The sequence below is a fragment of the Carassius auratus genome, chromosome 20, assembly GCF_003368295.1.
Source record: "Carassius auratus strain Wakin chromosome 20, ASM336829v1, whole genome shotgun sequence".
NCBI classification, from domain to species: Eukaryota; Metazoa; Chordata; class Actinopteri; order Cypriniformes; family Cyprinidae; genus Carassius; species Carassius auratus.
In genome coordinates, this window is record NC_039262.1 from 27311192 (window position 1) to 27455370 (window position 144179).

The window sequence follows — 144179 nt, forward strand, 5'->3', positions numbered from 1 at the left end:
GTACATGGTCATGGTCTTTACCCAGGTGTCATGCAGCTTGCTGTGGATGGGCAGGTGTTGTCCATGGTGTCTGATCAGTGTAGTCCAACAACATGAATGGCCAGCGATCCTCTGATCGGTGCTGTCGCAGGTAGCATTAGACTGAATCACTGCATCTGTCATGGCTGCTCTTAATAAGATTAGCAACACTGTGATACGCTTCTGTAAATCTGGGCAGGATAAAGCCCACCTCCAGGCCCGGGCTACACTAAGTAATTACCCACACACACTAAAAATACTCCTGGTCAAGTAAGGCTGTGCTAGAATACCTCACATTAGCATCCTGCGAGCACAGTTGGCTGTAAGGACTTGTTTCTGTTCCACAGCACTGCTAACTTATGAGCACCTTCCAGAAATGTTGCAGGTTTCAGATTAACACTGTGCTTCAATTGCAATTCCTGGGTAAAACAATGTGTGCCTACTTGTTTGAAATAAAGTCTGGGTCAGTCCTGTTAGGAAGCAACTTTTGAATCATTAAATTTAATTTGCTCATTTTGAAATTTAAATAATCCTTTATTTAAATAAAGGGAATTCACTCACACTTTATTTTAAGGTCCAATTCTCGCAATAAACACAAAACATTCACTACAGCTTCTGCCTCAGTAAACTACTAATTTGCTTATTAATAGTTAGTAAGGTAGTTGTTAAGTTTAAGTACTGGGTAGGATTAGGGATATAGATTATGGTCATGCAAAATATGTTCTTTATAAGTATTAATAAACAGCAAATATGCTAATAATATGCATGCTAATAAACAACTAGATAATTGTGAGAGTTGGTCCCTATACTATAAGTGCTACTGGCAAAAATGGCAACATCCACAACGTTTTACCAAACGTAGCTATTTTTCATTCATCCCAATGCTCACTTGCTTGTGATTAAACAAAAGAATGAAAACTGAAAATGTTGTCCTCATTTTAAGTCAAACGTATGTGTGAGATTCTAGAGAACTGCATTTTCCCATCTTTGTCACCAGTTAAGTTGAGCAAAGTGAGTCTATGTAGACATCATTTTATGAGCATCTTTAGGATGAATGTGAACACTGACTGCAAGCTGGTCCTCACTTCATAAACCTGGAGCTTCTTCTCTCAAATATAAAGGCTATGGATGTGGATGGGTGCCGTCAGAATGAAAGTCCAAACAGCTGAAAAAAACATCACAATAACCCGCAGTACTCCAGTCCAACAGTTAACATCTTGACAAGAAACAAATCAATCTTTTTTTTTTTTTTTTTCTTCGAGCTGTTGCATCAACTTAAAATGCGAGTCTATAATCCATAATAAAGCTTCCTCCAGAGAGAAAGTGTTCTGGTCTGAATCAGGAGAGAAATCTGCACAGATCAAGCAGCATTTACAAACCAAAAACAGCTGTAAACAAACATGTGTAAATATATTTAACATATTACATATTAAAAAAAAAAAAAAAAAACTCTATGATGGATTTTTTTTTTTTTTTGGGGGGGGGGGGGGGTCTTTTCCTTTAAGAGCAAAAGGTAAGCAAAAAATACAAAGTTGCATATATTAATAAATATTAAAAGATTAGTTAACTGGCTTCAAATGTCAGTGATAATAAGGATCTTCTATGATCCTACAAAAGCAGCATAAGAAATTTAATATAAGACTTTAATATGTAGAGGTGCACTACATATTAACTGAAACAAGGTAACACGGGATTGCAGAAATCTATATAGTGTGACAAGAGCTGCTATTAAAGCCTCACCTCTGCCTTGAAAAGTCATCTCTTTGGCCTTTGAACTCAATTTGCAACATAAATCCTGCATGTTAGCATGACACTGAGCCATCAGCCAAAACCAGTTAAACCAAAACCAGCTACTGCAGGCATGCAACTCCGGACGAGTGATCAGTCATTTTAATAAAGCAGAAAATATATTTACATCTTTAGTCTAAATCGATTACCTGACAAATAACTGGAGTTAGATGCAGTGTTAAAGCCTAAGAGGAGAGCATGCATGCACAAATGACATAATACATCAATCAATGCTTGGTGTGGAAGCTGTGTGGCCAGTTTATTTGATCATTGTTCATCATTTAGTGTTGTTTCCATAGCTATCAGTTCAATTCTACATCGTCAGCATCATTTATGTGTTGTGAGCCTGTGTTATTGTCAGGAAATAAAAATGAGGTACTTATATGTGCCTTCACACACATTAAACAGTTAAACACACTTTCAAGAGATGAAGGTCTGCAAAAACTCATTGTAATACTGAACTTAGTAGTAGGCTATAATGCAGTATATGTTAGTTTAATAGTATCTAGTGTTGCTGATTTATTTTGGTGTAGTTTACAGTAGGCTTCAGTGTAGCTCAATATAAAGTGTAGTGTTGTGTTGTTCTGTAGCTCTATACAGCTCAGTTCAGTGTTGTTCAGTAGTTCAGGATCAGTCCAGTGTTGTTTAGTTCAGTAGTTCATGAATATCTGAAACTAGAGCACTGCACAGCGTTTGTTTGCATCGCATTTCTCCATCTGTGGGCAATGAACCCACGAGAGTTTGATCGTTCGTGTTTACTGAGACGTTTCTATACATTTTGGAAGGCTGGGTCGCACGCAGGAATTTATTTTTAGTAACAAACCAGCAATGGCGATGTTTAACGCCACCGGACCCCGTCACCGCTCGTTAAAAGAGCCACAGGCGGGTTTCTGAGGAGGCTACTGGGTCGGTGGGACCCTCGAGATCCGTCGCAATTGTTTCAGCGCAAAACTTTCGATATTGTCATGATGACGGGCGAGTGTGAAGCGCGACGGCTGCACTGCGCATGCGCACTGGAGTCCGCCTGGCCAATTTCTCAGTACTCGTGGGAGAATTTGGGTAAGAAACAGACAAATTAAAACAATCGCACGCTAGAATAAACTGCTCGTCTTGCATTTTCTACTCTGTAATAAACCTTTATGCGCCGCTTCAGACTTTCGCGGGAGGTTTAATGCGAAGGAATAAGAACGAAAGTTAGATTTAAAGTAGAAAACGCCTGGACGTGTCATCAATAATATGAGCAGCAGGAAGAGAGTATGAAATAAAGAATAACGCTAACGAATGACAATCAAAATAGACGCAGTCGATAGAAAGGATCAAAGTGTGCATGTGCGGCTGATGGCAGGAATAAAGCATGTATTTATGAGTCTGTGTAGAATAATGCAAAGCAGTAGTGCATTGCTCCTGTGTGCTGGGAACGACAGGAACTGATCGTGCCAAACAAAACACGTCTCGTGCGATCGGCTCAATCATGCACTTTAAAAATGTCATTGATCAGCAATAATGTCGCGATTCGCCAGGCCCGTGTCTTTCAATTATATAGTGAATATAATTCCTGCTCCGCCATTTTGGGAAACTGCCTTTAAAACACATTAAAGAAAAGTGTTTTAATATCTGATCCTGTGCCGTCTGAAATATGTCATCGCAGCTCATCGTCGTCGATATTTAGGGGAAAATAATACTGCACTGTCATTCAGTGCAGTATTATTCAGTGTGCATTCAGGGGAAACTATTTAATACAATAGAGCTGCACGCAAGAAATACACACAGACGTTAAAATAAACGCGTTTAACAAGAAAATCCGGCGCAGTAAAACTCAAAGTGGAAAATTAACATGCATTTCATTTGATCGTCGTCGTCTTAGAATTTAATCTACATCATCATTATTTAAAAATATATAATAAATAAAATAAATCATGTTATTCAAATAGATGACGGAATATTGCACTTCAAATAGAAAAGTAAAGCATTTGCACGGAGATTTCAAATATTTGTTGAGAAAATAAACTTTGTTTAATTATATAACATAGCAAATACCTATAAATACCATCTACAGCTGAGAAAATCGTTTAACCTCCGGATATGCGACAGTTATTCAACTCTAACCGGCATTTCATGCGAAACCATGTTAAAATGAATCAAAACACGCGATGCGCTGACAAAATGTTGCAATATGTGACAATATTGCGTGCATTTCTTTTTATTCATTGTTGAACGGGGCTTGAAAGTTTCCAGCGCCGCGGATGAAGGGCGAGCAACAGCGCGATCTGCTGGCGGATCAGGGAATAACACACATGCGCTAGGCCTCATGCGGCACTAACATACACACACACACACACACCAGAGACACACACTCGCCTGAAACTTGCTTCTGTGCCCTAAAGATTGCCTGTTAATACAACGATTATGCCGTCTCCCAGTTTAACTTGTTACAGTGCTAAACTGGTTACAATGCTAAACAGTGTGTTATGTTGTGTTGTGCTGCTTTGTGGTTGTCCAAGGGTAACACAGCTAAAAGAAGGTTTGACATTGATTTGAAGGACAGATAAGAAACAAGTCGTCTTATGTTTTTATTTGATAGATTATGCATTAAAGGCAGTTTACAAAAACATGCATACTGTCTAAATGCACAAAACAGTGCTATTGATTAGACGGTAGCTGGTAAACTAACACTGAACTAAAAATGTAATATTTGAAGAGTTCACATGTAAAAGCCTCTCAAGTGCTGTCTCAGGTTTTCTTCTAAAATGACCTGTTTAGTTTCAGTAGATTTAATTTTAACAGCAGTGAGTAGGTTGTTTTCATTGCTGTTAAAGTTAAATAACTCAACATAAACATAGCAGCCTGAGAAAAATGCTAATTCCAGAAGAAAATTTCAGATGACACCTAGAGGCTTTTGCATGTCTTCATTTGTTTAGATTTTTTTTTTCTTTTTTTCTTTTTAATAGCAAAATAATTTAGAGTGCTTTAAATGATTTAACATTAGTATATGGATGAATCTGATCAGCCAAGAATATGTCTGGGCCATATTTACCCCAAAAACTAAAGAAAAAGACATTTAATGCTGATTGAATTGTCACTAAAATTACACATTACAATGCAGTTTTCTAAACAAAAAAGGCTTAAATTTGTATTCAAAACAGCATATATATATTGTATATATTTAATTGTGGCGTGAAATGTGACCAGTGAATTGTGAGATTCAGTTGTTATGGTTTCTGAATCAGACTGTGCACGTTTACATGCGCATACAAACCTTAAATATCTAAATCAGAATTTTGTTTCTCTTTAGTAAAAACACACAAAGTGTCTGTATAGATGAAGTATAAAGATCACAGAATAGTTTCAGTGTGGTTTGTAATGACCTCAAGTGGTATATTGTGATTAAGGCTCATATATCTGGTGGTTGTGTGGGTTATTATGCAGTGTTTTTTAGATTAGCTGTGTGCGGGTGTGATGGAGTCGTCAGGCCCGAGCACAGCCGCTCCAGAGTTTGATGTGTACGGGGCGATGGACTGGAAGGACGGAGTGGGAACACTGCCTGGCAGCGAGCTCAAGGTTAGCAAATACATATAGACCTTTATTACATGACAAAAAATGGTTCCCTTTCGATTTAGTCATTGCTTTGGGAATATCCCTTCCTCCAAATACTACTGAAGCCTAATTGAATCACGCCAGTGAAACTGGCCAATGGTGTTGATATATAATGTCAATATGAGGAGCTCCCACTTTATATAAGTCAGCGCTTGAACGTCATCCGTTCAGAATCTTTTCCTTCAGCCAGTCTTCTGTGAGAAGCAAGAAGCCTATCAACAAGACTACTCATCGTGATTTACACATTGCAGCGGACACACCTTTTCTTCTCCTGCTGTGTTCCGGTGAGCTTCCAGTGAGCTTCGGACAACAAGGATGACTTGCGATTGCCTCTCCTGTGTAGATCCAACTGAATATGAGCCTTCATCGTCCAAGGCGATGAACTTGCCCAACTAGCCCTACCGCTGTCTTACTCTGCAGCCTCTTTCGAGCTTCTGATGTGGATCTGTCAGGGTCAGGTTACGAGCCTGCACACTCCTCACCCACCTGCTGCAGGTCCCCTTCCAGTGTGCTTTATGACCACTGATCTCCACCCCCTCCCCCAGTGCTGAAGATGTTGTGTCCATGGGGGGCGCTGAAGAGAAAGATGATGCCATTTCGGTGGCAGTGTCTGTGAGAGAGAAGTGTACCAACAGCCTGCTGGATTACACTGAATCCATGGCAGTGACACGGGGGACCTCCATTATACTGATACAGAGCTCCTACGTGTCCTGTCCAGTGCAGTTGATGAGCCGTCTGGACAAGTGGTACCTCCAGTCGGACAGTGGCTGAAAGGACCCCCTGTAAAGGCCTGGCCCCTCTTTCCCCAAGGTGTATGACAAGATAGTGAAGTTGTAGAATGTGCTGCTCACCAGTCCAGTACACAACCCGGGTTCCTCCCTCATGTCCTCTGTGGATAGTTTGCCCTGGCCCTCCGAGCTATGAATGTGACAGCTCGAGAAATCGGCCACAACATGGGAAATCTTGTGGTGCTATATTGTCACCTGTGGCTTACTCTGAGCAAGTTAAAGGACTCAACGAGTTAAAAACGGCCCTTCTGGATGAGCACGTGAATCCCTCAGGTCTCTTTGGAGCATTGGCAAAGACATTCACGGAGCGCTTCGTCGAGGTTCTGAAACAGTTGAAGGCCATTAGCCATGTCCTGCCATAGTGCGCTGGCGTGAATCCGCCTTTGCATTACCCCTCCTCCTCAGAGCAGCGTGTGGGAAGACCGCATGCCTCTTCTGCTGCTGTTCGGCATTAATATGAGATGATGGTGAAGGCTCGAAGAGCGAGAGGCCCTGCCCTGACAGATACGGCAGGCCATCAGCACCGGAAGCAAAGCCGCAATCTTGATGCTGTCTCTCTGAGGAGGAAAGCTCCACTCAGCGCCGAAGATGAGCCACTGACGGAGCTCTGCTGTGTGTGTTCAACAGGCCCCCCTGCTTGTTGCGAGCTGCGAAAGTAATTGTAATGTTTGCGTTTAGACTTTTCCACAATGCCATGCAAAACTCACCTCAAAATCAGAACAATTTTCCTCCTCTCACTTCTCTCTCCTCCATCACTCACACTCGTTTGTTATTAAACTCCCCGGCCCCCCAACAGCAAGTTATGCATAGTGGTGGGCAGTCTGCCTCGCCCACTGTCACAGTTTACGGAAGCATGCCAGGCACTGCCAGGGGTATCAGAGTGGATTATGAAATACCCTATAAGGTTCAATAAAGAACAGTTACACTTAGGGCTGCACGATGTGTCGTTTAAGCATCGATATCGCGATGTACGAATCCACGATTGTCACATCGCAGGATGTGCGATGTAGGCTGTCGTAGCTGATCCGTTATTCATTAACTGTATGGGCCAGCTGCTCCCCGGCCCTTAAAAAAAGACAAATCCTCTCACACATCAGATTGGTTTATCTCTGTGGACATAAAGGATGCTTGTTTTCACATTCAGGTAGCCCCTCGCCACAGGCATTTCCTGAGATTTGCATTTGAGGGGATAGCGTGCTAATTCATGGTCCTACCCTTGGGTTTATCCCTAGCGCATGGATGCTGCTCTCTCGCATCTAAAACAGAGTGGACTGCGCATCCTGAACTATCTCAACGATTGGCTAATCTTAGCCAAATTAGAGCGTGCGCTGCTCGACGACAAGCTCAGTCTCTGACAGTGTGCAAACTAAGCCCCCTACAAATGCAACCGCTTCAGCTCTGGCTAAAAGGCCAGGTGCCACAAAGTGTATGGGGCACAGGCACCTTGCGCATCAAAGTGCCCCTTTCACACTGCAATTCCGGCAAATACACGTGTAAAATGTTCCGGCAATTGTTCCCTGGTCGCTAGATTTGGCACTTTTACACTGCCAGTGATTACCCGGGACATGTGCATGCTTTCACACACAACCCATAAAGATCCCGTAACAACATATGACATCAGGGCATGAAGTGTAATGTACGAGTCGGAAACACTAGGCACGTTATACTTTCACTGAAGCAAGTGGACGATCTCGGCGTCAGTGCGGACAGTAAGGAAATAACTGATCTCTGCTTCATTACAGTTTGCACATATGTTTTCGTCGCGAACGTTGATCTTTCTTCAAAACAGCCGGTAAAAGAGTCGCGCGATAACGCGCATCATCACTTCGACACGGCATTAGATCTGGCTTTTGTTCACACAGCGCTTGTCCCGGGTCGAAACCTGCAATGTTACTAGGTCCCCGACCCGGGATCAATGCCTGAATCAATCCCGGGACGTGGTTGCTTTCACACAGAAGGCGACCTGGCAATGTTCCGGCAATATGCCAGGTCCCGCGTGCAGTGTGAATGGGGCTAAAGTGATGCGCGACTGCTGGGATGCACTGACCCCTTGACACAATATGACTCTGTATCACTGGGGAGTTCCTATTGGCCAAGTGATAAGGAGAAAGACTGTTATGACAAATGCATCGAGCAGAGGCTGGAGAGCCGTATGCGACAGCTGTACACTTAGCACTGAGTGCTTTCTCCCGGACATTCTCCACCATCACTTACTCATCTGGATGGACAATGTGACGGTGGTAGCATTTATTAATCACCAAGGGGGTGTGAGCTTGCACTTGGCAAGAGACCTTGTTCTGTGCACTCTCCCTTGGGAGTTGATGCACTAGCTCACAGCTGGCCAAAAGTACTCAAGTATGCCTTTCCTACAGTGAAACTTCTGCTTTGCGTGTCTTGTAATATCAGAGAGGACAGAAAATCTGTTCTGATAGTGGCACTGAAATGGCCCAATCTGCCGTGGTTCCCAGAACTGGTGAAGATGCTGGACCTATTCAACTGCCTAATACGAATAATTCTTGCCTTCCTTCAAGAGTGATTTGATATTGGTTGTACACCATTCACATCGAAAGTGTATGTGACATCATTCCATGCGCACGTCAACAATTGCCCAATTGGCAGAAATGACCTGATCATACGATTTTTAAAAGGAGCATGAAGGCTGATCCCCCTTGCCCTACCACCCGCCCACTTGGGATTTGGCACGTATGCTTGATGCTCTCACGGTACCCCTGTTTGAGCCCATACAATCACAGAGCTTGCACTCACTCTCTCTCTCAAGACAGCTTTCCTTGCACTTGCCTCTGTTAAACGAGTTGGCGACCTGCAGGCGCTGTCAATCGATGATGACTTGTTTATTGAATCCAGGCTCTCTGAGCAGCTATTTGCATGCTTTGGAGGGCGCACAAAAGGCCTGTTTGTGTCTAAGCAAAGGCTGTCACACTGGTTCATCGATGTAATTGCTTTGGCTGTAAGAGCGTGGAATGCCCTATAGGGGTTTGGGACCCTCAACCCATGGACTCGCATCCTCATGGGCCTGGCAAATGGCATATCTATTCAGGACATTTGCATGGTGACCGCTGGTTATCACCTAGCACTTTCACAAGGTTTTATAACCTGTTGCTTGCCTCACGTGTGCTGACAGTTGGAGCAGCACACACGCCTACTTAGCCATAGTCTCATAGTCTCATAGCCTCATATGATCATACCCCCAGTTATGATCTGAACTGCTTGCCTCAGTGATTTCTACTAGGTCGTATAGACTCCTGTACTGACGTACCACCAAATCAATGCTGTCCCTATCAGCTTATCACATTGTTATGATATAGTTAATCTCGTCTTTAGGACATGATAAACATAATACTCTGCTTATTTGAGCACTGATATGGCCGTTGCATCATAACACATAATTTCATTGAAATTGAACAAACTTCTACTAATCTATATGTGATGGCGCTGGAGCCGCCGCCATTTCACATTCTCTGTTTCACCAGTGTTAACTCCGTCCCTGCTGTGACGTGGCTTCGTCTAGTTGCAGTGCCCCCCTTGACTTTTACATGGTTTGTCTAGGTCCTGTAGATTGGAATGTGTTTACCAAGAGTGCCAATATCATTGTCACTCTCATTACGGTTCCATACCTGAAAGTAGGCATACTAAGTGAAGCCAGGATCCATCGTTATGACACAGCGGGAATTTATACATTCCCAAAGCAATGTAGAAGTAACCAAATTGAGAGGGAATGCTCTCGGTTACTCACGTTACTTCAGTCCACTGAGATGAGGGAATGAGACATTGTTCTTATTGCAGTGTCACCAAGCTCAGGATCTTAGAATGCCAAGTTGCTTCAGTCAAGATTCTTAATTGATGACGTACAAGCGCTTCCTTAAATGGAGTTGGAGCCCCTCATATTGCACATGCTTGAATGCCATTAGCCTTTTTCTGATTCTGATTGGTGTGATTCAGTAAGGCTTCTGTAGTATTTGGAGGAAGGGATATTCCCAAAGCAATGTCTCGTTCCTTCATCTCAGGGAACCAAGGTTACACGAGTAACCTGAGAAAGTTTTCTTACTTAATATTTGTCTGGTTTTCTAGCACAAATATCTAAACATTCTTGAATCAAGATGCATTAACTTGACTTGTAAAATGGTCTTGATTTAAAAAAAAAATCTAATTCTTTTATTTTTTGCTTAAAACGAGCAGAAATATCTGCCGATGGATTAAGAAAAGTACTCTTAATTCAAAGGCTAAACAAGATTATTTTTCTTACCCCATTGGCAGATATTAGATAGATGAGCTGGTTACCCGTTACATGTCTCCTCTCTGTTTCTGCATTTGTGTTAATTTTTCAGTAATGCTTGTGCATTTCATTATTTTTACAGTCTTTGGAACACTTTTGTCACCTGCGGATCATTCTTAGATTGCGGGTGCCTGTTGAGTGCTTTTGATGGCGAGTTGGGGGATCTGTTGCTCTTTTGCTGATCTGGTGTCTGGTTGTACATCATCTGTGTACCACTTGCATAAACACTTCATCCGTAGGCAGTATTATTTGTAGGGGCTGCCATCGTTGTTTCGCGTGCTGTGTGACCTCGGAATTCGGAGTAGATCGATCTAGTACGAGACATGAGTTCATGGGTAAGAAGTCACGGGTTTGACTGCCGTTCCAGTGCACTTTCATGGGTTTAAGGTTGGAAAAACACGGGTTACTGGTTGTCTGGAACACGGCATCATACTAGGCTGAGGCTACCTTTCCTCGACTTCTCCCCAACGTGACGTCATCACAGGATGCACAATCTGACTTTGCTGCAGTCTGGAATTGAACTACTGGTTTCGTCTGGTCAGAGGAGAACTGACCCCCAACTGAGCCTGGTTTCTCCCAAGGTTTTTTTCTCCTTTCTGTCACCGATGGAGTTTCGGTTCCTTGCCGCTGTCGCCTCTGGCTTGCTTAGTTGGGGTCACTTCATCTACAGTGATGTCGTTGACTTGATTGCAAATAAATGCACAGACACTATTTAAACTGAACAGAGAAGACATCACTGAATTCAATGATGAACTGCCTTTAACTATCATTTTGCATTATTGACACACTGTTTTCCAAATGAATGTTGTTCAGTGCTTTGACGCAATGTATTTTGTTTAAAGCACTATATAAATAAAGGTGATCACAGAGTTGCGTAAAAAAAGCATTAATACCAAAAACGTAAAAAACTGGTCTTTAAGACCATTTTTTTAGACATTTTAAAAACGTTGGGGGCCAGTTCTCCTCTGACCAGACGAAACCAGCAGTTCATTTCCAGGCTGCAGCAAAGTCAGATTGTGCAGAAGAATCATCTGTTTCCTGTGGTCTTGTCTTGGTGGTCGTCTGAGACAAGGTCTTTACATGGGATCTGTATCTGGGGCTCTAGTTGTCCTGGTCTCCGCTGTCTTTCAGGGCTGTAGAGGTCCTTTCTAGGTGCTGATCCACCATCTGGTCTGGATACGTACTGGATCTGGTGGCTACGGTGACCTCGGAACAAGAGAGAAACAGACTAATATTAGCGTAGATGCCATTCTTCTAATGATGTAGCAAGTACATAGGGTGTTATGGGAAGTGTTCCAGTTCTGGTTTACCTTATTAATGCAGCCTAAAAATCCATTAACGGATTTGGATAGTAGAAGCATTAGTATGTTATGTGTATGCCAGGTTAAAGAGATGGGTTTTTAATCTAAATTTGAATTGCAAGACTGTATCTGCCTCCCAAACAGTGTTAGGTAGGTTATTCCATAGTTTAGGTGCCAAATAGGAAAAGGATCTGCCGCCCGCAGTTGATTTTGATATCCTAGGTATTATCAAATTGCCTGATTTTTGAGAACACATTCGTTCTTGCGGTATGCACTGTTTTCAATTGTCTCCTCAATGACTGAAAGAGTAGGAATCCCTCAGGCTGAGTGCAGTGTATAGAGTAACACTGACCCATTCTCCTCCAGTTGGTGTGAGCGAGCGGTCAGTCACGTGTGTGTAGGATGGGCGAACTTAAGTAGCTGTCCCTGGAACTTAAAAGGGTTAGTTCACCAAAAAATGAAAATTATGTCATTAACGACTAACCCGTAAGACCTCCGTCATTTCGGAACACAGTTTAAGATATTTTAGATTTAGTCCGAGAGCTTTCTCTCCCTCCAATGAAAGTGGGTGTATGGTATACTGTCCATGGTTAGAAAGGTAATAAGAACATCTTCAAAGTACTCCATGTGACATTAGAGGGTCAGTTAGAATTTTTTGAATAATCTAAAATACATTTTTGTGCAAAAATAGCAAAAACTATGACTTCATATTCAGCATTGTCTCTCTTCTGGGTCTGTTGGAAGAGAGAGTTCAAAACACTGCAGTTTAGTGATATCTGGTTTGCGAACAAATCAGTCCATGTAACCGGATCTTCTTGAACCAGTTCACCAAATAGAAATGAATCGTTTGAAACGGTTCGCGTCTCCAATACGCATTAATCCACAAATGAATTAAGCTGTTAACTTTTTTAATGTGGCTGACACTCCCTCTGAGTTCAAACAAACCAATATCCCGGAGTAATGCATGCACTCAAACAGTACACTGACTGAACTGCTGTGAAGAGAGAACTGAAGATGAACACCGAGCTGAGCCAGATAACGAACGAACAAACAAACGATTGACTCGTTCTCGAGTCAAGAACCGGTTGCATCGGTTTTCGGATCACCAGTAGTGATGGGAAGTTGATGATAGTGATGGGAACTAATTGTTCTCCAGTTAACTTGGCATCTGTTGCATTCACCTGCCTTAGGTCCCTCTTTCTTCTCCTTCCAGATGATACAAGAGACTGAGGAACTTGGGAAATTGCTCAATCTGGATATTCATAAATCTACTGAATGAATTAGATCCAGTTTTTTTTAAAGAAGTCATCTTATTATTGCAGCGCCTATCGCTTGTATCTTTAATCTCTCTCTCTCACTTTTTAAAGGGGGGTGATAACTCAGATCTAAATCGTTACAGATACCTTTCCATTTTGAACTCTCTCTATAAAATATTAGAGAAGTTGGTCAACAAGCAGCTTATGCACCATTTGGAGACTTATGATGTCCTTAATCAGGTTCAGTCTGGCTTCAGATCCAGCCATAGTTGTATCACAACAACACTTAATGTTCTCAATGACCTAATACATGCTATTGACAATAAAGAATATTGTGTAGCTGCATTCATTGATCTGGCAAAGGCTTTTGACTCTGTGGACCATCAAATTTTGCTAGATAGGCTAAGAGATATAGGACTCTCTGAGAGCTGACTGGCTTGGTTCAAGAGTTACTGATTTGGTCGTTTACAATCAGTAAGGTTGGAGGGGTTTCAGGCAGATTCCCTGCTCCTATTTAAAGGGGTCCCACAAGGAAGTATATTAGGCCCTGTACTTTTTAATATTTATGTTAATGATATTGCACTTTGCCGCAGATGATTCTCACGTGCATGTATATGCTGATGATGGTATCATTTATACATTTCACTTCCTTGACTATTGCATTATCTTTATTGCAGGCCAATTTCTCTAGTCTTCATTTAGTTTTAAATACAAATAAAATGGTTGGTATGGTTGAATATCTGCCTATAATGTTCTCATTGGATGGCTCTGAGATTATGCATTATGTCGTTATCTTTACTGAGAATGTAAAGTGTTGCGTTACCACAATTTGGTTGAATAAAGCGCAACGTGTCATGCTTTGGCTAGTGGCTACACATCAGCTGCCTGACACCATTAAAAATCCGATGATGATTGGCTGGGTGGGCGTTGCCATGCTCACGCTGTCTCACTGCATGCTCTGACAACCTCTAAACACATGACGGCATCAGCGATAATGGCCTTCTCGAACTGGAAGTACCGGTGTTGTGCCCAATTTCGACCCCCTGCTGAATTATTACCCACCTAGTATTGGTAGATTTAGGAGTAGGTGTGGGGGAGGTGTTAGGATTTGGGTTGGGGTTAGAATTAGGCAATCAGGTAACGACTTGAACAAGGGTGGTAATAATTCGGCAGGGGGTCGAAATTGGGCACAACACCGGAAACTAAAGGCAAGAATTTTTCTGTAACATGCACGCTATTCCCAGGAAAAAAAGACTTTATCCACGTCTGCCTCAAGCAACTCAAAGCTTATAAACCACCTCACATCAACACATGCTAACATGTTACTGTATTGAATGTTTAATGCTGTGTTCAAACCAGACGTGACTTGCAGGAATAAATCGTGCTATTCGTGCGTAGTTGGACGCTTGAACATTTTGAGGTCATATGTTTCATTCGCGCGTGAAATTAACTTCACAACAGACGCAAATTTGCGATATGGGTGGGCTTCTGCCAGTTGAGTTCACGCAGCATTTTCAACCACCATTTTTATTCGGATAATTTTCTAAATATTACTGTTATTGTGTCATGAAATGTAGTTTTTAAAGTATTTAATGCGAGAATGTAGTTGTTTTAAACTCAAATATGCAGTTTATTTAAAAATGTGTTTCGCCGATTTTCGGAGGTTGTCTATTCGAGTCTTGGCATCGACATTGAAATAATTCGCAGCAGATGCTCTTATTTGCGTCTGGTGTGACTGTGAACCCACCATAAGAGTTGGATAGTGTTCTGTTTATTGTGCAGTAACTTTAGGCCTACTATACAGTTACAGATATTTGCACTAATGGCCAGGTTTCCCTTTGTTTCTTTTTACCCAAGTTTAAATTTGTTTGTCTTCATTTTGTACTTGAATTTTATTTTCAATATTTATTTTTTATATGTTGTTATTTCTATGCATATCATATGGCAGGCTGCAATCTATTAAGTTCAAATAAATAAAACATTTTCTAAAATACTTATAGTGATTTTATTCTATCAGTTAAGTAAAGTAAGATGACCAACACTGATCCCGGCAACGTCTGCCATCAGAGCACGTTTTCTCCGCTGCTGGCCTTATTGTTAACAGACTAAGGAGCCGACTTTCCCCCGATCATGTTCAATGCCCATGTTTCTTATCAAGAACATGTACAACAATAGAAAAAAAAGAAAAAAAAAAGATTTGATGACAGTTTAAAAGGTTCAAAGTTAAATGTAGGCTACGTTCTGTACAATAGCCTAACTGCTGCAGGCTGCTTTAAGTTTTTTCTTTGATCACTTTTTTTTTTTTGCTTTTACTCTGTACTTTTTTGTTTGTTTGCACACATTGTTAAAGGTTCTTAAGCTACAAAACACGATCTAGAGTAAATGTTCAAGCTTATTGTGTGTAAGCTTGTTCAAAAATGACAAACAAATGTTACTGAAAAATAACATCCGTCTCATTAAACTTAATTTAAATAAACAAATATTTGTTTTTTGTGAGCTCAAATATTCGAATGTGATATTTGCAGAAAACGCCTGATGAATCAGTCATACAGCGCTCAGGACCACATAGTGTGAGTTATAAGTTAAGTGATCAGTCTTTAAGAGAAAGACTACGTGAGAACCACTATGGATAAGTTTGCTCTGCCGCCTTGTTATTATTACTTTATTTTTAACGGCAAGAAAGAGTTAATCTCTCATGTATGAGAAGAGGGCAATGCCGTAAACCAGCCGTTAAATGTGTGGGACACCAACTCGATATTATGAATTATCCGAGTCAAAGTGTTGCAACTCCACCGAATACAGGGTCTAATCCTTTATTGTGTGCGCATGCGCGTGTGTTTGTGAAATAGCTGGGCAGTTTGATAGCTATTATTATTATAATATAATACATAAATAGGAGAATGAGCCTAATATTGCCTTGATTATCGACAGAGAAATCTGCTTATGTCGATATATCTGACTATCCATCGGCACAACCCTACTGTTTATAATTTTATTATTTGTAACTCTGTTATGTTTTTATTGTATTGTGCCTTCTTTTTTATGCTGCCTCTTGGCCAGGTCGTCATTGTAAATGAGAACTGGTTCTCAACTGAGTTACCTGGTTAAAGATAAAAAAAAAAAACTAAAAAAAACCTTGTGCTCAGTTTAAGCAAAAACTAATAATATTTAGATTTATTTTTTTATTTTATTTTATTTTTTATATAACAAGGCTTAAAGTCATTTTACCTGTCAAGTAAATGCTTCTTGATTCAAGAAAAGTACAAAGTAAGAAAGCTATTTTTGCAAGACATGCATTAAATCGTTATGATGTTTTAATGACGGTCATCTGGTGGGAGTATGTAGGTTAGTCGTGTACATTCAGCAGTGCAGACAGTGTGTAAGAGTCTCCTTTATGTGTGTTTTAGTTCCGAGTGAATGAGTTTGGGGTCCTGGAGGTCATAACGGATGAGATGGAGGAGGAGAGGGGCAAGAAAGCTCATGCCACCACCACATGGAGCGTCCCCACTGCACAAGAGGGTAAACACAATCATGCGCTCCTGTTTGGGCTCAGAACAGCCCCTTCACTCTCCCTACAGCTTCTAGCTAGTGCTACATAACATCCCATAGATGTAAACTGGAGATTTCTGTGATTTTCACTTCATTGTGCTCATAAAGTGGTAAAAATGGTTGGAAATTAGTCTGACTCAGACTGCTTCGCAAATAATTGGTTGTGATCTTCCCACTATTGATGAGGTCTACAGAAAAAAGGTCTAACAGTCCTTGAAGTTCCCTTACATCCAGCCAGGCGGCTCTTTATGCCTTTTTCTTGATGAAGACGCCTTAGAGCAATCAAAACTAAGTCTAAACGTTTTCTGGACAGCACTCATTGTGGGATTGTGCATGCTCTTAATTCCTCTGGCATCTATGCATCTGCATTTCACTCTTTGTAATTGATGTGAAATATATTTATAGATGTATTTATGCATTTATATATGTTTTAATATATATTATTAAAACATATGATGCTGAGTGCATGTAAAAAAAAAAAAACCTTGAGTTAACTTGCAGTAACACAAGAAGAACATAATGAAGAACATAATGAATAAGTTCAACAAGTTGTTAATAAAAAAGGGTTAAGCAAATTGTAAAAAAAAAAATTACTTGCTGTTTCTTTGTAATTCTTTGTAAGATTTAATATCAAAATACAAAATAAAAATGTGGAAGGAAACTAGCTTAAAATTTCATTTTAATAACCTAAAAAATATTGAAATAGTACCCTTGCAAGTATACAAGTATACAGTGCTATTTCTCTTCCAGCTTTATTTGACCCCTTTAACTCTAACACTCTGTTCTAATTCTATTCTCTAAAGAAACTTGCCCCTTTTAATCTAATCATATACTAACTGTGTGTTTTCTTAAAAGGAAACAAAATAACACTAGCTTCTCGATTCTGTTTGTAAATCCAGACACTTACATTTGAAAAGAGCACGGCTATTGATCGACTGATTATTTAATCAGAGTTTGTGTTGATTTTCCTCAGCTCTCTCCGAGGGGCCGGTCTCAAAGGAGGAGACGGCGTGGGCCCAGCGAGGCCTGGTGTGTGTGCGCTGTAACAGGAAGGGCTCGGTGGTGGACTTCCTGTCTAACGGGCTCCACTGCAGCGAGCGCTGTCTCCAGCAGGAGCAGCAAGAGTAAGTCCTGCACTGCCACTGATCATAGTGTAAGGGATGAGCGGAGCAAGCCTTACATGTGTAGAGAGTGTTCACCTCCAGCCTTTGAATGTGTTGGGGGTTACACATTACAAGTAACAAGAGTTACGCATTCAGATGACTTTTCCAAATAACTAATGCGTATCTTTTCATTTTTAAAGAAATATCTGATTTACTGAGTTCGTTGGTTTTCCCATTTATTCTCTGACGCCTCTCTCCTGTCCCAGTGATGAGAGAAATCAGGAGCGAGTTGCAAAGGCACTTCCTCCTGAGGCTCATTCATTTCACGTTTGGTGTGAAAGGGCCTTTACAGTTGACAAAAATAGAACTTCTGTGTTTTTGTTATTAAAAAACAAACAAATAAGCAAAGCCCAGCCCAACCAGTGACGCTAAAGTAACGTTAAATGTTGCTAGTTAAAAAGTTGAGTTGGGTTAAAAAGTAACTCAATTTGTTACTTTTACCTGGACTGGAGTAATGCAATTTTTGTAAAACATTACTTTTAAAAGTAAGTTTCCCCAGCACTGCACTAAAAGTGATCAGATGTGAACCAGAAACCAGAAAACCTGATGAACCCAATTAAAATAACACTAAAGTCCATTATATTCCACCAGTCACACTACTCCTGCTCTAAACACTGTCACTTACTGTCTTCTGGTGACTCTGTGAAGACTGTGAGCTCTGTCAATGAACATGTAATGCAAAGCTTGTATTATACTATTATCATTTCTCTTTCTTCCGAAGGAGACAGGCTGGTGTTTGAATTTATAAATGTGGCGTGTGTGACCCCCATGAGAGCGTCTCATATTCACCGTCCCTCTCACAGTGTGTGCAGGTTTCAGTTCAGGGTTTCTGAGGGTCTTAAAAAGTCTCACGTTCCCCTTTCACAAATAAAGGCCCTTAAAAAGGTCTTAAATCAGAGCAGAAAGTCTTACATGTATAAACAAAAATGCATCGCATTCAATTCTAAAATGCATGTATTTTTCAATATTTTTTTATTGCTTTCCCATACAAATATATAAACATCCTTAATTCAAGATACGTTTACTTAAGATTCAAAATGAAGATATGAAGTTTTGTTTTCTGAATAACTGAACAAAATGAAGTGAATTTAAGCCTAAAACAAGAACAAATATCTGGAATAATGAAAAATTGTTTTCCCTGTGAATGAAGATGATTTTTGTAAGCCCTCTGGCAGATATTTGTTCTCTTTTTAATCATAAACCTTCTTTATTTTGATCAGTTTCTCTTAAAACAAAACCTCTTTTGTTTTTCTTTTACACTGAAAACCAGACAGAAATACTGGGGAACAGCCTCACTTTTTGAACTGAAGGGGCATTAAAAGTTAGAAAGGGACAGCAAAAGTTATTTCTGTTTTCTAGTATTTGTGAGCAGAGCTCCTCAAGCCGTGAGCAGCGTGGCTTCCAGAGCATGTGTTCATAGAAAAGGAAGGTCAGCTTGAGTGCAGTGTATTGTTGTAAACACAAGGTTCTCAGTAATTGAAAACTCGTCAGAGAAATGTAGAAACTGTGATATCCAAGCATGGAAAAGACAAGGAAATAATTATGCATTTAGCAGACGCTTTTTTATCCAAAGCGACTTACATTGCATTTAGGCTAACAGTTTTCTCCTAACATGTGCTCCCTGGGATTTGAACCCCCAACTTTGCGCTTGCTAAAGCAATGCTCTACCACTTGAGCTACAGGAACAATATTCCTTGTGAATTAAAAATATCCTGCTTATGTTCTGCTCTAAATATATTAATATTGGCTACACACTGCTGATAAAAACATCCGTTTGTTCATTACTCCGTCTGACCAATTGAATCGTCTCTGTAATTGAGTTTCAGTAATTAGGGGCCGAGCACTGAAGGTGCATAGGGATCTATTGTATCCGTTATTGCTCTTCTTCTTCTTCCGCTCTGAAGTCTATGGCATCCCACAGACCTGTATTTTAAAGAGTTATGAAATTTGGCACACAGATAGAGGACAGTCTGAACATAAACCACACCAAATTTGGAGTCTCTAACTCAAACTCTCTAGCGCCACCACTTGTCAAAGTTTGCACTTACATTTGTACTGATAACTTTTTGAACTGTAAGGGCTGGACGTCCTCTAATTACTTGGCTCAAGATGATCTGAATGCACCCTATGACTTTATTCATCATAAAAATGTTTCTGCCATTTAGATTAAAAACTACTTTTCCAACTCCTTGTAGACTTTACATTTAATTTCATGAAAATTGAAACATATCATCTTTAGACCATGGAAGATGATCAGATGATGTGAGACTATATCACTGCACTGCTTTTAATCCATTTCAGCACAGTGCCACCTGTTGGTCAAGAGATTTAATTATATTAAAATTATACGGCTGGTTTCTTTACAATTTGGAGCAGCAAGACCAGTCGAATGTTACCAAATGTTCCCATTGGCTATTTTGAATAAAAAATGTTTTATGCATGCATTGGCATATTGCTGTGAAACTTGCTACAGTATGTGTTTTTGGCACCATACCATAAAGAACTTATTCCATAACCGGCCAAACTTCCTGTCTGCCATTTTGATTCATGGTGAAAATCTACTTTTCAAACTTTTCCAGACCGCTGGTCTGATTTTCTCCAAATTTAACCCAAATCATCTTCAGACAATGCTGGCAAAAGTTATGGATAATGCGTCGATATGCAAAACAATTTTATTTACTGCATCGACGAATTTGATTCATGATGCCAAACTGCATCTGAGTCTGTGTCTTTGACATACTGGCACCAAACATAATGTGTTATCACATCGCACTGACACGCCGCATTCATTTGACTACAGCACCACTCAAAATTGATAATCATATTACTAGAGAATGAATTTATGCATAGGAAAAATGTACTGCTCAGTGCTTGCTCCTCTAAAGCTCAGGAGGTTTACATGATATTCTCATATGTCTCTCATTTTAGCATCAACAGCATTTCAGATGTTTCTCCTAACATCCCTTAGGTTAAATAGAACCAGACACAAATGAGACACAAAATAAGAGTCAAAACTGAGCATGTGGCGGAAGAAACTTGTCTCTTTATTGTCTCTATCAAGACTCCATCATAGGAGTATTCTATTGCTCAGTGGATGCTTTTTCTAACCTCAGGAGATTTAGTAGTGATTCTCATATATGTCTCATTTTAGTATTAATAGTGTTTCAGATGTCTCTTCTAAAAATCCGTAGGTACAACTGAGACATGAGGAAGTTCTGAAAGAAAGGAATCCGAAAGGGCAATCATGTGAGAAACACGAGAGACTTTTTATTGTCTTGCTGTAATCTAACCATAACTCCAGTATTGCTCAGTGGTTGCTTTTTTTGTTGTTGCAACAGGGATTTTCACCTTTAAACACCGCAGTGTTGCTATAAAGCTTGTCATGTTGTGTATTTCAGACAGTCTTCGTGGTTTCTTTCTCATCGTCCAGTCAGTTTATTCAAGAATTTATGAAATCAGTTAGCTTTATAAGTTTTCAGGGTGTGATTTGCACCAAATGTATGTAATGTACAGTTATATCATGAATATAGACTGTTGTTCAGCTTCATTAACCAACTATTGTTGTTTAGATAAATAAGTTAACATCATTTGGGACTTCAGTGAAGCTTTGTTTGATTGTAGTTTTTTTGTATGTGCTGTTTTAGTGGCACATGGAGGGAGATTTCTTCAAATCAAGTAAAGCACAAAATGAATGTTCACACACACACACACACACACACACACACACACACACACACACACACACACACACACACACACACACACACATATATATATATATATATATATATATATATATATATATATATATATATATATAAAATATCACACTTCCTTATTTTATTTAGAAACCGAATAAATAAAGTGCTATGATATTATCATAATTATTAATAATTCACCTTTCATATAGTTATATTTAATGGGTTACACTATGTGCAGTGTGAGGACCAAACCAAATCTCTCTTGGAACCAGGCTGAAAAACCTCTGAATAAAACAACATTTTGTTTACCGCTAGTCATCAGCGTTTCATGATAAGATCCAGGATTTTTGTAATTTTAGAGTTTTGATGGAATTATTGTTGAAAATCAAGTATGAGTTGGCTTCATCTTTAAGAATGGATTTATAATGATGCACAAATCAGTAGTGTTCACACATTATATGATGTTTACTAGCAAAAGTGTGTTTAGGAATTAATAGCGTCACAGATTTATATCATACACAAAATATGTGTTTGAGATCCCCCCCCCTTTCATGTAGAGCGTTGAGTACCCAGAAAAGTGCTATATAAATGTAACAAATCATCATTATTATTATTAAAATGTATTGAACAATATTATTATTTTTTTACTAACACAAAAATGACTAAACGCAGATATGAATCGCAGTTGTGGTGAGCTGGTGGTGCAGTTGCTGGCAAACAATCAGAACACACTATACTGTTAAGAAAGAGGCCACAGGATGTTGTGAAAGGGGACTTCCTGTCTCACACAGACTTAACCTGTGCCATGCTAACCCAGAGAGAGAGAGAAAGAGAGTGACTCCACTCTGTGTGACATAGGCTCCGTAAACAGGACATGTTCCTGATCATATATTATATTGTCTTTCAAACTATGGGGGCTCTACACATAAAAAGGTGTTATAACGAATCTTTAATAGTATTTGTGAATCAGGCTGATGTTGTAGCAGAATCTCATGGTTAAAGCATGCAAACAGTATAAGTACAGAGTGTAATGTGTTGTTGTGGAGCAGAGAGCTGAAGAGAGAAGGCTCCAGAACAAACGGAGAGACGCTGGGGAGGAAGAGATCCCGTCTGACCGAGAGACTCGCTGAAGACATGGACAGCTCCATGGAGATCCCCGAGGAGGACGATGAAGACTACGTCAGTCTACTTTTTACTCTTCATCTTTTGTTTTCAGATTCCTCTGGCCAGTTTTACAGAGCAGTGGTGTGTGGGAAAGACTAAATTAGGTCATTACTTTCTGTTTGCAGCCTCAAAAGACCCGCAAACACTATCTGTGGTACCTGTACACCAAACTCTAAACAGCATTTGGTCAGTGTTAATGAAGTAGAGCAAACAGGATTTTTTTTAATTCCCTTTCTTCAGCATAATTAGCTTTTTCCTTGTTTTCCCAAAAAGCAATATCAAGCAGCTTTAAAATGAGATTTGCTCTTGAAGCTAAAGGTGTTGCAGAAGATATTGACCTGTTTTCAGGGAATATATAAAGACTTACCTGTTTAAACCAGGCTACAGTACAGTAGTTTGCATATTTATACTGACCTGTATTTTTGACACCTTTATACAGTTATAATATTTATGTAGTTTGCACATTATTTAAAGGCGAGCACTGGGTCTGATTTGAAATATCCAGTTAATTATAATCAGCAGATCATTGCTAGTTTCAGCTGTAATTCAGTGTAATGTTTATTATGTCAGAGATGGGGTTGAGAATTGAAAATGAGTGACAATTCCAGAATCAGATACTTGTTGTAAAATTAACATTTCAATTCCGCCCATCATTTCCTGTGTGCATATCTTTTTTTTTTTTTTCTAGCTGGTGAAAAGGGGCTGTTTATTTTTTTTTTTTTTTGAATCATTCATTCAAGAGATTCATTCAATCTCTGACTCATCCAGTAATGAAACGGGTCAATCTTGGAAGACTCCCATTCATAAATTCCATGAGATTTTGTTTACTTTAGTTTTTTCTTCAGAATTGTGAGAGAACTAACTTTAGAAATAAAAGTCTCAGTGCATGCACACTCATGCAGCTCAGTTTTGCCCTGAACAGCTCTTAATCAAGTCTGGTTGCTGTAGCTGGCTGATTTTGTTCATGGTATTCGGCCACAATTCAATGTTTTGCAAAAAGAGATGCAGAATAAATATGTTATAATCAAATTTTTTTGGAATCAAATCTGGAAATCAATAAGATTTGGAAGCGCTAAGCAGAATTGGAAATGATAAAATGCAAACGATCTCCAACTCTAGTCAGAGACACTGCAGATTTCACATTAGATTCCTGTGTTAATGCTCGTGTGTGTGTGTGTGTGTGTGTGTGTGTGTGTGTAACAGGAAGAGAAAGAAAGCAGGCGACCGGCACGTGGGGCGACGAGAGGCCGCAGGAAACGCAGAGGAGATGCAGCGCTGCTCAGATACAGTGAGACACACTCACACACACACACACACACACACACACATATGGCTGTGACACTTGTCTGACTCTGTGACACCTGTGACTGTTTCCCATGATGCAGCGGTTCCCTACGGAGGCAAGAAGAAGGCGTGGTGTTGGGCCTCGTACCTGGAGCAGGAGAGAGCCATCGCTGCACCCAGTAAACTCTTCAAAGAGGTGAGACCACACACACACACACACACACATGCACACACACACACACACACACACACACTGTTATGAAAGAACACAACCTTTGATTCCACTATGATTCATACATCAATATCTAGTGATGCACCAGTGTAGAGCCTTTGTTTATTATATTTTTGTAATTGATATGGAAATATATACATTATTTAAATAAAATAAAAGTTTAAATAAGAACCTGCCAGCAGGTGGTGGTTGTCGCTGAGTAATTAATTCATTTAATTTTGTTCAAGCAGCTGATTCATTCAGGACTGAAGTACATTCCTCTCTCTATTCACCATAGTTAATTCAGAACAGATTCATTTAGAAACAAAACCCCATTGTTTGTAACCTGGAGACACACAGAAGTTCTGCAGTGGCTTTAGAGGTAATAATCCACTGGAAGAAGAGCAAAACATATCTAAAATATAACACAATAGTATCTTATTTACTGAACAATGTCACATTTGCACTCATGCTATACATTGTGCTCATTGCTAGTAATATTTGTTTAACTATATTGTATGATATAAATATGAGACAAAAGCTCATATGGGGTGTTTTGCCCCAATCTCTTGAACTTTAGAGAATAATAACTGCGTTCTGTATCTAGTATATCTCACAGTCAGCTGTTGACCTTCATCATGTTCATCATCAGTTAACTGTATGAAATGTAATGAGAGGAACTACTTAGGTCTGAGTGTGGTGGGTGCGTTAATTGTGTTAATAATTCATCATCATCTGTCCACAAAAACTTCCAAAAATATTTTAAGCTCACAGCATGTACAGAGATGGAGTTCACTGCATTTAATATGAACAAGGTCATGAGCTGATGCCCTTCACTTTCTAATATTACTGTCTAATATTTATAATTCTGGGATCCTGATGTGCATCTGTGTCTACTGTATCTGCAAGGCCGAATAACAGTTATCTTTCCACATAATTACAGAGATTCCTGTTGGTGTATCTATTTCAGTTGTTGCACATTTCTATGTGTTCCTGAAGGATGAGTGATTTTGAACTAAAGGGTTGAGTGAATGATTCAGTGACTCACTCAAGACAGTCTAACCTGCAGAAAGAATCACTACATATGATATAATTATTATGATGTTGGCCGTAACTCTGTATCTAATGGTTGACAATGGCTTTGTCAATACAGACACAAAGCAGGGTTAAGATAATAGTAATCCAACACAATTTCATGCCAGCAAACGAAGGCACAAAAACACTGTACAAAAGCTGCTTTAATAAAACAGACTATATTTAAAAAATAAATACTATTAAAATGACCAGTTACTGGTGATTTTTCTGTCTCGCTGATGCATCATGGGATACATCATTGATTATTGGCTATAACAGTTCAGGGTTTGTGTGGGGCTTAAGAAGTCTCAGTTAAGGTCTTCAATCAGAACAGATGCATGCATGCACTACTAAAACTGTACAGTATCGCATCACTTCCCACTTCCACAGGCTCTTTGAAAGGATTGCACTCTCACGCTAATTTACCCTGTTTAGTAAATCTGGCCCATGAGTCTTGTTTTGTGAAAAATTGAAGAAAATGAAGTGAGTTTATGTTTAAAACATGAACAAATATGTGCCATGTGGGAATGAACACTAGTTTTCCCTCTGAATCAAGCAGATTTTTCTGAGCCAGATATCTGTTCTTGTTTTATTCACAAACACACCTTGTTTTGATCATTTTCACAGAAAGCATCACTGCTTATGTAGTTTTCTGAATTCAAGAATCTTTAGACACTCGCAGTGGAAGACAAGACACAAATACTGAGGAGTGTGTTCAGAGGGTAGAGGAAAAGTTATTTCTGTAGTCTAGTGGCTGAGATCAGAGCTGTTTAACCCATCCGCTCTCTCTAAAATTAATAAAAAATGAATGAAGATTGATTGAGTCTTGTATTTTAAAACTTGTATATTAAAACTTTAAAGTTTTGCTCATACATATTGTTGTCTGCTCACTGGACATCTACATTTACGGGACCATATTTACATATTTTGTTCCCTTCAATTTATTCCTTCATCTTTAAAAGTCTTAAATGTACCTTTATAAACCTACAGAAACCCTGTAATGAATGTGCAAAGTTACCACAAATCTCTTTTTTTTTTTTTTTTTCATTATGGAGTATGAAGTGTAAACGTGTGTGTGTGTGTGTCCTTGTTTGCGTGTGTGTGTTTGATTTGTGCATGTGTGTTTGTGTCTTTGTTTTGGTCAGTCGAAATGTAATAGAAGTCAATGGAAAGTCCCCACAATTCACGGATGTGTGTCTGTGTGTGTGTGTGTGTGTGTGTGTGTGTGCGTGCGTGTGTGTGTGTGTGTGTGCAGTATCAGTCATTTCCGCAGTGTAAGAATGGCTTCAGGGTTGGGATGAGACTGGAGGGCATCGACTCTGAACACCCGTCCATGTACTGCGTCCTCACCATCGCAGAGGTAACAACCAGAACTCCAATACTGTCTAAATATGAGTTTAATATCATACTATTACTGTTGTGTTACTTTACATGCCCACTTGTGTTCATCTTATGGCTGACTCGCGCATATCTGCAGGTGCTAGGACATCGAATCAGACTGCATTTTGATAAGTATTCAGACTGCTATGACTTCTGGGTAAATTCCAACTCCCCTGACATTCACCCAGTGGGATGGTGCGAGAAAACCGGACACAAGTTGCACCCACCGAAAGGTAAGAGACACCAGCCGTTCATCGAGCACCCAGAATTCAGTTCATGCTGTAGCAGTATGTGCCACTGTTCCTCACATGACCCGTGTGGATTCTGTGTCTCTGTAGGGATGAAGGATGAAGAGTTCAGCTGGTCCTCCTACATCAAGCTAAATAAAATACAGACAGCACCCAAAGCCCTGTTCCAGAACCAGAACATGGTGAGAGAGAGAGAGCGTCACATGATGTGTCCCCTTGTCCCCTAGATGGCACTGTTAAACAAGACGAGCACATTTAACCTGTTTAAACACTTCACAGTAGTAGCACGCCTAACCTGATTTTACCAAGTGAGACATGTTCCTGGGACGACATCGTTGTTGACCCTGGAACAACATTGTGATTAACCAATCAGATTTGAAGAACCAGTTTATAGATTTTGTGAAGTTTACGCTTAAAATCAGTGTTTGGTGCTTGTACATCAGTGTCATTCATCTATCATTTCCTCTGATTTTAGGGATTACTCATGGTTAAGGTTAGGTTAAGGTGTAGGGATATGGTTAAGAATATATTTTTGGAGTAAAATGTTGTTCCAGGGTCAACAAAATATGTTGACCTGGGAACACATCGGACTTGGCAAAATCAGGACGTGCGTAGTAGCACCTAGTGAAACTTGACTGGATTTTAGCTCCAGGATTCTATTGCATCATGAATTGCTAAGATATCATTGGCTGATACACTCATTCTGACTGATGTTTTTCAGACGGTGACGCCGTCGGGGTTTAGGGTCGGTATGAAGCTGGAGGCCATCGATAAGAAGAATCCCTCGTTCATCTGTGTGGCCACGATCACAGACATGGTGGACAGCCGATTCCTGGTGCACTTTGACAGCTGGGATGAGAGTTATGACTACTGGTACATTCCCATCTTTGAATTCATGTCTTTATGCTTCGTTCCTGCTGTGACTGTCCCTGAAAGAGAACGGTTGTGTTTATCTATGGACAGGACGTCATTTCAGACTTATTAATACACGCAGTAACTAAAGCCAAATGCACAAAAAGCTGTAAGAAAGTGTTTAGTATGAAACCTGATCTTCACTCACTAATTCTTAAGCTGAACATTATTTCAACCCTGATGGCTTGAAAGACATATCACTGACATTTTATTAATATCATTCAGTTTTACTCTTAATTTTACCACATAATCCCTACACAGTTATAAATATTATTATTATTATAATTATTGTAAAATTAAAATTAAAAATGAAATATACAATTATTTAGAATTATATTTATATATAAATATATATATATATATATATATATATATATATATATATATATATATATATATATATATAAATCACTATAATAAAGTTCATTTTTAACTAATATAAGGGTGAACGTATACATATTAATGGACATACTGAAATACAATACTGACAAAGTATAGAGAAACCCACATCTGTGAACAACATGAAATCATATAGATAAGTTTAAGTTATATTTATGGTCTTTTTAAGCCTTTATAGGATAGTCTGCACCGACATGAAAACAATATTTACATTTGAATCAGTGCATCATTTCTGTAGAGTGGCATCTTTTGTTCTGTTTAACTCCTGCAAACATACGAATTGGCTGAAATGCTGATGAAATTGATGAAACTGAGCATGCTTAAATCTATCAGATGAGTATAAATTTTAGTATCTTGTTAATTATATCAAGCGTAAGTCACTCACAAGGACACAATGGGGCAGGTTCTCGTTCTTACGAGTGACCCAGATATGATTCTGTGCTGAGTGTGTGTCTTTATGTGTGTGTGTAGATCAGGCAGTAGGCCTTTAACGTCTCATCAATTACTCAGGAGGAGGAGGATAGTAGCACAGTGAACGGCACACACTCTGTGTCTTCAGCTCAGATCACATCTGACAGCTCTGTGCACATCTTCTCCAGCCGCTTCCCCACATTTGTTTCACTCTATTCAAACAAATCATTTCAGGAGATCAGGAGAATTCTATTTATAATTCTATTGTTAGTCACGAGCAATCTGGGCTCGGTCAGCTTGATTCTAGAACTGCTGGAAGGGACTGTGAGATGCAGACTAGATTTGCTTTAGGACCGAGTAGAGACCCAACACAGCACTTCAGATATTTATTCTTGGAAAAATATCTACAGTCGGTGGCCAACCAAGCGTCTGTAAAGTGCATTTGCAGCGTTTGACCACTGAGTGGCGCTTTAACCACAAGTTATCAAACAAGCGCATCAAAGCACATTTTCACAAAAAGACGTCAGCTTTGCCTCTTGATGTGTTACATTTGACCGCTTCAGTCAAGGAAAATTAAAGAAAAACACTATAGTTAAAATATCAAAGTTTAGTCCTTATGAAGTTATGTGCATTTCTTAGAACAAATTCAAGCAGGATAAATGTCAAGCCTATGAACCTGTGCTTATATTTTCTCTAAGCTACATGGTATTAAACCATATTTTAGATTGGACACATTTAATAGGTGTGCAGTATTATTTATATTGTATGAATATTATTCTAAAGAAATTGTGGCATCAGAGCATTAAAAGTGGTAGTCTATTTTAGTGAGCTGCCTATATTAATTTTTTGGGGAAAAAGATATTTGTCTGTATACTGATTAAGAAATTGTTGCGTGTTTTATAAATTATTTCCTTTGTTTTAGTAAAACGTGAGGCACTGTAATTTCGCTCCCATTATTTAGGCCTAATTAAAACAAGAAACTAACAAATTAAACATGCACGACATAGCTAAATCATTGAAACTCTGAAGAATGGGCTTATTAATAAAACGTCCTGACGTTTAAACTCAAGTTTTAATCAGCAAAATACACACGATGTAAAAAAAGAGCTTCATTAATTGACAACTTTGGTGATTTTAAAAGGAGTCTTCTTTACTTGCTTTCAATATAGTTTAAGTTAAAAAAAAAATCAGCCACTTATAAATGCAGGTGTGTATCATGTTCCTTACTGAGTGCGACACACATAATTTATTCTTATTTGTCTACTTATTTATTATTATTATTATTATTATTATTATTATTTATTTATTTTGGATAGTTGCATGTAATGATATACTTTGTAATACATATGCAAAATGTGAATTATTATTCATATTCAAGTGTTTGTGCAAAAATTATTAATGCTCATGCATGACAGGGAGGTGCCCTCTCAATCACTTGAATTTTCCCCAGATAATCAAATAACATAAAATTGGGGTGTCTCACATACATGAGAAATATCATATGTATATATATATATATATATATATATATATATATATATATATATATATATATATATATATATATATATGTATATACACAGTATATTTAGGCATATTATGTAATGACTGCTTAATAACAATAGCGTGCAGTAAGAGCCTTTGTAAAGGTCTTTCTTTTAATTTTTGATGAGTAGACTGTTACCTAAGACTATTGAAATTAACTCACTGTAAAAAAAAAAAAAAAAAAAAAGGTTTTTAAGGATGCTACAATGTTATATTATAATGTTATTGTTGTTTTACTTTGTCATTTCATCTCCATTAAAGCTGGGTTATGTAACTTTTGACGTTCTAGCGGTTAATAAACAGAACTGCTAGCGTCTTGTGGAAGAACATCGTAGCCGGAACTACTTCTCTCTGTTTATGTCTATGAAGAATCACAAAGGTACTGGGTTACTCCGCCGCGGTGCCCCCGAAGCAATCTAAAATAGTCCGAATATAAACACTTATTATAGGTGCACCCTAGTGATTCAGGACAAGCCAAAAAATACGGTTTGGAAAATGGATTCATGGTGTACTCGCTTATTATATACATTTTTCTACATTTTGTACACAAACAAAGTTACGGACCGCAGCTCTGATTGGTTGTTACTTACCGGGAGCGATGGAGTTTCTGCAAATGGCAATAAAAGCACTGGGAGGAGCCAGAGGAGCTTGATTTATACACAGATTATCTGTCTCATATTCTACTGTCAGGACATAATGACAGGTTTAATAAATATGTCAAAAATATTTTTTTTACACAAGTTCCCTACAGTACCTTTAATAAACCATCATTTTCAAATTACATTCAATTTCCAATCCGTTCCTTTGCGCCACCTGGTGGTAGTTTCGTGAATGATTTTAACACATGATTGCGGCGGTACGTGCGGCGGTAATACCTATTTTGGTTGTCTACCTACTGTAAATGTCCTTAAAGTCCAATATTGAAATATATTAGCATTATCTGCCAGAACAGAATGAATTACAACATTTTAGAGTATTTGGTTGAATTTCGATGCTTTTGGAAGACATTAAATCATAGGAGATGGCTAATTTTTTTTCTTTTTCTAAGTTGTGACCCACAATTGCAGATGAAATGCAAAACTGTGTTTATTTGTGTATTTCATTGTATTTTAATGCATGCATTGTCTGCCCCAAACGAAGGAAGAATTTATAAATAATGTATGGGGGGAGAATGGATTAAACAGTGCATGAAATTCGTTAAAATGCATTTGTGTGTTTCTTCTTTTCTGCAGGTGTGATGCAACAAGTCCTTACATCCATCCGGTGGGCTGGTGTCAAGAGAACGGCAGGACCCTCACCACCCCTCCAGGTGATGCAACACGTCAACACACACCACTCATCCTGTTAGAAAGAGGAAGGAGAAAAGTTAAGGTCTGCCTGTGGTATGTTTTAAGCTCATTAATTGCGGCTCTCTGATAATATGCAGGACGATGTTAGGTTGTTGTGCTGGTTTAGAAGCCATTCCAACTGAAATCCAGACTAGCTTCAGACTGTCTTCAGAGGGACTTCAGTATGAGGACATGGACTCGAGGACGACGAGTCCTCAGACTGACCTCAGACTAATGTTTGGGATTCAGGAAACACATGTAGTATATAGTTCTTCATTATATCTATGGTTCTCTGCAAGCCAATTGTTGAACCAGGGTTAATTCACCCTTCCACGAATTGAGACATTAAATTGTCTTAAATTGCAGCAGAAAGTCTTAAATTCATAGATTAAAGCATTAAATTATAAATGAAGTCTTGTTTGTTTTTTTAGAATTAAGTGAATTAATGCTTTAAACAAGAACATTTATCTGCAAGTGGGCTATAAAAACGTGTTTTCCCTTTGAATTAACTTGATTTTGTTAAGCCCACTGGCAAATCTATCTTTTTTTAATAACTCATTAATTCACTTCACTTTCAGCTGTTTTGTGTGTGTGTGTGTGTGTGTGTGTGTGTGTGTGTGTAATGGATTAAAAAGTAAAGCCTTGAAGTCTTTCCAAAAAGTAATTGTGCGCTGCTTAGACATCTACATTTAGAAACCATGTGTTTCCTTTCATTTCATTCCTTTAATTTTCTGCAATTGTTCTGAAACAATCTCAATATTGGACTATTAATTAAAAAATTCCAAGCATAATATCTGAAGTGCTGTGTTGGGTCTCTACTCGGTCCTGAAGCAAATCTAGTCTGCATCTCACAGTCCCTTCCAGCAGTTCTAGAATCAAGCTGACCGAGCACAAGACAACAACTAAAAATCATGTCAGGAATCTTGGTGTGATTCTGGAGACAGACCTTAGTTTCAGTAGTCATGTCAAAGCAGTAACTAAATCAGCATACTATCATCTAAACAACATCGCAAGGATTAGATGTTTTGTTTCCAGTCAAGACTTGGAGAAACTTGTTCATGCCTTTATCACCAGCAGGGTGGACTATTGTAATGGGCTCCTCACTGGCCTTCCCAAAAAGACCATTAGACAGCTGCAGCTCATCCAGAACATCTGAGCATATCACACCAGTCCTCAGGTCCTTACACTGGCTTCCAGTTACATTTAGGATTGATTTTAAAGTACTTTTACTCATCTATAAATCACCCAATGACCTTGGACCGAAATATATTGCAGATATGTTCACTGAATATAAACCTAACAGAGCACTCAGATCACTAGGATCAAGTCAGTTAGAAATACCAAGGGTTCACACAAAACAAGGGAAGTCCTCCTTTAGTTACTATGCTGCCCGCAGCTGGAATCAGCTTCCAGAAGAGATCAGATGTGCTAAAACACTAGTCACATTTAAATCTAGACTCAAAACTCATCTGTTTAGCTGTGCATTTATTGAATGAGCACTGTGCAATGTCCGAACTGATTGCACTGTATTTTAGGTATTCACTCTATTTGATGTAAAATCATTTTATATTTCTAAATGTTTTAAATTCGTTTTAAATAAGTAATTTAAAAAATAATTTTCAGAGTTTTAAATTGCTTGTTTTATTTTTGTGATAATTTTTCTTCATGATTAGCACTGTTAAAGTGAGCGCTGGTAAATATCATGCTTTCACCAGCCCCTCAAACCTCACTCTCTGTGTGCTGTAGGATACCCTGATGTGAAGAACTTCTCCTGGGAGAAATACTTGGCAGAGACCAACTCATTACCAGCTCCTGCTCGAGCCTTCAAAGTGGTGAGTGCATGTGCCTCTCCGAACATCTCCAGCCCCTGTGAGAGACCGAGGCGCTGAGGACATCTGCCCCTCTCTCTCTCTCTGCAGAAACCTCCTCACAGTTTCCAGCTCAATATGAAGTTGGAGGTGGTCGACAAGAGGAATCCTGCTCTGATCCGAGTGGCCACAGTGGTTCATACGGATGACCATCGACTGCGGGTGAGAAACTATAGTTTTACACATGATGATGGCTCAGGGTGAATCTCCATGTTGGTCTAGAGGGGTCAGCTGAACAGTGTATTGAACATGACATGATAGACAAAATATAAAGAAAAAGTGTGCTTTGTGTTGGTATATCTAGGGGGCCACTTGGTTTTCGCTCTTTCAGAATAATGATTTTGAGAGATGAATATGACTATAGAAATAATGATGATAATTTGGAAGATAATTATGGGATAATGCATGGCAATTTTTTAAACAAATTGAATACACAACGTAGTGGCAAAGAACCACCTGATGTGATGTGGTGCACATTAAAATTGTTTAATTCACAGCTAATCGTGCATTATTCCACTTATACCATGGTCATTTGGCAGTATTTATGAGTTAAAGGGTTATTTCATCCAAAAAAGAAAATTAGGCCTGGTTTAACTCACTCCTGAGGAATCCTAGGTGTGTATGACTTTCTTCTTTCAGATGAATCCTGTCAGGGTTATATAAAAACAGTCTTTGATCTTTCAAGCTCTATCATTGCAGTCAGCACGTGTTGCATTGCTTCAGTCCAAAAGACCTGAAATAAAAAGCACCTTTCCATAGTGACTCATGTGTTTTTGTAAGAAGAATATTGATATTCAAAACCTAATAATCACTTGAATCTAGCTTGGGCTCACTGTTGGAAACAGAAGGTGCAACGATAGAGCTTGAAAGATCAATAATTAAGTTATTATGGGTAATTAGCTCTAGCATTCTGCCCACTTCAAATCACACAGAGATGAAATAGTGCGGTAAGATCACATTTATTTGAATAAATTAATTATAACATTGATTTGAATAAATTATCGAAAGACAGAGAGAGTGGCTTGCAAGTTGTGTATGTGAATCTGTTCATTTTTCTCTCTATAAACAGTGAAGCTTTAAGTTTAATTCATTCAAAAACAGTGACTTTAACTCCTCGTTGCTGAGAAATATAACAGTGATTCAGTATTAAAGATATTTTATTAACAAAAGTGGCTGGGCAGTGTTAACAACACATTTCTGTGCTCTTGAATGTTTCTCTGTGTACGAGTGATATATGTGTGTGTGTGTGTGTGTGTGTGTGTGTGTGTGTGCATCAGTGAAACCAGCTCATTGATATAGAACGGTGATTAAACTGAATTAGATCTACCTGTTCTTCATGGTTTTAATGCACACCTTTCAGCCATCAGAATGGAGTATTCAGATAGACCATGGTATAACTGTCAATAAGTTACTAGCGCTCAATTCACCCAGATTCATGTGATAGGCCACTGTGTAATTTACTCTACAGGATCTATTCAGTCTGTTAAATATTATGAACGGAATAACAGGCTCATGGTTAAAATCTCATTTTATAAATAATGACTAGTTTATGTTCCTTCATTAGACTATGCAAACATCAAATGTATTTTGCCAGATTCAGTGCATCTTGAATGTGTATTTTTTAGTTGGATCTGATTTGTTCGATCACCATGTTCTCATCCAGTATGTGTCTAGATGAAGTCCTGACTGGTATAGCTGCGTTTAAAGACTTTTGATGAGGTCCAAACTGGTTTCTTTGCTCTATCCAGTCATCATCAGTGGAAAAAAATCCTCTCTATGAATGTGTTGGTTGATTATTTTCCTGATCTAGCTAGGACAAATTGATTTTTTAATTGCAATCACATTTTTTTATTATTGTATTTCTTATTGTCGTATTGTAATTTAAAGGGGGTAAAAAACATAATCCAAAATGCGGCATAATATGGAGCTCATTTTTAAAACACTTTTTGATTTGATTTATCTTTTCACAGATTGTGTCCTACATATGGACTGAATATGATCTGATTTTTGCTCACGTATCCAAGCATTCCATCACTGATTTCTTGCTGTTTCCCAGCATAATGGCTGTAACTGTCAGTGAAGATGCAGTGATGCAGTGCTGATTCAGCTGACGGTGATCCCATGACAGCATCTGATCTCTCAGCTGTCTGTTTGAGAGTTTAGATGCGATCAGGATGAGTCATCTGTGCTTTTCCCGTCGTGTGGGCTGGAGGGAAGCTCTGCTCCATATAGAAATCTTCTTTTGAACACGATCTGTCAGTCCTCTGGCTGATAAAGACTGATAAACGTCTGCTCTTCACACACATGAATGCGTGTATGTGCCAGAACCGTTCTAATGCAGATTCTTGCCATTGTAAGTTTTCAGTCATCACAGAAGCAGTGCTGATCATTTCAGTTCAACACATCGCAATTCATGCCAGCATTGCTTTGGATTCGAAGTATTGAAAAACGGCATAAGTGCTGATGAGCATTTCCTGGAAAACAACACGGATAAGTCAGATTTGATTGCATTCAAAAATCATTTCAAATGCTGGAAACTAAAACTTTTACAAAACACTGTAGGCAGTATTTAGTTTGCCTCACTCCACAACAAATTCTTCAAAATTACTGGCTTTCAGAGAACAACAGGAATGAAAAATAGAAGAATAAAAGAAGCAAATTATAGCAGCATTCAATATAAACAATATTTATTATTAAAAAAAAAAAAAAAAAAAGATTTAAAGTGAAACTGAAACTACTGCTCTAAAACTATGTTACTGTACCTCTCTCAAATCCAAATGTGTGGACTTTGTGCATATTTTGCATGCTAGATGTTACTTCCGAAACGATCAGAGCAAGACACAGGTTATACTAGAGATTGACACGGTCAAGCATTCACAGCTGTTCACACTGAGTGATCAACAAAACAACTTGTAGACATTAATTTTTAATGAGTTGGTTGTTTGAGGCAACAGTAACGATGGTTGGCAATGCATCAAAGTTGAGTCATGATTGATATGCAGTTGATTAGAAACACCTACTATCAACCAACAGGCCTCATTCCCAGCTGTTGCAAGAAGCAAAGTGAAAGGCGATTAGTCAGGTCTTGCCATTTTTAAGTGAAGTGTGCAACAGGTGGTTAACAGTCTGGCTGTAATTGCACATGTAGGTTCCTAGAGGGCAGCAGAATCCACACACATCATTCACACGGACCGAGAGAAATAACAGATGTCACTCTGTCTCACACTGTCTCAGATCTGCCTCCTCTCCTGCTCACGCTGTCTGTGTGCTCAGCCGGCATTTGTGATCCTCCACAAAAGAGTGAGCAGAGGTCCTTCAGTCTCTCTCTTAAACACCCAATCAGTACTCTGTTTACACGTATCGCTCTTGTTCATGTGTCGGAGCTGTATAGTGCACGACGTCCAGCTCCAGTGCTGCTCTCTCTCATCACCTCTGTTGGCTGACAGTCACTGGAGCTCAGTGCCTTGTACTGGATGAATTTGTCAGATTTCCACTGTTTTAAAATCCCCCATCAATATTTCTTTAAGCAGCTGTAATTAACTTGGAGGAAAAAGACCTTTACGTCCAGGTCTTTGATGAGTCTCTGCAACGCCCATGACTATCCCACAGGAAAAAGAGAAAAGGGTTTGATTTATTTGGCATATCTGGATCAGTAGTTTATATGATAGCATTTTAAAAAGTCTTAAATCCATTGCTCTGTAAAAATGAGTTGTTTGTTTGCAATTTGTTGAACCGTTTTCACACTGGTGTTTTTCCCTCAGCATGTAGACATGCTATAACCCCACTACTTAAGAAACCCACCCTTAAACGGTTAGTTCACCTAAAAATGAAAATAAGCCTGTGTTTTACTCACCCTCAAGGCATCCTAGGTGTATATGACTTTCTTCTTTCAGACGTACCCAGTCGGAGTTATATGAAAAATTGTCCTGGCTATTCCAAGCTCTATCATTGTAGTCAGTGGGTGTTTCTGTTAAACATTCCACAAGAAATTCAATAAAGCGCACACATCCATAATAAAACGTGCCTCACATGGCTCCGTGGGGTGAATAAAGGCCTCCTGTAGTGAATCCATGCATTTTCATAAGAAAAATATCCAAATTTCAAACTAGGGGTGCACGATATATATCGGCCGATGATTAAAGTGCATCTAGTCAGTGAAGCTGGTTATCTAATCAGCGGTAAATACCATCAGGTGCGTGATTTCACATCCGCTGACCAGCTTTACTGATGAGATGCACATTAATCATTGGCTGGAATATATCGTGTACCACTATTTCAAATGTAATAAACCCTTTCCTCTCACTTCTGGTAACCTTCACACGTGGAAGGCGTTCCAGTGGATGACGTAGGACATGGGTGTTGCATGATTAGTGACTAATACGGAGAGAGAACAAAAAAAACAAAAAACACTGGTCATGATTTAGAAAGTACAAACTGAATTTTTTAAAGAAAAGGATGCTTCGAGGGTCAGTAAAACACAGGCTAATTTTCATTTTTGGGTGAACAAACCCTTTCACCCATCTATTTTAGAGAACTACAGACCAGTTTCCCTTATTAATTTCATTGCTATAACGCTTGAATGAGCTGTGTTCCACCAAGTCTCTGCCTTTATCACACACAACAACAACCTCCTCAACAGCAACCAGTCTGGTTTCAGAAGTGGACATTCAACCAAGTCAGTTGTTAAAGCCCTATGACTGGCAAGAGTGGATTCCAAATCTTCTATACTTATCTTGCTGGATCTGTCTGCTGCTTTTAACATGGTTACCCACAAGATCCTCCTGTCAACCCTACTGGCAAAGGGCATCTCAGGTACTGCACTCCAGTGGTTGAATCAGATTTGTCCTTCAATTTATCTTGGAGAGGTGAGGTGTCCAAGTCACAACATCTAACTACTGGGGTGCCTCAGGGCTCAGTTCTTGGACCACTTCTCTTCTCTGTCTACATGGCATCATTAGGTTCTGTCATTCAGAAAGATGGCTTTTCATACCACTGCTAACTCAACCTCGCCAAGACAGAACTGCTTGTGGTTCCAGCAAACCCATTGTTTCATCACAATTTCACCATCCAGTTAGGCACATTAAACATAACTCCTTCAAAAACAGCTAGAAGCCTTGGAGTTATGATTGATGATCAGCTGAATTTCTCAGACCACATTGATAAAACTGTCTGGTCCTGCACATTTGCTTTATTCAACATCAAGAAGATCAAACCCTTTCTGAACATGCTACACAACTCCTTGTTCAAGCTCTTAAAATGTTCACGCTGGACTATTGCAGTGCTCTCTTTGCAAGTCTTCCAGGTCTTTAATGAGCAAAAAAGAATGCACATCATCTCTGTTTATCCATTTGCTACCAATAGCTGCTTGCATAAAATTCAAGGCATTAATGTTTGAGTGAAGTGAAGTGAAAGTGACATTCAGCCAAGTAATTTGTGCTCTGCATTTAACCCATTCAAAGTGCACACGCACAGAGCAGTGAACACACACACACACACACACACACACTGTGAACACGCACCCAGAGCAGTGGGCAGCCATTTATGCTGCGGCGCCCGGGGAGCAGTTGGGGGTTCGATGCCTTGCTCAAGGGCACCTAAGTCGTGTTATTGAAGATGGAGAGAGCACTGTACATGCACTCCCCCCACCTACAATTCCTGCCGGCCCGAGACTCGAACTCACAACCCTTCGATTGCGAGTCCGAGTCGCTAACCGCCAGGCCACGACTTTCCCCGTACACGTCACACTGGCTCTGACCCCTTTACCTACAGTAAATTCATCATTGTAGACTTATGGGCCCCCTAGAAGCTTGCTTTTCTGCAAGTGATTCGCTTTATTGTACCATCCCAAAGAGGCACAAAATCACTTTCATGAACTTCGAGATAAAATGTTCCTTCCTGGTGTAATGACCTGCCCAACTCAATCTGAGCAGCTGAGTCCTTAGCCATCTTCAAGAACATCTCTTCATCTCTTCACATCTCTTCCATATTTATTTTACCCTCTAACTCTAGCACTCTCTATTCTTATTCTATTCTATCTTTTTTAGTTTTATTTATTATATAATAAAAAAAACTGTTACGTGTACTGCTTTAAGCTAAAGGAGACTAGCACTTGCATATCATTGTTCTTTTGTTGATTTTGATTGCTTCCATAGTCCTCGTGTGTAAGTTGCTTTGGATAAAAGTAACTAAATGTAAATGTAATGTAAATGTAGAACAAAGTCTTAATTGTAAAAATACAGCAGGATCGGTAGATCTTCAGCGACAAAATGTAAAAAAAGTGCAGTTTGATTTAGAGCTAATATCATTAACTAAAACTAAAACCAGTAATAAAATAATAATACATTTAATAATAATAAAATAATAATAAATATAAATATATATATTATATATATTTCAGTTATTTTACAAGGCATCTTTTCGCATTTTTGTTTAAAATGTAGTACTAAAATAATTACAACTGAAAACTAAAACAAACAAAAAAAAAACTATATGAAAACCTATATAGACCTGAAAAAAAAAAACATGGATAAAACTTTAAAAATAAAAAGTAAATTTGCGATAAACGAAAAATATAGTAAAATCTCATTAAAGGTGTAAAAAAAAAACACTATAATAATATATCAGTTGTTAGAGGCATAAATGAATTAAAGCAATTAAAAGTTTGTAGTATGTTGATATTGTTTTTGATATGTGCATTTTTTTATGTTATTTGTATTGTATTACGTGACTCTGGTTAATTTTATACATGAAATACATGCATAACAAGGAAAAGATGGAAGAAGAAGGAATTTGTGCTAGACATTAATTTGACTGAGGGAAAAGCGAACATTCAGGTTTTTAAAACTTAAGTGTAAAATAGTTCAGTTTCTTTTATAATGTAACTTGACACAAAACAAAGTTTAACACTACAAGTTATGGATTCCCATGTCAAATCCTTTGTGCAATAGCTTTGTGGAAATAGTGAAGAATGGAAAAAGAAACGGTATCATTACATCAGTGATACTAAAATTGCACTGGTTGTGAACAAAGCTAAAGGAAAATGAGATTGCTAAATGGATGTGGTCATGACATGGACACATGCACACTGGAAGGAGATTAAAAGAGAGTGAGACTGATGAGAAGAATGCAAATGAATCATTTCTTTATCTCAAACTGTCACACAGTGAATCACAAAAGCCAGTCTGGTCTGGATGGGCGGCACACAGCCAGTCCACTCAGCCTCCACATAATGACTGTCAGCTGTGCTGTGAACACCACGAAAAACACAGCTCGCCTTTTAGTCCACCCTGTTCCTGCAGTCCGGCTGATTTCCCAGGAACCCGTTTTATCAGAGTTGTGGAGACAGGCTGTCATTTAAGGGCTGTTGCTCTTTTCTCCTCTTTGTTGTGATTGCAGCAGCTCTTTTCAAAGAGTTCTGAGAGTCTCAAACACAATATGACAAAATCACCCTGCCAGCCGTCTGATCGTTGCCAACGTTTCCTTAAGATTCCTGTTCAAACGTTAACATCTCTAGAGATGTGCATTGCATTATGAAGATAATCTTCTCGAGGGACCTTGAAATGCTAGTAACCAAGCTGTTCCTGCTTTCATCTGAAGTGCCGTGGGGTGTTTGTACCTTATGTAAGAATAAAATCTCTATTTATCACCACACTAGCAGCTCATCTGGGATTTGTTGGGACATTCAAGCAGTCACCATAAAAAGAAAACATGACCCCACAGGAACAGGCTCTCCTGGCCTCAGGTGTCTCGATTTAGGGCAGTCTTTGGCATTCATTTAAATCAGGGGTGTCAAACATACGGCCCACAAAGGTGTCCAGTTCGGCCCATAGGATGATTTGAGAAATAATGTAAAATAAAAAAATAAAACATTATCTTAAATAAAATAAAAAGTGTATTCACAACAATATTTTATTTTTAACTTAAAGAAGAAAACAATAAAAATAAAAAAACTCAATATGGATCAAGCGGCACCAAAATCTCCAGCAGCACATAACTGATGATAGCTGTGTTGTAATGATGCTGGTGTGGGAAGTATCTTGTGATTTTAAAGATGTCTAAAAGAAGTTCCTCTTCAGGAACTCGAGCTGCGTCGAGAACGTTTGGGGAACGCGTCCAGCATGACGTCTCTGAATAACATGTATAATCAGTCCAAAGGAGGGGCGAGACGTCATAGGCGGGTGACGTCAGAGACCAGGAAGCATAAAAGCATGAGCGGCGAAGCCGGATATCAGCCTTGTGTCTTCAGCAAGCGCTCTGTGTGTGTGTCAGTCGCTATCTGTTTGTGAGTCTTATTTAGTGTCGTTTGTCCACTGATAAACTCCATTGTCAAAGCTTCAATCAAGGGAAGTTTTGGGCGAGAGCAGGCAACGCTCAGGCTGTGTGTTTTTCCCTGCCAAAAAAAAAAAAGGGGTAGGGACACACGCTGCTCGTGTGTTGTCTGCTTGAGAGTGAAGCGCGCAGTGTCAGCTCTCGAGGGAGTTGACGGATGCGATGCGAGCCTTTGCTTCACTCTCAGAAGGCTCTCTTTGAGGAGGGAGCTTTCAATGGCGTTTCTCACGGTGCCAGTCCCGCTTTCGCCGAGGCGAAACGGTGGTTGTGCTCGCGGGACTCGCTTTCGGATCTGCTGGAAGGAATGTAAGACGGGCAAGTCCCTATCTTCTTTCTTAGCCACCAGATCCGGCGCCCGCTCTCGGTGGTCGGAAGCCAGCGTTTGCGGTACTTTCTCCACGATGAGAGGGCGCGACGGCGCTGCCTGTCTTTCTCTGAGGAGATTGATGTGGAAAGGCGTCGATGAGCTTGCCAGTTACACAAGTACCAGTCACACAAGCACCAGTTGCACAAGCATATTATGCCTAATATTGACATAAGCAGCACTGATGATGAGTGGAGCTCGCGCAGTCAGCGCTTAGGGGCTGACTAGGCTTTTCTCGCTGTTAAGCGGTCCGCTCTCGCCGGGCACGTTCTGAGGAGTGTGTCCGTGCATGCGATCCTGCAGTTGCGGTCGCGCTGTCTCCACCCGTGTTCACTAGATCTAGAGCTCATTCTCGAGGCTTGGAATCCAGCGCTGCAGTTTCTTCGCCCTCTGAGAAAGCTCGCAGCAGCATCCCACTTTTATATATATATATATAAAAGACATGAGCGCTGCCGAGGCAGCGCGAGTATTACATGGTTTCATTTTTATCTGAGTTTTTCTACACCAGACCGTGTTGACTAGTCTGGTTGCTGACTACATTTAATTCTAAGGAATAAAATGACATTTATCTGACTATGTGAAGTTAGATGTACAGAGGCTCTAGGGATGTGATTTCTTTTTTGAGAACACGTTTCTAGTGGAAAGCAGTTCTACGGACCGTTGTTTTCGCTGGATAGCCTTCATCATAACGTCCTTACGCCTAGGACGTTTTGAGGGCCAGCTCCCTCTGGGGAAGAGTGGTGTACGCCGCATTACACGGTGCCCGTCTCTCCTCAGTGCCCTCAGGAGATCGTTCTGCCAACCCTGCCGGTGTTCCAGGGCGCAGCGATCTCCAGCGAGCGCTTCTTTCAGTTACCGCCCGGAAACGTAGCGGTGCTGAGAGGCTCGCTACCTCTACGGAGGTCTCTAGAGCAGCTAGTACGGTCGTCCCCTGCCGGTCCACCGCTTCAGGGAACCGAGCTAGTGGCTCTAGGCGCACCAGAGGCCAGTCTCGCGAGGCTGGTTCCTTTAGGAGGTCACATGGCGGTGTGGGAGCCCCTGCCAAGTGTACTTCACGGGGTCCTGCCCCGAGCAGGCTCTGGTCTAGTCTTCCTAGCAGACGATGTGGGTCTGAGGACCGTCGTTTTTAGGAGACTTCAGCTACGAGAGTCCTGATGCTGTGGCTCAGGACCTCGGAGGGCAGGCCCCTCTGGGGAAGAACGGTGTACACCGCATTACACGGTGCCCGTCTCACCTCAGTGCCCTCAGGAGATCGATCTGCCAACCCTGCCGGTGTTCCAGGGTGCAGCGGTCTCCAGCAAGCGCTTCTCTCAGTTACCGCCCGGAAATGTACCGGTGATAAGAGGCTCGCGATCTCCTAGGAGGTTTCCAGAGCAGCTAGTTCGGCCGTCTCCTGCCGGTACGCCGCTTCAGGGCACCGAGCTAATTGCGCTGATGCAATCAGAGATCAGTCTTGAGAGGCTGATTCCTTTAGTAGACTATATTGCAGCGTGAAAACTACTGCCAAATGTGTCTCAGTGGGTCCTGCACACTGTAGTGAGAGGCCACAGAATCCAGTTCTGGTGGGCCCCAAGCAGGCTCTGGTAATGGAACAGAAGTAGACTCTCTCTGAGGAATGGAGACCATCGAGGTGTTCCCTCCTTGGGTTGCAGAGTCCGGGTCCTACAGCCGGTACTTCACTGTTCCGAGGAAGGATGAGATGTTGTGTCCTTTTCTAGATCTGTGCTTTTTGAACCTTTCAGTCAGGGGACTGAAGTTTAGCACGACTGCACAGGCCAAGTCCGAGGACTGGTGTGTCACGATCTATCAAAAGATGCACTTATCTCCATCCTTCTTCATCGGAAGTTCCTGAGGTTTGCTTTTGGGGGCAAAAGCCTATCGATAAGGATCTTCCACTGGCCTTGCACTCTCACCCCACACTTTCCCGACTCAACCACATTGTTGATTGGTTGATATCAGCTGAATCTGAGCCGATGGCGGTTCGGCACCGAGGTGTCGTTCTCGCTCACATGAAAGAGCTGGGGTTAAGACTTAACGCCAATAAAAGTGTGCTTTCTCCAGTTCAGAGAACCACTTATCTGGGCATGGTGTGGGATTCGGCCACGATGCAGGCACGTATGTCACCTGCTCGGATCGAGTCGATCCTCACTGCAGTCGCAAGAGTGAGAGAAGTTTGGTCACTCACTGTCAAGCAGTCACAGAGATTGCTGGGTCTGATTGCAGCTGCGTCCAACGTGAATACTATTGGCCTGCTGTACATAAGACCCCTACAGTGGTGGCTCAAGACCAAGGGGTTCTCCCTGAGGGGAAACCCACTTCGCATGCTAAAGGTCACACGGCACTGCCTACGTGCCTTAGATATGTGGAGGAAGCCTTGGTTCTTGTCCCAGGGCCCGGTGCTGGGAGCTCCTTGTCGCCGCAGTATGCTAGCGACGGACACGTCCCTCACCGGCTGGGGTGCGGTCATGAGTGGCCACCCTGCCCATGGTCTGTGGAGTGGTCGCCTTCTGACATGGCACATCAACTGCCTGGAGATGCTGGCCGTGCTTTGTGCACTTCGTTATTTTCTCCCAGACCTAAGAGGTCACCATGTGTTGGTGTGCACCGACAACACAGCGGTGGTCTCTTACATCAACCATCAAGGAGTTCTGCACTCACGCCGTTTATACAACTAGTGTACCAGATCCTTGTGTGGGCCCAGGACAAATTCCTCTCGCTCAGAGCAGTTCACATTCCTGGGCATCTTAATATAGGAGCAGACATCCTGTTGAGGCAGGGGCCGAGGCCCGGGGAATGGCGGCTACACTGAGGTGATGAAGCAGAGTTGGAGATGTTGGCCAGACTCAAATGGATCTGTTTGCGACTCGAGAGACATTGCACTGTCCCCTCTGGCTTCCTCTGACTCATCCAGCTCCACTGGGGCTGGACGCCATGGTACAGACATGGCCGAGGCTTCATCTGTACATTTTTCCCCTGATTGCTCTGCAGTCGAGCTGCTGTTAGTAGCCCCGTTCTGGACGGGCCGGGTATGGTTCCTGGGCCTGATTTCTCTTTTTGACGGCACTCCATGGGAGGTTCCCGTCAGGAGAGATCTCCTCTTGCAGGCGGAGGGTGTGCCCCCGCATGGAGCTTAGAGGCTGTATGTGTTGTCTCTGAGGAGGCACAACTCTTAGCTTCTGGTCTCTCAACCGAGGTTGTAAGACCGTTCTCCAATCCAGAGCTCCCTCAATGAGGAAACTGTATGCCTTGAAGTGGAAGCTTTCACTTCTTGGTGCGGAGACCGCCAACTCGACCCAGTTAACTGCCCGGATGGTACAGTGCTGGAGTTCCTGCAGGCTCTCCACAGGGTTGAACCACTCCACCTTGAAGGTCTACCTGGTGGCCATGGTGGCCTACCACGCCCCTCTCGGTGGCCAGTCAGTGAGCAGAAACCCTCTGGTTACATGTTTCCTCCATGGTGCGCTGAGGCTGAGGCCTCCGGCCAGAAGAAGCTTAAGCTAAGCGGTGATCAGGATGCTGTCCTAAGTCTCGAGTCCTCTGGTCTCCCCTGTCCTGGGGGTCAAGACTCACTTCCTTCCAAAGTTTGGCATTGGACGGGTTGTCCCCAATTTCTGTCAGGCTCCTCTCCTTCTCTTGCTTTACCTGTGCTCTTCCACACTGGGCAGAGATTGGAAAGTCCCATTCTCGTTCCCCAAATGTTCTCGCAATGCCGGAAGTGTGGCACTGCGATGCAGCATCTCGTTCCTTCGAGGAACCAGGGTTACATACGTAACCTTAGACGTTTCTCTTCAGGAACTAGAGCTGCGTCGCAGTGCCACACTTCCGGCATCTCTGGCTGGCGCTTGCTTCATCCTTTGAGGCTGATATCCGGCTTCGCTCATGCTTTTATGCTTCCTGGTCTCTGACGTCACCCGCCTATGACGTCTCGCCCTCCCGTCACGCTGGACGCGTTCCCCAAACGTTCTCGACACAGCGTCTCGTTCCTTCGAGGAACCAGGGTTACATATGTAACCTTAGACGATATTTAATATAACATAGCAGATACTTAAGGAGAAGTGGCAAGAAATGTATTTGTTCTGTAAGCTGGACCGGTATGTTTATTATCTCAACGCGTGGCTTTAGGAAAGTGTACAATATTAAACAACACCGTGTGATGCACTAGACAGTTTATGATGGAAAAGTAGCTAAGATAGGGGTGTGCGATATTTGTTTTCCACTATAGTATCATAATTTTTGTTTTAATAATGTGCGAGCTGACATTATGTAACTCACTTTGCAAAAAGAAAATGAAAAAAACCAACAAGCGAAACCACATATTGAGAGTCTCTACAGGATAAAGCTTTAGAATGCTATGGAAGAGCTCTTGTTTTTATATTTGTATCACATTATTTAAATAATATCACATGAGTAAGGGTGTTGTTTTCCTGAATATCAGTGCGATTTCAAGTGAATTATTTTTATGCAACAGATTTATGCAAACAAGTTAGTCTTACTGTGAGTGAGTTATGGTTTAGTCACAGTGTTGTCTGTTTGCTGTTTCACTGCAGTAGAACATTTGCACATCTCCAGCAGCAGTGTGTTTTGTTACTGAATGATTCTGTGTTTTTGAACAAATCATTTGAGTCAGTGATTCATTGGCCCCGTTCATAAAGACAACCATCACTAGCATCATTTCTAAATGAATCTGCCTTTTTGAATGAATCTTTTGAATGAATGAGTCAAGGTCAAATAGGATGGGGAGTTCAGACACCTACTGTTGGTTTAGTTTTATATGTATTATTAACATTCCAAAACAGGTTTGAGTAGAAGAAATACTTGTTAAATAACATAATTTTTATTTGATTCATTTTCTTTGCCTATAATAATAATAATAATGATAATAAAGTACTTAATTTTCTCCAAAAATAAGGAAAACATCTGGTATTCTATCTTAACCCACTGCGCTTAGTCACAGCCAATACAGACAGCATCCTCTTTTCTAGATTTTATAGCCTTAAGACACAGCTTTATTGTTTTATAGCATTGTAAAAGAGTGATTTGCATTGCTCTCTTTCAGATCCATTTTGATGGCTGGACAGATGAATATGATTACTGGATCGATGCAGACAGCCCAGATATTCATCCCGCCGGGTGGTGCGCCAAAACCGGACACCCCCTGCAGCCACCCATCAGTGAGTACAGACAGATTTCACTAACACTAACTTCAGCTAAGAGACACGCTCGTGATGGAACGGCTGCTGCAGAAGACACTTGGCTTTGATTTGAAGGCAGCATCACATGTATTCTTATGGATAAGATGGGCAATGCACAAAGTATATTTTATTCAGTACTGCAAATATCAAAGAAACCTTTGCATCTACTTAAAATGGACAATTTGTTTTATATACATATTAATACTGTGCAAGATGCTGACATCTGATGCTATTGGACTTCATCGTTCCTCTCATTCACTTTGTGTGACGCATGGAGATGATCCTAATTAATATTTTCCTGTAGAACAAAACAAGAAACTAAGATTAGATTGTTTTGTGCAGTGTGTATAATGCAGAGCAAATGTGTTTTCCACAGATGAAGGTTTTGAGAGAGAGAAAGAGAGATTACTGACAGCAAGATGTTTCAGTGATTCAGACGAAACATACTGCAATCCCAGCCCTAAACGTGGAGTTAATGGCCTCTCAAACAGCGTTCTCTATCATCTGTAAATAGACTGCCTCAGACTCTCTAATAACAGCCATTTTCCTCTTCATTTCATGGAAAATTGTAGCCGGTAGAGAGAGAAAGAATGATGTGGGTATAGAAGAGGGATGGGGTGTCTAACAGTCCTCTCTCTTCCTCTCATGTCAATATCTTCTATTAGCTCCAGAGGATGCTGTTGAACAATGAGCTTTTCTCCAATCAGTCTTGCTGATAATCTTCCTCTCGTTCCCTTTCTCTGTGTCCATGGAAACGGATCGGAGCAATGTTTAGAAATCAGCAGCTGGCATCAGGATGTGACCGACTTACTGAGAAACAAAACGAGTGTGAGAAAAGAGAGAGAAACAGGCTAAGAGAATATACCCATCAGAGTCTAGGAGTCTTCTGTATGTTCTATAAATATACACTCTCCATATAAATCTATATGTACTCTATTAATAAGTTTAATTACTCTATCTTGGTTAAATCTTATTAACATATTTCATTATTGCAGAAATGACTTCACAACTGAGACACAACCATAATAATTTTTATAAAAATGGATATGAATCATTTCACAAAATAAATATATTTTACTTTGATCTTTGTTTTGTTTTTTTATTGCTTTTAGAAAGGATTTTCATATTTTACTTGGAGATTGAAAGTGTTTGGCAACAAATTTCAGATGGCACAGAGGCTTTTGCATCTGAACTCTTCGAATGTAAAAAAATAATAATAATATTGTTGTGTGACTTTCATGTAAAAAAAAAAAAAAGGACACTACAAAGACCCACATATTTATATTACATTAGACTTTGTTCCATTTTGTCTCGGTGAAGCTCATGTGTGTAGTGTGTAATCACTTATCACAAGCAGTCATTGACAGCTCCATGTGTTAGCTGGTGGTGTGGATCCCGAGTGAGGATGCTGTATAACGTGTGGTTTCTTCATAGCTCCTCAGGACATGTTCGAGACGTCCGAGCAGGGCGGCTGTCCCACACCAGGCTGTAAGGGAGTGGGTCACATCAAAGGAGCCCGCTACTCTGGACACCACAGGTCAGTGTGAATCTGTGCATGTGTTTTTGTGTTTGACATCAGATTTTGAATAATCTCGATCATTTGAACCCTGTTTAAGGGTGCCTAAAAAGAGTGCAGCAGACCACTGGTTCATGATACAGTTCATGCAGACTCCAGAATAGTTTGTTTCTGATGTTATTCATACTAAATGAACATCTATTGCTAAAGTATGAATTAGTCAAACTGTGCATTTCTCAACTCACTTTCAGTTTATATCTCCCATTACCTTCAGCAGAAATTGACATGCTGCATAAAATTTGTACACGTGCCATTCTCTGTTGTACTTAAAAAAAAAAAAAAAAAAAGGCATTTTGCATATCCATGCATTTCTCCATCTTCTGCATAGTCAGTACCAAGCAACAGAGATAAAAAGCTGTGTATGGAATATTGCAACTGTAAGCTCAGATGTGCTTGTGAGACATGGGTTCTTGTTTGTCAAATAAGCATGTGATGCTAATAGGCTGAATCTGCATGATCTTTGTGTCTGTGTGAATGAATGGCACGGCTTCATCTGATACACGAACTCAACCACACATAATGCTCACTGTGCGTCTGCATCTCAATATATGCGAGATGAACACACATGATCATCATCTACAGATCTGCTCTGAGAGTCACAAGCTTTTTACTGTTTACTTTGAGAAAACTACTAAGACACTGAAACTGAAAGATCTTCATGGCAGCCTGTCTGAAAGTCTGGTTTAACTTGAACAAATTATGACAGAAATGTGTTATGATTGTATACTAAAATGTAATTCTCAAATAATAAAAATAATAATTCTTATTGTTAGTAGTTATTTAAAATATATTAAATATAAATACTAATTGTTATACAGAACTTTTGTGCAGCATATTATTTGACACAAATAATGCAATGTGTAGTTGTAAAAAGACTGAATAAATTGTTGAAGTTTTATTAATTCATTTAATTAGACACCATTTTAATGATACATTTGTATTGAATCATAAAACACAGAATTCAGGAAAAAATAAAATGGAAGACAGAATTCAGGGGGAAATAAAACAGATTTCATGGGGCCCTAAATTAAAAGGTAGCTCTGTGGAGTTTAATTGTGAACAAACAAATGATCTTTACATTAATTCTCAAGGTCTATCAAACATGTGGAAAGTATTTTCTTCCCCATTAATGATAAATGAATAACATACTAAATATCGATAGGATGTGGAAAAATACTGTGATAATATTTCCTCATATCCTAGCTCAGTCAAACCAGACTAATGATCAATGGTCTTTCTGCTCAGATCAGCAGGAAAGGTGTTGCATGTCTGTTCTCTGATGTTTCTATTTTTACAGTCAGTCTGAGAAAAATCACTCCAGGGCAAGAAACCCATACTGATCAAAGCTCATATGGAAAATGACTCTTTACCGAATCAAACTTGATTCATATTTGTAATAACTTCTAAGTGAGGGATTACCAAGCTTTTTTGCCAGCTGAACCCCTTAGAAAATATATATTTTTTTATGTACTTTAATTTCCAACTGAAATTTTAAGTTACTATTTCAGTGATTTAACAGCACATTCACACGTGCCACTACATGATCACACAACATTTTTTAGTAATTTATTTTGACTTTATAGATGAATTTTGTGTTATTATATTGCTGATGTTTTAAGTATATTAAAAATAATGTTGTAAAAATAATGAGTATAATTTACGATAATAATAATAATACAATAAAACAACAGCACCAATAACAATTAATATTTTAACTATAAACTGAACACAGCATACATATTGCTGTAAATTACAATTGTATTGAAAAATAAAAAATGAAAATGGATTATAATATAGTTTTCTAAATTACACAACATTGTAACATTAGTTGCTATATTAACATTGTCTTAAATTATTTCTAAACATTCACACAGTCAAGCTTTTATTTTAACAGAATACTAAATTTGTGTGTCATTGCAGATTATGTGACTGTAAAAAATAAATGAAGCCTTAATCCACATTGCATTCCCAAATGTTTTTTTTTTTTTTAGTTCTTTATTTTTTGTAAAACAAGTTGACAAAAACACCAGATCATCACCCAGCGCTGTACTTCACTCTAAGACAAGGTGCAGAAGACTCTAAAGTTATTTAATTGAACCAGCTATGATCGTGATTTATCAAACAGCCCCATTTATTTTAATTTGACTCTTTATAATAAATTATTAACTTTTCATCAGGAAACACTGCCCAACTGAGCAATACTCAGAATAAATGATAGTTAGTACATGCATAATTGAATGCCATGACTTTATGAATTTAAGACTTTCGACTCCTATTTAAGACCTTTTGTGAAAGTATGAATCAAGACTTTAAGACCCATGACTAGCTACAAAGCAGCTACTGAACTGCAATGATAGATTAAATGTTTTTAAATTGATCAGTTTTTCCTGGTTTTTCAGTGCCGTGGGTTGCCCGTATTCTGATATCAACCTGAACAAGGACTCGGTTCTGCCGGATCGCTTGAGCGGAGAGATGCCGGGAAGCGGAGTGGGTCGACCACGCAGAGCAGAACCAAGCGCAGAGATTTCAGCTGACGCTAATGAGTGAGTGTTCGTTTCTCTGATGGGTTCTGCTGAAATATTTATAGAGCTCTAATGATGGGAAACCCCTTAAATAATAGTTTGATGTACAGTACTGTGTGTCACACACAGCTCCCACTCCAGCAAACTGCAGAACTGACTGGGAAAGATGAATGATTATCACACCACAACCATGACTTTGATGCTGAAATCCATCTTTCCACACTGAGGGACTTAATATCTCAATTATTACAAAAGCTGCACATGTTTATCGATGCTCAACAAGGCAGTGCAATGTATGAAGAGCAGGGGGTGTAAACTTTTGAACGGGAAGATCCATGTAAATTGATTTTACTTTATGCCTTCTGAAGGACATAGTAGTAACTAAAAAACGTCTCAGGTTACGAATGTAACCATGGTTCCCTGAGTAGGGAACGAGACACTGCTTCCTCTAGGGGCCGCTATGGGGAACACCTCGTCGTGACCCGTGTCTGAAGCATACATTGAAAAAACACCAACTTGTTGGCCAGCTATAGCCTCTGACGTCACTAACGGGGTGATTATAAACAGGCACCAGGAGAACACGTCATTCACTTATTCGTCTGAAGCTTGCGTCCAAAGCATGGCAGGGAGCTAGTGAATGCAGTGTCTCGTTCCCTACTCAGGGAACCATGGTTACATTCGTAACCTAAGACGTTCCCTTTCAAGGGAACTTCAAACTGCGTCCTCTATGGGTTGGTATGGGGAACAGTATACCCAAGCCGCCATGCTGAGGGGAGTGCAGGCCAGAATCATGGCGAGCACTAAGTACCAACTCTACCATTTCCACGGGAGTTGCCCCTGGGATGTTTAGACGGCTGTTTGTGACAGTACCCCTTATGGCCAAAGGTCTAAGCTAAATACCCAACTTCATTGTTAGGTCCAGGGTAGAGCTGAAGATTCCTTTAAATGGACACGACTAAGGACCTAACATTTTCTACCAAGTCTTGTTTGTCACACAGGGGCTAACGCTAACTTATGCATAAGCTTGCTGAAAGAGCTGTCTTAACAGTTCTCTAGTAGCAACACCCTGTTTAGATAGCTATCCCAGGAAACATAGGTGGAGTGGCACCCAAGATGAAAGGGGCTTTTACCAACTCAAGAAAGGGCTAGAAGCAACTGTGCGAAGCCCTCACCATATAGGATTTTATAAAGAATGCAGAATACTAGCACACAAACTTACTACAGTCTGCATTTCAGAAAGTGTGCAAAGACTTCACGTGCACACTTACCATAGAATGGATTTTCAAATACTGTTCTAAGGAGGGGCTCTCGTAGCACTCTGATAGAGCAGCTCATAGATGCAATGTTGCATCTCAAAACAGTATGATTGAGAGTCATCAACTCGATCTATGGAAACAATACGGGAGCGCTCTCGAGAAAAAACTGAGAACTCAGTGTAACGATACAAACTTCCTAATCATCGGGAAGAAGGAGGCGGGAACCGGCGCACAATCAATAACACTTTAATAATTCAAAAATAAATACAAAACGGCGCACCAGCCCCTCACGGACGACTGGTGCGCATAAATAAAAAACAAACACATAAAATAATGTCCCAGGCCTGGTCATCTCTCGTCCTTCACGGTCATCGTTCCAGTTTTATATCCTTCTATCTCCTACGTGGGACTCGATACTGGCGGTGGGGCGCAGGTGCAGCTCATCTTCAATCACTACACCTGGCCTCACTCCTCGTTCCCACGCCTCTCGGCCCCGCCCCACTCGCCACATACCCCCATCGCCCCTCGCAGGCCGGGGGGTAGTCCCGAGATTGCGCTCTACTCCCCCAACTCGCTCACGGGGAGCTGCGGGAACCTGGGGGTAGGACAGAAGAGGCGAGAGAAAAGGAGATGGAAGGAGGAGCGACAAGGACGAGAGAGGGGAGAGAGGAAAAAAAAAATTCAGGTTCCCAGACACACTGCTGCTCGGCCCTCCACCAGCTTGGTGATCTCCTCCGCGGTGCCTGGCGGTGGCACTGGACGGCCCTCGGCGGACGGCACGACACTCCTCCGCCGCTCAATGGACGGCGACGGCTCCTCCGATTTTGGGAAGCGGCAGGAGTCCCCCGTTCCCTGCCCCTCCGGATTCCATCACGGAGGCGGCAGGCTCCGGCCCCCTGGCGAACGGCGCCGACTCCTCCGCTCCCTCACGGACAGCAGCCGCCCCTCCATATCGTGGGCGGCCGGCAGCGAGCTCGCCCGTCCCTGGCAACTCGCTCCAGCCCACCGCCTCGAGCGTCCATGGCGGCACATACTTCGCCTGCTCGAGTGCACCGTGGATTCACCACAGCGGCGAGGGATCTTCAGCAGCGCGTCCCTCCTTCTCCCGGGCTTCGGCACCACTGTAACGATACGAACTTCCTAATCATTGGGAAGAAGGAGGCGGGAACCGGCGCACAATCAATAACACTTTAATAATTCAAAAATAAATACAAAACGGCGCACCAGCCCCTCACGGACAACTGGTGTGCATAAATAAAAAGCAAACACATAAAATAATGTCCCAGGCCTGGTCCTCTCTCGTCCTTCACGGTCGTCGCTCCAGTTTTATATCCTTCCATCTCCTACGTGGGACTCGATACTGGCGGTGGGGCGCAGGTGCAGCTCATCTTCAATCACTACACCTGGCCTCACTCCTCGTTCCCACGCCTCTCTGCCCCACCCCACTCGCCACACTCAGTCTCATATGAGAGGAGAACTCCGAGCTCAGAGTAGCGCACTCATAGGCGACCCTTTTTGGAAAATGGGGGGTGCTGCTAAACTACCATGAGAATTGCCCAAATAGCCCCTCATGTTGAGGGAAGCGATGCTTGAAGTGTATAAATAAATACACACTGGCTGAATGAAGCCAAGGAACCAAGGTCTAATCATCTCAACAGAGGGAACGAGGCGGAGCGCATAACCCTTACCATACAGGATTTCAGAAAGTGCGCAGAGTCTTAGCGTGTGGATGTAAAGGTTCCTTAGCATCGCAGAGGTGCTGAATCGCACAGGAGAGGCAAGCTCATTTTACAAACCTCAGGCAAGGGGAGCATCACCTGAGACAGCATATTCAACAAGACTTCTGTAACTGCCACCTCCACTTCCCGCTAAATGCGACAGCACCACTAAGCCGCCAGGAGACCCCTCGGGGTGACCTGGCCGAACATCCATGAAATTCCCTGCAGTGCTGTGCCAGGCCTGATGATCAAGTAGGCTCCCGCAGAAGCCTGTGATCTAACCTTGATCAGGTGGAGAGCTGGTGGTTACAGGGGAATTAGGAAGGGGAGGATTAAAGCAGAAGTAAAAAATCCCTGAAGGGAATGAGTAGATTCTTCGATATCACTCTTATTCGGATGAGAACGCTGCCTCATCTGGATCACATCCTTTAGGTTCTGCTTAACCCCATTTAAGCCACGATTCCTCTCACCCCTACCCGCAGGTGGGGGAGGAGTGCGTTTCGCAACACTAGCCTTCTGTGCCCGTCTTTGATCCTCAGATAGAGACAGCCGAGGACCCCTATGTTGTTCGGGCTCGGACCTGGACCTTCGTGGAACAAAGGATCTGAAAGCAGCAGAGCGCGCCTTCGTCTCCCTTCGTCTCCTCGATCACCGTCTCAACAGAAATACCGATAAGTTCAGAAGGCGAAACCTGTGTATCGAGAAGAAAGCCGCTATCATCATGGCTATCATCATGGCCGCCCTAGTCCCGCCCATGGCGGAGGCGGCCTGCTTGGTAGCATGGAGAGAGGTCCGTGATGAGGCGCGGCTACCTGATCAGGAGAAAGGCCCTTGCCTCCATCCAGGTCTCTTAGCAGATCAGCCTGATATGCTTGGAGGACCACTACCACCACCAGAGCACGTAACTCAGTATCAGATAGTTTTAAAGATATAACATCATCATCCTGAGGCTCTCTTGTCCGCCACCATTACGAGTGCGAAAAGGAAAATCCCTCTTTAAAACATTCAAACAGATCCACCTGTATTCTCACGAGCTCATTCTCCCCCATGCCTCAGCAGTGACAGGTCCTGAACCGCGGGAAGCAGATGACTGCCTGTTTTTCTTTTTTTTTTCGGAAGAGAGACGAACGAGAGCGGAGCTTTTTTTCCTTGAAAAAACGCTCACAATGCATGTCGATTGCCTCCTCAAAGACATCGTGTGTGTGCTCTTCACCCAAACAAATAACGCAAAGATCGCATGTGTCATCGGGTGTCAAATAACTCCGACACGGATGCACACATTGTCTAAACACTTGCTAGTAGTTGCCGTGATATACAGAGAAAGTTTGGTCTTAGCAGTTCTTTCAGATGCACGCTTCAAACAGAACAGTCAGTGAAGACAAAGAAGAGAATGATGTGTTCTCCCAGTGCCTGTTTATAATCGCCCCGGTAGTGACGTCAGAGGCTGTAGCCAGCCAACAAGTTGGTGTTTTTTCAATGTATGCTTCAGACACGGCTCACGACGAGGTGTTCCCCATAGCGGCCCCTAGAGGACGCAGTTCAAAGTTTTACATAGTTTTAAAGGTACAGTAGCAGAAACAAGCTGTTTCATTATAACTCTGTGTGTACAGCAGAAAGGAGACAAGAGTGGCATTTTGTGATGCATTAAAACTAAAGGACTGCTGTTATTATTAATGAAGCTGTCTTTACTTTTGAGCTGCGCCTTTAGCTGACAGACACCATGTTTCAATAAATGTCTTATTTATCACCGGTGTGTGACATCAAAGAACCGCAAGAGCTTTAGAGAGCAGACGACTCCTTGTGCTTCTGAATCACGCTCCCATTACTTTGATGTCAAACACAGATCGGTCTGTGCAGCGCCACTTCAGAGCCAACGCAACTATGGCCATTGGTTCAATGCACCAAATGGTTCACCAAATTCATTCAAAACATGGTTTAAAAAATGAAATGCCGCTGTATCAAACGACTGTATGAAATTGCAGATGACCCACATAGGTCTGGGGGCGGAGCAAGTGCATTAAATGCGTTAATAATTTTAACACATTATTTTTCTCCAGAATTAATTTAAGTAACGCGTTAAATTACGAACCCTAATATATATATATATATCAGGGTTCCCCCAACCGGGTTCATAATAAAATTCACAATAAAAATTATTACATATACTCTTTTAGACGCAATTGTCATTTTTGGCTGTGTTGCACCACACACCCAGACCCCACTTAGGGATACTATGCCTTCCGAGTTGGGTCCCTGTTATCCAATAAGCCTTACTGTATGAATATAGAGGAACAATAGTAATAGAGACTCTCCACGTAAGCCTTGCCCTATCTTCTGCCCCACGGTGGCTTAGTCAGGGATCCCAATTTTACGTTACTAGGAGTGATCTACTGAAAGGGAACATCTCACTTATGTAAGTGACCCCCATTTCCTGAAGGAGGGAACAGAGACGTCCCGTCATTACAGTTGCTGTACCGCCATTGGGGTGACGGGAATATGCCTGATTATGCATTGCACCTGCTGCCTACTTATGCTCTTGTCATGACATGCAGCAGCTGGATGCTATTATCGCATGCCAATGTGCATTGGCTCATTAAGTTTACATTAGAAGATGATTGGGCTTCAGGTGAGATCACAATTCGTCGGTCACCAACCATCTCTGTTCCCTCCTTCAAGGGATGGGGTTACATACTGTACAGACATTCACCATTACCAAATTAAGGCATTTTTGGTGCAAGAAACGTTTATAGCAAATGGTGGGCATAAATGGAAAATAGATATAAAATCAAATATAAAATTTGACATAAGTGGCCACTCAAATTATAATCTGAAATTTGAATGGTGTACTTATCTGTTTATTTTAAGGTGAGCTCAGTGAAGTATAACACTTGCTGTTGTAAATAAATTAGCATAAATCAGCATATTTGCACTTGATTTGCTTATCATATCCTGTCAGGCCCTGAGCAACACACCTGTGCTGCTTGAGATAAAACAGAAGACTATCACATCTTGCCTCTTTCACAGTGATGTGTTCATTTATCACCGTCTCGCCTCTGTTTCTCCAGCGAACCCGTCACCTCTGCCCCATCACACCCCGAGAAACCCAGCACGGCAAGCGCTGCCATGGAAACGCCACCAAAGAAGCCCGTCGGCACGGAGACCAAGCGAAGGTTAGGCTCAGACACTCTTGGTGATTCATTTGGCATAAAAATTTAACTTGTATGTTGCTATTCTCATTAATGTAACAAAGTGAATTTAATTAACTCTCTCCCTGCCAGCGTTATTTTATTTTTTAAGCTGCCAGCCATCTCCAGCATTTTTGATTGCCCGCAGAATATTTAGTTGTATATCTGAACATAAAATATAGCAAACAAAAGAACAGAGCTTCTGCTTTTCCCTAGTGCAAAATAAATATGCTAAAATGTATGTGAAATATACATTTCATACTAAGTATACTCCAAATGCATTTACATATTTATGGCTGCAGTTGTAATTTTGTGAAAAACTTTAATCACACCAATGTTTCGGTCACTTGACCTTCATCTGATGAAGGTCGTGTGACCGAAACGTTTGTGTGATTAAAATTTTATTTTGCAAGTTAAGATAGTGTGCGCGAGTTCCTTGTATGTAAACATAATATTAAGAAATGTGTTTTGTGCACAAGTAGTACTCAAAGTTTAATTAAAAATGTTTTATCGGTAAGTCTGATACGTTAGTAAAAATGTTAATAGGTTTAAACTATGCTCAGTAGGAAACAAATGTTTTTAAAATATATTATTTGTACTATAGTTTAATTTAAAAAAAAAAAGGAAAAAAAATATTTTAGTCTAAGGCATTCTTATCGGCACTTGAATGTGTTTAATAATAATAAAAAAAATAAATTAAATTAAATGCAAGATTTTGAAAAAACACTGAGAAAATAGAAAGAATAGAAAATAGATTTTGTCTGGATTGGATTCAGATCAATGATCAAAACATAGATGGAGTCAGCTGCCTCCATCAACACCACCTAAAGCTTCACAGTCTGAACCACTTCTTTGGTCAGCAATTCATTCGATAATGTTAGGTGGTTTTAAAGGAGTTAAGTACAACAAAACAAAATAAACTATTATGATTTTACAATTTAAATAAAATGAGAAAAAGTTATTATGTATAATAGTAATGAGAATTGTTTTATATTGCCATAATGAGAATGTCAGGGCACAATGTGTTGACAAGTTAATGTCACATTGCAGTTAAACCTAAAAAAAATAAGACTTAATTGTCTATGAAAAAAAAAAAAAAAAAACATCAGGTAAGGACGGAGACACACACACACACGCACACACACAAAGCTGTCCTTGACTCTGTCTAACAGGCTGATTCATTATTTACTCAGAGTAAAATGATTTTTCTCAGTTGTGTTGTTGACATAATGATCTGTTAGTCAACAAGCCTTATTTTCACCCAAACATGTTGCTGCAAACTGTTGCGATGTCTTACACAGGAAGGTTGTGCCATTGCTCACTGTGTCACGACAGAGATGCTTTAAACAACATCTCTGAAGATACATGTTCATTTGTACTGAGATTGTATCTCTCCTGTTCAGCTGTTCACAATATCTTTGAGATATTTCTGTTTATTATATCGAAAGGATTTGCATAATCTGCTTTATATTACACCCAAAATGTATGCAAAATTATACCTTGGCTGTAATAAATACTAAATACTAGATCAGCACATGCAGAATAGATGATCCTTAAATGAGCTGCAGTAGTCTTGCTCAACACACTGTAACCATTCAAAGCTGCGTTCTAAATGGTATCCTAGCTTGCTGCATAATGTACAATATATGCTTCATACCGCCTACAGTCTGATGCCAAAAGATTTTCCATGTGCATATGTAATTGACTGAGTGTTGTCCAGTTTTCATATCACATGCAGACCTAGGGTCCTATCTTGCACCCAGCGCAATTGACTTTGTACACCGACGCATGTGTCATTCCTATTTTGCACCCGCGCAAAGCGCGCTATTTCCCTCCACAGAAGCACGTCGCTAAACTAGTGAATGAACTTGCGCTCCCTGGGCAGTTCAGCGCAAAAAAGGAGGCGTGTTCCGGCGCAAACAATCCCTGGTGCTATTTTGCTGTTCCATTAAACAATTGCACCACTGACCAGAAAAAACCTAGTCTAAAGTCAGTGGCGCGTTGCGCGTTGTTCATTATGCTATTTTAAGGGCGCATGCTTGACCATAATGTATAGCATGCACAACGCGCATAACTTTAATCATGTAATCTACACAGATGCAACAGTTATTTTGCAAATCATAAATTAATATAAAAATATTAACACTTGAGATGACGGAAATCATTGTGGTGTGCCACGAAGATGTGAAAAAATAGGCATAAATCTAGCTTAACACAACTTCTCTGTCTTTCACTGCTCTTACAAGAACATCAGTCTCCTCGGCTGTGAACCGCTCCTGGCGTGCGCCTGGTAAATACGCCATAATAATAGCAATCCATAATGGAACTTGCGCACCTGCTTTTAAAGGGAATGTTGGATGACGCTCTGATTGGTTTATTCACGTTACGCCCAAACCACACCTATGAATAATGAAGCTACTTCAGACCAACCCATTTTAGATTTGCGCCGGGCGCAAGAGCCATTTATCCCGCCGGGAAAATAGCAACAGCGCCGAGACCCGCCCACAAAGTTACTTGCGCTTCGCGCTTTGACACTTGCCTTTCAGATCGTTAAAATAGGGCCCCTAGGGTGTTGTAGTCAGTTTATAGTTTGCAAACTATACACTCTACATACAGCATAGTAATAGTAGTATGGTAGTGCTCTACTCTGAACAGAGTTGCTGTCACATATCCCATCTGCCTGTGTGTCTCGCTCTGATGATGTCATGATGATGTTCTCCCTCAGGGTTGGTCGACCCTGTAAAGTTCGGAAGGTGGAGGAGCTGCCACAGGAAGAGGAAGTGGAGAGTGAGGTGTCATCAGTCACCGAAACCAAAGGTAGATCTACACCACCCTCACTATGTGTTTATATTATATTTGGTGGGTGTGGGGATTGAGACTTGAAATGAAAACAAGAATTACAGTCTGTTTGACTGAATCAGATTTGTTGCAAAGTATGTTTACACACACAGGAAATGTATCTTCGTGACCGAAGCTTTAACAACAGCAGTAAACAACAATACACAGACAGGTGAATAAAGAGAGTAAAAGATAAATGGGCAGCGTTTTAAGAAATGTGGTGATAGTTACTGTAATCACTAATATACGGAGCCTGACATGACATTCAAGATAAAATAAATAAATTGTGTGCACAATCTGCTAATTCGTTCCCTGAATGTTCTGAAATGATTTACTAATTCATTCTCTCGATTTATAAACAGTGTACACAATTTTATCAATCGAGGGAACGAAATAGTAAATTATGCGAATGATTTAGACTTTTTTTCCTGCATGCCATGTGCGGGCTCCGTACTAATATAATAAAAGTATTGTAGTAAAAATAAAATAAATAAGATGTTCAAAGTCTGAAAAATGACATGCCAATGAGGAAAAAACGTTCAGGACACACACAAATCAAAGTTGGTTCTTCAGTGTTTATTTGGGGTAGTTGAGGTGCTATATAGGTTCTTTGTCTCATAATCATAGAGGAACCAATTTAAGTGCTCTGTAGCACCTATAAAGAACATGTCATGATTCTTCAGCGGTTCTTTGGGGTGGTTAATCTTTAAAAATATAGGTGCTATGTAGCACTTAAAGTGGTACCCCTATGATTATGTGTCAAAGAACCACTTTTAGTGACTTTATTTATTTTAAGAAACAAATTTCCCAATCTTGCTTCTGGTTTAAAGACATTTACTGTATATTAATATCAAGAAAGGGGCAAAGAGGTTTCATATACTAACATGAAAACATTCAGGAAGTACTGCAATGAAAAAGTGGTAAACTAGAAATAAGATCTAAATTAACTAGTTTAAAGTCAGAAATATTATTCACATCACTGAATCAACCTACAGTACATCTATACCAAGCAAAACAAATGTTTACGTGTTCACAGTAACAACTGCAGATTGTACAGTATGTGAAGAACACCCTCAGAATCGGTGTCTGAAGCATGAGAAACTCAGTGTTGTGATTCACAGATGAGCTGAAATCATTTTAGCTCATCACAACTGCTCTGTTTCTTTCTGTGATGACTCACTGCTTCTCTTTCTGCCTTCCTGTTTCTTGCTGTGTCCTTCCACAAGAATCGGTCTCTCCTTCTTCCTCTGTGGCTGGGTGTCTAAAGGTTTAGTGGCAGTCACTAATGAGGACGAGGGCTGGATTCAAACTGCAGGTCCTTTTTTCCTCAACTTAAAAGCTTTTTAACTCAGTCCGGTCACAAAGACAGTCTGAGTATAAAAGATGTGAGAGCCTCAGCTTCTGTGCTTGGATACATTGTAGGCGTCGCGAGTGGTAATCTACATAATTGTAACATGAGAAAAAATGAGGAGAACGCTGAAGATCTCAGTGGAGAAGTTTATTGCAGCATAGCAGTGACAAAGTAGAAAGAAGAAAAGTGGATTCACTTTTTATCAACATTTTTTGCATTTATTCATTTATCAGGTGCTTTTATTTGATGTGACTTGCAAATGAGGAATACAACATAAGTGTTTCACTCTGAGGAGGCAGTAATAGAGTAGTTTGCATTACAAAGGTTTTTATTTTCATAAAAAGAAGAGAGGTGAGATGTGCATCCTCTTGGGCTCATTAAAGACCAAAAGAAATGCTGCACTTTGAGTCATTTGCTGAGTTTTGTTTGAGGATAACCGTACTAATACAGTACAGGGACGACGAGAGTCCAGACCAGGAGTTGTGTATAAAAAGACTTGATCTTCTTGATGAATGCAGATCAGTACGACTGGGCTGCAGGGCTTGTGGATGTGACTGTTGATGTGACTTGAGTAGTTACCCTGAAGGATCTACCTCACTCAGCAGCACAGCACAGTTGCTGTGATGTCCATGATTGGAGGATCTGGTGATTAATGTTGTCGCGAGCTGCCCACAGAATGAGGACAGACAGTTTAGAGGCAGCTCCTGCAAGCCTCTGGGATTGTGTGTAGGTTTAGAGTGGGTTTAAAGCAGTGGAGCTACCCAAGCCTGATTGAGGATTTAGACAGATGTGATGAAGATGTGTGTGAGTGTTGGACTGAACTTGCCAGGAGCAGGCGACTGTGTACATGTGTGAAAAGACTGATTTGTGTGCACATGGGTGTATTCTTGAATATGCATATGGTTAATCCAGCCCTACCCTGGAGTTAAACCAGACTAAGAGAGAGTAAATGGCTCTTCATCACTATGCAGTACATTCCCCATATTAAAAATAAAATGTTAAGCTTATATACTTTTTTTTTTTTTTTTTTTTTAGCACATAATCACAATTAAATGAGCCTGAGGGTGACCAAAAAATGAAAATTCTGATTGATAGTATTCTGTAATATTATCAATTTCACTGCACTGTCATTATCGGAAGGGGACTAAATTTTAACTAAAGTGAGTCACATAATGATACCATTATCTTCTTTTGAGCTGCTTTACAGCTAAATTGAATTTGTTTTATAATGCACTCAGTGCTGAGAATGAAAAAGCACAGATACTCTTCCATCAATAAAACAATTATATGAAGCAAACACAGTACCTGACATCTGCACTCTCTTTGCTGCTTCATTTGTCTTTTTGAGTTTTGCTTGTGAGTTTACGCAATTTTTCATTGGAATGCACTGGAATACATTAGAGCAGGGTGTCAAACTCAATTCCTGGAGGGCCAGAGCCCTGCAGAGTTTATCTTCAACACTGCTCCAACACACATACCATGTAGTTTTCAAATAAGCCTGGAGGACTTGATTAGTTGGGTCATGTGTGTTTAATAGGGATTGAATCTAAACTCTGCAGGAATTGAGTTTGACACCTCTGTATTAGAGCGTGATTTAGGAGAATTTGATCCAGGTCTTAAAGACTGCAAGAGCAAACCCAGTATTGCCACTTAGATATCTAGATGTATTCAACAGCATGTTTTTATGAATTCCCTTGAGGAAGTGCATTTATGACAGCTAATGACATGGATAGAGCCATTATCAGAGACGATTACAGTGTTTATATAACAGACATCAGATGGTGCCCACTGGATATGTACTCCACTAATTAATGTCAGAAAGTGAGCAGCCATAGCTCATAATTCTGTAGTGAATATTCAACCATTGAATTTCACTGGCTCACCGCAGTGTCATTTAGAGAACTCTTTCAAACTAAAGTACAGACATGTTTTCTTGAGAAGTAATGAAGGAGTGTATATAAGGGTGCTGTTACACTTGATTCAAACACAAGTTTGATTGTTCCCCTTCCCCTATAGGCTTTTATTAAATAGGGCCACGTTTTTTTTTTATTAAATAACAAAACAAAAATAACTCTGAATACTCTGGGAAGGCAATGCAGTATAGGGCAGGGCAAGATGGAAGAAGAAACAACTAGAAATCAGCAGGACCTTAGGAACTAAATCAGTGTTGTGTTAAAGAAATCAGTAAAATATAAAACCTTAAATATTTGTAAATTTTGAATCACCTTGATTTTTTGAGATTTGTTCAAATCATTTTCCTCGTATTTCAAGTTTACTAGTTAAAAATTATACAAAATCGAGTCAGTCAAAAACAATCTGAAAAAAATCGACATTTTTTGCCAAATCACCCAGCCCTACTGGCAAAGGCAAGGCGGGATATAGCAGGACAGGACAAAACACAAGGCGATGTTATGGGGAGGGACCAGGATGGATCCATCAGATTGGTAGACCTAGTGGATGACCAGGGTGGAGATGATGGACCTGGGGGGCTCTGGTGGTGTTTTGATGGCCAATGCATGGCAGGATATAGCAGGACAGGACAAAACACAACTGAGAGCCAACAAGACCTTGGGAACATTGGACCAAACCTTGACACCGAGACTAAACTTGACAGGAGTGCTGGGGTCTGAACATTATGCTCTGCACACACAACATATCACATGGACCATACATCACACAGTCCATGCACACTGGAGCTCTGTCAGATGGCTAGGGTGGTGTGATGTGAGGGGTTGGCAGTCCTGGTGGCAGCCAGGGTGAAGCCGCAGTGACTGACCATGGAGGCTCCTTTGGGTTGGGAACCCCAGTGGAGTGCCAGCGGGAGACACCAGGATGCCTCCAGGAGACAAGGAACCCACACAGATGTCTAGGGTAAAGCCAGAGGAGGGGAGAACCTGGACGCCAGGGCTGGAATGGATTCTGGGACGACCTCTGTGGCTTGGACAGGGAGAGCGGAGTGCAAAATAAAACATTAAAACATTAAACTGACATAGTGTGTCTACCTTCTGAACAGTGTTAGGTAGATCATTCCAGAGCTAAATAGTAAAAGAATCTGCCGCCCACTGTTGATTTTGATATTCTAGGTGTAATAAAATTGCCTGAATTTTGAGAACGCAGCAGACATGGAGGACTATAATGTGATAAGAGCTCACTCAAGTACTGAGGTGCTAAACCATTCAGGGTTTTATAAGTAATTAGCAAGATTTTTAAATCTACAACAAATAGGGAGCAAGTGCAGTGTGGACAAAACACAACCCAAACATGCCCTTTTGTGGATGGCAAGGGTGGTGTTGTGGGGAGGGATTACAGGTGCATTTCAATAAGTTAGAATGTCATGGAAAAGTTTTTTTATTTCAGTAATTCAACTCAAATTGTGAAACTTGTGTATTAAATTCAGTGCATACAGACTGAAGTAGTTTAAGTCTTTGGTTCTTTTAATTGTGATGATTTTTGCTCACAATTATCAAAAACCCACCAATTCACTATCTCAACAAATCAGAATACGTTTTAATATTAAACAATAGCCAACAATAGCCAAGAGACAATAGATTCTTTTTGGGGTTCAGGTCTGGTGAGTTTGCTGGCCAACACCATGGTCATTTAACCAACTTTTGGTGCTTTGGTAGTGTGGGCAGGTGCCAAATCCTGCTGGAAAATGAAATCGGCAGAAGGAAGCTTGAAGTGCTACAAAATTTCCTGGTAAACGTGTGCAGTGACTTTGGTTTTTTTTAAAAAAACACAATGGACCAACAACAGCAGATGACATTGCACCCCAAATCATCACAGACTGTGGAAACTTAACACTGGACTTCAAGCAACTTGTGCTATGAGCTTCTCCACCCTTCCTCCAGATTCTAGGACCTTGTTTTCTAAATGAAATACACAACTTGCTCTCATCTGAAAAGAGGACTTTGGACCACAACAGTCCAGTTCTTCTTCTCTTGAGCCCGGGTAAGATGCCTCTGATGTTGTCTGTGGTTCAGTAAATCTCTTGACACTTCTGTGTGTGTTGCTCTTGATGCCTGGCCCCAGCCTCAGTCCATTCCTTGTGAAGTTCACTCAAATTCTTGAATTGATTTTGCTTGACAATTCTCATAAGGCTGCGGTTCTCTCAGTTGATTGTGCATCTTTTTCTTCCAAACTTTTTCCCTCCACTCAACTTTCTGTTAACATGTTTGGATACAGCACTCTGTGAACAGCCAGCTTCCTTGGCAATGAATGTTTGTGGCTTCCCCCCCTTGTGTAGGGTATAGGGCTGTAGCTATCGAATATTTTAGTAATTGATTATTCTACCAAAAATTCCATCGATTAATCGAGTAATCAGATAAAATGTGTTTTTGCTTAATTAAACTGCAATATTAATTATGCAAGAGAAAATAAGACTCCTGGGTCTCTTAAAATTAACAACTAAGTTTCCTTTTTTAGAAAAAAAAAATATATTTTTATTTTTTAAATGCACAGAATTCAATGCATTCATCAAAAATAAACATTTAATTATTATCCATTGTTTCTCTGTCTGTACTTGTACTGTTAACAATGACAAAGTTGACAGAGGAATTAAGTGCATTTAAGTGGGTTTTAAATAAAGCATTTTCTGAGATGCACATAAAACACATAAAACATTAATTTAATTTATTTTTTAATTATTGAAAATTAAGCAAACTTAACTTTTTGGTAAACAAAGGGGATTTACTATTAAAAATAAAACATGGAAGAAATGTTGTGTGATTAAACCTTAAAAACCTTTTAGTAGAAGGCTATGTACATTCTGCTGAACAAAAGTAATACATATCTGGCAAATACTTGTTTTTAAACTAAACCAGACTTTTATTTTGAAGGGTTGACGTACCTTCACAGTTCTGTGTATGTGATGTGACGCTAGTTTTACTCAAATCAATCTGTCAAATGCTCATGAAGTGACTGTCAGAGCAGTTCTGGAGATGTTGTTCGTGTGTTCACGTCCTTATTTAGAGAGACAGTAGACGCTGAAATCACCGCGAGCATCACGCACGCTTCAGTTTGTGTAATAAAGGAAGATACTCTTCTGATCCATTCATTAACACAGACACGCAGAACATGCTGGATTAATATTTAAATAGATTGTCCCGTCTTAATATTTACAGATATTAGTCCATATCATGATTTGATGTAAGTGCAATGACCTATTTTTAATTAATTCATTCCAAATTTGGCAAATTTCCATGCCATTCCGTGTTAAACTGTAAAATCCGTTTTTATGACTGGATTCCGCGATTCCCTCCGCGTTTTCTGCATCGCGGAAATCATAGGGTCCTAGTTGTGTTATGCCAGCTCTATATTGCAATGGACACAAGCCACGACGTTCTCTTTACGTTTGCCCTTGCCCTCAAATCAAAACACTGCTGACTCCTTGCAGTATGCGATTTCGGACGCAGAGCTTGTGTCTCCTTCCGTATTGTGGGTGACGTAAACACGTGGTGTCACATTAAAAAAATCATTGCGAAAGAATCTGACGTGAGATTTAAAGTAAATTAAAAGAGGCTTCGAGGCAGAGGAATTTGCCTCAATTATTTTTTGTAATCGAGTTACTCGAGATACTTGAGGAATCGTTTCAGCCCTAGTAGGATATCTGGTGAGAGGAGAACTGACCCCCAACTGAGCCTGTTCCCTTTCGAGGGAACTTCGAACTGCGTCCTCTAGGGGGCGCTTTGGGGAACACCTCGTCGTGACCCGTGTCTGAAGCATACAATGAAAAAACACCAACTTGTTGGCCGTCGACAGCCTCCGACGTCACTACCGGCGCGACTATAAATCAGCACCGGGAGAGCACGTCATTATCTTCTTCATCTTCAACTGACTGTTTTGTTTGAAGCGTGCATCTGAAAGAACCGGTAAGGGCGATCTTTCTCTGTTTATCATGGCGACAACTAGCAAGCGTTTAGACGATGTGTGCATCCGTGTCGGCGTTATTTGACACCCGATGACACACGCGATCTTTGCGTCATTTGTTTGGGTGAAGAGCACGCACGCGATGTCTTTGAGGAGGCAATCTGCGTGCACTGTGAGCGTTTTTTCAATGGAAAAAGCTCCGCTCTCGTTCGTCTCTCTTCTAAAAAAAAAAAAAAAAGGCAAGCCATCTGCTTCCCGCGGTTCAGGATCTGTCCACGCTGAGGCAGGAAAGAAAATGAGCTCGTGAGAATACAGATGGATCTGTCTGAATGGTTTAAAGAGGGACTTTCCCTTTCGAGATCGTAAAAAAAAAAAAAAAGGGGCGGCGGACGAGAGAGAGCCTTGGGAGGATGATGTTATAACACTTTCTCATACTGAGGTTAGTGCTCTGCTGGGTTTTTTACCCAGGAAAAGCAGGAGATATTTGAGGATGGTGAAGAAGCTGAGGCTGAGCCTTCTCAATTCTCCTGCCCTGCGTATGTAGAGCTGTTGGAGGTTATTGAGCAAAAATTACCTTTTGACCATAACCCTCCAGCTCAGGTGAGCCTTTCATTTGTGCATGATCTCCATACAGAGATTAAAAAGAAATGAAAGATGCCGTTTTCTTTTTGCATCCATTGGTTTCGGCATTAAAGTAATCTGCCGACATCGAGGTGATGCGTGAAAGCGGCTAGGAGGGAATGCCCCTGTAGAAAGAGCTAAAAATTTTATAAATAATTTATAAATTTTTATATGTGAAAAATGTTTTCTTTCTGCAGGGGAAACCTCCTCTCTTAATCTCCCTCCTTGCCATCTAAGCCCCTTCAGAAAATCATCTCGCTTAAATGGCAAGGCATACGCAGTAGCAGGTCAGGCTGTGGCTTTATTACACACAATGCTGGTGCTTCAAGCATATCAGACTGATCTGCTAAGAGACCTGGATAGAGGCTGGGGCCTTTTTCCGATCTGGTAGCTGAGCTGCGCCACACCACGGATCTCTCTCCATGCTACCAAGCAGGCCGCCTCCGCCATGGGGCAGGACTATGGCGACCATGGTGGCAGCGGAGAGACATCTGTGGATGAACAGACATGCAGAAAATGCTTTCTGCTCGATGCTCAGGTTTCGCCTTCTGAACTTTTCGGTATTTCCGTTGAGGCGGCGATTTGAAAAGTTCAGGGAGACGAAGGCGCGCTCTGCTGCTTTCAGATCCTTCGTCCCACGAAGGTCCAGGTCTGAGCCCAAACAACATAGGGGTCCTGGCCTGTCTCGATCTGAGGATCAAAGATGGGCACAGAAGGCTAGTGTCGCAACTCGCGCTCCTCCCCCACCTGCGGGCAGGGGTTAGAGGAATCGTGGGTCACGAGGAGGTAAGCAGAACCTAAGAGGTATGATCTAGACGAGGCAGCGTTCTCGTCTGAATCAGAATGATACCGAGGTATCTACTAAAAGAAAAGAACATAACGCGTATATGCGTTAATCGACTTCGAAAGGTTAACTTCTGCTTTTATCCTCCCCTTCCTAATTCCCCTGTAACCACCAGCTCTCCACCTGATCGAGGTTAGGTGGAAACCTCTCGCATAACAGTCTCCTATGCTGGACCTATAATATTTTTTATGGTTCTATGTCCATAGCAACCAACCTGAAACTGATGGTCCAGGTTAAAAGGAGGTACCCCTTGAGCGGGGCTCCGGCGTAGGAGGGTGAGTGAGTAAATTTAACCCTCTCTGTATATACTTATGTGTATTTAATTGCTGGTGGTTACGTGTCTACTAATAAACTCTGTCTGAGTTTCCTTTGCAGTGCTCAGTTACAGTGTTTACTAAACATTCGTCAGCAGCAGCCATCCGGCTTCATGTTCCGGTATTAGGCGGCTGAGATCACAGGTTTCTGAGGGAGCCTCCTTGATCATCAGGCCTGGCACAGCACTGCAGGGAATTTCATGGATGTCCGGGCAGGTCACCCCGAGGGGTCTCCTGGCCGCTTAGGGGTGCTGTCGTATCTACCGGGAAGTGGAGGTGGCAGTTACAGAAGTCTTCTTGTATATGCTGCCTCAGGTGATGCTCCCCTCACCCGAGGTTTGTAAAATTGAGCTTGCCTCTCCCGAGATTCAGCTCCTCTACGATGCTTAGGAACCTTTAAGTACACACGCTAAGCTTTGTGTACTTTCTCAAAACCACATGGTGGTCAGTGTGTATGTGAACGCTTTGCGCACTTTCTAAAAATCCACAAGTGGTAAGTTTGCATGCAAGACTCTGCAAACTTTCTGAAATCTTGTACGATGAGGGGTAACGCTTCGTTCCCTTTCTTGAGATGATTAGACCTTGGTTCCTTGGGCTCCATTCAGCCAGTGTGTATTTGTTTATACACCTCAAGCATCGCTTTTCTCAACATGAGGGGCTATTGATTCTCGTGGTAATTTAGCAGCGCTCCCCTTTTTCCAAAAAATGGGTCACCTATGAGTGCGCTACTCTGAGCTCGGAGTTCTCCTCTCGTACGAGACGGAGTTCTCTGTTTTTTTCCCAGAGCGCTCCAGTATTGTTTCCAGAGATCGAGTTTGATGACTCTCAATCATACTGTTTTAAGATGCAACATTCCATCTATGAGCTGCTCTATCAGAGTGCCACGAGAGCCCCTTCTTAGAACAGTATTTGAAAATCCATGCTATGGTAAGTGTGCACGTGTAGTCTTTGCACATTTTCTGAAATCCACACTGTGGTAAGTTTGCACGCTAGTATTCTGCGTTCTTTCTAAAATCCTATATGGTGAGGGCTTCGCGCGGTTGCTTCGTGCCCTTTCTTGAGTTGGTAAAAGCCCCGTTCATCTTGGGCGCCACTCCACCTATGTATCCTCGGATACCTATCTAAACAGGGTGTTGCTACTAGAGAACTGTTGAGACAGCTCTTTCAGCAAGCTTATGCGTAAGCTAGCGGTAGCCCCTGTGTGACAGGCAGGACTTGGTACAAATGCTAGGTTCTTAGCCGTATCCCTTTAAAGGAATCTTTCCTGATTCCAAGCCTTCAGCTCTACCCAGGGCCGAGGCCCTAACAATTAAGTTGGGTATGTAGCTTAGGCCTTTTTGGCCATAAGGGGTACTGTCACAGACAGCCGTCTAAACGTCCCAGGGGCAACTCCCATAGTAATGGTAGAGTTGGTACTTAGTGCTCGCCATGATTCTGGCCTGCATTCCCCTCAGCATGGCGGCGTGGGTATACTGTTCCCCAAAGCGCCCCCTAGAGGACGCAGTTCGAAGTTCCCTCGAAAGGGAACGGTCTCAGGTTACGTATGTAACCATGGTTCCCTGAGTAGGGAACGAGACACTGCGTCCTCTAGCTCTCTGCCATGCTTCGGACGCAAGCTTCAGACGAAGAAGATAATGACGTGCTCTCCCGGTGCTGATTTATAGTCGCGCCGGTAGTGACGTCGGAGGCTGTCGACGGCCAACAAGTTGGTGTTTTTTCATTGTATGCTTCAGACACGGGTCACGACGAGGTGTTCCCCAAAGCGCCCCCTAGAGGACGCAGTGTCTCGTTCCCTACTCAGGGAACCATGGTTACATACGTAACCTGAGACCGGTTTCTCCCAAGGTTTTTTTCTCCATTCTGTCACCGATGGAGTTTGGGTTCCTTGCCGCTGTCGCTTCTGGCTTGCTTAGTTGGGGTCACTTCATCTACAGCGATATCATTGACTTGATTGCAAATAAATGCACAGACACTATTTAAACTGAACAGAGATGACATAACTGAATTCAATGATGAACCGCCTTTAACTATCATTCTGCATTATTGACAAACTGTTTTCCTAATGAATGTTGTTCAGTTGCTTTGACGCAATGTATATTGTTTAAAGCGCTATATAACAAAGGTGACTTGACTTGACTAGAGTGTCAATGATTGTCTTCTGGAAAACTGTCAGATCAGTCTTCCCCGTGATTGTGTAGCCTAGTGAACCAAACTGAGAGACCATTTTAAAGTCTCAAGAAGCCTTTGCAGGTGTTTTTAGTTGATTAGCTGATTGTCATGTCACCATATTCTGATTTGTTGAGATAGTGAATTGGTGGGTTTTTGTTATTTGTGAGCCAAAATCATCACAATTAAAAGAACCAAAGACTTAAACTACTTCAGTATGTGTGCATTGAATTTATTTATTGCACCAGTTTCACAATTTGAGTTGAATTACTGAAATTAATGAACTTTTCCACAACATTATATTTTATTAAGATGCACCTGTATATACAGACTGACCTCGTCTCTGAATCGAATTGTTCTTTATTGCTATTGTATTGAGAAAACTGTGTTCTGTTTCTTTTTGTTTGCACTTCAAAGAAGGGCTCTGTCAGAGTGAATTAGCCATGAAAAGCAGACAGCGGTGAAGGGTGTTATCTCAGTGTTTGTCCTCCGGCACGGCGCACAACAGCTCGTCAATGCTGTACACGCAACTCTAAAGTGGACTGTGATCCAGTTCTACCAATATCTGTTGAGAACGTGACGCTCTCTGGGTGAATTTAAAAGGCTTTTTGTACTCTTGAAGGGCACTGCTGGAAGTCCACTCTATTCATAGGGAGATTCTGAACAAAATAGAGAGATTCTGAACAAAAGTGAAAAGAGCAACGTCAACCAGGAGAAGTGTACAAAAGAAGGTTTTTTTAATTATTATTTTATTATCAAGATGCCGTTTCCAGGGGACTTTACTTTTACTTGGGATTAAAAAGGCCGTAAATTTCTCTTGTCCACTATTTGTTTAACAAACATCACTCAGTTAAACTGGTACATATTTTTAGCACAGCCCTAACATCTAGTTAACAAAGTTAAACAGAGTTGCCCTTTGTGTAATAAGTTACAGAAACTGTTAAACGCACCAACTTAAATAATAAAATACACTTACCGGTTGTGGTCCATAAACAACGCCTTCTCCAGACAAAGAGGGTACTGCTGCATCTTTCAAGAATAATCTTTGTGTGAATCCGGCATTAAACTGATTGAGATTGAAGAAGCTGTCCTCAGCAAAATGTGCTGCACATAGTTTTACATGTGCATTATAATTTTCGGGAACAGATTTAAACATGAATTGTAAGGCCAAACAAAGGTGATCGGACTCCAGGATGAAAGTAACAGCGTTTCGAAGACATGGAGACAAACACACTCTCCTCCTCCTCTTCGCAACAAGGCCACGCCCCCTTTTGTGTATTCCTGTGGGTTAGTCAAAAAACTGTTTTAGTGACATCATTACTGCAGGAACTAGAGGGGTGTAGTCCAAACGGGTCGTTTTTTGTAGAACGAATTCTGTTAAATAAAATATCTCGCTTGGCATTGAACTTTGAGCTTGAGAATTTTACAGATATTATTTATACTCTAACAACAACATTACACACTAACTAAAGTTTAAAACATGGGATCACGAAGAATGGGACCTTGGATAAATTCTGATGCTTTTCTTCAAAGGGACTTACAATAATAAGTGAGAGTTGGTCTGCAACGTACATGTAACATAAGACACAAGAAGTGTTTGTGCTTTATGCACAATATTTTGCCAACCAATTATGTGTAGTATATCGTTACCCTATTAGGTATTGTCAGCATTAATGGATGTTAATTATTAATATCTTTCATATTTAACTGTGCCTAAATCTGTAATAATGCTAGCATTTTCCTCTAACAAAGATGCAACAAAAACAGTGCATTATATAAAAAAGGTTAAATTCATTACTTGACAAAAGGAAAACAACCTTTGTTACAAAGCAACCTTATAATAAACCTACTTCAGCTCTTCACCTAGTGGTTAAAATCAAGCCTTTGTTATGTTGCTGTTAATTTCTGTGGGCTTTAGATGATGTAATGTGCATTACAGTTGTCTGTGTTACTTTATACTGCAGATTTATCTATATTTGTTTCAGCCTGTACCCCATACACCTTTCTCATACTGAACCAATTACTCAAATCTATCGGTTGCTGTATTTCTCTGTTATCTATGTTCCAACCAGAGTTTTAATATCTTACCAGTATTGCAGAGGTTAACCCTGTATTACGATATTTTTTTTATTTTTTTTGTTGCCTAGCTTCAAATGTAATATTTATCTGCTGCTGTATGTTCCTAGCACATACAACAGTTGTTTTTAGTGTGTGTTAATTTGTTTGGACACAATAGTTTTATATTTATCAGACACTACATATAATAATGATTTTCTTATGGATGTCAGCTAGAAATATTATCATATTCCTAATAAATGCAATAGTATAATTTCCCTATATATTCCAAAGCGTTGTCTGCTGTATGATGATGCTCGGTTTACTAAGGAATTGACTCTCTCTCTCTCTCTCTCTCTCTCTCTCTCTCTCTCTCTCTCTCTCTCTCTCTCTCTCTCTCTCTCTCTCTCTCTCTCTCTCTCTCAGAGCTGACTCTACAGCAGGCTTTGCACCAGTCTGTGTTCATGCCGTGTTCCAGCCCATCTCCCAGCATGCCTCACTGCTGGGATCAGCACAGCAAGCTCCTTCCAACAGTGGCAGGCATCACGGCCAGTAAAGTGGCAGCGTGGAGCGTGGATGAGGTACACAGAGCTCCTGTGTGCATCTGCATTTCCCACTCGCTATTCAGATTCAGGACAATTATGCTTTGTTTATTTAATGCAAGTTTTATTTATTTATTATTTATTTTTTTAGATCAGTTGATTTGTTGTGGCCTCGGTTAACTTCAGCTCTTCCTCTAATCCTCATTGTTATTCTGCAGGTGATCGAGTTTATCCAAGGACTTCCAGGCTGCAAGGAGCAAGTGCGCACCTTCAGAGAGGAGGTAAATTATTCCCTTTAATCACGAGTGAAATCAGAAAGACTGAAACCTGTGGGACATATTTAACTAGTCTTCCATCATGAGGTTTGGCAGCCGGAGTAACTGAAGCATTTTAGGAACAGAATATAATGCATAAGGAAGAGAGCATGAGGCATGATGGGATATGTGAGGAGATCTCATTGAAACCATTTATAGGCATGTCAAGTCATCCCACGTCACAGCATCATGCTTGTTTACTGCTAACAAGAATGTTAAAGAGCCCAGAGGGCTGCTGCTTTAAATACTTCTGCTCTCGGAGCTGCTGTCTGTCTGCTCTTCTGCTCTTATTCCCCATCTCTCTCTCCTCATGCTGCTTCTGTGTCTTGTCCTGTGTTTTCTTATTATATGTGCAAATGGGAGCTGCATTAATGAGTCCTGTCATACATTGTAAATGTCTCATAGCACTGGTGAACATTATTGTACTTTGTGCTCTTTTATATTATGAAAAAAAAAGATTTATGTAATCCTGGTATCACAGACTTAGTCTCTCGTTTCATACAAATGCAGTTGATGCCTTTTTGTGACAGTTGTTTTGTACAATATAATGGATTATAAGATAACTAACAAACTGGTACGATTTCTTCTTCAGCTGCTTTCTTTACGGAGGTTTTGCGTTCAAATAATTTAATTCAGAATCAAGTAGCCGTGTAATAAGTGGGATAATGTACATCCCGCTGGTTGCCATCGCTGAATAACCCCCTTCAGTGTGATAAAAGTGCTGATCACCCTGTCAGGGGTTATTCTGCCATAACATCCAGCTGGATGTACATTATCCCTCACTGAATACATAATTAATTTTCAGTGGAAATCCAGTGGTGTAAAAATGGTGTAACAAGGCACTTTCAGGGTGAACAGATCTGCTTATGATAATCTTATTATAATGGGAGGATGGAGTTTGTAATTTCAAGGAGCAGATGCAGTGCACATCACTTTTACACAGGAGAGTGTAATTGTACAGTATATCTAATGCAAAGACCGAGATGTGGAAACTGCTAAGATTCTGCCATGCTGTTGATAGCATGGTACATGTATCTGTGTGGCCATGGATTTGAGCTGCTACTTCTGCTGTGACGTCAATACCCAGAAGACTAATTCACCATGGGTTCCCTCCAGAGCTTCCTATGGGTTTTTATAATAGTGTTTTTTAGTTTATCAATAAAACAAGGTCTGAGGTAAATATAAATTAAAGGGGTTTTTAAGATTCCCTTTCTCCTTGTAGTGTTACAGACTGTTCGTGAATAGATAAGATCCCTAAGGTTGCAAAGACTAAAATCTCAAATAGAGAGAGATATTTTATCAAGTTAAGACTCGCCCACACCCTTCTAAAATGCCCTTCTAAACACGCCCCCACATCTGTACATCACAGTGTAGGAAGATTTGCATAACACCACCCAAATGTTCACACAAAGAAAGAAGACATACTTTTTATTCTCACCATAGTATTGTTGCCTTTGAGATGGTGTTTGTTTCCAAATATGGTAAGGGGCGTAACATTTCTATCATGTTTTAGATGTTCGGCCAATCACAACGCACTGGATAGATGGCCAATCAGAGCACACCTCGCTTTTCAGAATGATTAGCTTTGTAAAAATCGATATGTTTCACAATTGCAGGGCATAGAGGAGAAACAATAATGTTGGGTATGTGGAAAATAATTTGTTTTTTAATCATATTACATTACATCAAATACTAGCATTGTCATATAATCCCCAATATTTAGACGTTTCACAGTACACTAAAGCAGGGCTCACACCGTGCAGTTTTCAGTAGTCCGTTAGGATTGTTGCTTGTTGGGCTGCACGTCTGGGGTTTTACATTATCAACCTGTACACGTTCAGTGACTGTGAGCTGCATTGCACGCGGGGCTGTAATGTTGGCAATCATTAAAAGTATATGAATGGCGGCAATAGAGAATGGGAATTAATTTGTGCCCCCACAGTTTTCTTAACAAATGTATTTATTTAAACTGTTAATGGACACTTAATTGGAGGAGCATGGGCCATCTGCAGAGCACATAAAGTTGTGTCCCATTTGCACAGATCAATCAGCGTCTAACTTGAAGCAGTGTACAGAAGCTAGCCTATGCCATCAAAGTAGGCTACTGCAAGAGTGATTCGCGAGCAGACGCAGGGTATTTCATCTCATGCTTTAATAGGGTTACAAACTGTTTGTTTTTTTTGCTATAGCATATTGTGTCAGGTTTATGAGCATGTCATGTTAAAAATAGCATGCATACGAAAGCCATTGCATGATTTCATGATCACAGATTGCATTACCCTTCTGCTCAGGAAGTAGGGAGCAAAGAACACTGTGTAGGGACCATGTCAGTCAGTACACAGTTTGTGCACGTAGCTCTCTTCTAACGAGCTGGTTTTCTGAATCGTCTGTTAAGTAAGAGAGACATGCAAAATATGCAGAGTGGTGGTAATGTTACATGAAGACTGGAATTGAGTAATGTTGTATCAACACATATCACCCTAATATGACCCTCTGTGAGGCAGCTCTGAAATTAATATTATTGTGAAAGCACTACACCAAATATCTTTTACTTGACTTAAATGGAGCAAATACAATTTATCATAAGGAGTTGCTGAACAATAAATCAAAGGAGCATTGTTTTATGAACATGGAGAGTGAACGTAACGAGCTGTATCACATAATATTTCCAAATGTGTTTTTGTGCATTATTCCTGGCGTGAACACTTACAGATTGAAGCGGAAATTTTTATCGCAATGGCCATTAATCGGCTGAAGTTGAACATGTCAAACTAGTGATCAAAGACTACAGATTCAAGCCTAGGATTCTAGGAATCTTTTGGATTTTCAAAAATAGCCTCAGACAACCAAATCGTGGCCGAAATCGTACAGTGTGAGGCTGTGAGCCGGGCTTTACACACACCCATACTGAAAACACACATTTTGATTTTGAAGCAGTTATGTTTATTTTAAAAAAAACATATGTAAGTTATAAGTAACTACATAAGAACATTTGGGAGTTGAGTTTGTTTAATTTACGTTGACATCAAAAAATCTGTTTCTGTTTATCACAGACCTCATCATTTTACACATAAATTAGACAAAACCCCATTATAAAAGCCCAGAGGAACATCTTAAGGAAACCTGCGGTTAATTAGTATTATTATTAGTTTAAGATAACCTTGCTCAAAAACTTGCGTTTGAATGGTCATTCGCAAATTATTTAACTATAAATAACGTACTAAGCTGTGAGTCAGAAGCCCAGACTGTCTTTGCAAATTTTGAACTGCCCCACTTTATAGAAACAGACACCGGCATAGTAGTCTCCTCTCACAGGAAACAGTCCTCGTTCTCCATAAAATGTGCTTCACACATCTTAATATTTGGGTAGAACTGTTCTGGAACAGTGTTGAAATTCAACCACTGATTTCTAGTCGTGTCCTCTTTTGGAAGGGCAAACTAAGTAGTTTCGCTTTCACATCGAAACACACAGTTACTCCACGACATGGCGCCAGCGGCAAAAGAGAGAATCAAAGTTACACCTTTCTTTGTGTGAACATTTGGGCGACTTTATGCAAAACTTCCCACATCGTGATGTAGAGAAGTGGGGGTGTGTTTAAATGAGCCGTTTTGGGGGTGGTGGTTGACTTTACTTTAATAAAGAATATCTCTTTGGATATGACGCTTTAGTCTTTGCAACTTTACAAATCTTCTTTATGAACCAAGAGCTTACAATACTTCAAAGAGAAAGGAAAACTTGAAATCACATCATATGACCCCTTTAATTATATAAACTTTAATACATTTCAGAATTAACACACATTTGTCATTCTGCACATTATAATAAAGTGGTGCCTAAATTCACTTGTAGCATTTAACATTTTTTGTGTGTTTATTTACACAGATTATAATTTGAATATTGTCCAATTATTGTTTATCATCCATAACATTAAATAATTATCAACTTATTTTATCAGACAGAATTTTAATATGTGCATCTGTAATTATCTGATATTTTAGATTGTGTCCATTAAGATCAAAATACGAAGAGACAATAATCAAATGACATGAAGCATCTTTCATTTATGCAGTATTTTAATTGCTGGATTATACAAATCAATACATTATTATTAGTTGAAATATGACATTTTCCACTGTATTTCAATATTTCATATTTTCAAATATATATGATGATATAAAAATCCCCAAATTTCATACAATGCCAAATGTCTGTTTGTGATCAGAAATGAGATGTTTGTTCTGTCGCATGGATTTCATCAAGCAGTAGTTCAGGACATTCGGTTTAAACACTGTTGTAGAGCAAGACACCTGGAAATTACACTGAATCAAAGAATTACACAGGAAATACATCCTCTTCTCTGACAGCTGTGTATGTTTATCTGCTGATTTTTTGTTGTTTGGTTTCAGCAAATTGATGGCGAGGCCTTCCTGTTATTGACTCAGGTGGACCTGGTGAAGATCCTCAGCATTAAACTGGGCCCGGCTCTCAAAATATACAACTCTATATTAATGTTTAAAACCACGGAAAACTCTGCCTGCAATGAACTCTGACCAGACAGACCGACAGCCAAGGGAGTTCACAACTGCTTCAGTCAAAGGGCTCATCATGAAGATTCATACAGTACACACCACACTATTATACATGACCAACACGATGTAGATAATGTCCGAATGAGCAGGTTAAACACATATAACGACATTCATAATTCTGACATTCAGAGTCCCTGCGCTGTCAGTAATAATCATATTTTTACGCACTTATTAACTCACTTGATGATTTCATGTAGTTGGCTTACATCATAGTGTTGGTGAGAATGTACATTTTACTGAGGGGTTATGGGAGCTAAATTCAGGTGCTAAACGAATGCAACTACATGCACTGAAGAGCCGTACAATGTCTGCTTTTTACTCTCGTTGTTTCCGTTACAACTCCTTTAATTTATAGCTATAGATAAATAAAGTTTTTGGAAAGGGTTCTGGGTGGAGGACTAGCAGAATGAATATCAGAGCATTAGATAAACATACAGATCCTCTTAGATTAGCCATATTAATGCATCATGCCACAGCCCTTCATTACGGTTACAGTAGCGGTCAGGGTAGCGCTCTTACTTTATTTGTTTTGATACAATGGATGTAGAAATGGAGAACGGAGAGTAAAACTACACTCAAGGCACGAATAATAATTGTGAGAGCCATATTGGTATTTTGTAACAGAATGTAACTTAATATTAAGAATGCCTTCATGTGCACAGTGTAAAAAGAAAAGTGTCATTTTTCATTAATGTACAGACGGGAGTATTGATATTATTTCTGTTGCTTAGGTGTGCAGCATTAAAAATACATGAACTTTCCATCTATTTAAGTTTAATACTTTGACTATTTAAAAAAAACAATGTGCTGAAGACGTCATTGTGGACATGTATGTTGACAAACCTAGTTTGTGTTGAAATGTTGATTTTACTCACATTTTAAAATAAATAAACTCACTGCACTCTGCTGTATGATTTCCCATATTCAAAACTCATTTATCATGTCAATTTTCTTCATGCCAAGAGAGCATATAATGAACTGTTTGGGGATTTAAAATTTTAATATAAAATGTGTAAATAAGCAATGGTTTAGAGTGTAAGTGCAGAAACCAGTGGATGACTAAACTTCACTGTAATTCATTTGTGAATAAACTTGCTGATTGAATGGTCTTCATCAACACAATTGTCTTTTTAATGATTTTACATCATTGATATTACAATGAGCCATTTATTTTATTTCTGGTTTATTATTTGATAACATTTGCATGTCATAATTCAGTTTACCTCTTTATTTTTTGATGTCTGTTTCAATATAGTGGGTATTGTTTTAAACATTGGTTGTGTGATTATACTGTATGCATGAATGCCTTGATGGGTTTTGGCAAATCTACTGCATTTGCCTAAATATGCACCATGTAACAGAGCAAACTGAATTTCTTTTATAAATGAAATTATACTTAAAGGGGGGGTGAAATGCTATTTCATGCATACTGAGTTTTTTACACTGTTAAAGAGTTAGATTCTTGTAGAATAGAGCAAACTCTAGAATGAACTCATGGATTAGAGTGGGCTCTGGAGTGGACTGGAGAAAACTCATTAGAACTCATTGGAATTAACTGATAGACGAGTGTGATCAGAAGTAAACTCATAGACCTGAGTAGGCTCTGTAGTGGACTTGCAGAGCTCCGAGACTGGAGCATGTTCATGAGTGGACTCTGAGGGCTCCCGGACTGGAGTGGGTTCATGAGTGGACTCTGAGGGCTCCTGGACTGGAGTGGACTCTATGACAACAGGAGTGGAGTTAGCTGCCCTCCTCCTTCTTGACCCTCATTTGTGAGACAAAAACAGTAAAGTTCACAGGAGGGGAGGAATGTTGATCAGTGCTGGCTTGAGATGAGCTTCATCACCCGTCTCTACCAATGAGAGCATTTGGGATGGGCCTAAGACTGCAGCAGCGCTCACATGAAGCGCCATACGTGGGAAATCGTCTCGGATATGTATGGTAACCCTCATTCCCCAAGGAGGGAATGGAGAAATGAGTCAGAAGTGATTTTGATGAATGGGGATTGTTTGCGAGAGCCTCTCTACTCCGAGTGAAATAAAACGAGCATCAAGAGTCAAGAGGCATTTATTTGTCATTGCATAGTTAACACTTGGGAAAACTGGGCATTGAAATGCTTGTGACGAGGCTCAGACATACAGGGACAATAACAAGACATAAGAGATAGACATACATGGAGAGCACCGAGGTTCTTGAGTGACTACAGTGCCCATAGACACAAAGACATGGACAGAGCATTATATGCCCATAAGTGGCAGTAACAGGTACAATAAAGGTAGTGTACATAAGAAGTCCTGAGGTAATATTATGATAACTGTGGTAGAACGGTGTCTAAAATGTCATTGTAGAGTGACGTAGAGCTACATGGAGGAAAATTAAAGTGGCAGTGCAGATGCAATAAATAAACTTAAGAGCAGCGCACATTCAGATGTATTCCTGAGTAGAGCAATGTCCAAAAGTCATTATACAGTGTCACAGAGTAACATGAAGGAATATTTAAAAAAGTGGCAGTGCAAGTACAATGAAAGTAAACAATAGAGCAGCATGTATTCCGGTGTTTTTTTCATATGCATATTGTCATGTGATAATTGCACCAGCTGTTGTGCATCACAGCGCAAATATATAACAAGCAGCAGGTGCATATGCATACTTGTTTTTCTGCTGAGGAGCTGGACCTGTGACTCGGCTGTACAGCAGAAGCTCAGCAACCATGGTGAGGGGACTCGCGTCTTCGTTCCCTCCTCAGAGAACGAGGGTTACCATACGTAACCGAGACATTCCCCTTCATCAGATCACTACAACGCGAGTAAGAAGTGATTCTGACGAATGGAGATATCTACCAAAATGCCATGGCTGCTAACCCTTCCCGCACTCTGCTTGAGCCTCCTGGCCTGACCACAGTGTTGGGCAGAAGAAAGGGCTATAAGCAGAAAAGGTCAATCACTTCTGTTCCGCAAGGCCTATTCAGTGTGACATTGGATAACGCTGGGAAAACGTGCCCTTGGGAAAGGGAACGCTGTGGAAGCCACGTCCTACCTCGGAGAGAGGCACTGTGACGGTACACATATGGACTAGCCAAGCAGGATCGTACAACATATGGCAATCTCTGGGGTGGTTCCAGCCTAGTTACAGGGGGGAAAGAACACCAGCATAGATGACAGAGTGGGCTCTGTCGAAGGAAAGACTGATCATGGAAGAATACACATATGAGGTTGCCACAAGGACCGCTACATATGGACACCCAGCCTAACACAGGTTCCACAATGCATACGAGCTTAGGCCTGGTGTCAGACGCTCTGCCACGTCTGACTGCCACAAGGGTGATGGAGGAACTCACAGCCAAGTCAAGTCACTTTTATTTATAAAGCGCTTTAAACAAAATACATTGCGTCAAAGCAACTGAACAACATTCATTAGGAAAACAATGTCAATAATGCTAAATGACAGTTAAAGGCAGTTCATCATTGAATTCAGTGATGTCATCCATGATGTGCATTAATTTGCAATCAAGTCAACAATATTGATGTAGATGAAGTGACCCCAACTAAGCAAGCAAGAGGCGACAGCGGCAAGGAACCTTGGGAAAACCAGGCTCAGTTGGGGGGCCAGTTCTCCTCTGACCAGATGAAACCAGTAGTTCAATTCCAGGCTGCAGCAAAGTCACATTGTGCAGAAGGAATCGTTTCCTGTGGTTTTGTCCTGATGGTCGTTTGAGACAAGGTCTTTACAGGGGATCTGTATCTGGGGCTCTAGATGTCCTGGTCTCCGCTGTCTTTCAGGGATGTAGAGGTCCTTTCTAGGTGCCGATCCACCATCTGGTCTGGATACATATTGGATCTGGGTGACTGCAGTGACCCTCTGATCTGGGTACGGACTGGATCTGGTGGCTATGGTGGCTATGGGAATAAGAGAGAAACAGACTAATATTAGCGTAGATGCCATTCTTCTAATGATGTAGCAAGTACATTGGGTGTTATGGGAAGTGTTCCCGGTTCTGGTTTACCTAATTAATGCAGCCTAAAAATTACTTAACGGATTTGGATATTAGAAGCATATTAGTATGTTATGTGTAAACCATGTTAAAGAGATGGGTCTTTAATCTAGATTTAAACTGCAAGGGTGTGTCTGCCTCACGAACAATGTTAGGGGCCAAATAGGAAAAGGATCTGCCGCCCCCAGTTAAACCCACAGGGTTAGCCATTCCTGGGGAGGAACTATCAGTGGGAGCGCTGTTCTGTTCTTGATTGTACTCAAGCAGTTCAGCACTGACCGGACATGCACCTACGTGAGTCGCACTGTCTGGTTGACCTAGTCCAACTCCATACCAAGATGAGATCCTCTGCACAGGTGAGAGTTTGCTCTGGTAACAGTTGACCCGAAGGCCTAACAGGCTGAGTTGATGAAGCACCATGTCCCTGTGTTCGCACAACTGATCGTCCTTCTCCAGTAGGACATCGATCTCTGCTCATAAGACAGGGGCATCGCAACTCCGCACAGAGGTGAAGTGGATGACCCAGAACTTGGGAGAGTGTGGGAAGACTTTGTGGCATCCCTTGAACTGCACACTGCTGCCCGCTGGAGCTGGAAGAGGGGGAAAGGAATGGCAAGGCAGGGGAGTGTTGCTCACTGCAATCCACACCCTCTTGTGATCCAGAGATTGAAGAAATTGCTCTTTTACTTAAAATGTGGGTACAGCTGGACTGCTTCCTCCAACACTGGGTCGCCCATCTCAGGGCCGCTTGCCCTTACGCTTGCTGGTTGACTTAGTGGGGGCCTCGGCAGGCTGGACACCCCTCTTGCGACTGGCCACCTGTTGTCTGGGTGGAAGCTGCTGCTTAGGCTGAGTAGGGGCGAAGGCGGCTGTAGGGGACACCCTTGATGACTTGGTGTAGGCAGCAGCTGGTCGTTGGGGAAAGATGTGCTTAATCGCCTCCGTCTGCTTCTGTGCCGTGGAAAACTGCTGGGCAAAGTTTTCCACAGGACCACTAACTTTCATCATCCAGAGGGAGAGGTCCATCGCTGTCAACTTACACATCATTCGATTAATTGCATTTTTTTAATCATTGTCTAGCAATAATATATATATAAATATATAGGCAAGGCAAGGCAAGGCAAGTTTATTTATATAGCACATTTCGTACACAATGGTAATTCAAAGTGCTTTACATAAAAGAGAGTAAAATAATCATGAAGAAAAATAATAACAAAAATAAAACAAGCAATTGTAAAACATTTTAAATGATTAAAACATTTAAAAACAGTTAGAAAATGATTTTACATAAAAAAATAAAATAAATAAAAACTGAAAATATAGTGCAATCAGTTCGGACATTGCACAGTGCTCATTCAATAAATGCACAGCTAAAAATATGCGTTTTGAGTCTAGATTTAAATGTGACTAGTGTTTTAGCACATCTGATCTCTTCTGGAAGCTGATTCCAACTGCAGGCAGCATAGTAACTAAAGGCGGACTCCCCTTTTTAACTGAAGATAGTTCTGGCACATCCAACTATTAATTTCATCAATGCATTGGCAGAGGGAGTCAATGGGGCTGTAGTCATTTGGAGATAAGGCTAGGTAAATCTTGGTATCATCAGCATAGCTGTGGTAGGCAATTTGGTTCTTTCTCATTATTTGGCTTAGTGGAAGCATATACAGGCTAAACAAGAGCGGTGCAAGAATTGAGCCTTGTGGGACTCCACATGTCATGGACGTCCACTAGACTCACATAATTGCCTCTCCCTTCTAAGTATGATCTTAACCATTTGAGTACCATCCCAGAAAGCCCAACCCATTTTCCAGTCTCTCTAGTAGTATGTTATGATCAATGGTGTCAAACGCAGCACTGCGATCTAGCAATACCAGCACCGATATTTTGCCAGAGTTACAATTTAAGCGAATATCATTTATTATCTTAATGAGTGCTGTCTCTGTGCTGTGATGCGGTCGGAAACCAGATTGAAAATTGTCCAGGTATCCATTTGAGTTTAAGTATTTGTTCAGCTGATTAAAAACTACCTTTTCTATAATTTTAGAGATATTGGTCTAAAATTGCTCAAAATTGTGTTATCAAGATTGGTCTTTTTCAGGAGGGGCTTAACAACTGCAGTTTTTAGGGAGTTTGGAAATGTCCCAGAAAGAAGTGAGGCATTCACCACTTCTAAGAGATCTGCTTTTAAGCAGTCAAGCACACTTTTGAAAAAAGATGTGAGAAGTGTGTCAAGACAACAGGTTGACGATTTTAGTTGCTGCACTATTGTTTCCAGATTTTTGCTATCAATTGTTTCAAAAATAGACATAGTATCTTTTTGATATTTTGGCCGAATCTGTCTGACCTCTGCATTACTTGAGGATGTGCTAATCGCCTTCCTGATATTTATGATCTTCTCAGAAAAGAAAGAAGCAAACTCTTTGCATTTGCTGTCTGAGAGCATATCACTGGGAATCTGACTTGGTGGGTTTGTCAGTCTCTCAACAGTGGCAAAAAGAGTATGAGTGTTATTTAAGTTACTGTTTATAAGGTTTGAGAAGAAATTCTGTCTAGCTGTGGCTAGTTTCACATTAAAAGCATGAACTTCATGAAAAGCATGAAATAGTACACTTGTGTTCTCGTTTATGCATTTCCTTCTGACAGAGACAGATCTAGATTCAGTGGGAGCAATATATCAAAGAAAATACAGAAGTGATCAGATGCTATGTCCTTAATAACAATGGATGAAATGTTTAGACCCCTACTGATGATTAGATCCAGAGTGTGTCCACCTTTGTGTGTGGGTCCATGCACATGCTGAATCAGGTCAAAGGTGTTTAGAACCGTTATCATTTCTTTTGTAGTTTTGTTTTCTGCATTATCTATGTGAATATTAAAATCCCCTGCAATTGCAAAACAGTCAAACTCTGAGGAAATTATTGAAAACATTTCTGTGACCTCTTCAACAAAGGCTGGAGAGTATTTTGGAGGCCTGTAAATAATAATAAACAGAATGCTTGGGGCACCTTTCAGCACAATCCCTAGATATTCGAAAGACAAGTACTGACCAAGTGACACTTGCTTGCATTGATAGACATCTTTAAATAGAGCAGCTACACCCCCACCTCTCCTAACAGTCCTGCAAACACTCATGTAAGTGAAGTTAGGAAGGGCTGCTTCATTTAGGATTGTTGCACTGCAGCTGTCTTCTAGCCATGTTTCATTTAGAATCATAAAATCCAGATTGTTTGTGGTTATAAAGTCATTGATTAGAAATAATTAATTTTTTAGTGAGCGAATGTTTAAAAGTGCTAACTTGATGTCAGTGCTTTGTGTCTTTACATCAATCTTAGTTTGATGCATAATAGGCCGCAGATTTGATGAGTTTGCCCTTCGGCTTGAGAAGGCCTTAGACTTTCTATCACGTGATAAAACTAAAATAGAGAAAGCTACAGGCACACTGGGTTCCCGCTTGTTCTATAAGCATTTGTGAAAGTTGCTGCTATTATAGCGGGGGCCCGATACATATCACTGAGAGCTGCTATCAGTTGTTTTTGGTTCACCTTCAGCAGATAGAGGGTTATGGGCCCTGGTGTTGTGGCAGCGGTCAGAGGGCTCTCATAGGAACAAGGCCCACAGGCTTTGGTGGTTGGGGGGCCCGCCATTTTTTTGTTGATATCTGCGGGCTAGCAGGGAATGAGTGGAAGAGTTTAGTCCCAACATATACCAATTCCTCCATTTTCTGTGAGAAGCACAGAAGTGGCTTCCCTGGCTGTTTTCCAGAAAGTTGTCCTTGGGTGGTGACTCTTGTAGCTGTTTTGTTACATCACAGTCAGTCTGTGAGGAGCTCTGTGGGCAGGGCTCAGCAGGGATAGTGTCTATCAACAGTGGTTGTTTTGGCTGCATGGTGTTATCAGTGTCCTTGTGGGATATGTCAACCACATGATGACTCGGACCCAGTGTGTGTGTGCTGAATGAATGGACACACTCTGCTGAAGGATGATGAAGGGAGAAGTAGATATTGTCCTTAAACACTCTTGCACCAAGTTTGTTTGGGTGGAGGCCATCCGGTTTAAACAATTGTCTATGGCCCCAGAAAAGATTGAAGTTGTCGATGAAATTTACTCCTTTTATATTACAAGATCTTTGTAGCCATGTGTTCAGCCCAAGCAACCGTGAAAACATATTTGTTCCCCTTGCTGGGAGTGGTCCACTGATGAACGACTGAACTTTGAGTCTTTGAAGTGTTTCAAAGAGTTCAATGAAGTCCTTCTTAAGGAGTTCTGACTGCTCTTTCCGAATATCATTCTTCCCCACATGGATGATGATTTGATTTGCAGTCTTGTGCTTCATCAGAATGTTCTGAAGTTCCTTGTTCACATCAGAGACCGTTGCTTGTGGAAGGCAGCATGTTGTTGTAGTCCTGCTATGGATGTTTCTGATAACAGTGTCACCCACTATCAGAGTCCTTGGCTCGGCTGTGCTCTGAGCTGAATGCCGCTGTCTGCTCGTCCTTGAGCGCCTGTTAGTAGCGGTGTTAGCTGCTGGCTGATCCGGTCCATGTTTAATCACATTTGGGGATTCCTCACCCACATTTATTAATGCTTCAAATCTGTTCTCCAGATGTATAGGGGTGGTAGAATACCAGTATTTACAAGCCTTGTCATAGTCGAATCTGGGGTAGAGGAAGCTATGGCAGCAATACGAGAAACTTGAGACAATCTGATATCTCGTGTTCCTTTGGGTCTCGCTCCCTGTTTGTGCCATCGATTAGTGTGGTGATCAGTTTCGGCTTGTTCCTCTACACTTGGTATAAACTGTTGAGATTCAGAAGATTCATGGGACTCACCGGCTGTATGCTGAGGGGGTCCATGACGACGGTCTACTAAGTGTTCCGTCTGTTTTGGAAGTCCAGAAAGTAACTTTGTTTCAAGAATCACAATCCTTTGTAGAAGTTTGCAGCAGTTAATGTGACAAGTAGATCCAACAGGAGGCATTCTCTCTCTCTTCTCTGTTTTCTGTTTCTCTGGATATAACATTATCCAGAGAAACCAATGTTAATGATAAATCCCCTGTTATGTTTGTACTGGCTACTGTATACAGGCCACCAGGGCACCATACAGACTTTATTAAAGAGTTTGGTGATTTTACATCCGAGTTAGTTCTGGCTGCAGATAAAGTCTTAATAGTTGGTGATTTTAATATCCATGTCGATAATGAAAAAGATGCATTGGGATCAGCATTTATAGACATTCTGAACTCTATTGGTGTTAGACAACATGTTTCAGGACCTACTCATTGTCGAAATCATACTCTAGATTTAATACTGTCACATGGAATTGATGTTGATAGTGTTGAAATTATTCAGCCAAGTGATGATATCTCAGATCATTATTTAGTTCTGTGTAAACTTCATATAGCCAAAATTGTAAATTCGACTTCTTGTTACAAGTATCGAAGAACCATCACTTCTACCACAAAAGACTGCTTTTTAAGTTATCTTCCTGATGTATCCGAATTCCTTAGCATATCCAAAACCTCAGAACAACTTGATGATGTAACAGAAACTATGGACTCTCTCTTTTCTAGCACTTTAAATACAGTTGCTCCTTTACGCTTAAGAAAGGTTAAGGAAAACAGTTTGACACCATGGTATAATGAGCATACTCGCACCCTAAAGAGAGCAGCCCGAAAAATGGAGCGCAGCTGGAGGAAAACAAAACTAGAGGTATTTCGTATTGCTTGGCAGGAAAGTAGCATATCCTACAGAAAAGCATTACAAACCGCTAGATCTGATTACTTTTCTTCTCTTTTAGAAGAAAACAAACATAACCCCAGGTATTTATTCAATACAGTGGCTAAATTAATGAAAAATAAAGCCTCAACAAGTGTTGACATTTCCCAACACCACAGCAGTAATGACTTTATGAACTACTTTACTTCTAAAATCGATACTATTAGAGATAAAATTGCAACCATTCAGCCGCCAGCTACAGTTTCGCATCAGACAGTGCACTATAGACCCCCTGAGGAACAGTTCCACTCATTATCTACTATAGGAGAGGAAGAATTGTATAAACTTGTTAAATCATCTAAACTTACAACATGTATGTTAGACCCTATACCATCTAAGCTCTTAAAAGAGGTGCTTCCAGAAGTCATAGGTCCTCTTCTGACTATTATTAATTCCTCATTGTCATTAGGATATGTCCCCAAAACCTTCAAACTGGCTGTTATTAAGCCTCTCATAAAAAAGCCACAACTTGACCCCAGAGAACTAGTTAATTATAGACCAATCTCGAATCTCCCTTTTCTGTCCAAGATACTAGAAAAGGTGGTATCCTCACAATTATATTCCTTCTTAGAGAAAAATGGTATATGTGAGGATTTCCAGTCAGGATTTAGACCGTATCATAGTACTGAAACTGCTCTCCTTAGAGTTACAAATGATCTGCTCTTATCATCTGATCGTGGGTGTATCTCTCTATTAGTTTTATTGGATCTTAGTGCTGCTTTTGACACAATTGACCACAACATTCTTTTGCATAGACTTGAACACTTTGTTGGCATCAGTGGAAGTGCATTAGCATGGTTTAAATCGTACTTATATGACCGCCATCAGTTCGTAGCAGTGAATGAAGATGTATCATATCGATCACAAGTGCAGTATGGAGTACCTCAAGGCTCAGTTCTAGGGCCGCTACTCTTCACGCTTTATATGTTACCCTTGGGAGATATCATCAGGAAACATGGTGTTAGCTTTCACTGTTATGCTGATGATACTCAGCTCTATATTTCCTCGCAGCCCGGTGAAACACACCAATTTGAAAAACTAATGGAATGCATAGTCGATATAAAAAATTGGATGACGAGTAATTTCTTACTGCTAAATTCAGAAAAAACAGAGGTGTTAATCATAGGGCCTAAAAACTCTACTTGTAATAACCTAGAACACTGTCTAAGACTTGATGGTTGCTCTGTCAATTCTTCGTCATCAGTTAGGAACCTAGGTGTGCTACTTGATCGCAATCTTTCCTTAGAAAGCCACGTTTCTAGCATTTGTAAAACTGCATTTTTCCATCTCAAAAATATATCTAAATTACGGCCTATGCTCTCAATGTCAAATGCAGAAATGTTAATCCATGCATTTATGACTTCAAGGTTAGACTATTGTAATGCTTTATTGGGTGGTTGTTCTGCACGCTTGGTAAACAAACTACAGCTAGTCCAAAATGCAGCAGCAAGAGTTCTTACTAGAACCAGGAAGTATGACCATATTAGCCCGGTCCTGTCCACACTGCACTGGCTCCCTATCAAACATCGTATAGATTTTAAAATATTGCTTATTACTTATAAAGCCCTGAATGGTTTAGCACCTCAGTATTTGAATGAGCTCCTTTTACATTATACTCCTCTACGTCCGCTACGTTCTCAAAACTCAGGCAATTTGATAATACCTAGAATATCAAAATCAACTGCGGGCGGCAGATCCTTTTCCTATTTGGCGCCTAAACTCTGGAATAACCTACCTAACATTGTTCGGGAGGCAGACACACTCTTGCAGTTTAAATCTAGATTAAAGACCCATCTCTTTAACCTGGCATACACATAACATACTAATATGCTTTTAATATCCAAATCCGTTAAAGGATTTTTAGGCTGCATTAATTAGGTAAACTGGAACCGGAACACTTCACATAACACCGTACTTTCTACATCATTAGAAGAATGGCATCTACGCTAATATTTGTCTGTTTCTCTCTTGTTCCGAGGTCACCGTGGCCACCAGATCCAGTCTGTGTCCAGAACAGAGGGTCACTGCAGTCACCCGGATCCAGTACGTATCCAGACCAGATGGTGGATCAGCACCTAGAAAGGACCTCTACTGCCCTGAAAGACAGCGGAGACCAGGACAACTAGAGCCCCAGATACAGATCCCCTGTAAAGACCTTGTCTCAGAGGAGCACCAGGACAAGACCACAGGAAACAGATGATTCTTCTGCACAATCTGACTTTGCTGCAGCCTGGAATTGAACTACTGGTTTTCGTCTGGTCAGAGGAGAACTGACCCCCCAACTGAGCCTGGTTTCTCCCATGGTTTTTTTCTCCATTCTGTCACTGATGGAGTTTCGGTTCCTTGCCGCTGTCGCCTCTGGCTTGCTTAGTTGGGGTCACTTCATCTACAGTGATATCATTGACTTGATTGCAAATTAAAACAGACACTATTTCAACTGAACAGAGATGACATAACTGAATTCAATGATGAACTGCCTTTAACTATCATTTTGCATTATTGAGACACTGTTTTCCAAATGAATGTTGTTCAGTGCTTTGGCGCAATGTATTTTGTTTAAAGCACTATATAAATAAAGGTGATTGATTGATTGATTGAATGTAGGCAGTTGTTATCCCGTCACAGGAATGTAAGCTGTTAGCAGTGGGAGACAAAGTCTTCTTTTTGTAATATTATTCCAGTCCCAATGTTTTTAGTTTTAGCAATTGTGCCAAAAATCTGTTGTTTGAGCACTGTGCTGATCTGCTGAAGTAAAAATCAGAGAAAAATCAGAGAAAAGTACAGAAATGAGAAGCAAAGCGCAGAGAAGTAAGCTGGAACGTCTGAACGGTAGCAAAGCCGGAAGTCAGGGCTTGACATTAACACCCACCAACCCGCCAAATACGGGTGGATTTTGCTCATGGCGGGTAACACAGTGACTCCAACTAGCCACTTTGGCGGGTTGAATAATTGTAGCATTTTTAAAAGGAATCTGAAATAAGCCATATTGCAATGTGACACTACGACACTACAACTCCCAAGAGTATTACATGCCCAGTATTGCATTGCACGCTAGTGACAGAAACGAAGAGACAGCTATCCATTTCTTGTCAAGCCAACGCTCTACATTGCGACTAAATCACTCGCATATGCGACTAAACCTTCATTCTGGTGACTAAATGGTGTCTAATATTAGCCAATGGCTAATAAATTCTCAGATTTTACTCGTGAGTTGTAGGCTAAGTTTAGCTCAGATATATTTTCAATCGCGAACACTCTGACTGTCTGAGGGCTTCAGAGTTTCACTCTCCGTCAAGCGATCTGTGATATTTCTCAGTTCATCTCAATGGATACACAGTGCAGCTGTATTTAATGTACCATAAACACTGGTGTGAAGTCACACAAATCGCTGTCGCTTTCTATCACACACACAAAGAGAGAGAGAAAAAAAGAGAGGGAGAATTGACGTGCCACATTTAAACAATAATTTGTTGTATCTTCCAGTCAAAATAACAGTGTTCCTATGGAAGTCTTCAGCTTTTAAGAACTGCTGGGTTTTCCGGTAGTGGGTGGAGTTAAATCGTAAACAGCAGTGTCATTGGCTGGCGCCCACCTATTATCGTTCCCGTTTTGATTTCAGCAAATCAGTTCAAGCAAGCACACAAAACCTAATTAATATTCAGGAATCCAGCAGCTCATTAATCCTTAGTAATCTTTAGTGTGTTTTATAGTTCTTATTATTAGAATTCGTATCATTATTATCCTATCAGTATTATGTTAGTTTTTTCCCTGTTAGTTTTTTGTTAGTTTTATATAAAATCAAAATAAATCTCACATTTTTCCCTCCTTAGCAAAAGAAATGTCCTTATTTCAAATATTCAAAAAGCAAATAAATCTCACAAATAAATCTCACATTTTGAAATGTCACAGTTAACAAGAGATACAGCATGTCATAACACAATATCAAACAGTTTTTAACCCTTGTACAAAAATGTTATCACCTTATATTTTTTCCCCACCTACTGAGGAGGTATGTTCAACCAACTGATGTGGCTGCTGCACAGCCTGAGGAATTTGTGCTATGCGACATGAAGGTCTACGTACATGAGGGACAGAAGAGAGTACAGGAGCCCCATTTTCACCAACCCACAGCCCTCCTGATGACAAAGGGAGAGACCCCGATAAAGCTGTGTAAGATGGTCTCAACTCCTGAACCCTTTTGTCCTTATCTTGACCAGCCCATGTAGAAGTAAGTGCTGGTTCTTTCCACTTAGACCTATAGGCCTTCAAACGTTCATAGTGAACTACCTTAGGTTCTGCATTCACATTTCTCACATTCAACACTGTGTAAAAAATAACTGCCCTATCCAGCGTAAGCACCTGATGTGGTCCTGTCCATTTTGGCTCAAGTTTCTTTCTCTGTGTGGTTGGATCATTCATCCACACCAGGTCACCCACTTTAAAAGGCCTGAATTTCTCATACCTATTAAAGTAGTACTCACGCTTAAGTCTCTGATCTGCACTAGTGTTAAGCACTTCTCAAAACACAGTTTCATACGTTTGACTAGAGCTGAACCATAAGTCTGTGTAGTGTCCATGGCTCCATCTGATGGAGAATCAAGGTACATTTGTGCCGGTAAACGAGGTTCACGACCATAAGCCAAGAAGAATGGTGAGTACCCAGTACTAGAATGAGGTGTAGCATTAAATGACAGTGCAACTGCAGATAAGTACTGGTCCCATTCACCACCACTCTGAAAAAGAACCTTCGCTAATTGATCCTTTAATGTTCTATTAAACCGTTCTACCATTCCATTACCATGGGGTGGTAAAGGTGTAGTTCTCTTTTTAATAATGTAATCTCTTACAGATATCCTGCAAAATCTCAGACTCATACTGACGTTCCTGATCAGAGAACAATTCCTCTGCAACACCATGTTCAGGTATGTACTGGTCACACAACCACCATGCCACTGCACTGGCTGTTTGGTCCACCATAGGATATGCATTGATGCATCTAGTAAAATGATCTTGCACCACCAACACATACCTATTACCACAGGAAGTGACAGGCAGTTCTGTGATATCAGTATACACAAACTGAAAAGGTCGTAAGGCACTAATAGACTGGAGAGGTGCTCTTCGCTGAGGAACAGGCTTCTTCCGAGATTCACAAGCTTCACATGACTCACAATGCTGTTCAATGGCACGTCTCATTCCTGGCCAAAACAACAAACTCTGAGCTCTTTTCAGTGTACGTTCAGCACTGTAGAGCCCAGAACAGGGATCACCATGCAAATAGTATAAAGTGTCCTGAATGAGAACATCAGGAATGACCACCTGATAAGTTTGAGGTTTACCTGGAGCACGACAGGCTGTTCGACACAAGACTCCACCTTTCAACACCATATGGGAACCTGCCACCAAAGTTGTCTCAATTTCCCCTTTACTTGTCTAAGATCAGGTCTCTTCTGATTTTCAACCCAACTATAGACCTGTGAGAGCAAATCATCTGTTTTCTGGTGGTATTCAATGTCCTTTCCCCCTCACCTAAAGAGGTATACAGCAACTGCACAGTCGACTCAGACAACCCATCATTTTCACATTCCATCAGACAAATTTGTGACTCCACCTTAGGCTGACTTTCTGTACCATTTACACCAACCAAAACAGCAGTCTGAGAAGTGAAAGGCAAGTCATCTGTTTGAATAGATACTGTCTGTGTGAGAGGTGTCGGAGTTGTAGATGAATCTATAGGAACACGAGACATTGCATCCACATTAGTATGGCTCTTGCCATCTTTGTGGATGATCACCCATTCATACGGATCAAGCTCCATAGCCGACCACTACGTCCCATGGGATCAATATCAAAGTTCAATTTTCTCAGGCCAACAAGAGGTTTGTGATGAGTAACTGCCGTTTTATGATTGTTACCTAAGTAGTGACGAAAATGCCCAAATGACCAAACTATTGTCCACAGTTCTTCGTCGTAAGTGGACCATTTTCATTCAGTCGAGGTAAGTAAATGACTAGCGTATGCAACAACTCGCTCTTTGCCAAATTGAATTTGAGACAGGACAGAACCAATAGCTGTATTGGATGTATCCATACTCAATGTAAATGGCTGATCAACTGGGAATGCCATGACAAGTGGAGATGTCAGAGCATCTTTCAGTTGCTGAAAGGCTACTGAACACTCATCAGTCCACTCAAAACGTATGTTTATGGAAAACCAACGTATATGGAAAACCAAAGCAAAAAGTTAATGTCAAGCCCTATATATATATATATATATATATATATACTGTACAGAGAGAGAGATCGAGTATGTTTCCAGAAGTCATAGTTCCTCTTATGACTATTATTAATTCCTCATTGTCATTATGATATGTCCCCAAAACCTTCAAACTGGCTGTTATTAAGCCTCTCATCAAAAACAAAAAAAACAAAACACAACTTGACCCCAAAGAACTAGTTAATTATAGACCAATCTCAAATCTCCCTTTTCTGTCCAAGATAATAGAAAAGCTGGTATCCTCACAATTATATTCCTTCTTAGAGAAAAATGGTATATGTGAGGATTTCCAGTAAGGATTTAGACCGTATCATAGTACTGAGGCTGCTCTCCTTAGAGTTACAAATGACCTGCTCTTATCATCTGATCGTGGTTGTATCTCTCTATTAGTTTTATTGGATCTTAGTGCTGCGTTTGACACAATTGACCACAACATTCTTTTGCATAGACTTGAACACTTTATTGGCATTAATGGAAGTGCATTAGCATGGTTTAAATCATACTTATATGACCGCCACCAGTTCGTAGCAGTGAATGAAGATGTATCATATCGATCACAAGTGCAGTATGGAGTACCTCAAGGCTCAGTACTAAGGCCGCTACTCTTCACGCTTTATATGTTACCCTTGGGAGATATCATCAGTAAACATGGTGTTAGCTGTCACTGTTATGCTGATGATACTCTGTTTTATATTTCTGCGCGGCCTGGTGAAACACACCAATTTGAAAAACTAATCGAATGCATAGTCGATATAAAAAATTGGATGACGAGTCATTTCTTACTGCTAAATTCAGAAAGAACACATGTGTTAATTATAAGACCTAAAAACTCTGCTTGTAATAACCTACCTTTCAGTTAGGAACCTAGGTGTGCTATTTGATCGCAATCTTTCCTTAGAAAGCCACGTTTCTAGCATTTGTAAAACTGCATTTTTCCATCTCAAAAATATATCTAAATTACGGCCTATGCTCTCGATGTCAAATGTAGAAATGTTAATCCATGCATTTATGACCTCAAGGTTAGATTATTGTAATGCTTTATTGGGTGGTTGTTCTGCACGCTTAGTAAACAAACTACAGCTAGTCCAAAATGCAGAAACAAGAGTCCTTACTAGAACCAGGAAGTATTGACCATAATAGCCCGGTCCAGTCAACACTGCACTGGCTCCCTATCAAACATCTTATAGATTTTAAAATATTGCCTATTACTTATAAAGCCCTGAATGGTTTAGCACCTCAGTATTTGAATGAGCTCCTTTTACATTATAATCCTCTACGTCCGCTATGTTCTCAAAACTCAGGCAATTTGATAATACCTAGAATATCAAAATCAGCTGCGAGCGGTAGATCCTTTTCCTATTTGGCGCCTAAAGTCTGGAATAACTACCTAACATTGTTCGCGAGGCAGACACACTCTTGCAGTTTAAATCTAGATTGAAGACCCATCTCTTTAACCTGGCTTACACATAACATACTAATATGCTTTTAATATCCAAATCCGTTAAAGGATTTTTAGGCTGCATTAATTAGGTAAACCGGAACCGGGAACACTTCCCATAACACCCGATGTACTTGCTACATCATTAGAAAAATGGCATCTACGCTAATATTTGTCTGTTTCACTCTTATTCCGAGGTCACCGTAGCCACCAGATCCAGTCTGTATCCAGATCAGAGGGTCACTGCAGTCACCCGGATCCAGTACGTATCAAGACCAGATGGTGGATCAGCACCTAGAAAGGACCTCTACATCCCTGAAAGACAGCGGAGACCAGGACAACTAGAGCCCCAGATACAGATCCCCTGTAAAGACCTTGTCTCAGACGACCACCAGGACAAGACCACAGGAAACAGATGATTATTCTGCACAATCTGACTTTGCTGCAGCCTGGAATTTAATTACTGGTTTCGTCTGGTCAGAGGAGAACTGACCCCCAACTGAGCCTGGTTTCTCCCAAGGTTTTTTTCTCCTTTCTGTCACTGATGGAGTTTCAGTTCCTTGCCGCTGTCGCCTCTGGCTTGCTTAGTTGGGGTCACTTCATCTACAGCGATATCGTTGAGTTGATTGCAAATAAATGCACAGACACTATTTAAACTGAACAGAGATGACATCACTGAATTCAATGATGAACTGCCTTTAACTATCATTTTGCATTATTGACACTAATGAATGTTGTTCAGTTGCTTTGACGCAATGTATTTTGTGACTTGACTTGATTTGACTATGTACTCAGTAACGAAATTTTCTAGGGATTAATCTGTTAACAGACCTCTGCTGCTGATAGAGCAAGTCTGAACATGACTGTTGTGGAAAAGAACTTTATACTCGTAATGTAAACATCCCTTCATTTAACTTTAAAAATCTATAAATTATGCTTTTCATACATTTTACCTAGATTATGATTATGACCATGTCTCTACTTTGTCTGTTATCTACTGTCTTGAAGATAAATATGGGTAAATATGTTTCACATTCATTCGTGCTTCTTCAGAGCCATAAACAGGGTTTGGGTATTGTTGAGGATTGTGCTATAATTACACATACAAATGCAACCCATTTAACCCAGACATGTAGCTGTTTATGAAAAATGTTTAATGGGGAATGTCTCTAAGCGATTGAGGTTTTTTGTAGTCGGATGAAATAATGAATATAGCAGTCATCATTTACTTATGACATCTGATCCACTGAAGACGCAGTGTTGTTTTTCAAGGGAATGCATCCCCCTGATCTGTCTAAATGCATCTATGTTTGCGTGATTTAGCTTCACCTCCAGAAGTATTGAGTCTAAGTTGTAGTTTTTTTTTTTTTAATGAATTTTGCAAATCACTTTTCCTAATAATGTGCTAGTTAGCAAGTTTCATGAGGCTAAAGTTTACAGTTTACAGCTCATTAGCATTTAAACGGAAATGCACTAAAACGGCTTGCTTTGAAAAGAGTTGTTTTTGACAGGGTAAAAGGCGTTTTGTTTTACACTACCATTGAGACATTTTAACCAAAGTATGTTATAGACTTTTCATTAAAGGGGTCAATGGATGCAAAATTCACTTTTGTTGTTGTTTGAACTTAAATGTGTGTTGGTAAAATGATAAAAACCCACCCAGTGTTTTATTATTATAATTTTTTAATCCCTATTTTAAAATCCCCTTTATCAAATCAAGCTGTTCTGTGATTCCTGTCAGAATGACATAGTTCTGCACAGGCCCCTCCCATGATAGTTGATTGACAAGTCCGTCTTAACTTAAGACCCACCCTGAGTGAGCTGTGAGCCGTCTGCCATTGTGTTGACCCTGGTGCTGAGGAAGAATGTCTTAGATTAAGCGATTGTTGTTGATTGTTACTGATCGTTTTGTTGCTGGATGTAATAATGAACATAGCAGTCGTCAGTCGACATCTGAGCCACTGAAGACACAGAGAATTAACGTTACTTTTCATTCATGATTGAGCTTCATCTACAGAAGTGAGTATTCACATCTAGTAAAAAAATTTTTGTTGTTGTTTTTTTATGAATCTCTGCAAATCGCCTTTCCAAATAATGTGCTAGTTAGCAAGTTGCACATATGTGGTGTTTTTTTGTTTGTTTTTTCAGAAGGGACCATTTTTATTCAATTTATGGCAAAAATGTGGCACCTGTGTTTGTCAGAACTTTACAGTAAAATACAGTGACAGTGTTACAGGCATTATGGGATGGCAACTGTATTTTGTCACTGTTTTTCATGTCATTAAATTATAACATTTAAAGAAACCATTCTCAGCACTATTAAGTACAAAGTAAATGTTAAAGCTAACTCATAAAATAAGACAAAGGGAAAAATGGAAGGCTACACAATGACTTCACAAGTTCCAGTAATTGATGCCAATTATAGGAGGGTAATACCAGGGTAGTCTTGTAAAGACTAGATGCTAGAAGGTCTTATCCATACAGCAGTTAATTCTGAAAGCTTCCAACACAAGTGCTTAGGGGTGCGGTTATCTTAGATTAAACCACACTGTGGAAAGAGTCTAGAAGAGTATTTCAAATAGTGGTGCATATTTTAAAGATTTGACACAAACCTTGCAACCTTACATTAACAGAGTTTATTTCTTCTTTAAAGCACATGCTTAATGATCTCTGTACCCTGTAATCAGGACTTGGTTTCTAGATTGACATTAAAAACACCTGTGTGCCCTTGTAGTTTTTGTCAAAGTTATTTAAAACCACCCAATCAGATTAGGAGGGCCAGTGTCCAGAAGAGTTTAGCTCCATCCCTAATCAATTTTTCCAACTTTCGTCTCTGGTCAGGGGCTGAGGTGAAGGAGGACGCTTTCATCATAGGGATTTAGAGTGGAGTGGCTGGCGGGCATGACCGTGACACCCGCTGGAACATGTTGATACAGGTGATCATCCAAACTGCACCAAAAAATGGTCTTTAGTGTGTCATCGCTCCAGGGCACTTGATGTGAAAACTCTAGGAACTCCTCTAAGTAGTCCTCAATTGGACGGCCATCTTGGAAGAGAGAGTGAAAAGAAGATCTGCTGGTTTGTGAGGGTGAGGTGAATGTCCATGTTGTAAGGCAAATTTTGTAGGTCTGTTTTTCTGTCAGCAAACAGGCCAGAAACACAGAGGGAAGTTCTCAACAACAGGTTTACTGACAAACAGGCAGTAGTCTGAAAGGGAGTAGTTCAAGGTAGTAAAGGAATTCAAGTCTTTTAGCTGAGGTTTAATAGAAGAATGTCTCTTGCAGGTGATCCGAGGAAGCGAAGGAGCATCTAGGGGTAAGTAAACGCAAGTAGTCAGGCTTGGTAATGCTATGCAAATTGTAGACCAGACAAAAAGAGCGTGCAGTGATATGGGGGCTTAACGAGCTGAGGCAGGTGCGGCCAATCAGTGCTCTGCTGATTGGGATCTGGTGACTGTGGTGACTGAGGTGAGGTGGTGAAAAATGCTGCCTTCATATTCTATTGGAAATTTTTCCTATTTCCTGCTTATAAAGTCATGATTACGAGCTTGTCGTATTCAATTGCTTTAATGTTAGAAATAATAAAATGTAGCAACCCCTTGGTTGACTATCATAAACATTCAGTTGCATTTCAGTCAAAAACATGCTCATTTCACTGCTTATAAAACATACAATATACTTCGGATTATCTTTCATATCTAACCTACAAATACACTACTTTAGTGACAAGACAAATGGATGTAGTTGTGAGAACAGCATTGTCAGCAGCAATGGTTGTCTCCTCGACCATGTTAGATTATGACCCGCCCAACTTGGAAGCTCTGGAATCAGAATTATTTCCAAATTTCCCAGTAGTAAATACCGCTTGAGAGGTGTTCAGATCTAATTTTCGATTAGGAAACTTGTGTTTTCGATACTTCCGAGAACACATGAAGACAACATGAGTCTCCCTGACAATTTTGCAGTAAGATATAAATATAAAAAATATAATTGTAACTCCCACATCAGGTTCTGCCTAACAGTAATTACCAGCACTTAGCTTTCCAACTTCTGGCAAAGTCCTGTGAAATCTAGCACTTGTTGTGAATCAGGAGGATATATTATACCCCATATACTGTATCTGTGTAACTCTGTATGTATGCACACAGCTCATGGGCTTTCTGGTGCTTTGTTGCTGTTATTTGCTGTTTTGTCCATTGGTTTATCTTGTGTAACCTCCACCAATCTGCAAATAAACCTTGCAGTTGCACCCACATTCTGGTGAATAGAAGATTCAGTGCAATAATCTTTCAACAAATATTGTAAGGTAACTTGTGGTTAAGCAATTAACAGGTTATAATGTTTTTGTTAAACTTTAACTGTTCATGTTAATCTTTTTTTTATGTTAGGTTAACTTTTGTAAATGAGTGGAGTTGTCAAGAGAGCAATGTCTCCACTGTTTTTTTAAATGCATGTGGAAAATATGACTTGTCTCTTCGGATTGGAAACAGATGGTATTCCATGGCTGGTCTTCTGCTGGAGCAAAAGATGTTTTGAGGAGAGATGTCCCAATGTCTTAACATGAGACACAGATGCACGAGTGCTGTGATGAGAACTGACACGCTGCCTGAGACCAGTTTCAACCATTCACACAGCAGTCCAAATATCTCAGCCGGCAAAGAAAAGCACAAGAGAGTGAGAGAAAGACAAATCAGACAAAACCTAAGCCCCTGCCTAAAACTTGTGATTACTGCCTGCAGTAATTTTGTGGTTGTTTTTAATGCTTGTGGTTGTGATGCTTGTGGAAACAGCAACATGAGTTTACTGGTAAAACACTATTTGGTTGCCAGTCCTTGGTAATTTTACACTGTTTCTGATGTGTTGACTCACAAGACATAAGACATTCATAAGACATTCAGATTTGAAGTCTAATTGTGAAAACAGATAACTTTATTTTGTTAAATTTGCTTCACACTACCTAAAAAATACTTTCTATGAAGCCCATATTTATAATACATTATGAGGGTATTCTTAAGGCATTATAATGAATGCATAACCCATCATAAAAAAAAATTACAATATGTTATATCAACTCATGAATAATCATAACAACAATTATAATACATCATAATACTTATGTATGTGTTGTTATAAGTTAAAGAGTATGATTATTTATAAAACACAATGAACACCGTATTAAATCTACTTTATTTTCAGTATGATGGACTGTATCATATCTTGACATTGTTTAAGATCTGCACAGTATCTTACTACAGCTTGTGATTGGTTAGATGTTGAGTGTTATTTGAGTGTTTCCTGTGGGGCTAATGTTAATTTATTGATGTGATGTGTAAAAGATACTCCAATCCTCCAACTGAAAAAAATCTTTTATATGGTACATTTTATTTTGATGGTCCCCTTAATCATTCGACTATAACCAACTTTGCAACTACATGCCAAATAACTCTCATTGGAGTATTAATATGTTCAAGAATGGTTGAATCTAGTACGCTAGAATAAGCTGACGTACTTTCAGAGACTCTTATAGTCAGTTTATCTGTTGGCTGAACATCAAAATGAAGTGTTAGCATATATTTACAGTAGCAGACATACTAATACTCTAATGATCACTAGTTGATATGTAGTTACAGAGTTACTTATCAAGAACTGTCTAAAGGGTACCACCAAAATAATCAAACTGATATTACAATAAAAATAGTTCAAAGCAAATGTCAAGTCAAGTCACCTTTATTTATATAGGCTTTAAACAAAACCGATTGCGTCAAAGCCACTGAAAAATTTTTGTTATGAAAACAGTGTCTCAATAATGCAAAATGATAGAGGCAATTCATCATTGAATTTAGTGATGTCATCATTCAGCTCAATTCCGTTTAAATAGTTTTATTTCAATCAATCATTTGCAATCAAGTCAATGATATTGCTGTAGATGAAGTGACCCCAACTAAGCAAGCCAGAGGCGACAGCGGCAAGGAACCGAAACTCCATCGGTGACAGAATGGAGAAAAAAACCTTGGGAGAAACCAGGCTCAGTTGGGGTCAGTTCTCCTCTGACCAGACGAAACCAGTAGTTCAATTCCAGGCTGCAGCAAAGTCAGATTGTGCAGAAGAATGTGTCATATTACACATTCATCTGATCTGATATCTGATCTTATGGCTGTTTGAGAGAATTAATATTTTTATTATTATTACTACTACTTATATGTGGTCTTTGAATGCTTAACTAAAGTAGCATCAGAAAAATGGCAAGATATGAGATTTATAATGCATTATAACTATGAGAAATATACTCCATTGTAATAGTGGATGAAATGTGTTCATTGTGTTATAAATCATCATACTCTTAAAGGCTATAACCACACATAAGTGTTTACAACATATCATACGTTTTTTTATAATACATTATGCATTCATTATAATGTCTTAAGAATACTATGACGAGCATCCCGTGTCTCCCTGGAAACAAGCGAGGAACACCTGGCCGTCCTCATCACGGGCTCAGGATCGGTCACAGCTGCACATCATCAGACATAAGCCACGCAAGCCCTAACACCAAAGAGACACTTCTCCATGAAACTGAGCATTAACTCTCCCTCTGATTTCTCCCACAGACAGCAGTGTGTGACCGATCATCCCCACAGGAGCACAACACAGACCCACTGCACTGGGAGGAAGGAAGAGAGCACTCACCTGGATCTTTCTCTTTCACCCTGCCTCTTATCAATAAATCCACCCTCCGGGGCATTTATTGAGAAATCCTTGTCATGTGGTTCTTCACCCCGTGAAAATACCCTTATAATGTTTTATAAATATAGGCTTCATAGAAAGTGTTACCAAAGACTGTAACAAGCACTGTTTTCCAATGCTTAATGATGAGTGTGTGTTAAATCTGTTGGTGTTTGTGGAGGTAGTGTGAACTAGTCTTCAGGTTGTTTTTGCAGTGGCTATACACCAATGCGCTCCCACAGACACCTTTTTTAAAGATTGTATATGTGTCTGTCACCTCCAAACTACCCTGTGTTGGCACGTAACAAAAGACACTGCTTGTGTACATGCTGAGGAGATGAATCCTCGTGTGTGAAGGGTAATCCATCTGTGGACTGAATTCTGGTCACACATTATGTAACAGAAAACTGTTGGAGCAGTATTCAACTCTGTCAACACGTTATAATGCTTTTACCTTATATAATCATACTCAAAAATGGCTAAAAACTGAAAGATGGTGTGTTTGTGGCACATGTGGTTCTCTGTAATGAACTAATGTAAGAAGCATGCATGCATTCCTCCACAGTGAACACATATCTAGGATTCATGACGGCATCAGGCTTTCCTCAGCTGTCTCTTAAGATGATCGTCTTTTCATGAATAATGAAATGATCGAGCAAACAACAAAATCCTGCGTCAATGCAATGTTGGGATTCTTCATTTTTCCCCCAGCATGTGCAGAAAAGCACTCATTAACTGAAGAACATGCCTATTTTTAGACACTCTTTGACTATAGTGATCACACCTACGCTGTCTGCAGTGCTAGATTCATCCTCCACTGCTCTTAAGACTCATGTCTCTATTCACCTCCTCTGTGATGCTGGCTCAATTACACGCTTGTGGAGGAAATGAAGATGTTGTTGTTAGGTGCTCGTGATAAGCACTCTATAAACTCAGAGACTTAGTGCAAATTTTCAGTTCACTCAAGAAATTTAAATAATCTTCATTACTTATATTTTATCAATGGACTTTATAGAGCACTTTCCTTTCTTTCCTTTTCATTTCCGTGGAGCACAAAAATAGATGTAAGGCAGAATGTCTAAGCTTCTCGTTTCCATGCAACAAAAGTGGATGATTTATAGTATAACCAAGCTCCGAAATTGATTAAAATTAAAGCACAATAGATTTATCATAAATATCGAAGGTATCACTCTTGTGTAAAATTGTGCTACTCTCAGAAAATGTAATTCTGCATTATAGCTCTCAAAAAATATTCTCACATCCAAGTTTGCATATTGAAACTTGGCATGTCATGTTTAGCTGTGAGCTGGGTGGGAAAATGATCGCCATCACCAGCCAAACGTGGGTAATTTTTCACAGGGGTGGTTAATTTAGCTTTATTTACCAGCCCGATGTGTCAGACGACTTGTGTTGGATTGGCCTTATGCATTCTTGTTGAAGTAACATATTTATGTACTGACTAGCAAAAGCAGAAACAGGTTCTTGTTCACTTCACATTTTTGTTCTTGAGTTTGAGTTAAATTCTTTCAAAGTTTTTTTCTGTCTTTTTTTTTATTTTTTATAAATCCACACCCATCAAGGTGTAATACTTTGTGCATTAATCATTTTCATATATGCAGTGAATTATGTTATTTAAATTCAAAAATCTATAATAAAATGGTTGGCTGATGTGCCATGTGAGTATGTGAGTGTGATTTGAGAGTCCCAAAAAACAAATTAAAGTTCTTCTATAAAAAGCTATTGTAAGATTTGTCATGGTACTTTTGAAGCAGTACCATCTACTTTTGTTGAATGCTAAGAGCAGCTCAGACATTTGTGCTTCTGATGTGTCTCATGAAAGAAAACAACACAGGATCAGAAAAAACTAAGGGTTTATAAATGATAACAGAAATTTCATTTTTAGAGACTTTTTTTATTTTTTAAGCTGTCTCTTCTCTGACTATGAGTCTAAGGCTTAGTGTTTAAGAAACTAATCATGTATTCCCCTAAAAACACATCTCAAGCTCATTTATGTCTGGTGGAGTCTGATTGACTTTCAGTGATTTAATGATTCATCAGCTTAGGATTGTTCCTCTGTGTCGTTATCATTATTGCTGTGGTTAGAACTTCCCCACAGAGAAATAGAATGACAATTAAAACCTCATAGTTACCGTCCTTGTTATAAACGGCCCATTAGACTGTGAGAGTGTGTTCGGATGTAATGTATTCACCTGAAACATCTGCTGGGATGACAACACTGAGAAACACATTAATACAGAAGGAATATGTTGTAGCGCACTACACAAGCCCATCTGCCTACGCTCCGCTTGAATAAAATATTCATCAGACAGACTACGCAGGCTATGCAATCTTCTTCATGACTCCAATTTTGAGCAGAATCCAGCTATGCTTTCATGAATACCAAAATTACTTATTTTAAAAAACCTGTTTATTCTTCCTCAGTCTTGTTTGAGGGCAAAGACATAGTCCCTGTGTTGAAAACGGAAGAAAACTCATCCCAGATGCACAGTTTTCCTTCTGGGGTGCATGCATGCATGTACTGATGTCAGAAAAAAGGACAAACATCAAGTCATTTGAACAGAATTAAAATGCCAGATCTGCTCCAACCAGAAGGTTTATTGGACATGCCTCCCTCTTAGCGTATAACAATGTTTTATTTCCTAATTGCTCATTGCATCCCTGTTAACCGCAGTGTCAATCAAATAAACAAGGACCTCTGAGAGTGTGTGGGGGTGAGCAGCTCCAGAAGTGAGAGGCACTTCTCCACAGCAGGAAGACACACAGACACAATTACACTGATTCATAATTCAAATTAAAACAGTTAAGGGTCGGAGCCAACGTGTAGTGTGGTTTTCACTTTGCTTGCTGTCAATTCTCTGTACTGTTTTGTTCAAATTCATTTGTTTACTCTGATGTCACGGTTTCTGGGTCCAAACGCTCCTTCAGATGCCAAAAACCAACAACGAACGCCACTCATATACACTGACTTTTAAAAGCTCAGCTAAAAGTTGTGCTATAATGAACATTACACTCATAAATGGCTGCTGGGAGTGTTCTCACCTCAAGGTTCCATGCATCGCAACTTAACAGACAGGGAGGAAATCATCCGGAAAAAATGAATCTTTAAAACTGTTAATGAATTACAAAATATCTGATCACAAGAAAAGAAGAAAAATAGCACGTTGTCATAAAAGCCCTTGTTAGAGAGTGAGAGACAGAAAGAGCGAGAAGAGAGATTATATATTCGTGTTTGTGAGAGAGAAAAAGCCTTGTGAACTCAGTTATGCATAGCTTAAACACAGGAAACCAGAGAGATGCCGACATCTGTAGTCTTTTAGATACAGCATTTCAGTGCATTAACTCTTCAGCTGCCACGCACAGAAGAAAACATGGTGTAAAAGAAGGAAAAAGAATAAGTCAAATTTATTGAATTTCCTAAAACTTCATATGAAGTGAGGACCACTATATGTTAAAAAATTTATTTAAAAAAATCCCCATTTTATTATAAAGAGTTAAAAGGGTTACCTCATGATTTACTCACTCTCAAGCCATCCTACTGTATTTGACTTTCAAATGAATCCAATCAGAGTTATTATTTAAAAACGTCCTGGCTCTTCCAAGCTTTATCATGGCAGTGAATGGCTGTTTTTTTTCAATAGTCCAAAATTTGTTCAATAAAGTGCACCCATCCTTAATAAAAATCCCTCACATGGCTCTGGTTGTGGGGGTGAATAAAGGCCTCCCATAGCAAATCAATGCCCCCCCCCCACCCCCATATTTAAATCCCCATATTCTAAACAGTGAAGTATAGTTTACAGTATTGAGATTAAATTAAATATGAATGGTTGGATTCAAGTGTGTCCTTGTTCCAGACCCTGTCATCCAAATCTCACTCCGCAGAACCTGATTTTACCAAGTGAGACATGTTCCTGGGACGACATCGTTGTTGACCCTGGAACAACATTGTGATTAACCAATCAGATTTGAAGAACCAGTTTTTAGATTTTGTGAAGTTTACGCTTAAAATCAGTGTTTGGTGCTTGTACATCAGTGTCATTCATCTATCATTTCCTCTGATTTTAGGGATTACTCATGGTTAAGGTTAGGTTTAGGTGTAGGGATATGGTTAAGAATTTATTTTTGGAGTAAAATGTTGTTCCAGGGTCAACAAAATATGTTGACCTGGGAACACATCGGACTTGGCAAAATCAGGACGTGCTCTCACTCCAGTCAATTCACATTGCTATCTAATATAGAAAGTGGCATTAGTAACAAAGTTTATCTCCTGTAATAAAATATGTTTTTATGACAGTAGCTGTGGTTGTTAGCCTACAGAAATATTTGCGTCCACGAAATGATCATGTCAGCGTTGGTTTCAAGTAACATACGTAATGTGTTTGCTAGGAGGTTTCTTTTCTTTTTTCTTTTTTTCGTCCCACGCAAATTATTTATTAAAATTCGCTCTCTCGCTCTCTCTCTCTCTCTCTCTCGCTGTCAGTGTGCGTCATCTGGAGTGGCGTCACGTGGGAGTACAAAGCCAGCGCTCGCGCTCTGCGCGTTACTAACGATTCGCGCCTCGGTCTCGAGAGGAGATACTTCACAAAGAACGATGCTATTTCTTATTTACTACAACCATACAACCAAATATGAGTGACTTTTACTTTTTGTCGACGCGAACTCGTCTATTTAATAGGATTATTCACACTCGCCTTGTGCTGTTTATTATGGATTTTTAGACTAGAAAAACGCTCGACCGGTGGACAGAAAGAAAATAAAGGGAACAGTGGAAGAAAGAGAAACTAACTTGTTCCGTTTTCGAGATATTCTCGTCCAAACCACATCTTTTGCTCGTAAATAGTGAAGTTTGTCTGGAGCACGTATCCAGCTGCTGAGATGATGGAGAGGATGAGCGCTCAGAGGGAAGTTTTCTCTCCAGACATCCAAATAAAGAGAGTCTCACCGACCCGATTATCAAACTACAGAAAAACAGCTCTCAAAGCAAAGTACTGGCGAAAGTGTCCTTCACTGTGAGGCGGAAATATGATGCTGCGCGCGAGATCTACTTGTGCGTAATGGACACATAACATCAGGAGGAGCCTCTCAGCAGACAGGTGTGTGTTATCGGTCAAAAAAACATTCATGTTAAGCTTTATCATTCACTGAATAGCAAACCAGTAAAACATATACATTTAGTGAAGTGGTGAAGGGTGGTCTTGTTTTTAGATTAGCCTTCATCAAACCTGTTTTTGTCATTACGCACAGATTTCACATGTATTTCTCCACTTCTGCCAGGTTCTCACAAGTATTTTATCTACTCATTTATCTGTTTATATGAATGATGCGATAAAAATAAATAAATAAATAAAATGTTGAGCATGTTTGTTAAAGGTCAGTATCTCTCCATCAGAAAAAAGGCCAGTATTGGAGAGCAAATGATCGATGTGATTGGGCCACAGAGGACTTTATTACTTCTGCCTCCCACACACGCACACAGATCTGTGCTCATGAACACCAGATGATCGTGGGAAGTCATATATATTCATAAAAGAATCTACCCTTAAGAATTTATATATGAATTCTATCTCATAATGAAAAATAAATACACTTATAAATATTCAAATATATTTATACATTTAGCGTGCATATTAAATATCATGTTTTTGTAATGAAACAATGACAAACAGAAAAGATCATAGGATTCTTTGCTAAATAAGTAACTGTTTTTTCTATAATTTAACCAGTTTTTAAGCATGAAATGAAAACTGTCCCTGTTTACTTTCTTAATCCACAGTTTGAGGCTTCCGGTGGGATTCTGTTTAGCTGTTGTGATCATTTAGACAGCGTTACTGATGATGGCAGGCACTGGAGGCTTGTACGGATTGCTGTGGAAGACAGCTACAGAAAGCTCAGGGCCATCACTGTGGCAGTCATAAAAACATTAGGGTTCATCTCTCAGTGCAGAATGTTAACAGCCCCAAGGAATGGTTCATGTTTCTGCTTGGTTTTATGTTTTGCACAGAGTTGAGCATTCTAGCCTTTCAAAGCAAGAATCTCGAACCCCGTTCATGGAGACACACTGAAGGCTTCGTTGGAAGGTGTGTGTACACTGTGAAACTTCAATGTAAACACCCACTGCTATGATTGGCTAATATTGCTGTGCTCATTCTCACATACCAGAGCAAAGTCTGCATCAAAGAATTTCTGTATTGACGCCAGAACTGTTTACACAACTGCATTCCCAGAATTTTTTTTTTTTTTTTACATGAGTTTGTACAGTTGTGTTTGACATGCACAGCTATGAGGACTGCTTTTGAGGACCATACAGAGATCTTATACTCTTTTGAGCTCATTGTACAAATTGCACATCCACTGTTGTTATTCCAGCTTTGTTTTCTGTTATCATTTTCATTTCTCATTATGTTCAGCTACTATAGTTGTTATCAAACTGCAAGTGACACATATTTTTCCTGTGTACTGTGGAGCCAAAAAACAAAACAAGACACCTTGGTGCTGGTGCTGAACAACAAAGTTTTTATTCCTTTATTTATTTTTACAAAGACGATACAAATATGCACATTAAACTGTTTGATTAAACATACTGCTGAACAATGATCACTGGTATTGTGCTTTGTTAGGGGATTAATTAACTTAACCTAATGCATCCTTTACAAATGAGATGGATCTGATAGACAGATAGAAGGACAGTTTGCATATGTTTTTGCATCTTTATGTCAACTAAATTATTATTTTATCAACAAAAATGAAGAAAATAGAGTAAAACCAACTAAAACAATTAACTGAAAATATGACACAATATTTACCAACATTAAAATATTTAAGGCAAAAGTTTATTTGTCTAAAACAAACAATTGTGTTAAAATGATAAAATGAATCTTCTCACATTATCATTGTGCATTTTTGTAAAACTAGAAAGGCACCCTTGTTAACAACAGCCAGGTTTTTTGTTTGCAGCAGTTTTGTTTGAATTATATTTATTCGCTGTACCCCTTTTAGAGGGTTCATTTAAAAATATGGGAAAAATATAAATATGTTTTGATCTACTGCAATCATGACCTCAAGATGAATAAAAATATTTCAAATAAGGCAAAACAGGCATTAAAATAAGCTAAACAACCACATAAATAAATAAAAATCAAGATATTTTGTATTTTAACTCACCTTCTCAACATACCTTTTTTCTTTTTAAAAACCCTTCTATCCACTGTCTTGGAAGACCTGAATACTAGAGGAAGACGTTTTCAAAACATAATATAGCATTGTAATTCAGTAAATCTGGGGCAGGGAATGAGAGAAATGTGAGAATTGTTTAGTCTGTCATATCCTCCTCCATTGTGTGTGACAGACCTTTGGAAGACGAGAGCAGATTTTCTGCAAAAATAGTTGCTATGTGTGACATCCCCTACAAAAATTGAGTTACAATTAAACATTGCCTTTTATTAGCACCTCGTGAAATGCTCCTCGAAGTGCTTTATTGTATTGTAGTTCCTTTGTATCTCTGAAAACCCATGTCTAAAATAAAACATCTGGGATAACGAGCGATGAATGTATTTTGCAGTCTGTTGAACACATGTTTGAAGATAAGATATTTGAAGCTGCTGATAAACACACAGGCAATTAGTAATGGCTCGCAGAGAGTTAAAGCATTCTTTAGAGCAAAGTTCCCATTTCCAGACTGTAGCATACAACAGATGACTGTTGGCTATGATCTCATAATGTGTGCTTTTGTTCTCATGTTTGTTTATATAATCTCCTCTAAACACCTCTTCTATCCTGAAGCTTCCAACTCTATTAACATTTTGTAGATTCATGGCTTGGTTTCCTTTAGTAGAAAATAAGTTTGTGTATGTATGATTGCACTACTCGCCTTGTGTCGTACGTACATCAAAAGTCATCGTTGACATCACATGCTTCATTCTCTTGGATTATAAATACAACATCACACTAAGGCCAGCTAATAACAGGGTTTTAAGCACCACCTGTTAAGTGATTAGATTAAAATTTAACTAGACATGACACTAATATAGATGGATGTTTGCTTAGTAGATTAAATCTTTCTCCAGTCTTTCTCTTGTCTCCTCCCTAATGATTTTTATAGTGGACTGACCATTTTATGTATTTTTTTTATTAATTTATTAGAAGAGGTTGGAAGACTCTTCTGGCTTTTATTAACACCCATCTCCCCTCAATCTCTCTGCCCCCTGCCACCAATATTTGATGAGTTTACCCAATGACTCAACATCAAAAGAGAAAAACATCAATACCTCTTACTACTCTCTAAATGCATGGGGGTGCTAGTTTCACCTGGGATCTGATTAGTTCCTGTGTGTCAACATTTAGTCATAATTTTGATCATCACTCGCTTTGTCAAGTCACCTTTATTTATAAAGCGCTTTAAACAAAATACATTGCGTCAAAGCAACTGAACAACATTCATTAGGAAAACAGTGTCTCAATAATGCAAAATGACAGTTAAAGGCAGTTCATCATTGAATTCAGTGATGTCATCTCTGTTCAGTTGAAATAGTGTCTGTTTTTATTTGCAATCAAGTCAATGATATCGCTGTAGATGAAGTGACCCCAACTAAGCAAGCCAGAGGCGACAGCAGCAAGGAACCGAAACTCCATCGGTGACAGAATGGAGAAAAAAACCTTGGGAGAAACCAGGCTTAGTTGGGGGGTCAGTTCTCCTCTGACCAGACGAAAACCAGTAGTTCAATTCCAGGCTGCAGCAAAGTCAGATTGTGCAGAAGAATCATCTGTTTCCTGTGGTCTTGTCCTGGTGCTCCTCTGAGACAAGGTCTTTACAGGGGATCTGTATCTGGGATCTAGTTGTCCTGGTCTCCGCTGTCTTTCAGGGATGTAGAGGTCCTTTCTAGGTGCTGATCCACCATCTGGTCTGGATACGTACTGGATCCGGGTGACTGCAGTGACCCTCTGATCTGGATACAGACTGGATCTGGTGGCTACGGTGACCTCGGAATAAGAGTGAAACAGACAAATATTAGCGTAGATGCCATTCTTCTAATGATGTAGCAAGTACATCGGGTGTTATGGGAAGTGTTCCCGGTTCTGGTTTACCTAATTAATGCAGCCTAAAAATCCTTTAACGGATTTGGATATTAAAAGCATATTAGTATGTTATGTGTATGCCAGGTTAAAGAGATGAGTCTTTAATCTAGATTTAAACTGCAAGAGTGTGTCTGCCTCCCGAAAAATGTTAGGTAGGTTATTCCAGAGTTTAGGCGCCAAATAGGAAAAGGATCTGCCGCCCGCAGTTGATTTTGATATTCTAGGTATTATCAAATTGCGTTTTGAGAACGTAGTGGGCGTAGAGGATTATAATGTAAAAGGAGCTCATTCAAATACTGAGGTGCTAAACCATTCAGGGCTTTATAAGTAATAAGCAATATTTTAAAATCTATACTGTTTGATAGGGAGCCAATGCAGTGTATTAAAACTTTATCTGCAGCCAGAACTAACTCGGATGTAAAATCAGCAAACTCTTTAATAAAGTCTGTATGGTGGCCTGGTGGCCTGTATACAGTAGCCAGTACAAACATAACAGGGGATTTATCATTAACATTTGTTTCTCTGGATAATATTATATAAAGCACCATTACTTCAAACGAGTTATACTTGAAGCCTGCCCTCTGAGAAATCCTGAAAACGTTGTTATAAATTGAAGCAACTCCTCTTTGTTCTTTTGTGTTTATAACAGTAATCTTGGGGGGTGGACGCATTTAAAATAATGTAATCATCAGGTTTTAGCCAGGTTTCTGTCAAACAGAGCACATCTAGATTATGATCAGTGATCTTATTATTTATAAAAAGTGTTTTCGTAGAAAGGGATCTGATATTCAATAAGCCAAGCTTTATCATTTGTTTATCCATATTGCATCTGTTTATTTTTTTTGTTGAATCTCAACTAAATTGTTACTGTTTAACTTGTTTTGGACATTCTTTGTATTTTCTAGTTCGGGGAACAGAGACAGTCTCTATAGTGTGATATCTAGGTGAAAGAGTCTCTATGTGCTGAGAATTAATTGACCTCTATGACGTGAGGCAGCTAGCAGTTGGTCGGTTTAGCCAGTCTGTCTGCTTCCTGATCTGGGCCCCAAAAATGACCACTAGGCAAAAAATAATCTCTTATACGCCTGTAAATGTTTCGCCGTTTCATTCCGTGAAATCTGAAAGAAGATAATGCAGTCAAATATATATGTATATATACTTTGTCAGATTGAATATAAATTATTATTTAACAACCTGATAAAAAATATAAAATCGACAGATGCAGTTGGTTAGTGCACTTCAAGCAAAATGTCTGTGCATGAAAACAGCTCGCCTTGAGATATAGGTCATAATGCTTTGAATCCAATCAGTGGTAAATCTGATGTTTGACAAGATTTTTGGTTGTTTGCTGATAGACAGCACATTCCTACTGCCTGCTGCTTTTTGTTAGAAATCTCCATTTACAGTGGTAGAGGGATCGAGACATGGTGAGATATTCTTTAACAAATCTCCATGTTGTCTCCAGACTCCAGAGTTGTCTTAAATTTCTTCTTCTATTTTTTTTCTTTCTTTTTTTCTCTCATGTAGTTCATAATTGTGACACTGGGCCACAAAACCAGTCGCAAATAGCATAGATATATTTGTAGCAGTATCCAACAATACATTGTATTTTTTTTTTGTATTGTATTTTTTTGTTTTTGCATTATTGACACACTGTTTTCCTAATGAATGTTGTTCAGTTGCTTTTACGCAATGTATTTTGTTTAAAGCACTATATAAATAAAGGTGGCTTGACTTGACTTGTATGGGTTAAAATTATAAATGTTTCTTTTATGCTAAAAATTATGAGGAAATTAAGTAAAAATCATGTTTCATGAAGATATTTTGTAAATGTTCTACTGTAAACTTAAACTAAATTTTTTATTAGTAATATGCATTGCTAAGAAATTAGTTTGGACAGCTTTAAAGGCGATTTTCTCAATATTTACATTTTTTACACCCTCAGCTTCCAGATTTTCAAATAGTTGTATCTGAGCCAATTATTGTCCTATCCTAACAAATCACACATCAATAGAAAGCTTCTTTATTCATCTTTCATATGGTTTTATGGTCCATGTTCACAATTATGTAACTATCGTGACTTTATTTGCTTGCTCTGTGTACAAACCAAGACAAAGGTAACAACATAATGCTGTGATCGGAAAACATTTGAAAACCTTTAGACCAGTTATCAGTGAACAACATCCAGAGCTTTACCTTGAGATCAAAGATTAGATGCTTGAGTCAAGACTGAAGCCTCCAGCTTACTTTAACATTTGTTTATTCCTTTATTTGCAGGCTTGTATTGCCGTAGCAATGATTGCAACAGGTGGGGTGATCACAGGGCTCGCTGCATTGAAAAGACAAGACTCTACCCGCTCTCAGTATCATCTGCCAACCCAGAGCCCCACCTCTGCACCTGAGAAGAAATGCACTAAGCGTAAACCCAGAGCTGATGTGGTGGTGGTGAGAGGAAAGGTCAGACTGTATTCAGCCTCAGGATTCTTCCTGGTTTTGGGAGTGCTGATCCTCCTGGCAGGTATTGCAATGGCTGTTCTAGGATACTGGCCTCATAAGGACCACCAGAAGGCACCAGAAAGCAAGTTGTCTGTGAACAATACACAGTTTGTCCGAGAGCAAGTGGGCTCCATTGCGCAATTCTTAGAGCAACACCTGCATTCAGAGAAGATGAAAATGTTGGGTCCTTTCACAATGGGAATTGGGATTTTTATCTTTATTTGTGCTAATGCCATCTTACACGAGAACAGGGATCGTGAGACAAAGATCATCCACATGAGGGACATGTACTCGACTGTCATAGACATTCACAGCCTGCGGATTAAGGAGCAGAAGTGTACAAACGGGGCCTACATGGGTCCCTATGCGGACACAGAGATCCGTTCCTTCGGTCTGGACAGTCAGTTTGCCTCACGGCTCACAGCAAACACACTAATGTCCTTCTCTGGTCTCGATGGGGATGTCCGATTCTCCCACAGGACCAGCTCAGCTGAGGATGATGAGGGTCTAATGAGTGAGGCCAGAGGCGGATTAGGCCTGTTGTCGCCTACCTACAGAGACCGCTCTGAATGTATCTTTGGTTTCCAGGGTGAGGGTATTCGTCGGTGGGAAGACAAACGTGGCGCACTAAAGAAATGCCAAACACGCTCCATCGTTTCCTCTTCCATCAGCGCCTTCACACTGCCCGTCATCAAACTCAACAACTGTGTCATCGATGAGCCTGACATTGATAGCATCACGGAAGACTTAGAGCCGAACAGGGTCCACTCCAGACCTCCATCAATGGAATCTTTAACAGTCCCTGTTCCCGACATTGCCAAAGCTTTCAAGCCTCCGGGTGGCCACTTGCTCCGGAGCAACTCAGCCACTGAAACCCAGAGTCCTGCATCATCCCATTCTTCATTGTCTCCTAGATCCACCAGTGGTAGGTTCCTGTCCCCGGGAGCGGCACGTAAAGACTTTGGCTCCAATAACTCCCTCCACATGTTTTCAGCCCATTCTAAATCTCTGGATTTAGAGAGAGGGCCCACAATGCTGACTGTCCAGCCTGAACAGAGGAAACACCCGAGCTGGCCCAGATTGGACCGAAGTAATAGTAAAGGATACACCAAACTGGAGAACAAGGAGGACCCTATGGACAGGCTAATAGTTCCCCCGGTGGCCGTGAAGAAGGACTACACTAAAAAGGAGAAACTTCTTATGATCTCCAGGTCTCACAATAACTTGAGCTTCGAGCATGATGAGTTTATGAGCAGCAGTTTGAAGAGAGGCACCTCAGAGACTAGATTTTAAAACTGAGCTAGGGCCTTATATATAAAGCGTGTGTACGCTCAGATTTGATCTTAGAGTGTGCGCCCCCAATCCACACCAACACTCATATTTGTCAAAACTGTCTTTGATGTGGAAAAGTGCTTGGTATCACTTCAGAGTCTGAGCAGACATACAACTTTTTCGTTTTTACAGCAGGTTTTTGGAAATGTAAACTATTCTAAATGAAAGAATTTGGATGATGACTGCAATCTTTTACGTGTTAAGGACATTAATTAGGAGTTGTTTACAAGGCAGAAAGCTGAAACCATCCTGTTGATAATGTTCTAGATCATTTGCAATTCATAGATTTCACATCTGAAAGAGAGGCGTACGTGCGTTTTTTGTATGTACGTTCATTCTATCAATCACATGTTCGCATATTTGAGAGATGATTATAAGATAAAATATAGGATGATTTCTGTGCAAAATTTTATAAATCAGGCCCCTCAAATGTCAACCCAGTGGCTTCTGACGTTCACGATCTGCCTGCAATACAGAATACAGTTCTTGCTGTTTTTTTTTTATTTTAAGGCCCTTGTAAGCTCAGAATTATGCTGAGCTTACAGAGCTCACAAAGCTGAGCTGCAGAATTATACGGCTGAATTTATAAAAAAAAAAAAAAAAACACGTAACTCTAAAAAAAAATCTAACAAATGGGTTGTCAGCTGTTTTTCGTAGTATTAGTTGTACTTGATAACATACAAAAAGTTTACCAAAGTTTGACCAATAGAAAGGTGTGATTTTCAAGATGGTGTCCAAGATGGACAGGGAGCACTTAAAATATCCTAACTGCTTCTTTATTTGACCTAGCCAAGTAATCTTTTTGTCTAGCCCAATGTTTTCTGGGACTATAATGAATCCATTGGAGATGTCTAAATTGAACTGACAGGATTACATACTTATGAAATACGTGATTTTGTCAGATTACTGTAAGGTTTTATCAGTGTTTGGGGTGAACCAGAGTTGTAAAAAATTTAGCCTATTTCATGTAACTGCTATTCAGATGATCCACTGTTATTGCACAACTGCCGAACACAACGGTGCAGTTGCAGGGCATATGAACTGCCATGCATGCCTGCTTGTGGACCATGTCAAGTTGGGAATTGTGAGAATCATCATAATCAACCTCTATTCGAGGAAGAGTATGATGACTAATGGGAAATATACAGGTGCTAGTCATATAATCAAAAAGTTGATTTATTTAACTAATTCCATTTAAAAATTGAAACTTGTATATTATATCAATTCATTACACACAGACTGATACATTTCAAATGTTTATTTCTTTTAATTTTTATGATTATAACTAGATTTGTTCTGATTCCGATACTAGTATCGGAAATATCACCGTTAACACAACAAATTCTGGCATCGGCATCGGCGAGTACATTAACCCATATACCGATCCGATACCATTTTCTTAAACTACCTAGTTATGGCCGCTAGCTTTGCCTAACTGCTGCACGGTTCTTCTTCGCTGCTCAGAATGCATTGAAAACACAGGAAGTTGTGCTGTGTTGCCACAAGCAACTCCTGTTTAGAGCAGCGAAGAAGAAATGACAACGAGTTAGCAGCACTGATCTATATATGACTGGATCGCTCATCGCATTCTGAACTGCCAACAGACAGTGAAGCGGCTTCTATATTGTAGATCAGTGGTTAGCAGTATGTCCGCTGTTTAGCAGTATTTCAGACTGGACCAACCAGACAGTAAAACGGCGACTAGGGATGCCACAAGTACTGGCACTTCACTACCAAGTCGGTGCTGAAAATGTAAAAATGTGAAGATACCAGCGTCTCTGTAGAACCGTTAGTAAGTTTGAGTATATTCGTAATAATAATAATACGTCTCTATTAATAATAATAATGCCTCGACGGTTCCTTGTTTTTTACTTGTTTTGTTGTAAAGAGATTATCTGATTAATATATAATTTTTTATATTCCTAGACTTATTTGTTGCAGTTTTTTATACAGTTATATTGTAAAACTAAAATACCTTTTTTTGGTTTGGGGTGTTAGATTTTTGCCTGCATTTGAAGTTCTTTTTCGCTTAAGAAAATAAATAATAGTACTGTCAAATTCATGTCAGATAATAAAAATACTGTAATAAATACAGTAGTTCACCATGTACTTGTTCATGTTTTATCAAGGGATAAGTCTGAAGCACACCATAAAATAATTCTAGCAATTAACACAGGGCTAGTAGTATATACAGCTGTATATAGAGATACACACCCAGGTATCGGATCAGTACTCTGTATCGGCCGATACCCTGAGCCCAGGTATCGGAATCGGTATCGGGAAGAGAAAAAGGGTATCGGAACATCTCTAATTATAACTGACAACTAAGGAAAATCCCAAGTTCAGTATCTCAGAAAATAAGAATATTGTGAAAAGGTTCAATATTGAAGACACCTGATGCCACACTCTAATCAGCTAATTAACTCAAAACACCTGCAAAGCCTTTAAATGGTCTCTCAGTCTAGTTCTGTAGGCTACACAATCATGGAGAAGACTGCTGACTTGACAGTTGACCAAAAGATGACCATTGACACCTTGCACAAGGAGGGCAAGACACAAAAGGTCATTGCAAAAGAGGCTGGCTGTTCACAGAGTTCTGTATCCAAGCACATTAATAGAGAGGCGAAGGGAAGGAAAAGATGTGGTAGAAAAAAAGTGTACAAGCAATAGAGATAACTGCACCCTGGAGAGGATTGTGAAACAAAACCCATTCTAAAATGTGGGGGAGATTCACAAAGAGTGGACTGCAGCTGGAGTCTGTGCTTCAAGAACCACTTCACACAGACGTATGCAAGACATGGGTTTCAGCTTCGCATTCCTTGTGTCAAGACACTCTTGAACAACAGACAGCGTCAGAAGCAATTTGCTTCAAACAGGACTGGACTGCTGCTGAGTGGTCCAAAGTTATGTTCTCTGATGAAAGTAAATTTAGCATTTCCTTTGGAAATCAGGGTCCCAGAGTCTGGAGGAAGAGAGGAGAGGCACACAATCCACTTTGCTTGAGGTCCAGTGTAAAGTTTCCACAGCCAGTGATGGTTTTGGGTGCCATGTCATCTGCTGGTGTTGGTCCACTGTGTTTTCTGAGGTCCAAGGTCAATGCAGAATACCAGGAAGTTTTTGAGCACTTCATGCTTCCTGCTGCTGACCAACTATTCTGATTTCATTTTCCAACAGGACTTGGCACCTGCACACAGTGCCAAAGCTTCCGGTACCTGGTTTAAGGACCATGGTATCCCTGTTCTTAATTGGGTAACAATCTCACCTGACCTTAACCCCATAGAAATCTATAGGATATTTTAATGTGGAAGATGTGATGTGCCAGAGCCAACAATGCAGAAGAGCTGAAGGTCACTATCAGAGTAACCTGGTCTCTCATAACACCTGAGCAGTGCCACAGACTGATCGACTCCATGCCACGCCGCATTGCTGCAGTCATTCATGCAAAAGGATCCCCAACTAAGTATTGAGTGCTGTACATGCTCATACTTTTCATGTTCATACTTTTCAGTTTGCCAAGATTTCTAAAAATCCTTTTATTTGTATTGGTCTTAAGTAATTAATTCAAATTTTCTGAATTTGGGATTTTCCTTAGTTGTCCGCTATAATCATCAAAACTAAAAGAAGTAAACATTTGAAATATATCAGTCTGTGTGTAATGAATGAATGTAATACACAAGTTTCACTTTTTGAATGGAATTAGTGAAATAAATCAACTTTTTGATGATATTCTAATTACATGACCAGCATCTGTAGTGAAGGTCAGAGTCCAATAAAGTATAAAAAAAAAACTGAATAAGATGCAACAACTGAAGAAAATAGAAAAATATATGTATAAATGAGAAAAGTATTAGAAATATTTATAAAAAAGGCAAACAAATATTTTACAAAATATAAACGCATATATATATATATATATATATATATATATATATATATATATATATATATTGTTTTGACTAATTTTACAGTACCACACAGTTCTAATGAACTTATTCTTTATCGGAATTTTGAAACACAGAAACCACCAACATTAGGCAAAATGATATGCAAATATGCAATTATTTAAAGGGGGGGTGAAATGCTCGTTTTCACTCAATATCCTGTTAATCTTGAGTACCTATAGAGTAGTACTGCATCCCTCATAACTCCAAAAAGTCTTTAGTTTTATTATATTCATTAGAGAAAGATAGTCTGTACTGATTTTTCCCGGAAAAACACGAGCCGCTGGAGGCGTGACGTGTGGGCGTTTAATTTTAACAAGAGCAGCATCAGCAACAACGTCTCTATGTGGTATGTACTGAAACTGTATATATTTGCTTAGCGGTTTTGGAAAATGACTAAGTTCCACTATATGTCGTCTTTTTTTTTTTTTTAAGCTGTACATGTGGAAAGTGCAGTTTGATGACAACATCACATGTTGTTTACTTGATGTGCTTACGCGCCGATAGCTAAGTTAATAACAGAGATATTTGAAGCAGTTTTACTCCCCGCCTGCGGTTCCAACACACGATCGTGACTCTTTTTCGTTGGGACTGCATTATCCTTAAGAAATAAACGATGTGCAAATCCAGCGTAAAACTGGGCCTTGTTTGTAAAACAAGCATCTTCAAAAATGCAGGGAACAAACAAAAACACTTGCACAACTCCGTTGATGCTCTGTAAAAATAAACTCCATCCACTGGTCCCTTAATGCTGGTTTATTTGGGTATAAACACTTTATCTGTGCAGTGTTGTCTTGCCCTGGCAAAAAAAACACTCTTCTCTTGTGACATTTCACGACGCTCTCGCTCTGATCAGTGATTGTCTGTGCTCAGCCTCTCAGTCCTCAACTATACAGGAGCACGCGCTCTTCCGGCAGAAGTGCCTTTGGGACCCATATAAGGAAATTCCGCTCCATCTAACGTCACACAGAGCCATACTCGAAAAAAACTTTCCGAAACTTGTGACAAACCGGAACGTACAACTTAATTTTTGAAACTTTGTCCATGTTTAGCATGGGAATCCAACTCTTTAACAGTGTAAAAAACTCAGTATGCATGAAATAGCATTTCAACCCCCCAACCCCCCCAAAAGGGAAAATTGAAAATTGCTTCAATATATAATTGTACTTGCAATCGATTATCTGTCATGCACATATGCTAATTAGAATATTACATGCCCAAAACATGTATCGGCCACCAGTATTCCTGGTCTAGGAAGAATACAAAGGAGTAATGGTAATTTTAAGGACCTGACGGCCGCCATTTTGAAAATGGGGCATTTCTTGGAGTAAACTTTTAGGGTGCTTTCACATCTTTAGTTCAGTTCATTTGGTCCGAACCAAGGGCAAACAATTATACATTGTATTATTTTTCATGCGCTTTTGGTTCCTTTTCACACCACACTTTATTGCTTTGATCCGAATCAGTTGAAACAAACCAAAATGCAGTCACATGACAATATCCACATAACTCATTGGCAATGAAATATTTCCTAAACTGCTTTTCGATTGGTCAGAATTTGCGTGCGGGAAAATTCCAGCATAAGAGGAAAAGCCAGCAAACAACACGGAGACAACACAACTATGGAGAGATGACTGTGCAGGCTGGATTTGTCCCTGGCCATAATCTATTACATTGTTTGTATACACCACTATATGCAAACAATAAATTTCTATAATGCAGCTTGAAAACAACATTCTAATGCACTGCAAACGGGGAGTGGGAATCGATCGTAACTTCAAGCGGAGGCATGCATTAATTCTTCTCAACTCTGACATGCTCTTGGTCATCGGACCAAATTTCTATGAGGCTCCGCACCTCCTCACTACTCCAAGTTTGTCCACGAGCTACCATGCTAAAGTGCAAAGTGTCAACAAACACTTCCTCATCCCATAATGCACAGCGCATCTGACTACGGCAGCTGTTTTAGTCCAAAAATGATCAGTACTTTGTTACTTTTTCGAGGTCGGATCATGTTCTCACCACAAACGAACCGCTCCAGAGTTCGTGTGAAAGCGTACCGAGCCCACCTCTTCAAGCAGGTCTCGGTACTCTTGTTTGGTCCGCTTTAGGTGCGCACCCAAGTGAGATTGCTGCTTTGTCACCTGCCCAAACGTACCGCACCAAAGGGGGAAACGAACTCTGGTACGATTCAACCAAACTAAATGAGGTAGGTGTGAAAGCACCCTTATTATGTTTTTAAGTACATCTGATACTACTGTAAACCATTGAGAAAGCTTTTGTTAGAATTTTTTTGGGGTCAAGCCACATTTGCAGCTCACTAAATGGGTAACAATTTAGTTTGATGGCCCCTTTAGAACATTTTTTTGACAATAAGTACAACAGACAGACATTCAGGTGACTATAAGTAACTCTGAGAGCTAGTAGATACAGTATGTTGGTACAACGTTAATTATAGCCAACAGAATGGTTTAAAGGGACCTTTAAAATAAGGAAAACTTCAGAATTATATTTTACCATGAATTTGAAATACAAAAGCGAGCCGTAACGGTAAATAAAAGCATGGGTATGGTGAAAAATTTGGTAATTAACAGGTTAGTGAAACTTGTTCAGATGTGTTTGTAGTGTTTTTGTTAACATTCAGACAGGATCTATTGTCTGTTTGAGTGCAGTATGTGTGTTGTACCAGCACTGCTAGTTATATTACTAATTTATTGTTTAAAACACGCAGACACTGATATTTTTGAAGAGAACTTATCTATGTATAATGTATCTGTTTCTCAGAATAAACAACCTTTCCAGATATTGCCGTCCTGTTTTGTGTTAATTCTTATGTTTGTTGCACACTAATTAATCATAATAATAATTACATGTACCAGTAACTAGGTTTAGTATATCAGACTCATATTAATGGGATAGCTCACCAAAAAAATATAATTCTGGAATCATTTACTTATTATCACATTCTTCACAGTCCATATGCTGTTTCTTTCTTCTGTGTAATTTTCACACAGCTCTTTTCCAGACAAGAACAGTTCCCTTTAAGGTCGGACACTCTTAATACCATGTCGGTGACCGATGAATTGGGCCCTCGCTTAGACTTAAACTAAAATAGCCAATGGACATTGGCATGCGTTGATTGATTCCAGCTGACATTTATCACAGTGTGAGCATAAAAAGGCAGGCGCAACACATACCAGCTTTTCGCTCCGGAGCTGAGCGATCACATTTGACTACTCTACTGAGAGAAAAATGAAAGAGTTCAGTGCACTCTTTGGAGCACTTGGTGTTGACGGTACAGGGTTTCAGTAGTGCTGGTTTTACTGTGTCGAGTGGGGTGCACACATCAGGCTGCAGTACCCCCTGTTGTGTTACAGCATGCTAAAATAGCTTTTTCCCTAAAAGAGCATTCACAGATACATCTTTTTAAAGATTACATTGCGTCTTTGTAAATACAACATTGCGTCTTGCGACAGACAATGGATCACCCATGTGTTTCTGGATGTAGTCATTACTTGGCATCGGGTGATGGTCACGATCGCTGTCTCATGTGCCTGGGCATTTAGCATACCGAGGTGGTGTTTGCAGATGAGTCATGTTCTCATTGCGGGAAAATGATTGGTGTCGCGGGTCAAGCTCTGTTACCTCAAAGGGGTGAAGCTCTGTTGCCTCATCCTCGACCTAGTTCTTGTCATGGTGGCAGTCAGGCACAGGCCACTTCAGTCAGAAGCATGGTTGGTCTGAGGGTAACAGTAATGGTAAATCCTCTAGGGAACAAATCTTCAGGGGACCATTGCACCTCTTGCACTATGCAACCAGCCAATGGAACTTGCTGGGTCCTCTACAAGGAAAGAACCAGCGGTATCCTTTGGCACTCTTCCCGACTGGATATCAATCACTGCATCGGAGGGTGAGCCAGAGCTTTCTGGAGAGGAAGATTCGCCTGCCCTGCTGCCTCTGAGACTGTAGCAATGCCTGCATCCAGAAATAATGGCTATGCTTTCCCGGGCCGCCGTGAGGGTAGGGCTCGAGTGGAGACCTCCACCATGTCCTGAGCCCTCAAGGTTAGATGACTAGTTCTTTGGGGTGTTCCAAGCTGGTTAGGTAAACCGGAACCGGGAACACTTCCCATAACACCCGATGTACTTGCTACATCATTGGAAGAATGGCATCTACGCTAATATTAGTCTGTTTCTCTCTTATTCCGAGGTCACTGTAGCCACCAGATCCAGTCTGTATACAGATCAGAGGGTCACTGTAGTCACCTGGATCCTGTACGTATCCACACCAGATGGTGGATCAGCACCTAAAAAAGACCTCTACATCCCTGAAAGACAGCGGAGACCAGGACAACTAGATGCCCCAGATACAAATCCCCTGTAAAGACCTTGTCTCAGAGGACCACCAAGACAAGACCACAAGAAACAGATTATTCTTCTGCACAATCTGACTTTGCTGCAGCTTGGAATTGAACTACTGGTTTCGTCTGGTCAGAGGAGAACTGACCCCCAACTGAGCCTGGTTTCTCCCAAGGTTTTTTTCTCTATTCTGTCACCGATGGAGTTTCGGTTCCTTGCCGCTGTCGCCACTGGCTTGCTTAGTTGGGGTCACTTCATCTACAGTGATGTCGTTGACTTGATTGCAAATAAATGCACAGACACTATTTAAACTGAACAGAGAAGACATCACTGAATTCAATGATGAACTGCCTTTAACTATCATTTTGCATTATTGACACACTTGTTTCTTAATGAATGTTGTTCAGTTGCTTTGACGCAATGTATTTTGTTTAAAGCGCTATATAAATAAAGTTGACTTGATTTGTCAGAGCCCCATCCCAGTGCATTTCTTCCCAGAGGTGCATGAGGGGCTTACCAGGTTGTGGAAGGTACCTTTTTCTGCTGCAAAACCAGCCTGCTAACTCATTCTCCCTCACCACTTTTGACGGTGGTGCAGCTGGGGGTATATGGGGGTCCTCCCAGTGGAGTGGTCGGTTGCAATGCAGCTGTGTCATGATACTGCGTCCTTCTTGCAGGGAAACCCTTGTCTCGCCTCCCGGGTCTGTAGGTATTCATCTGGTCTGTCCAGCAATGCTTATACGACCTGTGGAGAAGCTTCCTCCACCTTACACGATACAGCATTACTGTAGGTTCTTCAGGCTAAAGCTCTGAGGGACCTGCATGAGGGTGGTCACAATCCAGAAGTTCTAAAAGAGCTCCGAACTGCAACTGACCTCACATGAAGGTTACTGCGAGTTCTCTGGGTCGTGCAATGTCGACACTCGTGGTCCAGGAGCATCACCTCTGGTTGTGTCTGGTCGACATGAGGGACACCTACAAAGTTTGTTTTTTCAAGGTCCCTGTGTTCGGCAAGACAGTTGAGAACATGGCCCAGCAGTTCACGGCTGCACAGGAGCAGACTTACAGGGCAATCCTACCTTCTGCCTCAGCGGACTGCTATCTCTATCCCTTCTGCCACCCGCAGTGCCCCAGCCTGCTCATCACTGAGGTCAGCCCCTTGCGTCCACCCCCACTCATGTGCCGCATCCACAGTAGCCTCTGTCCATTGGTCCTAGGAGGGCATGGAGATTCGAAGTGGAACCTGTTTCTTGAATGGTGTTCTTCTCACTGAGAATACCCCCGGATATTCCCGATCAGGGTCTTGCTTTTCGTTCTGCAGCAAGGGTTGGAGTGAAGGTCGTCTCCCTTCACCCTTAAAGTCTATGTCACTGTGATTGCTGCTAACCATGAACCCATGGAAGCGAAGTCAGTAGGGAGGCATGACCTGGTCTTCAGGTTTCTTAGGGGGGCGAGAAGATTAAATCCTCCCTGGTCCCCCTCTATACTCTCTTGGGACCTGTCTTTAGTGCTTGAAGTACTACAGCAGGGCCCTTTTAAGCCTTTTCAGTCAGTTGAGCTAAAGTTTCTATCAAACAAAACTCTATTCCTGCTTGCACTTGCTTCTGTCAAGAGGGTATAGGACCTTAGTTCTCGGTTGATGATTCGTGCCTAGAGTTCAGGCCGGCTGACTCCCAGTTAATCCTTAGGCCCCGCCCCGGCCCGGCTATGTGTCCAAAGTTACTATTAACCATTTCAGGATCAGGTAGTGTGAACCTGCAAGCGCTGTCCCCAGAGGAGGCAAACCCAGCCCTAGCTTTGCATTGTCCTGTCGGAGCCTTGACACGGTATGTAAACCGGACACAAAGCTTTAGGACTTCAGACCAGCTCTTTGTCTGTTACAGAGGCTGTTACGGAGGCTGGCAGAAGGGGAAGGCCATCTCTAAGCAGAGGATGGCCCACTGGATTGTGGATGCCGTCACCTGTCACCCCAACCTAGCCTTCCATATGTAAGGGGGAGCAACCATGGCGATTTGGTAGGGATCCAAATTCATCAGTCACCGATGACTGCTGTGCCACTGCTGATTGGCCAGGTCACCGGCTCGGCTCCTCAGCAAAAACCTGATATGCATTGCCCCCTTTTCATGCTCACGCTGTGATTAGCGGCAGCTGGATGCAGTCATCGCATGCCAATGTCCATTGGCTTGTTTTGTTTACATTCAAAGTAGATTGGTCTCTCTAAGTGTAATCCCAATTCGTTGGTCTCCATTCTCTCCTTTAGGGAATGAGGGTTACATACGTAAACCAAGATGTTTGTAGTTGCATTGTAAATCTCATAAATTAATTACCAGAAAAAATTGTCAAGGAATTAATGTAAAGTAGTCAATGCAACTCATTTGCTATATTCTAAGTCTTCCGAAGTCTTTATGTTATGAACTGAAACTAAAATTTTCACATTTGCTGATAAGCTCTTGAATCTTATTTATATTAACACAATTTGGAATTTGGATTACTTTTATGATAGTTTAACATACATATGTTGTCCTTTTTAAAAGAAAGATTTCTAAGGATTTGGAACAACATCCGATTAAATAAGAGAATCTTCTGTCTTGTTTAAGTCACATGGCCTGCTAAAATGTAAAAAAATAAATAAATAAAAAAATTCCATGAGGAAACCCTTGAAATGATGTTTTTATTAACAAATTCGGGAGGAGTTCGTCAAATACTTAGCCTGAATCAACACAGGTGGACCACAATCAAATAATCAATCCCATTGTATAAATATCGCTGACTTACCTCTATCCATTGATGGTTTATCAGCATCCCTCCTCCACCCCATCTCCTAACTTCGAGGTCACTTTATAAATAGACAGGGAAGGGTGGGGCCATTCCTGAGCTCGGAGCCCTTCCCTGGACAGCACGCCAAATACGCATACCATACCTCAGCTAATTATATGTAAACGTGAACTCGTAAAAAGGGAGATTTAACACTAAATACAGTGTGTGCACTACGCATAATTATTAGGCACATTGATATTCTGATCATATTTATTTTTCCAAGCACATTTGACCAATTCCAAACCACATCAATCTTAATTACTATTAAATTTGTATTTTATAATTTATAAGTGACATATAATTGTCCATGAAAGCAGGAAATGGAAAAACTCCCTATATTCAGGTGTGGATTATTATTAGGCATGTTTTCTTTTACAAATAAAGGTTAAAAATGAACTCAGACTCAGAGCTCATTTTATTCCACCCCATATCCTGAAAAATCTGTCTTGCAGAGATGAATTGTAATTCTGTAAACTCCAAGAAGGTTCCAGTTCTGGAAAATGTTGGCGCTGGAGACTAAATGGTTCCTGATGGTTTTACATATAATTCTTTACATGAATTCTTAAATCTAATTCTTAAATCTAAGTCTTTTTTTCTCCTCCACCTTTTTTTTCTGACCCTGCTGACACAATGAAAATTTTTCTGTTCAGTGGTCAGGTCTTAACTTTGCAAATTCTGTATTGCATTAATTTCTCATGGGGGTTGAATAATTTTTGTATTTTCAGTCTGAGTTAAACCTCCTTTTTTGGCTCATTTTATATATAAAAGAAAACATGCCTAATAAAGAAAATGAGTGATTAAATACAAAAATAATAGTAGTTATTAAGATTGATGTGGTTTGGAATTTAACTTAATTTAACTCTAATCACCCTAGTGGTGACTTCAAACAAAACAATTATCATTACTGCAACATTAAATTAAATCCATTAACTTTTATGCAACTGACAGCAACCTTTTACACAATTTTATGTATACAATTAAGCAGTATATTTGTTTCTTGGGAATACAGTCTATGGTTTCTCCATTGTAAGTGCAATGAAGGGGAAATTATTATTTCTATTTGTGTGAATACAAAATGAAACAAAATGACATTGAACAAAATTATAAATGCAACACTCTCAAATATTGTTCACAAATCTGTCTAAATCTGTGTTAGTGAGCACTTTTCCTTTGCCAAAAATAATCCATCCACCTCACAGGTGTGGCATATCAAGATGCTGATTAGACCACAGGATTATTGCACAGGTGTGCTTCAGGGTGGCCACAAAAAAATACCACTCTTTATACAAAAGAAAGAAGGAAAGAAAGAAGAAGACAACACTAAACAATCTTAAATTATCAACTGTAACTTCCTTGCACACTCACGTTTCCCAGCAGTAACTGTCATTGTTAAAGTGCCTGTTGAGAGCAGTGAGCAGCACTTGTGTGTTAGTTAGGGGAAACTCTAGGAGTATCATGGGAAGCGCTGCCAAATTCTGCTCCCAGTCAGTGAAGATCCATCTGGAGTAATATGACCAGTCAGGGTGTGACTGACAATTCACTCCATCCTGTTTCCATGGAAATCAAAGAATACTACGTATTACAGCTCATGTTTGGTTATATTATCCAGGATGGTTATATTATCCAGGATTTGATTAAACTGCATGTCACAAGAAAATTCACATGTGGTTTTAACCTGTAGATTATTCTTTAACCTATACGCTCCCACAGTGCTGTCTTTGTGTAGTCCTGTGTTCAATGCTGGTCATCCCATAAGTCGCTCTAAAAGACCAAACAGCAGACACTAAAATATATAGCAAATCACAACAACATGTAGTATCCTACTTTTGAGAATACAGGCTGTTGTTTACCACAAATTTTCACACATTTTTATTACTGGATGTCAGTGCATAATAACATGATAGATTTACTGTGGTGTTACAGTATGTGTTCACATTAAATATTCTGCACCAGTATTAAGCAAACTGCCTAGAGATTTTTTTATTTATTATTATGGATTATAAATTTATGCTATTTTATAAGTTATAATACACTGAATTTTGACATATTTTTTGTAAAGCTTCTTTCAAAAAGGGTGAATTGTGAAAAGTGCTACATAAATAAATTTGACCTGGTGTAAAGGGTGTAGAATTAGGATTCTATAGGACCAAAAGAAATGTAATATATATTTCTTAAATATATATATATATATATATATATATATATATATATATATATATATATATATATATATATATATATACACATGTAAATGTATATAAATATAAATATACACAGTACACACACATTTGTAAAGACAAACTTTTATTTTGGAAGCAATTAATCATAATTAATGTATTTTACAGCCCTAATTTGAGATACTTTAATTTTATTAAGTGTATTTCTTTTTTATTGTAGTGTGAACGTCAACTTCCAGATTTTTTTTTTTAATCAAATACCATGTGCCAAGAGTGACAGCAAGAAATTATATGAATGAAATAATAATTAGCAGAAATGTTTTTATTTTTATTATTTTTTTCAGCAGCATCTCTTGGTAAGAAGAACCTTTGTTTGCCTGCGTGCCTCATTAAGGTCCTGTTGTACCAACACCCACTGTGACTGGGGTTACAGAATCTCACCATAGCAACAAAACAACCCCTGCCAGCTAACAGAGTGACGTCAAAAGCCCCTCATAATGGAAACACCAGCTGCAACGGACAACTTGGACATCTGGACTGACAGGAATCATCGCTGTGAAATATTGTCTAATTTCATACTATCCATTCCTAGTAGCAATTTGGTATTTGTATTAAATGTTATATATAATCACTAGTTGTGATATGTATAAATACTGTACAGATATTTAGTCTGCATCTGTTTGTGATAACTCTCAAATATTATTAAAAAAAATCTAAAAACCAACAGAGTCTAAGCAAAGAAAATAATATAAACCCACATCTTTCCTGAAAAATGGTAAAAAAAAAAAAAAGAAGAAAGAAAAAAAAAATATGTGGTGGAAAATAGCCTGTGCCATCTCCATGGCGGTGGGGAGTCCTTTCAAGGGGACTAACCAGCAGGACTTGAAGAATCTGTCAATGATAACAAGGATTGTTGTGAAACCATGGGACAGCGGTAAATAAGTAATAAAGTCTATTGATAGGTGAGACCAGGGACTTTGTGAAATGGGCAGAGGTTTCAGGAGTCCAGAGGGTAATTCCTTGGGGGTCTTAGATTGAGCACAAATCTGACAAGCTTTGACGTGATTAGTGACGTTATTGGACATTGAAGGCCACCAGAATGAGTTACGTACCAGGTGTAGAGTGTGAGAGATACCTGGGTGTCCAGAGCTGACTGAGGAGTGGACCTACTGAATGACTCTGTCTGGGGCACAGACTTTGTAGAACGTAATGGAGGTTAGGAGGGCAGTTGGTAAGAGCTGGATCTTGGATCTGTTCCCGTTGAATCTCCTCCATGATATCCCAAGTAATTGGGGCAATGATTACTGATGGAGGAAGGATGTATTCTGGGGGTTTTCTGTCTATGAGGAGATCATACTGCCTGGATAGAGCATCTGCCTTACTGTTTTTGCTTCCTGGGTGATAAATCACTGAGAATTGGAAGCGTGTGAAGAAGAGGGACCATCGAGCTTGGCGAGGTTTGAGTCGTTTTGCACTTTTAATGTACTCCAGGTTTTTATGATCAGTAATCACTTGGAACGGGTAGACTGCTCCATCAAGCCAGTGCCTCCATTGCTCTATTTCTGCTTTCATAGACAGGAGTTCCTTATTCCCTACATCATAGTTGTGTTCGGCTGCCGTTAACTTCCTGGAAAAGAATGCACAAGGGTACAATTTACCCGGTTGACCATGGCGCTGAGAGAGTACTGCCCCAATGTCTGAGTCCGAGGCATCTACTTCCATGATGAATGGTAAGTTGGGGTCAGGATGCTTGAGGATAGGAGCCGTGGTAAATTTAACTTTTAAGACATTGAATGCTTGAGTAGCCTCCTCACTCCACCTGAGCTTGGAAGGTTTCCCCTTGAGAAGTGATGTCAGTGGTGTTGCAACCATGCTGTAGTTTCTAAAGAACCTTCGGTAAAAGTTAGCAAATCCCAGGAATCTCTGAAGTTCCTTGATAGTGGAAGGTTGGGGCCATTCCATTACTGCCTTGACCTTGGCCTCGTCCATCTTAAAGGGGGGGTGAAATGCTATTTCACGCATACTGAGTTTTTTACACTGTTAAAGGTGCCATCTGTAATGTTTGGCAAAAAAAATCAAGTCATACTCCACATTCCATAACAGATGGGGGCAGTATGCCTCAATAAAGTGAATTGGTCTACTCTAGAGTAACAAACGAGAAACGGCATAGTCTCTGTGCTCCGCCCCTACCTTCACAACAACACTGCAGCCATAGCTGAAGCCTAACTGTGCGTTCACACCGCCGGCATCGAGAGCGTCAAAAATCGCTCTTGCCGCTCTGCTCACGACGCTGCAGAAAGATTTGTGAGCGCTCAGACGCTCTAACGTAGATCGAATGCTTATTTTGTATTTAAAGCGCCCGCAAAGCAAACAAGTTTGTTGATCTCATGCAGACTAACCACAAGGAGTTATAACCTCATTAAATATTGTTGTTGACGAAATATTAGGATCCTTTACTTAAAATGAACAATCTCAGACACCTTGGTCCACGTATCACTTTTAATTTATTTTTTTTATGTCCCTGTACGCAAACAGGGACACATCATAGATTAATACAAACGCTAAACAGCAATAATCAACCTGTCCTTTATTCTGCTTGAGAACTAATGTGCCAACTCTCAAGCATTCACCGTGAGACACACGCAATTGACTCTTTTCACACGCTTTCACGCCACACATCAATTTTTTCACGCACAGAAAAACCACGAAGCAAAGAAGACACGGAGACCAACAGACTAGACAGAGCAGGTTAGTTATGATACATAGGGCTGTGCAAAAAATCGAATGCGATTTTCATGCACCTCTCATCAGAAAAGACGCTCCTGTAATTAGAAGTATATCTCCAGCATGTGTTCAGATCAGGGTTGCCAGGTTTTCACAACAAATCCTGCCCAGTTGCTTCTTAAAACTAGCCCAATCGCGTTTCCGGGAGGTTCCCCGATAAAAATTGCTTCCCGGGGTTAAAATATACATTTTTGGGAAGGGTTTCCCTGGTAAAATTAGCATTTTAGGGGCTAAATATCACGTTATTGGTATTGGGATTGCTTCAAACCGCGGACATGAAAAACAACCGCAGACTTGGCAACACTGCTTCAGGTGGAGCGGCAGTAACTGCACAGAGCCTTAGTCTACCGACAACTAACTCAAAATCGACAAAGAATCGCCTGCGATTTTAACATCGATGTTGTGTAGATTGTTAGTGAATTACGGCTCCGTGTAGTAAATGCCAACCAGTGTTGCCAAGTCTGTGGTGGTTGTTTTTCATGTCCGCTGGTCACAGCGACCCCAATACAAATAACGTGATATTTAGCCCCTAAAATGCGAATTATACCAAGGCAACCCTGCTAAAAAAACTATATTTTAACCCCAGGAAGCAATGTTTTATCGGGGAACCTTCTGGAAGCGAGACTGTGCTAGTTTTGAGAAGCAACTGGGCAGGATTTGTTGTGGAAACCTGGCAATCCTGATCTGAACACACGTGCTGGAGATATACTTCTAATTACAGGAGCGTCTTTACTGATGAGATGTACATGAGTAAAGACATGCACGGCCCTATATAATAAAATGGGTAACGTTAAGTTATAGCTAGCTAATTATCAAACGCAGCTACGGTTAGCCATCGCTAACATTAGCACGTTTATCGATCAGCCTTCGATACATTTCTATGTTATAACTTCCCGAAAACAAATACACAAACATATAAAACAGACTTCTAGCGAAATACTAACAGCATCTAACTTGCAAGTTCGGAGTCAAACCTCATTTCTTTCAGGTCCATCAGTTGTCTCCAGCGATTAAAAGCAGTGCCGATGTTTACTCTGGTATTCTTATCGGATTTGATTTGTGATTCCGAGCGCGGTTGTTTCCCTGTAGCGGGTGTTGGTCTTTTGCCAAGGGCTTCAGCTATCCTTCCGCTCTCTTCTCTGAACTGAAAGTAGTGGGCTGTACTTTCCACACGATTGACATCAGGTCCAGGTACGCCCTGCGAGTTATTCGTGTATTCGTTGCAGGTTGGCTTGTGGTTATGTTGTCCGCATACCGCCTCCCACGGCCGAAACTGGTATTACGACACCTGTCGGGCCTGGGCTAGTAATGCTAATGCTAATTAAGGTTGATATCTCTGCAGCACTATAACTTGACATTTTTTTAATGACATCATCCCCTTTATTTCTTCTCATTCTTTTGATGCGTGTAGGTCATGTTATGGATATTTTTTCCTCAATTTCTGCATATGGCACCTTTAAAGAGTTGGATTCCCATGCTAAACATGGACAAAGTTTAAAAAATTAAGTTGTACGTTTGAAGGAGTATTTCTGTTCCAAAAATACTACTTCCGGTTTGTCACAAGTTTGGGAAAGTTTTTTTCGAGTATGGCTCTGTGTGACGTTAGATGGAGCAGAATTTCCTTATATGGGTCCTGAGGAACTTCTGCCGGAAGAGAGCGCTCCCGTATAGCAGAGCACTGAGAGCACAACAGACTTCACTGATCAGAGCGAGAGCGTCGCCAAATGTCACAAAAGAAGTGTGTTTTTGGTTGCCAGAGCAAGACAACCCTGCACAGATTACCAAAAGAGAAACAGCATTAAGGGACCAGTGGATGGAGTTTATTTTTACAGAGCATCAACGGAGTTGTGCAAGTGTTTGTGTTTGTTCCCTGCATTTCGAAGATGCTTGTTTTACAAACAAGGCCCAGTTTGACGCCGGATTTGCATATCGTTTATTTCTTAATGATAATGCAGTCCCAACGAAAAAGGGTCACGATCGTGTGTTGGAACCGCATGCGGTGAGTAAAACTGCTTCAAATATCTCTGTGTTATTAACTTAGCTATCGGTGTGTAAGCACATCAAGTAAACAACATGCGTTGTTGTCATCAAACTGCACTTTCCACATGTACAGCTTAAAAAAAAAAAAAAGACGACAAAGTGGAACTTAGTAATTTTCCAAAACCGCCAGACTATCTTTCTCTTATGAATATAATAAAACTAAAGACTTTTTGGAGTTATGAAGGATGCAGTACTACTCTATAGGTACTCAAGATTAACAGGATATTGAGTGAAAACGAGCATTTCACCCCCCCTTTAACGCCTTGATGACTAATGTGATAACCCAGGAATGATGTCTGCTTGACGTGAAACTCACATTTCTCTGCCTTGACGTACAGGTGATTCTTCAGGAGCCGAGTGAGGACGGTATTGACATATTCAATGTGTTCTGTGAATGCACTTCACTGAATTTAATTGAATTGAATTGTGAATCGAATCTAATTGAATCGTCCTAAATTTGCAAAAATCGTTCTTGAATCGAAACGAAACATATGAATCATGAATCTATTCTAATCGCATCCTACCCAAAGATTCACAGCCCTACTGATGACATTTTATTAACTCAGTACATTACGTTGATTCTTTTATTTAGTATTAATATTTATTTTATTTAGTATATCTTTTTCTTCATATTATTTATTATTTCTGTTTAATGTATTGTTTTATTCCCCCATGTACAGCACTAGAACAGTTTTTCTCTCCTAATGAATCAGAAATTTGATACTCTCTACATCTGATATCTGATTCATCTCTTTGGTGTTTGCATCTGTCCACATCTATCCCCTTTGTCTTTATTCTCTTTTTCTGTCTCTGTTTATCTGCACATCCAACTTACCCTTCACTCCTTATTTCTCCAGCCACCATTCTCACCTCTGACATGAAGGAAGCTGAGTGTATTTGCTGCACGTAAATTGGTTTTAAAACCACATTTGCTTAATGACTGACTGTAAAGAGGATTAAATGTGTGATTCTAGCCTCTCCCTTTCTCCCACCACTCTCTCCCTTCTTGCATGCTCATTCTCAAAGCGTTATCCTCTTGTGTAATATATAGGAAGGATCACCAAAACGCTGCAGGATCCTTAATGAAAGCTGTTGTATGCAAATTCCCTCTCCTCCAGGAAAACATACTCATGATACGTAAACATCCTCCTCTCCTCTCTCACACAATTACTGCTGCCCATACACAATTCTTAACAAGCTACAGCCACAGTCAACATCTCTCTGTCTGAACATATACAACACAAAACGCAATGATTATACATACACTTTGTGTCAGCCAAGCTATAACGATGAGGAAAACACCACAGCGCAATCTGTGCCAGTTAAAATGACTAAATTAAATTAAAAAGTCTGTTAACCACCTACTTCATTAGTGCTAAAAACAAGACAGTCTTGACATCACTAAAGGCTGAGAATATGCATTAAATGAGACATCTAATATCCTCCACACAGAAGGAGTTCTCATTTACACCACAATAAATCAGAGTAACACCACTGTTTACGGTTTCTGTTGTGGTATAAGAGCAGCACAGCTTGTTGGTAGATGATATTAGAGTTGCGCATTAAACTCAAAACAGGAATTTGAGATTAGCTGAATGTATTTATGAATTGAATTAATATATTGTAGAGGATAATTGGTAACACTTTCTATGAAGCCTGTATTTATAATACATTATGAGGGTATTCTTAAGGCATTATAATGAATGTATAACGCATTATAAAAAACTTTACAATATGTTATATCAACTCATGAATAATCATAACAACAATTATAATACATCATAATACTTAACAATGTGTGAGAGTATGATTATTTATAACACACAATGAACACCGTATTAAATCTACTTTATTTTCAGTATGATGGACTGTATCATATCTTGACATTGTTTAAGATCTGCACAGTATCTTACTACAGCTTGTGATTGGTTAGCTGTTGAGTGTTATTTGAGTGTTTCCTCTGGAGCTAATGTTAATTTATTGATGTGAGATTAATCCTCCAACTGAAAAAAATGATTTATATGGTACATTTTATTTTGATGGTCCCCTTAATCATTCGACTATAAGCAACTTTGCAACTACATGCCAAATAACTCTCATTGGAGTATTAATATGCTCAAGAATGGATGAATCTAGTACGGTAGAATAAGCTGACGTACTTTCAGAGACACTTATAGTCAGTTTATCTGTTGGCTGAACATCAAAATGAAGTGTTAGCATATATTTACAGTAGCAGACATACTAATACTCTAATGATCACTAGTTGATATGTAGTTACAGAGTTACTTATCAAGAACTGTCTAAAGGGTACCACCAAAATAATCAAACTGATATTATAATAAAAATAGTTCAAAGCAAATGTGTCATATTACACATTCATCTGATCTGATATCTGATCTATTATTATAATTACTACTAATAAGTGGTCTTTGAGAGAAATATACTCCATTATAAAAGTTGATGCAACGTGTTCATTGTGTTATAAATAATCATACTCTTAAAAGCTATAATCACAAATAAGTAAATATTATAATATATTAAAACTGTTCTTATTAATATTCATGAGATGATACAACATATTATACATTTTTTTATTATTATCCATTATGCATTCATTATAATGCCTTAAGAATACCCTTATAATGTATTATAAATACAGGCTTCATAGAAAGTGTTACCATATCATTTAGTCAATCGTTAAAGATTACATTGGGGAAAAGAATCTAATTTGTTTTGCTAGTCCCTTGACAGCTCTTTCTAGTAGCATCAAAACACTTTAATAAAATGTTTATAGGTGATAAAAATGAGAAAACACAGTTTTAAAAGAAAGGATAAGCACTTTAAGAATTTCAGAATACAATAATTGCCATCACAAAACTGGAAGCTGTAACCCATGGCAACCCAATGCTGTTATTATGCGAGTGTTTGGAACCACTGTCTGCCAGAACAGAGCTGGATTCTACCTGACATCCCCAACCACAGGCCTCTCCGGACCAGGAGACAGTGGGATTCTGCTAACAGAACAATGCTGTGACACCACAAACAGTGTTACAAAAGCCAGTATGTTTTAAAATAACCAGGAGGACAACAAAACTGACATGGCTTCCAAAAATAAGACCAATTTTTGGCATATCATCTGCAAAATCGTTGGTTCTCAATTCAAAATTATAGGCTAAACCGGCCTGTAAGAAGGTGCTTATGTTCTTCACTGCCGTTCCTCTTTTCCTTTTAAAGTCTATCGATGCACGTAAAATATGTTTTAGTGTAGGAGAAAGGCTAGTGCACTGAGATTAGCATCACCTTGTGTCACAGTGACAGTTTGACCTTATCTAGCCATAAACAATCCTAACAGACAATGATCCACAGCACACCGATGCATTACAAGCTCTGCTCATGAAAGACAGCTCTGTGGAGCACAGGTCAAGGGGAACACTCAGTGTACTCTTCCTAATGGTGTGCCATTAATTATTTACTGAAATCCTAGGTGTACTTTCACAAATAACATCTGTGCACTAACGCTCTGTTCAAAAACTCTTCATCTATTTGAGTCACTTTTCTGCTTGTCTAATAGATGACCCTTAGCAGGGGAAAGCACTGGCGATGACTACAGCAACAAACGGACACAAGTACAAAGAAAAATATTGATCATTGGATTTTATCCCACCAGATCCCAGAAAACCGTTTCACAGACAGAGGCATGCAAGGAAAACATTAACCTCTCGTTGCTCCTTACATGGCTTTCAATAATGAGCACCTGTACAAAAGATGCTATCTGAAATGTGTCTGGCAGAGGATAAAACAGCACTGATTGTTTTTTCGTAGCAAGAGGAAAGCTTGATTTGAGACAGACTCTTGATTTTTCTCCATTTGCAGCTCTTTTGAAGACTTCAGATGAGGCCAACTTAGGATGGACATTTAAAATGGCCAAATATTGTTCTTATATTGTTATCATTATGACCACAAGCTGTATTAATTTCCTTAATAATGTATATAAGGATAGAAATGAATTTAGCCAGTTTACATGACTTTAACTACCCACATGACTTGTATTAACTCAAGAAGTGTATATGATTGCCTTATGGACATTACTTGCCAGAGGATGGGCTTCACCTGATGAGTTAAGAGCTTCTCAAGGTTTCCTCCAGGACCTCATCACTGATTTCTACTTGATACAGTCACTTCAAACCTCTTGACTGTAACATTAGAAACATGAAACATCTCTGTAAAGTAGCTTGAAACAATATGTTTCATGAAAAGCACTTTACAAATAAATCTGAACTGACTTTATTTAAAGCTGCAGTAGGTAACTTTTGTAAATATATATGTTTTACATATTTGTTAAACCTGTCATTATGTCCTGACAGTAGAATATGAGACAGATAATCTGTGATAAAATCAAGCTCCTCTGGCTCCTCCCAGTGTCCTATTGCCATTTGCAGTTACCGACCGCTCCCGGTAAGAAATCAACCAATCAGAGCTGCGGTCCGTAACTTTGTTTGTGTTCAAAATGTAGAAAAATGTATATAATAAGCGAGTACACCATGAATCCATTTTCCAAACCGTGTTTTTAGCTTGTCCTGAATCACTAGGGTGCACCTATAATAAGTGTTTATATTCGGACTATTTTAGATTGCTTTGGGGGTACCGCGGCGGAGTAACCCAGTACCTTTGTGATTCTTCATAGACACAAACAGAGAGAAGTAGTTCCGGCTACGATGTTCTTCCGCAAGACGCGAGCAGTTCTGTTTATTAACAGCTAGAGCGTCAAAAGTTACCTACCGCAGCTTTAACTTGAGTGAATTTAAGTCTAAATTAACTGAAGTACTCCGTGCATGGCAATATAAAATGACTTGCTTTTTATTTGAGATAAATGATTGAATTATGGTTATGGTCAAATTTGCATGTTTGTGTATATCTCTACATGTATCTGCACTGGTCAAGTGGAGAGGTGGAGAGTCGTATGTTTGCAATGCTACTAAGGCATTTAAAGCATAAATAAGAAAAAGCTCTGGGAAACCACCCTTAATCTCACTGTGAATAAATAAATAAATCAACGGTCTGTCCTGTCAGTTGCTATGCTCCTTTGCCACCACTCTCAGATCTCATTCATGTTTGCATGTTCTTGATTGTGGTGCTTTAAGGTGCTGACACTGCTACTGATGTTCTGTATGCTACTGTACGTGTGTCATTAAAGACGCCAGATATAGATTAAAGACAGTGTATCTGAGAGCTCCTGAATTCCCTCAGCGCAGTATACTCCTCAGGAAATGAACCGAGCAGCTTCATCTGCTGAAGAACAAGAAATGATACAGCTGAGAGCGTTTCCTTTACAGTCACATGAATGTGTTTGTCTTTTGTTGGCTATGAATACGGAGGATACACATACTGGACACCCTTTTATGTTCTGTCTGCATCTTTCGTTTCCATGGAGACCAAGGCCAGATTCTTCCTCAAACACAACCCCCACCTTTAGCTAGGCTTGATGAACACTGGATTAATTGCCAATTACCCACCGTGTTTTTTTATCCCCGACTGCATGAAATAATTATGCCTCATTTCCCTTCCATGAATTTTTATGCTTATGACGCATGTTAGACGACCCCTTACAGGGCAAAGGGGACAAATGCAGTCATTCCAGCAGAACAACCCCAGATTTAATGGCAGATTTCAGTGCAGTCAATTAACCACAACTAAAAACAGAAAAGCCCGTTCCTCGGCTCTGATCTCCCTGTCACGCTGAGATTTAACTCTGCTGGGTCCCATGGTGGAAATCTCTTATCGTCATCAAGAACCAAAGCAGAATTAAGGAGAGCTGAAAGACTGCATTTGAACGCTGTTCATCCAAACACGTCCTGACGTGGTGAGAGGCCGGGGTAAGAAGAGATGGAGAAGGAAAAGAAAGGACAGTGTTCTGCAGATACGGTGTGATTCAGGATAGACTGAGTGATCTTACTCTCCAGGAAATGTCAGACTGCATTCATCCACACTAGCAGAAGAATGCCATCTAGCTCAAGCGGCAGTCACTTTATTTATTCTTGTGTTGTTTATTTGTTCTTGAGTTGCACGCTTGGCTCCTTTGGTGAAACTATATCTTATTCATTTTCTTGTAAATGCTGAATGTCAATAGAGTTTGTAATATCTGCACTTTTCTTCATCAGGCAACTGGGAATATTAATGTGAAGCTTTATCCAAGTGATTTCTACTTTGTATTTGTCCAACAGGTAGGCCAAAATAACTGACTTCTAGTTTTCTCTTCAAGCTGTGGTTTCCAATGAATATAGAACAGCTAAGAGGCATTGTTCAATAAAACAATGGGGTTTATCACTATTATAAAAGTATTACAACACAATATTGGCAAAATATATGTATTAATATGATACTTTTTTAAAGCTCAGTAAGTTCCAGTTTATTTGACCCAAAATGTAGCAATATAACTGTATTCCACTTCTTTGTTTAGGATAACACGACAAAGTTACATTAACATTGAATTTCCAGTGTGGTCCATCATACTAGGTAATATGGTAATCATCTCATAATACACACAATCAAGATGATCAAAATGACATACATTCAAGTAAAAACTAAAAACATTCACAATATACTAAACAATTTCTGTGAAGACATCCTATATGAAAATCTCATCACTCTTAAACCAAAACCATCACAATCTGTTAAAACCTTAATAATCTAAAGGAAGCATATTCCACTCTGCATCTGAATGTTTAAACAACCTTTGACCATATAAAGTCTTACACCGTCATAAATTAAGATCCATAATACACTGTCTGTTAAAATGTCCGTGCCTTACATTAACAAGAGTTCAAATCCACTGGGGCTTTTTTATTAATAATTTTGTAATCTTCTTTTGTTAGGTAACCAACCAAGCAGCCAAAAGTGTATATTTTCCACATGACTAAAACAGTGAAATACTAAAACTAATCTCCTTATATTATTGTGTTGCCTTTATAAATACCTTTATACTGTCTATCTAATAAACTAGCACATCCATAAAACTGTTTCTAGCATTAACTTTTCCCAAAACTTTCCAGGCCATACTTACACGACTCAAATTATTATCCAGAACACAGCCCAGATAACTGACCGATGTTCTGTTAACTGTACATAACCATCAGCTTTGACTGTCAAATCATCTAGCTTTCAGAAATTGAATTTATACCCCAAAAGAACAGACACAATTTCCAGACAGCCAATCCTTCACCTAAACTCTTCACCTAACTTCTCCTAATCTCAAAATAATAAATCAGCATTATCGGCATATAAAAACATATTACACTCACACAGCTTTAGCAAAAAAAAAAAACAAAAAAAAAAAATTGCTATTCATCTGCTAGAAAAAAAATCCATACTTTAACATACTGATGGAGTTCACATAAAGAATAAAAAATAAATAAAAACATAATGCTGCTATTCTCATGTTTTGTGTTAGCCTATTTAGTTATTTTTAAAACAATAAATAATATTTCCTCACGCTCATACATCTGTTTATGTCTCAGCTGGTTTGGGCTAAAGTACAAGTTTGTCAAAGTCAAGTCACCTTTATTTATATAGCGCTTTAAACAAAATACATCGTGTCAAAGCAAGTGAACAACATTCATTAGGAAAACAGTGTGTCAATAATGCAAAATGACAGTTAAAGGCAGTTCATCATTGAATTCAGTGATGTCTTCTCTCTTCAGTTAAATAGTGTTTGTGCATAAAGAACATAATTAAACCGTGTAACTCGATGTGCATACAGGTTATCATAGCGGTGTTGTGCCCATATTCAACCCCCTGAATTATTGCCCTCATTGAATGTAGAGTAATTTACAACGGCTTCAAACACAGTTTTATTGAATTTATTTTAATGGAGGTTCATTAACACATAATATCCATGCGTTTTAATATAATGATATTCATAAATTGTGTGAGCACATATTTATAGATCGACCTTTCTGGCATGATTAGTGATTTGAAACACTGGCCAAACGTGGGAGAAATACACTTATTCAATACCCTCTGGTAGTTTAGTGAATAGGGGTGGAGAGAAATATTAATACTGTATCAGTATTCTCAAGGTCGGAAACCATATTTCTTTAATTATATTTTTCACATGAATATTTCTCGTGGAGGGGAATGACCAGCATTCAGAGCAAATCTGAGAAGGTCAGGTATATTTTAGAGTTCATTTAATTAATTATTATAGTTGTGTTAACTAAAATCTATTCCCATTCATAATAGTTTTATCTGTGACTAGGTGTATTGTCATGATGTCATTCACCAACAACACAGAAAAGTTAGTCTGCCACTGAAGATCTATCTACACGAGTTGTAATGTTTAGCCAAACTGCTTTTTGCTGAGAATATTGTTTAAATCCAGAGGGAAGGTTAGCAGTAATTGAGACATGACTAAAATTGACAGAATGTGTATCTTTTAACTGAGCATTTAACAAGAACACTTCTGCACAAACAAATCTGCTGGTCTCATGAGGTGCTATAATAAAGCAAGGACGACAGCAGGAAATACAGACCATTTATGATGTTGCTGTGTTCCTACTAAAAAAAAATCATAATTATTAAGTGACACAGGCGCTTTTGTCATGTGTTTCTGCATGCTGGGGCATTAAATGTCAGGTGTCTTACTCTGACTGCTATACTGTATATCAGTATAAACATTGGTTATAAAAATCACTAATAACTTAATATTATTATTAATATTATATAATAACATAACTACTGAATATGGTAGGATAACTTACTGTAAACTAATTACAGTTACAGTTTTTTTACATTATCTCGTTTATCTGACTTTATTGACAAAAACTATTTCACCTATATATCCTGTATCTATCTATGTTTAGATTTTAGTCTGCTCTCCCTTTTTCTTGATAAATTAAAGCTGCAATTACATAAATATTTTGGAAATTTGTAATAAATGATTTAAGCTAACCTTGTGAAGACTGGCTAGTCTTCATGAATATATCTGATGGGCCATTAAGGAGACAGTAAATTAAATATTTATTGACTGGAGAGAGGAAATACCATTTTATTGCTGTTAAACATCTAAAACGAAGGACATCTGACAGCACAGATGTGACGTGAGAGAAACAGAAGATGACAGAGGGTGATCCAGACTCTGCCCCATTAGCCCCTGTGGCAGATGACTGAATGATTACTCAAAATAATTACAATAAATAGCATCTAGAATATTTGGAAGGTGTAGGATATGTAAACCTCAACAGTACTGTACTAGACCTCAAAAATCCTGAGGTGCTTTAATAGTATATTTTTGAGTGTTTATTCAATTAAACCAATCATTCTAAAACAATTAGTCTAATAAATAGATAAATAAATCCTGGACCATTGCTGCTTGTTCCCGTGCCTCTCCACACATCTTGCACTTTTCCTGAAGGACTTTAAATGGCAAGCTGTGCATAGCTGCATGTTTTCCACAGTAATGGCCAATGAAAGCCTGACCCCACAGAGCAGTGAACGCTGGGCCACAGGCTCACTGCACCCACACAAACAAACCTGTGTTTTACACACACCACAAATGTGTTTACAGTATGCATACTGTACCTGAAGACAAGTACAGTATGCATCAGTCAAATCAGTACAGACATGGTCCTCAATGTGTTCAGCATGTGTTCTAAATTCACTAAAATAAAATAAATGATAATTAATCGATCAGTGCCCATATTTTCTCAGAAATGTCTAAATGCTGCACTATGGTAGATTTTTTTGATAAAAAAAAATGTCAGAGATAAGGGATTGTTTCCAAAGTATTTTCATGTCACAAGACAACGCGAAACGTGATTTTGCTGTGCTATATTAACTTGTTGATTTGGTGCAGGTCAGATAAAGTCTAACTGAGCATTGAGAAAGACACAACAACATTTATTCACTGATCTCTTTTTTACATTGTATTTTCATTTTTATTGTCTCCTGATTCCCACTCTTCACTTGCCTTGTGGGCTAACAGGAGAATGAATAAGGTGTTGGCCTTTTTTGGATATCAAACTAACAC

The 144179-nt window shown here is 39.9% G+C and overlaps 2 protein-coding genes across 4 annotated transcripts; both read left to right on the forward strand.

Moving 5' to 3' along the window:
* The first annotated feature begins 2671 nt into the window (after positions 1-2671).
* Positions 2672-80028, forward strand: LOC113037692 (lethal(3)malignant brain tumor-like protein 3). 3 transcript variants are annotated; one of them, XM_026195005.1, is made up of 22 exons: positions 2672-2865; positions 5233-5364; positions 16447-16558; positions 17562-17712; positions 22502-22631; positions 23820-23904; positions 24002-24096; positions 26441-26545; positions 26663-26798; positions 26904-26995; positions 27535-27686; positions 31313-31389; positions 33155-33240; positions 33328-33438; positions 47025-47139; positions 48595-48697; positions 51136-51279; positions 57298-57402; positions 60143-60234; positions 73901-74055; positions 74235-74297; positions 78738-80028. In XM_026195005.1, the coding sequence occupies exons 2-22, from the start codon at positions 5263-5265 to the stop codon at positions 78879-78881; spliced, it is 2355 nt and encodes a 784-aa protein (XP_026050790.1). In that variant the 5' UTR covers positions 2672-2865; positions 5233-5262; the 3' UTR covers positions 78882-80028. The 3 variants fall into 3 exon arrangements, with proteins under 3 accessions (XP_026050790.1, XP_026050791.1, XP_026050792.1); XM_026195006.1 differs by having other exon boundaries at positions 5243-5364; XM_026195007.1 differs by lacking the exon at positions 5233-5364 and having other exon boundaries at positions 2675-2865.
* Positions 80029-107404: 27376 nt separating this feature from the next.
* Positions 107405-117308, forward strand: LOC113037693 (transmembrane protein 200A). The gene is made up of 2 exons (XM_026195008.1): positions 107405-108231; positions 114488-117308. Exon 2 carries the CDS (start codon positions 114506-114508, stop codon positions 115997-115999), a length of 1494 nt encoding a protein of 497 aa, XP_026050793.1. The 5' UTR covers positions 107405-108231; positions 114488-114505; the 3' UTR covers positions 116000-117308.
* The last annotated feature ends 26871 nt before the right edge of the window (positions 117309-144179 follow it).

Excerpts from the sequence above, each read along its gene's own strand:
- LOC113037692 (XM_026195005.1), top strand. The coding sequence starts at position 5,263 with ATGGAGTCGTCAGGCCCGAGCACAGCCGCTCCAGAGTTTGATGTGTAC. Across the intron at positions 26,799-26,903 it reads CAAGTTGCACCCACCGAAAG|GGATGAAGGATGAAGAGTTC; the intron begins GTAAGAGACACC and ends GTGTCTCTGTAG. Across the intron at positions 33,439-47,024 it reads CGGATGACCATCGACTGCGG|ATCCATTTTGATGGCTGGAC; the intron begins GTGAGAAACTAT and ends GCTCTCTTTCAG.
- LOC113037693 (XM_026195008.1), top strand. The coding sequence starts at position 114,506 with ATGATTGCAACAGGTGGGGTGATCACAGGGCTCGCTGCATTGAAAAGA.